This window comes from Streptopelia decaocto (genome assembly GCF_964273445.1).
Source record: "Streptopelia decaocto genome assembly, chromosome: 1".
Lineage (NCBI taxonomy): Eukaryota > Metazoa > Chordata > Aves > Columbiformes > Columbidae > Streptopelia > Streptopelia decaocto.
The window spans coordinates 194846645-194962936 of NC_138663.1; the positions used below are offsets into that span (position 1 = coordinate 194846645).

General features: G+C 43.9%; 2 protein-coding genes across 3 annotated transcripts; one reads left to right on the forward strand and one right to left on the reverse strand.

Annotated features, from left to right (window-relative positions):
• Positions 1–34895: 34895 nt before the first annotated feature.
• Positions 34896–36769, forward strand: SLN (sarcolipin). The gene is made up of 2 exons (XM_082072362.1): positions 34896–35047; positions 36122–36769. The coding sequence occupies exon 2, from the start codon at positions 36229–36231 to the stop codon at positions 36322–36324; it is 96 nt and encodes a 31-aa protein (XP_081928488.1). The 5' UTR covers positions 34896–35047; positions 36122–36228; the 3' UTR covers positions 36325–36769.
• A 20522-nt stretch (positions 36770–57291) lies between these two features.
• Positions 57292–86384, reverse strand: ELMOD1 (ELMO domain containing 1; the record flags this gene model as incomplete). Of its 2 annotated transcripts, XM_082061516.1 has the most annotated exons (11): positions 86344–86384; positions 75130–75275; positions 74949–74977; positions 73583–73680; positions 69801–69930; positions 66538–66671; positions 65277–65345; positions 64980–65003; positions 62498–62548; positions 60880–61013; positions 57292–57464 (listed from the first exon to the last, which is right to left on the reverse strand). In XM_082061516.1, exons 1-11 carry the CDS (start codon positions 86358–86360, stop codon positions 57292–57294), a joined length of 1005 nt encoding a protein of 334 aa, XP_081917642.1. In that variant the 5' UTR covers positions 86361–86384. The 2 variants fall into 2 exon arrangements, with proteins under 2 accessions (XP_081917642.1, XP_081917641.1); XM_082061515.1 differs by lacking the exon at positions 64980–65003.
• Positions 86385–116292: the final 29908 nt, after the last annotated feature.

The following is a 116292-nucleotide window of genomic DNA, read 5'->3' on the forward strand; positions in this document are numbered from 1 at the left end:
AGATGCCTCAGAACCACACTCCATGGTGAAAAGATGGCCAACAGTGATCAGAACAAGATTTGACTAGCTGGGAGCCCAGGCTGGCCCCAGTGGATGTCCTGCTCAGTCCCGTGCTTGAAAGGGGGAAATTAATATCTCGTAGCAAATTGGAAGGCAAACTGGGAGGGAGCAGGGCCAGCGAAGTAAGAGGTTCTGCCTGGTCTGTGGAACCAGACATGGAGGTGAGATTTCTTCTCCTCTCCCTCTCCCTCTCCCTCTCCCTCTCCCTCTCCCTCTCCCTCTCCCTCTCCCTCTCCCTCTCCTTCTCCCTCTCCTTTTCCCTCTCCTGCACAAGGCTGCCCAGGAGAGGACAGTCACTGTCCTCTTCACTCAGCTTGGACATCACTGCTTCACCGTGGCACTGGGATCTGTGGGCTCTGGTCTAACACACCACAAGACATTCTTCTTGGGCCAGGAGCACGGGTACCCACTCAGTGAAGACCCCATGAGGACTCCTCTACAATTTCCCTTGCATTACTCCCCAGTGCTCTCTAGGGAAAGAGACCATTTGGGTCTTCAGTAGCAGCACTGAAGCATGCGTTTTCTCCCCAGGACCTGTCAGCTGCTCTCGCTGGGAAGGAATGTGCAATATAATTAGCACTCAGCATCCAAGAAGCACCCAAGCACCTTGACCTTAGCTCTGGCGCTGGGTGGGATGCTGGGACTCTCTGGGGAAATCCTGCCTGCAGCTGGGGAGCTGCTGCCTTCTCATTGCTGCAGCCCTCATGCCCAACCTTGCCCTCGCTGGGGCTGGTAGCCCTGCCGCAAACTGCTGCAGCTTAGCACTCACGGGCTGTCTGCACCTGGCAAACCTCTGTGATAAGTCCTCTGGGGGATTAGTCTCCAGCTGCCCTGGCTGCTGCCATTCCTGCTCAGTTCGCAGTGCAGAGCCGGCCCTGTGGTGCCTGGGGAGAGCTGAGGTGCCCATGGGCTGGGTGGTGCTGTGGGGAGAGTACACCAGGACCAGCGGCCCAGCCGGGTCCAGCCAGCCACACAGCCCCACGGCTGCAGCACGGCAGGAGCTGGAGCTGGGCACTGAGCCAGGGACGTGCCGGAGGCTGGTGTGGCCTCCTTCACACCCCTGGGAAATGCACCGAGGGAGCTGTATGGACTTCACCACCCTTCGACCGAGAAGGAATTGAGATTCCTCCTTTGGTTTCTTTAAAAGAGGAATTCAAGCCTATTCTCTGCCTTCTCTGCCCTGCCTCCAGCTCCCAATATAAGCAATCAGTTATTTTTCAGTCTCAGTTTTTGTAAAACACAAGTGTTTTACAGGGAGAGAAATCTGACAGCTCTTACCTAGAAGGTGCTGTATAATCCCATAGGTGAGTAAAAATTACAGTCAGAAATAAAAGGAAAAAATAATCAAAGATATATGGTTGTCACCAGAAACCCCTGAGTATACTTGATCTCTGGAAAAATACTTTAGAATGAAGCTAAAAATCCAGAAAAGGTGTAAAATTAGGGCCTGATGCAGCCTGTGGTGAACCAGCGGGAGATGAATCCTGAGCACCACAGAACGGCGCCTGAAAGCTGCTGAGTGGTGCTGCTGGGAGAGGGCGGGAGGATTTTTGCAAGGCTGTTTTTGGGTCACAATTACTTTTAAATCAGTACTTTTTTCCCCATCAATAAGTGAAACCTAAAAAGGGCAAAAGGCATCTTGCAGATCTCCTTAAGTGGAAAACACCCTTTAAAGTATGTCTGATAGTGATCTCAGAAACAGCTGCGGTCCTGGCAGGCAGCAGCAGCCCCAACATGCTATTCTTAGACCAAGAAAGCGTAAGTAGGTCGAGTTACAATTGGTTCTTGTAAACACCATCCTCACTAAAATCAGAAATCGATCTGAGGTCAGTAATTTGTAGTATGCTGAATCAGAGAGATAAAACGGATGGGGTTGATTTAGTCCCCAAATACCTGTTGTTTTGGTTCATCTCCATTTTTACCAAGTGCGTTTTGCTCCGTATGGTGTCAGTGGTTGACTTCTCTCTGGTGAGGGAGATACCATGAACCCTCCTGAAGGCCTGGCAGAAACAAGACAGCAGTACAGTTCAGGGATGCCTTTTTATTTACTCATCCTGAGGTAAAGCTAAATAGTTAATGAGACTAAAAAGGAAGTTGCAACTTGATAAGTGCTTAGCATTTGCTAATAAAACACACCGTACATGTGAGCGGAGTGACTCCAGTCACACTGACACCGTCTTGTTTCCCAGAGCTGAGGTGGGTGCACAGGTTGTGCCTGTCCACTCGGCTACCTGGCTTCTGGAAATGTCTATCTTCAGCTCATGCCTGTCCCTGGCCAGTGCCGGCTGCCTGTGGGCCCTGAAAGCAGGTCAGAGTGACCACCTCCAGGCCATGTTGACTGAACACGAATTTCAGGTCGTATTCTTCACTGGCTGCACCAAGGGCTTCCCAGGGACTGGGGCACCAACGGTGACCAGAGGCACAACGGGAGGTGGAGGTGCCTGGAGCGGGGCTTCCCTCAGGTGCCTGAGAAGAATGATCATTTCTGCCCTCCTCTGAACTCCTGTGTGAGTTTTGGAGCTGCTCACGTCTGGTTGACACCACACCGTGCAGCAGTGGGCTGCTTTTATGGTGCTGCTGGCTGGAAAGGAGGGCAGAGGAGCAGCAGAGGTGGATGGGTTGGGCAGCCGAGGTGGCCTGGCAGGGTGCTGCCCCTCTGAGAGGGCTGTGCAAGGCTCCTGCCTCCTACCCAGGCTGGCTGGGCCTCCATCACTGTCTGTGATGCTGCAGAACACCTCAGCGGGATCCCGGCTTCTCCAAAGTCACCGCTCTCTCCTCTGTCCGTGCTCTTGTCTCTCTCCCTTTCCAGAATGGAAATATTTATACATGGAGGGAGTTTATTTTTAGGTTAAAAAGAAGTTTTGAGGTAAAATGTGGGTAGTAAACCAAGTGCAGACTATAATCCTATATTTGTTTCTTTTTAACTGCCTAATTTTGTTCCATATTTTATCTGCTTTTTGGAGCTGGCATTATAAATTTGTTTCTACTCTAGAACAAATCTTGGAGCTAAGGGACCTTTTTTTCTTTTTTTTTTTTTCTTCTTTTTTTTGTTGTTCTATTTCTTTCTTTAATGTTTCTTTTTCTTGTTATAACCATCTCCATTTGGCAAGGTTCAAGACATGCAAGATAAAGTACTTAGTTAAATAAGTTTTGACATTTGAAAAAAAAGATGTGTCTCATGTTTGTTCATTGCAAAACCACACTTTTTGTTTAGGGAATTATATGAATATATGACATTTCTAAATAATACAAATGAAGATATATTTAAAAATGAGTTACTGAACAGGAAACAGAGTGATAGTGTCCAGTATATTAAGATGCTGAAAGCAACAGGTTGTGCTCACAGCAAAATGCCTGGTTGCAGCTAATTCATTGTGCAGAACTGGGCTCCCACTGGACAAATTTAAAAAGCACCAAAAACCCCACCAAATAAATGACAGGACTTTGTGTGCTATCGTTTGAAACAACACAGCTTAATATGAAGACTAACCTTTTTATTACATCCTTTCATTTTATAATAAAGCATATATCGCTAGATTACATATTTATACACCAAAATGTCCATTGTAATACAAGGCTTTTCTTTGTAACCCCCATACTTATGTGAACTGCATCACAGACCATTCACTGCTTTCATTTGGCTTGTTCTTCCATTAAAACTTGTACAAGCTGACCTCAGAGGCTCTTTGGGACTTCCGCTACTATGAGTTTTACTGGTTTTGTTGGGTATGTTTTTTACAGGGCTCAAAGCAAGTTTCTCTTGGGCACTGCCAGGCTGAGGAGCGATGTCGCAATAGAGTTAACACGCATGGATGTATCGTAATTCCAGAATACCTGTCCAGTCAGCCCTGGAAGGAAGAGCTCTCAGCTTGCCTGTGTGATGTAGCTCCACATACACATTCTTTCTAAGTCAGTAAGACGGACACAAAGGACCAGCATTTCCATAGAGACCTATGTCCCATCCATATGCTTTTATGTTAATGCCGTGTCACGAAATATTACACGGAGGCACCCCGAGGTTAATTTAAGGGACAAAAGAGTCCACAACAACTTTTATTAAACCAGTGAGAAACAGGGTTCTTGCACTCCACAAGTGACTTAAATACAGGTTCGGATATCAGTTGAGGAAATAATTTGAAGGGGGCAGCAACTAATACAACAGGCGGTCCACAGTGTGCATGCACGTGGCTGCACCAAAACAATGCCGGAGCCGGCCCTGGGTCCCGGGGAAGCACACACTTGCCAAACACGGTGCAGGATTATTTTTTTTAAAAGAGATGCACATACTCGTAGTGAGTACGGGAAGTGTGCACTCGCGATTCCGCGAGGGTAAATTTATAATACACTCACAATTGTGCGAGGAAATAATTTACTTACACGTGCCAGTGTGCACGGAATCCTACACGTGCTTATGTGGAAGCACGGGAGGAAAATACACTCGCGGTTGTGCAGGGGCTCTCAGCGGCCACTCGCGACTGTGCGAGGATTAATTTAAAGTACACGTGCAAATGTGCACGGAAAGTACATGTGCAAATGTGCACGGAAAGTATAAATATGCTCGCAATCCTGCGAGAAGTTTTACTTACACACGTGGCGGCAGGGCAAGTGGAGTCTCCATCCCGGGGAGCGGGGGGGGGGCCCGTGGCTCCCGGCGGCAGGGGCCAAGCTCGTGCTCCGAGGGACCCGCACAATGGGCGGAGTCGCCGATGAGAGTCCCGTTTTTATAGGCTGATCAGATCTGACCTGTAGGCATTCTAGAAGCTTCTCTGCACCCCCACACTGTTTGTGGGATGCCCCTGAAGCCTCCAAAACATCCCCCACACTGGCCGCAGGCACCCAGCGGCTCAGTGGCACCTCGGCACTCCCTTCTCCTAATGGCCCTGGGTGGTGTGCTCTGGGCCACACAAAAGAAGCTGTTAGCCTCAAGTACCAGAGAAAGAGGGAGATGGGCCCACTCCTTCCAAAGAGAAAGGGGGGAAGGGGAAAGAGGGGAGTTGCATTCCTCCACATGCCGTATGGAGATCATTTCAGTGTTTGCTACCAGTTTTCTCCAACGTGGAGAAAATTACTTCCAGTGTCCATTTTAGTACCTCCATACTTATAGGAAACTCTTGCAGCTCAGTACGTGCCTTTTGCAGCATGTACAACTGGGTACTAGTAAAAGTGCAGTGACAGGAGCCTTTTGAATGTAGTTTCTGCTCTTGGTAGGGACAGCACAGGGGGGGGTTTGGACTCAACCAGTTGCAGCTGGCTGATGTTACCTTCTTTCCCCAAACGAGTTCTTCAGGTGTCCTGCATACATGTACTTGCCCTGACCAAAGAGAAGCAATGGGTGCTCCCTTCTTGAATTGCGCAAGTTGGTTCAGCATGGGTCTGCCAAAAATGAGTAGCTGGAAATAAAACCTGGAGGGTTTACAGAATGGAAGACACCATCCAGCATGTCCTCATGTGCCTCCCAGATGCCAGGCACCACCATGTGTAACACGCTCCTCATATCCTGAAGTTCCTGTCAGCTCGGCCCTTGGAGAGATGTGCCAGCTGGTGGGCATCTGCTCATGGAGCTGATGGGTGAGCCAGCAAGGCCTCCTGTGAGGGCTGGGATGGGTCTGGGGGCCATGCGGGACTGCTCTGGTTAGTGGTGCATGAGTGGAATGTGCCGGTCAGAGCAGGAGGGCACGGTGTCTCTCTCCTCGCCTCTGCCGAGGTTGTGCTGGGCCTGCATTGTGCTCCTCAAAGCCCAGGTGTCAGAGCTCATCCAGGAAATCCAAGCAGCAAAACTAAATCAGCACCTACAAGGACAGAGTCAGAAAGAACTGATGAAACAATGAAGGCAAAAAGAGTCATGACCTAGTTGCCTCTTTTTTGGGAAGACCAATGAAAAAGGAGTCACAGACTCCAGTTTTGCTTTGGCCCCCTCTCAACACAGGCCCTTCTCCAGGCACAGCAAGTTCTCGGGGATGTGCAGTGCCCCTTGGCCAGGCAGTGGGGCTCGACAGGGAGCCCCTGGGGTGCTGTGATGTCCTTTCCAAAACCCAAGCAGCAGCATCCCTCAGTGTCCCTTGCTAGAAACCCTGCTGTGAAGGAAAATCACACTGCTTTTTGATTGTTTGGTTGTTTTTCACTTTCTTCAAATACCTCAGGTGAAATGTGAGCTTTTTAAGAAGTGCCACTATCTCCACGTCTGCAGCTACTTTGAACAACTCCTTGCCATGTATTTGGGATTCAGACACCAGCCGGCACTGGGATTGCCAGCTGACATGAGCAGAAAAGTGGGGCTGTGCATCTTTCTGTAGGCAGCGGATCAAAGAGCTCAAACTTGTGAGTCTTGTGACCCTGCTGGAGTGTCTGCTCAGCCTTGCACAAACAGAGCTTCAACAACATGACAACTACTGAGGCTGGAGAGATATATTTCTCCCCACATACACGTGCCCCCAAGGGCAGGAGTGTGCTGCCTGTCTGAGGCCATCTCTGGGCACCTTGCAAATATTTCCTGTGTTCAGAGCTTTGAAATGCACTCAGCAGAGTCTGCTACACACCTGGGCTCCTTGTTCTTTTCACCTGCTTGGATTTCCTCAGTTGTCCATCTCTCAGTGCTCTGTTGCCAGCTTCCTCCTCTTCCTCTGAGGTTGCCCATCACTCTGCTCTTCACAGAATGGTTTTCTCTTCCTCTCAAATTGTGAAGAGCCTGGCAACCTTTGCATTCAATAGTATGGTTAGAAAGGTAACGCCACGATAAACCTGAATCAGTCCTGCTCTTAATCAAAGCTAGCTCATGTTACCTTCTCTCCTCAAAGGCACTATTCAGGTGTTCACTTTCCAGAGTGACTGGAGGCACCTGCAAGGGAAATGTAGAAATGAAGATGTGGCAGGGACCTACTTGTCCAATATCTACCTCAGCTCTGAACTTTTGCAGAGCTGCAGGCTGGTGGGTGGAGGACCTTGCTTGTTCCTGTGGCAGCAGTCCCACCCTGGGAAGCGGGGAGGCTTTTTTGTCAAACTGTTTGTGGCCCTGCCATACCTCTGAGGCTGCTGCTTCTGACCCTGGTGCTGGCAACTCCTCGGCGGATGCACCTGTAAGCCCAGTCTCCTCCTCCTCAAAGAGTTCCTCGTGGTGGTCAATGAGGAACTGCACCAGCTGTGTCACCTGCACACAGCAGAAAACCATTGGTTTCCAGCCTGGTGGCTGAAAATGGGTGAGACAGCCCTTCCCACTCCTGACCCTCATATCAGTGCAGAAGCTGCAGCTGTGGGGCTGCTCTTCCCAGCAAGCTCCCCCAGCAGCATTTGCTGAAGAGAGGAGGCAGCCAGGAACCTCTGAGCAGCAAAGCTGGGCTGGGCCTGGCAGGCTGTAGCCGGCCGTCCAACACAGTGTACCTTCCCTGTCACCTGCACCAGGACATCCAGGGGCAGCAAGTCCTCCTCAGGTGGGCTGAGAAGGTTTGGCCCCACGCAGATGGCCAGGTTGGCAGTGGTCATCCTGCTGGTGCAGGTGTTATTGCTGATGGTGTGCAGCAGGGTGAGCAGCTGCTTGAGGAGGAGGAGGTTGGGCTCAGGCAACTCGCTGGCTGTGCTGAGAGAACAGAAACACAAGGTTAAGAAAGGAGACGATGTCAACACAGATCTAAGGAGGTTGCCTCCAGCCAAGCCCACCCAAGGGAAGGCTCCCTGGCCACGCCTGGTCTACAGCAGAGGGACTGGCTTGGCTGAGATACGGCCACCTCCCTTCCTCCCTGCCCTTTTGGCAAGAGTCCCTTCGTGGAGCAACGCCCAATGTCTGTGAGAATTGCCCCAAGCAGAAAATTGCTTTTCTGGCTCTGGCAGTGCCTGTGCAGCAGCCAAGCTGCAGGCCACACTTACTCCTTCAGCCCAGCCAGCCTCTCCTGCCTGCTGGTCTTCTGCAGGGCGCTCATCCTGTCCTGGTAGAGCTCGTTCTGGAGGAGCTTGGAGGGGATCTTGCGCAGGAACTCCTGCAATGGCAAGGGCTGCGGGTCAGGCTGTGCCCACTGCTGCCGGCAGCACAGGCAGCATCCCCAGCGCTCGGGCTGAGCAGCAGCTCCTAGGTTTGGGCTCCTGCTGTGGCAGGTGCCCGTCAGCACTGCCAGAGCTGGGAGCTGCCGGGCTCCATGTCAGCAGGGTTCACCTTCAGGATGGTGGCCAGGAGGTGCACCGGCTGGCTTTGAAGCTGCACCTGGGCTCCGCTGTCCAGGGCCTTCCGGAGCTCTCGGGAGGCGTGCTTGCCAGCCACCAGCTGGAAGATTCCCTCCGTGGATGGGCCGTGCTCCTGCAGGAGAGCCAGCAGGTCCTGTGGGGACAGAGGAGGACATTGCTGGGCTGGAGACAGGCCCTGGGACAGGTGAACCTTCCTGAGGGGCAGGAGTGGCTGTGGAAGGGTCTGCAGGGCCCACTGGGGCAGAACAAGGATTGGCTGGAGGTGAGTAATGTGGGGAAGGGGCAGCTTTGTCCCCAAGACCCATCTGTGGTACCTTGGACTGGAAGATCACCTTTCCAGAGGAGCCAGTGTCATGTGGATCGCCTATCTAGGGGTGCTTACCTGGATGGGCTGAGGCAGTGTGCCGTCCTGGCTGCAGAGAGCTGCCAGGGGCTGGCCGAACAGAAGCCCCCTGTCACCAGAGCCTGGTGGCTCAGCAGCCTCTGCAGCATCCGAGGTACCTCGCCATATGAAGGGCCAGGGCAGCCACCTCCTCCTGCTGTTGGTCCCACCTGGTGCCAAGGAGAAGAGAGCAAAGAGCTGTGGAAAAGAAATGCCAGGCAAGATCTCCTTGGCAATCTCAGTGCTCTGCCTCCACCACCGTGTGCAGGGGAAAAGCATAATTTGGGAGTAAGTGACCCCGGGGCTCAGGTCTTTCCTGCTGCAGGTACGGACGTGCCCTGCAGGAAGGGCAGCAGCAGCCCCAGTTCATCACGTGTGTCCATCTGGGAGAGGAGGACAGAAGGGCCGTCCTGCCCCTGTCTTCCCCAAACTCACCAGCCAAGTGGCCAACTCCATCTTCACTGCTGGAGGAGACAAGAGGTGGTGGCTGCTGCTCTGCACCAGCCTGCAAGAAATGTGCTGTGCTCACTGAACAGCCCTGCAGCAGAAAGGGCCCCTGGCATTCTGCATCATGGCCTGGTCATGTGTGGAAGAAGGGGACGGCTGAGGTTGCTTCCCGAGTGATCCTGACCTTTGCCTGGCTTTCCACCAGCCTCTCCAGGCTGCTGGTGTGCAGTGTCATGGCCTGGGCAAGGGGAAAAGAGCAGAAGGTGAGAAGCGATGCATCTGAGTTTGGGCTGGAGCAGCCCCTGGGGACAGAGCAGAGACAGTAGGGACACTCACAGCATTGCAGGACCTCAGCTCCTTCAGCAGCAGCTTGAAGGAGGGCAGCTGGGTGACCTGAGCTCCCTCCTCTCCTTCTAGTTGTCTGTGCATGGGGAAGGGGAAAAGAAAAGCTGTGTGAGACCCAAGCCACCTTTTCCCTCCCCAGCCAGCCGAGGAGTACTTCCAAGCTGCCCCATAGCAGTTGGGTACTGTCTGGCAGTGAAGCAGAGAGCAGTGGTGGTGAAGAGAACGGGGCTGGGCAGGTGTTGGCTGGACACAGCTGGGTGAAGCTGCTCCACCAGCTTTGCCCACTCAAGAGCTGCCCACAGCCATGGGTGCAGTTCTCCCCATCTGGGGAGAGGAGTTGCTGCATCATACAGCTACACCTGGAGCATCCCCCCATGGTGTGAGCACGGGCTCCCAAGGCTGCACTGCCAGGGACGGCTTACCCAAGGAGAGCGCTGACCCACAGCTCCTTCACTGCCCGGCAGCTGCAGAAAGAGAGGAGAAACAGCCTGAGTGCCGCTGCTCCCCAGCCTGTGGGCAGAGGTGGGTGCCAGCACAGCCCTGCCCCGTGGGGATGGTCACAGAGGCAGGATGAAGCCCTGTGGGGCAGGACAGAGGTGCTGCCCAGCCCTGCTGTGGGACGTGGCACCAAGACTCACCGAAAAGTGATGACATAGGAGCCGCAGGGCCAGACGAGGACGAGCGAGGTGGTGTGCTTGCCGTCCTCCTCCTCAGCGCCATCGCCGGCTGCCCCCGTCCTGCTGCTCAGCACCTGCAGCTGGCCCAGGGCCAGGCAGAGCTGCGGGCGCGGGGCACTGCCACGTCTGCAGAGAGGAGCGGCAGGGAGTGACCTGGAGGTGGCCGAGCCCAGGGGCCAGCATCCCCCTGCCACAGGCACGGCCATGGGTGCATCCAGCACCAGGGTGCTGGTGACCTGCTGGGGCTGGTCCCTGGGTGTCCCTGCCCTGTTGCCAGGGCCAGGGCTTGGGAGGAAAGGCAGCTGGGCTCTGCCAGTCTTACTGGGGCTTGGCGATGACCAAGGTGTCACTGAAGAGGAGGAGGTCCCTCTTCCTCGTTGCACGGCCCTGGGTCACCCACACGCGCTGCCGGAGCAGTGGCTCACAAGATGCCGGGATGGGCATGCACTGCTGCACGGGCTCAGGGTCGACCCTGCAGAGCAGATGGTGTTTGGCATGAGAAAAGTGGCTGCTGCGGGATCTGGATGTGCTGGCGTGTCCCCGATCTGTGGGGGTGACCTACCTGGAGCCACGGCAGCAGTTCACCTGGCCCATCCTGATGAGGACAGTAGAACTGTCACGCTGGACACAGTGCTGGTCCTCTAGATCCTGCCCAGTAGGCAGCAGAGAGGCTCGCAAAGGGCACCCATGTGCCGAGGAGTGCTGCTGGGGAAGAGCTCAGCTCTGCACTGTGCCGCTCCGTGTTGGCACAGAACCATTGCCGGGCCAGCGCTGGGTCAACACAGCATCGTATTCTAACCACCGTGGTGGGGGAGAGGCACTGAAAGTCCCCCCAGGATGCCTACATCTCTCTCCTCCTGGGGAGCCTGGATCTGGGCACAGCACCATAGGCTGTGGGTTTCCACTGAGCCCAATGTCTATCAACTGAATGCTGGAGACATAAAGTCCATCAGTATGTTACAAATGTCCAGGTAGAAGTGGTGTTGGCACCCTCATGGAAAACTGGAGAGGAGTTTGGCTTTGCTGGCTGCAATAGCCAGAGCAGCTGCATTGCTGCCTTCTTGAGTGAGCAGCTGTCTGCACAATTCCAGGTTTTCAAGGATGCGGAGCAGGGAATGTCTAAAAAGCATAAATCCGTGATATGCACGTTTCCCGTGGTCAAAACACACCAGATCCCCAGTACCCTTCAGCTTCCTTTTCAGACAATAGAATGTGTTCACCTTCAGTGGGAGAGACTCTCCAGACATACTCAGTCTTTCACTACTTGGGAGTCTGACCATACTCTTTCTTTAATTTGGGCCAATTGGTGGCCTCAAACGGGGCTCCTTTTGTTTTTTTGGGGGGTACCTCATCCCTTGAGTCCTCACAGGAGTATTCGGTCTTAATCCATGGCTGTAGTGGGACAGGTAACTTGTCCAAATGATCTGGCAAATCTTCTAGCTTGGGCAGGGGATAGGTCCGTGTCTTCTTCCCTGTCCTTTCTAATGGGTTCTTACACCCCCTTTCTGTCTGGTCATCCCCTGCTTGCATTAGTCTTTCACACAATTCCTACCTAAGTAAGTGGGCATTCGCACTTCCTTCTTCTAATTGTGGCTGCAACATTTTAACTAGATCTTGTAGAGATGCAATGGACTGGCTTTCGGTTTTACGTTGTCGTTCCTTCTCTTCTGCTGCAGCTATCAAGGCTGCACCTAACACTGCACACACCATAGATTTTCCTTTGCCTTTTTTCCTCCCTGAGCCTTGGCCCACAAGACAGGAATTTGGTCAACAGGTGACTGTCAATTATACCAGTTTTTCTGAGCCCAGTCAAAGCCTGGTGGTGAGAACTGCTCCTCCAATAAATAAAGCAGTATCTTAGGATTATTTTCTATCTTTTCAAACTGTGAGAGTGCTCTTCTCAAGGGGTACCTTTAGTCTGCTTCAATGCCCCACTCCCCTCCTTGAGAGGTACCTTGCTTAGTTACGCTTCTTATCTGTGGATATTTAGGGAAAGCATTTCACTTTTGTCTCTCAGAGAAGAAACTGTCCCCAAGGGACAGGATTTCTATGAACGCTGTTGTGTTAAAAGGATTAATTTGGCACCAACTAAACCCCCTTGCACTCCAGCTTGTCCTCAGTATATTACTGAGGGTTGAGGGTGGCTGAGCTTAACTTCAGAGTGATGCCCAATCTGATTGCGCTCAACAGTAATATTTAAAAGTTTAAGGCTTTGTGGACACTTCCAACTCCAAGTGATCCTGTCTGTGACAGCCATTAAAATGTCACAATCTGCAGGACCGCGATTAAAGGTGATTGCTAAGGTTGAAATTAAGGCACGACCGAGGCCAAATGTCAGGAAAGTACCAAAACTTTAATATTACATTTTTTAAGAGAAGGAAAGAGAGAGAGCGAGCGCCACCATTGTGGATCATGCAATGTCTCGCATGACCGTTATCCCCTCTCCTGGAGACTGGTGGTAGGAGGAGAGTCCCAGGTGGGAAGCACCTGTCATGGGTTTTTAGAGTCTCCACCTGCATGAGAATCTCTGGCTGTTGCAACGCCTGCACCGTCCATGAACGCTGTTACACTGCGCACGTGTAACTGCCACTGCCGCACTTACTGCTTCAGCCCCACCAGCCTCTCCTGCCTGCTGGTGTTGTGCAGGGCGCTCATCCAGTCCTGATACAGCTCTGCCTGGAGGAGCTTGGAGGGGATCTTGTTCCACACATGTATTACATTACAGCTCAGGGACATCCTCCACATCCAGTTGAGCACTGCCTAATTATAGCTTGAGCTGGCCTTTTAAATAGGCATAGCATCTTTTCCAAATAACTTTCATCTCTGTGTTCTTCATTACGAAGGCAAATATGCTACAGTCATTTACAGCCACCTTAATGGAGGAAACGAGACAAATATGTCCTTAGCAGCACTGAGTTCATTCCAATCATAAGAAAAGCTTGTGTGCTTGATTGCAGAGGATGAGAAGGAAGGAGTACACCAAAAGGAGGCTTCCAAATAAGCCTGGCAGGCTGGGCAATGTGAGGAGACTGATCTGTGAGCTCTCAGCATAAAAGACTGAGGCTTAGCCGAGCCAGAAATGAACGAGAGTTGTCCTAAGTGTGAGTCTGAGCCTTTTCCTTGAAACTGCAATTGAGTCAGTGGACTGATTTAATTACTTGCCCTTGTTAAAACTGATGAAAAAATTCTGACATGGTTAGAGTCCCATTATCAGTCAAAAGCCAGGTTAAATCTTTAAGAACCTGGGTTTTTAATTGGGATAGACTTGCCAAGTCTTGTGATTTATAATGATTTTCACAGTATCTTTGAATTCCTCCTTGCAGCTCCAGCACCTAGAAGCATCTTAGCAAACAAGAATACTCCACTTTAACTGAAAAGTTAATGTGCATCTGGTGTAGTTAGAAAGGCTTGAAAATAGGACTCCTGAGGGGCAAAACAGTCAGGCAAATGACCTCCTGCCCCAGCAATTTGTGTTTCACCTTGTAAGTGAATGTTCTGGTTTTCAGGTCCTAAATCAAAGGGCAGCAATAATATCACTGTTAAGTTCATAAGTAGCCATTGGCTAAACTGCAGCTCTTGATGTTGGAATGAAATTGTACTTAAATATAGTTGGCACAAGATACAGTTGCAGCTTGGATAGGTCCTGCCTGTGTAACTGAGCATGTATTTCCTTTAATCAGCAAGGCTATTAGAGATGGGAGTGTTTAGAAGACTAGCAACTCACAGCCACTCTAAATTCTAAAATGAAATGGTTTGCTAAATTCATTCATTAGCAACACACTTGTTAATGGGTCATTCTTAGACTATATAAAGCATCCTCACTACATAGAGAAAACTCTTAGTCCCTAACAGCCATACTCAAAGTCAGTTGTGGGTACACAATACCGTGGAGTTAACAGTGTGCACTGCTGGCTGCAGTCCTGGTCATTCATAATCACCAAGGTCAAAGTCATCAGTAAGAGAACTCAGAGTCCAAGAGCTCTTCTTTCTTCTCTGATTTTTCTTGTTTATGCCTAATGTTTTTATGCTACTACCCACCTTCAAAAAGGAACAGAAGGTCTCCTCTGCTCCTGATACTACTTATTTTCTTTTGTCTTGCTATCAGTCCTTCTTGTCCCAGCTACGCCTGGGCCCTTGCACTTCTCTTGTCGTCTCTCTGGCAGTTTTTGTTACTTGGGTGCATCTGACGTGCAACTACAGCCATCTTTGCCCCTTTGGCGATCACTTTGTTTACATACTTTTGAAAAATGGCACCTGGCTATGCCATTGCAGCGTTACAAAATACTTGCATGCTGTTGTTAATTACACTATTTTAGCATCCAGGTTGAAGGCAAGTTGATATTGATGATATCCTGATTAGTGCACTTCTATATATGTCAGGCCCCTGTTTTGGCTACACCATACTGATATGGAAAAACACAACCAATGCACCATCTGGAAGAACATGCAATTCTGTTACTGAGGTGTTAAAGAAGATGGCACAGAAGTAGACACCACAGCAATTGAAAAAAAAAAAACCAGAATCCAAAGAACCAGACTAGCAAAAAACTTAGCAGGGGTTAAATCAATTAGAGATTGTGATCAGACTTTTTTGGTAGCAAGTTCAACCTCCTGCTTCTGATAAGGCCAGCCTGGCTGTAGGACTGCTGAGGCTCATTGAGGACTCGTGGGAGCCTTTTCTCTACATGCCTTTCTGGAGCACTTTGCCCTCAGAGGCTGCTCTTTAATTGACTTCTGAAGCATTTCCAGCAGGTACCAATGACACAACAGGCAAAGCAGTGGTCCAAATGCAACAGCTTCCTTTACCGACCCACCACCAGAATGAAAGTCTCTGAACAAAGAATTACATTGAAGGCGTGTTGGAAAATGGCCCGTGATCCCCAAAATTAAACCCAGCATGCTAGCTGTGGGATCACTGGGATCTGAAGAGGGACTGAGACAGAACTGAGTCACCACAGACACAAGGTATCCCTCCAAAAGGTCCAAGCCATGCCATAGTAAGTGCCTACGGATTGGCCACAGTTGCCACACACCATCCTTTTTGGCTACGAGTTATTGACAGGGAGCACCAGTTGGTACCGCATCTCGCTTGGAGGTCTCCTGAGGTCCCATCTGGTTCCCTTGGGGCCCATACATTGGTCTCTGCACCTGTGTCCCATACATCCAGGAGCAGGGTCCTCACTAAATTCAGTGGTAGCAGCAGTGCAGCTATCTGCCTGGAATGTAATGTGAAAAAACTACAGTATTTCCCTGGGAAATGGAAGACCTGCATTCGGGTCCCTCAGCCTACAGAAGACCAGGCTTGCATCTCCCAACATTGCTTGTGGGGGACGTTTTTCAGCAATCATTGTAACATGAGGCATACAAGGCTTATGGGATGATAGGGACCAGGAAGAGGTCAGGACAGTAAACAGGTGTCCTTAACCTGACTTAGCTAAATATCTGACAGACAGTGGGACCAGACTGCTGGGACACAGGGTCATGTTCCTTCTCTTTGGCTCTGAGGACCATGCTGCACAGTACCACTCTGCTCTCCACAGAGCAAGGGTTATGTAGTCATTTCACGTAGCGCCTACACACACAATTTCTGGCTGATGAAATCAAAAGAGCTTTTAAAATGTTGACACTGGTTACACTTCAGCTGTATTTTCATTTCCCTGATATTTCTTGGACTTCATAGAGCGTCTCTGTTGGTCAGTGGCAAATCTCCAATGGCTAGAGTAAGACTAGATCCATCTTTTAATTAAGAAGGTCACGATTTGAGTATAACATGTTTGCATGACTATTTATTGGCAGCCTGATTCAGCAAAGTTTCTCAAGTGCATTCAGCTCTAAGTGAGAGGAGCTATTTGGGAACCAGCAGCTGACTCATGTACAACTAAACATGCACTTTAATGCTTGATGGGACGCTGCAGCGTGGCTCCTTGCTTCTGCGTAGCTCGGCACCCAGCCAGGCTCTGGGTGCATGGAATGGCCACCTCTCAGAGTTGTACATTGATTTTATTAATAATTATTTGCCACTAGTCAGAAAAGAGGTTGGGATGTAAAAGCCACTGCCACTGTTGAGCTTTTCTTCTCTTGTCTGAAGTCCTCCAACTTCAAATGGTTGTGCAGCTCTCAGAAGGCATTCAAGGGAAAGTGCCCACCTGTGGAGCATTTAAATGCAATCCTAAGTGTCTGCTTGGCTGCAAGCACCCAGCAAGTTGCACATCCATATTCCTTCCACTGAATAATTAAAGTACTTTCAAAATGTCTTAAGACACTCTTGCTTCTATGTGAAGAGATATTTTTTCAGGCCCAGATCACTTGCAGAGTTTTTGTTGTTGTTTAGTCTGATTTCATCAGCTGTGTCCATTTTGGGGTTGCCTCTCGGTAGCCAGACAAGGGCTTTCTCCACCTGAACCTGACAGTGAATTAATTTAACTAGACCCCTCAGTGAAGAGTCATCTAATCCTCCTAATCCTTCTCGACATGTTCTCTTTCTTTCTGTGCCTGGAAGAGTAAGGGCACCAAACTTTAGCTGAAACATTATACTTCAGGATTCTCACTGTAGAAATAATTCATCCAAACAAGTACTTCTGGGACCAGATAATGCCCAGCCGTTCCTTAATGAGATTTTGAAGCAAGAGCTGACAGATATCCTGAGGCAGGGACAGATGCACGTGCCAGGGATGGCTACAGGGGGAACTTCAGAGCCCCAGACCCCACGGCAGTGGTGACACTATGCTGCCCTGGCCATGTTGTCGACAGCGGGATCCGGCTGTATGTTGTATCGCAGTTGTTTGAGACCACACAACAACAGTCTGGGAAACCTGCCAAGCCTCAAGCCTATGTTGGAACAGGGATGGTGTGAATATATATAACTGCAAGCTGTAAAGAATACTTTAAATGCTGCTCTAGCAAGCACTAATAATTGAAAAGCCAAAAAACTATCCCTGGAATTCTGCGTCTATGAAGATTAGCTTTCATCCCTCTATAAATTATCGGAATATATCCTTTACCTCGCCGAAAACACCAAGGGCTTCAGATTATCTACCCATAGTCTGTGACAAGCTCCAAAGCTCTGGTAGGAGACTCAAATCTGCAGACATAAAAGATCCACAGTACTAACATAATAGGGAAATCAAAGTTGCCACCTAGAGCATGGGCAGGGAATTTGCAGGTGGTATGTTTCTTTTCAAAAACATAATTTTGAAATAGACTTTTAAAAGAGGCTTCATTAGATCGTTACAGAGATACCTACAGTACATAAAGTATATGCGCAATACAAGTGTTTTGTTACATATATGTTAAGTGATAGACTGCCTTAGCTTCAAGTTCTTCTCTGTCTCCAAGAGTGGTAAGAAAAGCTCCTTGTCTATATCTTTAGACTAACGCAGCCAGAAATTTGAATATCTTGGCCTTATACATACCCACACAGATACCCTTTTTCTATTCATCTCCACCTGAGACTGAAGCAGATGGCCTGTGAAAGTTGGAGGACTCAAGCTGTATTAAGAAACATGTGCCCTAGCCCTTCAGAACTCTCAGGAATTTCTTCTTGGCTTTTCTGGCCTCTGCAGACTTTACCAGAGCTTTCCCAGACCTGCACAGAGCCAAACTGCAGCAAGCCCCTTCTTTCTTTGAACATGCCAGGCACACGGGGAGCCTTGTGCCCCTGCAAAGGGCTTGGGCAGGTACCAGAACTGACAAGGTACACTCAAGAAACCCCCTCCCCATTCCCCAGGGGATGCGGGCTAGACCTTCTCAACCAGGGGTGGTTGGGGCCAAGGCAACCACCTGCCCTATCACCACCCTTCTGCCCACCACCTCCCTGCCCATGGTGGCCTGCACTGGCTGAGACCCTGTGGAGGGGTCTTCAAAGTGGCTGAGTTAAACCTCTGTCTCCATTGACTGCTGGGGGTCTCAGAGAGATTGGCCTCATCAGGCTGAAGATGTACTTTGGCTGTTGCGTGAACCGACGCAGGCACGTCTCAAGAAGAGCCAGAGGCCACGAATGCATTTGCAAAGAGCAAGTTTTATTTTAGTTACCTCTCCACTGGTGGATCTCCAAAGTAGCACCTAAGCTGCCATGCAGAGGTGACATAAGTGACTCAGGAACTGCAGCAGTTCAGCCCAGGTAGAAGATCACTGGGCCTGCTGAGCTCGCCTGTGTTTCAAAGCTTTGAGCAGGCGCAGCCTCGTGCTTTTTCTCACAACAAAGCAGGAAACTCAGGTGTAATGATAAGGTGCCTTAGAGTTTCTCACAGGCCTATGTTATCTAACAGAGAGGTTCTACTTGTCAAACACACAAGGTCAGTAAAACAATTAGTGTGATGTATGTGCTTTTTCTATACCCCAGATGCAGCCACTTGAGTGTATTTACAATTAGCCTCCTCGTCATTCTTGCACAATTCCCATACAGCTGTGTACCCTTAAGTCTTAATTATACAGACAGGTGAGCAAAGAAAATATCACACTGATTTTTTGTATATGTCTTTCTCATATTTTTTTCTTCCCTCTCCTCTGGAATTCTATAACAATAAAGAAGAATCAATGCAACAGTTTCCTTGTCTATGAACAATTTATTGCAAACTGCTTTCCAGTGTGCCATTTATCAAATGTAAAAAGTATAGCTTGGGCTTTACTGATATTTAGAAGCTTTGAAATTCAAAGTAAAGAACTTGCTGTATATAAAGTAAATGAATAACAGGCTTTTGAATGAAAAAAAAAGAAAAAAAACCCCACCAAACCTTCTTTGTTTGTAGAAATAACTGTTCCAAGCTTTTCTCATTCTCTTTGCAATAAAATACCCAATACCATATTTCAAAGATTTTTTTGTCTAAATGAATAAGTAGACCTGAAAATTGTTTACATTTTTGTGATGTCTTGGCCTGCAGGTCCATCCAATTTTTACAAGAATATAGGAGCTCAAAGAGGTGGACAGCGTAAATATTGCTTGAACTAAAAGGCATGAAAAAGTCTCTCTGGCTTTCCTAGGTTTTAAATAAGGCCCTAGAGGGAGGTTATTTCGCCAGCTGTGTGGTTTCTCCCTGAGTATGTTGAAGTTACAATGTGCAGTAAACATTAACTGCTTCTCTACTGAAATTTTCACATTTGCCCATGAATATATTATAGGAAATCTAAGAAGTACAGTACTTACAGATTAGATGAATTCATCAATTCATCACCTCAGCAAACAGTTCTCATGAAGGTAGTGAGAAACAAACTGTGACCAATTCTTCCCCAGCTCTACCAAGAGGGAGATGGGAGAAGAGACATTTTAAAATTTCATTCAAGTTGTCAGCCATTTTCTCCAGGGCTTTCTTAGCTCAAATGGTTTTCAGCAATGTAGAACAGTGTTAAAAAAAATAGTCTTTACCAAAAGTTTAGAGAAACTATTTCTGATATAAAATGGTGCATCCAAACCCCAGTGTCGCCAATTTAATGCTCCTGACATTTTCTGATAGCAGAGATTATGCAGAATGAGGAAATCTGGGACGTACTATGGCCAGGTGAAAGCCATACAAGCACATGGTCCTGCCACCACTTATTGCCTTCCTGCCACCAGGCTGGTTTTAGGTTGTAATATACTAGCAAGGCTGAATGGCTGCTGGGAACTGGCTTTTTGGTTTTCAAAGTTGGGGTTGTCACTTGCATTAGCTTTCTGTGGCAGAAGCCAGGATATTCCTGTGGTGCTGTATCTGTGTGCCTCCTAGCACAAGCTTCCACCTTTATAACACGCTACCCTTTATGAACACTTGAAATTAGGAGAGGAGCTGTTAATTATTTGCCTCCTCAGATATACATTGATTAGCGTGCCTACCTTGCAAGCAGGAAAATGCTGTAAGATTCCCATAGTTTGGCTCCCTGAACTTGCCTAACTAGTTTTTGACATTTACATCACAGTGAAATCACAGCATAGGCTCCTTGGGTACTGGGCAATTCCCCAGGGTCCCGTTTGCACGCTGCTTCCAGAGGGCACTGCAACCACATTTGGATTACTGAACACCTTCCTCTGGTGAGCTGGCGTGTCGGTAGCATGAGCACTGGCACCGGGATGGTGCTCTGTCTGTGCTCAGCCCAGTGGTCCTGTTTGCTGTGCACCGCAGTGACACAGACCATGAGGATGTGCAGCACAAGTCTATAGGTGGCTGAGGGAGCTGGGGCTGTTCAGCCTGGAGAAAAGGAGGCTGAGGGGAGACCTTATGGCTCTCTACAACTACCTGAGAGGAAGGTGTAGCAAGGAGGAGATTGATCTCTTCTTCCTAGTATCAAGTAGTAGAACAAGAGGAAATGGCCTCAGGTTACACCAGGGGAGGTTTAGTTTGGACATCAGGAAACATTTCTTCAAGGAAAGGGTTGTCAGGCATTGGAACAGGCTGCCCAGGGAAGTGGTTGAGTCACCATTCCTGGAGGTGTTTAAAAGATGTGTAGGTGAGGTTCTTAGAGATGTGGTTTAGTGACAGTGTTACGTTAACAGTTGGACTTGGTGATCTTGAGAGTCTCTTCCAACCAAAAGAATTCTATGATTATATGATTCTATGATGTTGGAGCTGTGATGTGCTCCATCTTGTGCTCCTCCAGGTGCCCCAGCTGTGATTCTCTTCTCTGCCTGTGCTGCACAGTGGATATTAAACCTGAACATGGCATGGGTGGCTGGACAAATCCACGGTCCAGCTTAGGAAGAAGGAATGCTCTTATAGCTTGCATGGATATACTAACGTCAGTAATATTCATCCCTAATGATTTCCCCAGCAAGGACAAACCTCTGTCTGTCCTTCTGAGAGAGTGATGAGACCTGGCTGGGTTCAGCACCTATTTCCCCAGGTCTGCACATGTGTCCATGGCTGATCCTGTGTCTGAACAGTGCTTGGCACAACAGGCTTCTTGGCTACATGTCTATGTACTACAAATAGGAGCAGTCAAAGAGAGTGGTGGCTTTCCTTCAGAGCCACTCTTTGTGACAGGACTGTGAGACCTTATAGCTCTTCTAGTGCTTCATTAATCCCGGGAGGAGACCTTCTATGAAATGTCCTTAGCACATTCCAGAAGTTTATTTTGTAAATATTTCATGGACTGCAAGAGGAACAGCTGTTCCCCTGCGGCACTGTGACTAGAACAGTTCCCCTCTGCCGGGAGCCCCGTCCTCTGCTGTGCTGCTGTGGCTGCCTCAGCCCGGCCAACTCCTGCATCACAGATGGGCAGAGCTGCTGCTGCTCTCCCAGGCACAGTTCAGTGCTTTGCTATATATCTCAGCCTGAAAGCACCCAAGCAGAGGACCAATGAGGTCTACCAGGGGAGAAGACCTGGGGAGCTGGGCAGGGAAAATTAGCAAGGGCACGTCAGGCTATGCTGAGGCTGGACAGCCTGGCTTGGTGTTAGTCCTGTGTGGCTGTTCCTGTCCTACTAAATAAAACAGGCCTGGACAGTCCTTTGCTCTGAGAGCAGGAGGCATGGCCCAGCTGCCATGCACATCGCTGGGCTCCCTTCCCTCTTAAAATGGGGCAATCGCATCCAAACTGCCTCTGGTGGAGGGTCCTGGCATCACACTGCCCCAAGTCATGCACGGGCACGGCGTGATACAGCATCCATGGGGCTCAGCCAAGTGTGTCCTGGGTCTGGGGTTTTTTTGTTTTTTAACCAGTACCAATGGGACCTCTGGGACTAGTGGAGAGCACAGAAGCAAGGGGCATCCTGGAGGGGAGAAATCCCTGGGGTGTCAGGGTGAGCAGAGCCCTCCACCCCTCCCTATGTGCCTGAGGGCTTTGTTGAAAAGAGAAGGACAGAGCAGCAGGGACACAGGCCTGACAAATTTGTGGGTAGGTGAATCCTTTCCCACTTTTTTTTTTACCAAAAAAAAAAATTGAGCTTAGCTAAAGTTTCATCAAGACAGTAAATGAGGATCTGCACCTAGCCATGTGGGAAGATGAAGGTCAGGTGTGGCAAGCTGTGCTTTGTCCTAAAAATGATGCTAAAACTGAGCTGATGTTACCAACCCATGCTATGGAACTACATCCTGCCAAAGAAATTGGTGTAACAGCTAGGCCATCACATCAGTCCAAAATGCTTAGATCACGACACAATCAAAGAGCTTCCCTCCTATAGGAGGCACTTTTGGTTTTATGCTAAGCCTGGTGGGACTGAGACACATTGCATAATACAACACGTCTTTTCCATCGCTCACTGTGTCATGTGCAACCTGCCAACCTGGGATGGAAATCTGAAATTTCTAAAACATGAAGAGAATAAAAGATATAGAGTAGTGAATCTAGCAGAAGTGCAGAGCTGGTGGGCACTGAGTCTTGAAAAAGGAGTTGTTTATTTCAGAAGGACAAATCTCCTTCCTCCATGGGGACAGGACTCGGTGGGTACGGGGTACTCCATAGGGACACTCAGGGTGTGTGCTGGGGATGCTGCAGACAGATGGTTGCAATTTTCATCTCTGTTGTGCACTCAGAAGGCTGGTCAGAAAACTCCTCGCCTTCTGCGTGGCTTCTGTGGCGTGTTTTGGACAGGACATGCAGTACTGAGACCGCAACACAAATCCAAGGTTAGATTTGTAGGTGGAATCAGCAATATTTCTTACTCAGGTTACTGTTATTTTACAGGCATGTGCCTGCTGAAGTGTCAAAGGCATTTATGAAATTCATAGCCTGAACAATTAAGATAACCTGGATCTGGGCTGAGTGTTTGTGGACTGAGAACAGAGGACTCTTGTCAGGGAAGAAAAGTAGCAGAATAACCCTGGTTTTAGAAACAGTTTCTGCAGACTGAAACTGGGATGGGTTTTTTGTGCTCTTGCCCACTATACTTCTAGATCTGTAACAGTCTGAATTTCTACTGAAGAAGGGATTTTATGATTTATCGGTAACAAACAGTTATTTACAGTTATTTACACAGTTGTGTTTTTATTCGCAGTTTTCTGCCCCAAACTGCATGCATTTCCCTGATGTTTCCAAACTTGGCTCTGTTTTACCTGACTAGCCCTGGACAGGCATAATGGCAAATCTTGTTTTAGGTACCACTGCTGACCAAGTGGTGGGGTGAATCCTGTTCAAAAATATTTGCGGCTGGATACAGAGAGCTCTGTTCCCTGCACGTGTCTCCAGACATGGTCACGCCTGTTCCTACTGGACATGGTTCCCGAGACCTACTGAGCTCTTTTTAAGTACTTTGGACCCAACAGCATTTTCTAAGACACTGTAACTTGTCTATCACCGGTTTCCCTGAATTTGAATGGGCGTCTGCTTGGCCACTTTTCCTTGCAACCAGGTTTAATGCACTCTCTTTCTTAGGGCACTGCCAGAACAAGACCTCTTTTTTCCAAGTCAAATGCCTTGGGAGAGAGTGGGCAGGAAAGGGCATGCACAGTTACGCCTCTGGGGGGGCGGAATAAGCAAGGTTCTTGGCTCACAGTGTCCCTGGCATCCTACCCTACCTTCTACACACACACACACACACACTTCTCCATTGCTCCTTGGCTGACATTTCCCCAGCACCTTCCCATCTCTCAGGCTGGTCATACCCAAACCACGTGCTGACAAACCTCAGAAAATAATTGGCATAGAACCAGTAATTTCTTATTACAAGGACTGCACATAGAAAACAACATGAGCTAGCAGGATTTGTGTGCTGTGCTTGCCCAGGTTATCATCAACAACATCAAGCCCTGCCAGTGTGTCAGAGCAGAAAAACTGAACTTTAGCTCAAGCTAATGAAGCAACATCCCTCTAATGTTTCCTGGGCTAACAAGATTTTTGTCTGACCTGGCACAAACTGACACTTCTCTCCAAAGTGTAGCAAGCCCCACAGGAGCTCTGCAGAGGATCAGAGCACGGTTAGCTGGCTGTTCCTACTGGATTAAGAGATACTTATGTTAGTCAAGGTTGACACAGGTCAGTGTGACCCAGCCTGAGTGGTCTGTTACCTTATAGACAGTTGCTAGGTCCTATGGGCAAAGTACTGCAAAGTACTGATTTTGTTAATGTTACCAAGCCAAGTCAAAGAGTGTACTAACCTGGGAACCTGACCCTCTCTCACTAGGAAGAGTTATGGTGGAGTAAGAATTCATGCTTGCTGCTGGTTTAGCCAGACCTCCTATCTGGAAAGTGTCTCCTGTGATCCACAAAGATCTGGAAGATGGCAGATAACACCAATTCCAGTTAAGAAGAACTGGAAGAGACTTCAGAGGGACAAATACCAGAAGTTCATTCAGCCAATGCTTTCAAGACAGCACTTCAGAGCACAGCAACTTGCACAGTGCCAAATGGCTGGCACATAGCATTGCACACAAGGGTGGAGGCAGGATGGCGGTGCCTGGCTCCAGCTGCTGCAAACACCAACTGCCCGCTGGCAGGTCAGCTGTTCACTGCTGAAGAACTATGTCCATGGCCTGACCCAGGGAAGTTGTGCTGACAGCTGGCTTGGTACAGCCCAAGTTTGACATTAGTGGTTGCCTAATCAAGCCCTGGGAGGGTAAACCAAGTAGTTTCCTGTTTCAGAGCAGGGAATGAATGAAAACGTGTTGGTAGAGGGTATGATCCTCCCAAGGAAAGGTATGACAGCTGAGCAGGGAGTGGATGTCCTTGTTTTTTTTTTCCCTTAGCCATGTCACACTGAAGTCTGTGGGCACAAACGTAGGTGTCTGTGCACTGCTCACTTGCTGCTGTCTGCAGTTGTATACCCTCAGGTAACAAAGTCTCCATCTGCTCATGCCGAGATGTGTTAATTGATTTTTGTAGAAAGCAAAAAATGGATTTAACTGTTCATCAGTGACACACAAAGTGTGGTTACTATAATAAGACAAGAAGAGGGCAAGGAATATTTATCACAAACAAAAGAGGAAGCTTAACCTTAGTGTTGTAGATATCTAGTGTCAAAAGGCTTCGCTTCCAATATGTTACTGGCAAGTAGTCCTGTTAAAAGTTGTTGTTCACTCTTAACATTTGGCTTGCGAAGAGCCCAGACAAACATACATCTAGCAAAACCATTTGGGAGAGCAATCTTCAAATGACTAATTATATCGGATGTGGATTTTGACCAAGCAAGAGGAAAGAAGTGCTAGGGGAGCCCAGACTGAAGGTACTGGTTTATGCTGTCCCACAATTTGGCTGTGCAAAACTTTTTTTCCTGGGTTAGATCCTGACAGTCACTAAAGCTCAGCTGCATTTGCAAGCCTGGAGCAAACATCTGGGTCCTGGAAACGGAGGGGGTTGCTGGATTGTTGAGAGTATCTGTGCTTGAGTTCTCATTTATTCCATAACAGTACAGGACACTGAGAAAGAATTACATTTTCATTAGTTAAGTACAAAACTCTGGTCTGCATCATCTTGAGCCAAGGTTCATTTCAGATTTCATTCCGCTCACCCAGGGTCAAAGACCTATGTGATTATAAAGTCATTAGAGACCTCTAGACTCACTCTCCTTGGCTGTGTATAAACACCTCAAAGATGAAGGGTGAAGCAGTGCCAAATGGGGATCTGCTCCTGCCTTCCCTCTCAGTCATGTCACTCCAGCTCTTATTACCTCTGTTTGTCCTAACAAACACAAAACCATGTCACCATGTGCTTAGGGCTCAGTGTGGCTCTGGTTAAAACCAGATTCCTCTTGAATTCAATCAGAGACGAATGAGATCCTTCATGGACTGACTAGCACCACACAAACTTGGGTAGGAAGGAAAGTTGATTAGAACATGGCTACTTAAATTAAGACCATGTTTGCTATTGTAGTTCATACTTTTCTCAGGAATCAGCGACTTATTTGGATTGCTATGATTATTTGGTACTGTTACACAAGCCCAGCTCAGCCGATCGTTGGAATGCTCTATGTGGGCAATTTGAAAAATAAACACAACAAATGCTGTGTTAATCATGCCAGAGCTCCTCCACCTGCCTCAGACCCATAAAACCAATACTGCTTGTGCTGAAGGGTGTCTCTCACTTGGTTTTGGTTCATGAAATAAAATGTTTCATTATGAAGATGATGGCTTTTCTCACCCGACTGAGGCTGATTAATACTGGCCTTGTATTTGGTTCAATAAATAAAGCAGAAATGTGAGTGTCAGCATCTCTCTGCAGAGGGTCTTTGTGGGTGTGGTGAGCCAGCAGAGAAATGTTTTAGATACTCTTTATTGGCAGTTTATCTATTCATTATTCATTGACCCCATTTATGCTTGTAGAGAACATCTAAATCTTGCAAAAGCATTAGGTGTTCCAGTCTTGTTGGCTCCCTCCTGTCCCAGGTATCACCTGAATATCCGAGAGTTCCTGTCTACAGCCTCCAGAAACTCAAACTACAAGTAAGAAAACTTGTATCTGATTGGTGGCTGCTAAACTACATACCAGGGCTCATGCTAAGAAGCTTTTATGGATATAAGCTTCCTCTATGTGTAAATTCAACAACATTCCTGGTTCTGATACCCAGCTTAGTGTTGTTTCCTCTCTCCCAGCCATGGGCTTGTCCCAGGGCTCACCCCCGCACCTCCTGTTTGCAGATCCCGTGCTTCCTTTCGGTGGTTCCTACTGGAAGTATGCTGCTTCTTATCCACCTCTGAGCCTCACAATTTCAGAAGCAGGGCAGGCAGGTGCTTTCTATCTTCTTTTTTTTTTTTTTACCCTCCAGACAGGTTCCAGGCTATGGTTTCAGCTTGCTGTTTGTGTTCACATGCTGCTCTGAGTGCCTCTAGGGAAGGACCCCAATTCCTTTCCATGTTCCCAGGGATGGGCTCTCTGTCTTCTCACGGTGGATGCTGAACTATGTGTACTGCCCAGTGCTAGTAGTTACTTCCTGCTGATCTTCTACCTGAGGAGGTGATGTTCCACCGTGGTGTTTTTTTCTTTTTTCAATTGAACCAAGCTTCACTGTTTGTCAAAGAGTTTGCTATTGGTGTTTGGTTTGTAAAGTGATGAGAATGGGAGGGAATGAATGCTCGTAGAGCATCACCCAGGCAGAATTTTCTGCCTATTTGGCTTCCCAGAGGTATTTGAGAGCCCTGTTTGGCCAAAGTTTAGACACAATTTCAGAGTTGTTCCTTTGTTGGACTCAGGATTCGTTTCCCAGGCGCGCACAGAGAGAGTGCTGTCCCTCCACTCCTTTCAGATGATGTATGCACAGGCTGCTCTGCTGCAGCACTCTCTTCAATAGTGCCTGTCCTTCAGGACAGCCCCATCACCCCACTAAGGCATACCCCTCTCTGGGCTGTTAAACCAGCCAGGAGTGGTTAACACTCCCCTGTGGCTGCCATAGCTTTGTCATGAAGATTTGGGCAGGATATTACCTGTCTGAGGAGAAACAGTGCTGCTTTCTTGAAATGCAGCGCCTGCTCCACAGCATCTGTTTGTTGTTCTGTGGTAAATATGAAGCATCTTGTTCCACAGAGAAGGAGGGACCACACACCACAGCTGGGGTAAGGGTGTCCATGCCAGCGAGTAGCTGTGCAGCTTGCACGCTGGGGCAGAGATGCACTGTTAGCTTTCAGAAAGAAGTTCATCATCCCACAGCCCTGTAAAACCACACAAATGCTGTAGGTTGAAAGTACCGTGTTGTGTTGGCACAACAGCTGGTGGCTACCTAGTAACTAAAGGCAAACCTTCCTCGCAGGGAGTATTCACTGTCTGCCTTATAAATGACTCCAGAGATTTAAGAACTAACACGACAGCTGTATGAGCTAGAGCTGAAAGCTTCTCACATAGCAGTAGTGCTGATATGGTTGTTCACAGAGATAAAAATTGTATTTCTACATGGTGCCAGGACATAGTTTATTAAAGACTCACTTCTTTTCATGTTACAGAACTAATCTGGGCTGTGGGCCCACAGACATCTCACTCTGGGGCAGAGTAAGGGGAGAACCTGCCTGACATCAGTGGCAGCTCATGGCCAAACTCCTACGCAAATAACTACAGTAACTCACCCCTTTTTTTGCAGAGATAAGCACCCTGTCTTTGCTTATACAATCAGTTACCAGACTGCAACCAACATGGGGTAAGTTCACAGCCATCCCTGATGCTTTGTGTCCATTCCTGTTGCAGGATGGCCAGAGCTTTTGCTGGAGCCTTTCGACACATCAACAGCTACAAGGATGTCAATCAGTCTTGATGCAAGAGCAACATTAAGGCCTGAGTACAGGAAGCTGCACTTTTCTTACTGTGCCTCTGATCCTGATGCACCAAAGTCTTTCCTCAACCGCACGCAGAAATTTCCTCCAACACTCAGAAATAAACTAAAAAACAAAAAAAGATTGATTGTGTTTCTGATTTACATGTGTTCTTCTTCCAGCTTCTACCATCAATCCCTCTCATGTATTTCTCTGATGGTTTGTGGACTGTTTTTCATTTGAACAAATACTGACTTGATTTTTCCCTGTTACCTTAGCACTTTGTACGTGCGGGCAGAAGTCTTCTGGTTCAAACATACAACCCAGCAATGGCATCCATTGCATTAAACAAGTTTTACTGATGTTGCAAAGGTCATGACTGCTCTGGCCATGAAGATGTTGCCAGTGCAGGGGCCGATAGTCACAAAGATGTATATGCACTTGCCTGCTCAAACTGCAGCTTGGGCCAGCAGTGCATTTTAAGCTCTAACAGCGTGGAGAAGCGTGGCCACAGTAGTCAGCACCTCTATGACCTTGACTCTGACTGCTGAAATTAGCTTTAAGACGGTAAAGCTCAAAAACCTCTCCATAGCTTCTGCCCACACTGGCTGGACAAGAGAGCATGGTGAGAGCATATCCCAGCACACAGTCCTGAATACACTGCTAGCTTTTTGCTATCTTCCAGGAGAACTCATTAACTCAAAGGTCTCATGTTTAGTATCACCAGGAGAAGTATCACCAGGCCTTTCAACGCCTTTCCTTGAAGCCCAGTGAAAGATGAAGGCTGTGTCCCAGATTTCAATTCCTTTCCGAACAACTGGAAGCACATACCAGCTGAGATGTAAAACACATCATTTTTTCCTAAATTTATACAGCATTTCTGCATTTTCGTCTCTGATATTTAATCTTCTAAATGCTGTTCACTATCTTGATTGTACCTGGGGTGACTGGGTCACTGCTGTTGCAGGTGAATTGATGCTATCTTCATTCTTGACTTGACATTTAAAGTAGTTTGGAGGCAGCCAGCTATAAAAGACTAAAATTGAGGTTTTTATTCTCTTTATCCTTCTTGTCTTACCTCTCATTTGTGGTGTCTTGGAAGTAATTTTAAGTTGTCTTCTTTCCCCATTGTGTTCAGGGCTACACTTGATCTTTTTCGTGTCGGAAATACTTAACTGGTCTAACTGCATTACCATGTGGGTTGGTAGTTTGTCTCACAGTACTGCAGCTTTTGTCCAGTTGAAAATGTTGCATAGAAATGAGAGGAGTAATTTCTGACTCTAAGCTTGTTGTGTAAAGAAATCTAAAATTAATAAAACTAAAAATGCAAACAATAAAATAAGCCTTATAAAAATATGATAACAACAAGTCTAACAATAAATGAACTCTGACAGAGAACAAGAGTCCATGATCTGGCCACAGTTATAAGGGTTCATGTGACTTGTGGTCCATACTTTGGTTATTGTGATCTTCTTCGAAACATTTTTTCCTTGTTATTCTGGACTTCTCTGGTCATATTCATCCTATGTAACTGTGGAGATAAAAAACCTAAATACGTTCCAGAGACCTGTAAATGTCTATTTTATGTCAAATAAATTTCCAGTTGAAAAACTCTTTCTCTGTAGTGTGATGCTTGAAATTGGAAGAGATTAATCACACCCATCAGACACTAAAAACCAATGATGATTCCCTCCTGCCACCCATTCCTTATTGTGTTCCCTTTGAGAACTGGTCTTGCTAACAGGTCAGCATGAAGCAGAGCTAGAGATGAATGAAAGATTGTAAGAGAGAGTGCTGTGATTATTAAAATTTGAAAGTCTCATTCACCAATATTTTTGGTGATTTCTAGAAGGATGAGATTGGTGAGCAGCAAACATCAACATTATGGAGTAAAATGTTCTGCCTCTGCTGTCCATACCCACAATGTAAGTCCTCAAGATCCTTGCTGTGCTGACATCCATCCTGGATACACTATCCACAGGTGCTTACATTTTCCATCATTGAAGCTTCCTGAGAGCTGGAAGACCTGCAGGGGCAGGCAGATGGCTCTCTACCTTGTGCCTCTGTTATTGTGCAGTTCTCTGCCCATCTGACCTGAAGGAGAACAGACCTGGATCCAGATCTGCAGCTCCCACATGTGTCTATCCCAGTGGTCCTGCTGGGGAAATGGAGGTACAGTTTGCTATGGTTTGAAGAAGGTATGCCTGTGGCATCTGAGGATTTGTTAAAAACATCTAGTTTCCTGGCAAGGGTTAGATGCGTGCAAAAGCAGTTGGTAACTATTTTTGTGACTGGGTGCTCTGAATACCTAATGATTTTTCCTTTGCTTCTGCTGATCTGCTTCTTCTCATGTCTCTGCCCATTTTGGGATGTTTCACACTTCAGTGAGCGCAAAAGGACATACTGATGCTAATGCAAATATCATATGGACATTCTGCCATATTCTCCTGGTCTGATGGATAGGCAACTGTACATAGAAATAATAGATGGCCTCTTGGGCAGGGACAGCATGCACTGTTGTCCTTGGAGGATGAAAAGTCCTATTCCTTGCATTGAGGATGGAACTCAATAGTGCCATCCCCCTTAGCTTTCAAAAGAGAAGGCTTGGTTTATAGAGAAGGCTGAACCCACCTGCCTAAGTAGACTGTGGTGTCTCTCTCTGCAGCCCCAGGAAAGGTACCTGCCTCCCAGATGATGGCAGCATTTAAGACTTGCTTTGACCTGCAGTATTCTCTATCAGCTAACTCAAGCAACTGCCTACTCACTCCGTGGCTAGTGTGGATCTCATTCTTGGGAATTCAGGTTGGTTCATCTGCTAAAAATATAAACCTCTACCATCTGACCAAGTCCAGCACCCCCACCCCTCCAAAAAGTCCCTTTTCCAGTAGTCAGTAGTTTCTGTGGAGTTTAGGGAGGCTGACCCTACAGCAGACATCTACAATAGGCTCACACTGTCCTGGCAGGTAGGATCCTGCTGTGGCTGTTGTGAATTCTGCCAGGAGCCTAAACAAGATGCTGAAATTTTTAGGCTCCTTCATATATCTTCTGCCCAGGAGTTTTTCATGGAGTGGTGGTATCTATTTGGAAGTCCTGTGAATTACCATAATTAAGACCTGCTCAGCAATTTTAAGTGGTGGATGTCTTCATTTCCCATAATGACACATGATAGTTATGTGTGAAGTACATACTGTGATTACAAGTACAGTACATCGCTGCAAACTTGGGTTCAGACAGATAAAACATCAGTGCTTCAAGTGGGTCTTCTAAGAAGATACTCGTGATTGCACTAGAGGATAGGTGCCCATTTAGAAATGAACCAATTATTAGATTTAAAAATATATATACTGCACTTCGAGAAAAAGCTAGTAATGAGAGCAAAAATGAACACAATCTGCTCTCATTATCTAAGAATACCTTTGAAAGCTTATGCGCTACTTGATTAGTAGGCTGGGAAGAACTTGAGATAGTCATAGCAATTTTAAATATAGACTAGAGCCTTAAGTTTGAGTATGCAAGGCATGAAGAGGGAGCTTTGGCATGGGCCACGTGAAAGCTGAGAACAGCCAGATCTGTCAGAAAAAAAGAAGAAAAAATAAAAGGGCCAACAAGAAAAATATTTGACATGGCATCTAAATATCTGGGTTACTAACATCTGGGTTAGCATTTAAAGTAAAATAACCTAGTTCATTCTCCTTTCTACTTTTGTAATCGATATTAAATCATTTGGTTAAATAAACCATCCTTTTAAAGATACGGCCTTTAAGGTCTTTGTTCATAAACAGCAGCAGTATGGTTTGTTGGGGCGCATCAGAATTTTCAGCCTCTGGCAACCTCAGACTCTTATCTATGGATATTGAAGTCTGGTTGGATTTCCAGTTGAACATCCAGGCACATTCTACAGTCCGGGCATGTTTATTGGTACTTCCTGTTCAGTGCTAAGTCCTTTTTTTTTTCACAAGTCTTTCTATGTGTGTACATATATACTCTATCTCATGACATCAAACGTAAATGTAACATAGTTTGCCTCTTCTAAAGCTACTAGGGACTAGCTCTGTCAATCAAAGAGTGCTTCTTAGCTAGTTGGTTTCAGTTCTAGCAAATGAGCTGCCTTTAAACTGCTGATAAGTGGAGAAAAGTTACTTTCTCTAATGTATGGAATATTTGAATTTGCTATTTCATTTTGGTAATGCTGAAAGTATGCAGGATGTTGTGTAGAGAAGCTGAATTATGAACAAGTTGCCTGGTCTAGAGCTATTCACAGAATGAGCTATCACAGCTGCAGGAACAGAGCCTCTTATTGAAGGAACAACCTGGCAATGAGAGCAAAAGGGACCCATAAACCCAACCCTGTTTGTAGTCCAGATCTAGCAATCCCAACATGCTGAATCCCAGAAATTGTAGGATAGTCAGGCAAAGATCATGTTACAATTACCCTGTTTCTGTAATCTTTCCCTGGATTCCCCTACCAGCTGGTATGCTGGGTTAGGTGAACCTTTGTCCTGGTCCACTAATGAATTTTTGTGATCCTATAAGGTCCTCAGCATAAAAATGAGGGAAACATCTGTACCAGTAGAGAGAAAGGAAACGTATGCAGGAGTTAGGGCGTTTATAGAGTGTGGTGGTTAATGACACTTACAGCGCTGTTTCTCTACTTTGAAGAAGGAAAGTTTTCCAGCTGTCACGGATGACGTCCAAGATGAAGAAGATGAGATGGGACACAGCAGAAAGGGGCTCCTGTCAGTGTGGAAATGCAGATACAGGCCTGGGGAACAGAACTGAGGGGTTCCAGTTAAACACATACATGTTCTGAGTTTTGTGTTGGCAGAGACTAAAACAAACCCCAAGGAGTCCAAAAGGAACAGCCCAAGGGGAACATTTGGGCGCTGATACGCAACATTTAATAATTAGGATCAACAGCACTCAAATGTTTCACCATTTTCCTAGTGGATATTTATGTGATATGAGGTGGAATGGATCAGCCACTGCATGAGAAATCCAGACATTTCTGCTTTGGAACTTGCCAGGAAAGGGAGAAGCCAAGGGCAGGTCCATGGCAGACATACATACGCCCTGCTTCCTGCAGGTGGTAGGGAAGCATTTTGGATCTGGATTTCCCAAATACCCTGTAAGTGTGGAACAGGTTTACCCGAGTTTTCCTTGAGAGGATGGGCTTTGGTGGCACAGCCAGCAGAGTATGCATTACAGTAGGACCCTGCCAACCTACTGAGACATCTGAGTCCTGAATGAAGTTTGGGTTAAGCCTTTGATCTTTCATTGGTATATTTTAGCAGAGGGCTCCCACGCTGTGTGTTGGCTTTTTTGAACCTGCTGCCTGGGTGCCTGGGAGGGCAGTGGCAAGGGAGTCAGCCCAATGAAAGGGAAGATTTCTGTGGTTCTGATCCCCCTCCTACCTCCAGTGATTGCATAAGGAGGCTATTTAGGGAGACCATCCAGCAAAATCCAGGCAACACGCCCCTCCACCCCCCTGGTTACTCACAGCTATTTGTTTTGTTGTGTTTTTCATCTGGTTGGTTTCCAGCCAGGCGGGCTCCTTCAGTGGGGACATTGCACCGTGATGTGAGTGCCAGTGCTGGTGCAAAGGCTGAAACCTGGGAGCTGGTGGAGGGGGCACTGTCACAGCAAGCTGGCATAGTCCAAGATACACTGGCTCCCTGCATGCCCAAATATAAATACAAAAGCCACGGGAACCAGTAAATAATCTGCATCCTATATGTCATGTGTTGTTTGGCAGTGAGAATAAGGCCAGTGTTGTGGATAGCCTTACGCACTTAAACCTGATCAGGATCCTTGTGCCCATCTGGCAGTACTGTGTTGCAGAAGTGACGCCTCTGACTTCAGCGGAGATATTTGCATCGTTCACTGAAGGAAAGGCTCTGAGCAGGGGAACCCACAGCAGCAGAAGGCTGGCAGAGTCTGCTCCCAGTTCAGTCCAGATGGCTCTGCTGAGACTCTCTTCCAGCTCTATGGATTCAAAGGAAACAAACGGCCATTTCTTTTTGTTCACCCATATAGCAAGTTGTAGCAGATCTTTGGGCAAAGATAAGATGATGTGGGCAGTACAGCTATCTAGGCTGCAGAGCAGTCTGCTTTCTGGGAAGAAACGCTGCAGGGTGGCAGAAAGACGCCTCTGTATGCTCAGGCAGATAGATCATTAACATCAGCATTGAAAATCAATGAGGGAATAGCATGCAGGTGAGTCAGTGGCTCTTTAAAGCAAAGGATCACCCTTTTCAGACCTCCTAGTCACAAACTTTCCTATCCAGCAAATGATCTTGGATTTCAGTAGTCTGTATTTAAATGTAAAGAATATTTTTGTTCCTATTCACTTTATTTTAAATGCATATGAACTTGAGAAGCTATGGGGACTGTATTATGTAGGTAACTGTGTAGACAGGGCTCCATACACTGGAAATGATCTTGAGACATCCTGAAATCTGCACATAGACTTCTGCAAGTGGCTCTTTCTTTCCTTTTCTTTTCCCCACATGGGGTGTGAAGACACCAACAAGCCAAAATAAATTATCTGTAAAATCACATGGAGTCCCAAGAGCTGCACACAGCTCTGGTCTTAGCACAGCACAGCACAGTGTCAGAAGAACTAAAACAAGCAAATCGTCCCACAAAGCCCCCTGCATAAACAGCCTTAACCAAACCCTGCAGCCCAGCTAAGCCCTTTTAAAATATTTTGGGGGTGATGTCAGCACATGGGTTGCCAATGCACTTGTTACTCTCCTCCCTCAGCCTTCTTTAGTTCCCACACAGGGACGGGGCATCCAGACCAAGTGGCAGATAGGCAGAGCTTGGAGAGAAATAATATCTACAGTGACCCAAAGTCCAGAGGCAGAACCACTGGGCTCCATTTGCCTTCTCAAGGTAAAAAACTTGGCTTACTTATTAGGTCAGATTTTCTCTTGTCCAAGGACGTAGCAGGCTGGCAAGACAGCTTGGGAATGTAGGAATTTGTTAACCGCATGTACTGGGCTTTTAATATTTAAACTGCAAACTAAAGCAGTTTCTATTTAAACACTCTGTCTTCGTGCTGGTGTGGTCCCATGGCTTCTCTTGTTTGCACCATAGATGTTACAACCTAATCTGACTTCTCTGCTGAGATTTTAGTTGTGTGGCTGAAATTCTTTGTCTAGAGTTTATGACTCATTTGTTTAAAGGTTTTCATTTTATTTAAATGGCATACAGATGGATTAGTGCATGATGCTCATGATAAAGTATTCTCATTTCTCTGCATGAACTCCAAAAGCATATAAAATTCAAAACTTGCTGTGACAAAGTAAATAAAAACAATAACCAACAGAAAAGTTTCCAAATACAACTTGAATGGTTTTCTGAAGTAGGAGATTTGTAGCAGCTTGAAAGTGCAGAAAAGTCAGGAGGAGACGATAGAGAAAATGTTATTTCATCCATTCGATTAACTCACAAAATTTATGAAGTTCTTCAGAAATGAAAATGTCTAACCTTAGGTTCTCTTTTCACTTTAAGTGGTAACATAAATAATTCAGATTTATTAGTTGGTTTTTATAAAATAATGGTTTGGAACTTGTTTCTTTCAAAGCAATGAGAATATGCAATCAAATATGGGAATTTAAAGAACTTTAAACAGTAGTATATTTACAATGTGTATCTGTTGAAAGTAGTAAAGGGGGCTTGGGCATTATTTCTTTGAAAATGCTTGTACCAAGCAGCTCTAATTTCCAAGGACTGCTCACCCCTGCGTGATGTATTTTGGGGTGATACTGAGAATGCTCCTTGTCAAATGCTGGAAATTAAAGAAGGTGATAAGCTGCCAGAGATAGCTTCTACTCTTTAGTGTCCCCAGTGCTTACTAACTCCTAGCCACTGAAACAATGTTTATTTACACCAACATAAATAGCTCTGCTGAACCTACCACCTTCATGCATCTGTTCTTCACATATTTTTCTTTTTCCTTAAAAGAGCCTGTGACCTGAGGGTTGAGCTCACGGAAACTCCCAGGGAAGTCACTGACGTTGTCCCTTTGCTCTACCTGCTGACCGCTGCTCTCCCCCAATTCCTCCCGAAAAATGGAGCGATCCACACAAGAACTTTTCCTCAACTTCATGATTGTCCTGATTACTGTGTTGCTCATGTGGCTCCTTGTGAAGTCTTATCAGGAGTAAAAGACAATTAGAAACTCTGGGAGATGAATTAAGCGTGTAACACCACAGCACGCTGCTGTGACTAGCTTTCGGTCAGTTGAGAATGTCATCAATTATTTTTTTACTCTCTCAAATGTGTTGCCTGTGCTAATGTTTGTGATGGGTCTATGATGGTGTAATTATTTTATTCTGCCGTGATCCAGCTGTAAAATGTAAAATGCGAGATCCTTAGGAAGTGTTTGACATGGCTGCCTTCTCTGGCAGTTACTGTGAATGCTGTAACCCCCGCCCACCACGCCGGCCTGTTTGGCATCGGTGTGAGGTTCTTGAAGGTATAAAACTGCAGTATGCGATGTAACTGTCTGTATTAACTAGTGTTACAAGGCACAAAGTCGCTTAGCAGAAAGGAATGTGAGACTTCACTTTCACTTGGTCGTTTCACTTAAATAAAGAACATGTAAAACCATTTTTTGTAGCGTTCCTCATCCCTCTCCTGGCCTGACTGCTCTTCACTGAGGGACCTGCCGATAGCCATGGTAAAGTGTGCTGAGCGAGTCTGGTAGTTTGCTTGTTCCTCAGACCTGCATATTTATTTGTATTAGAAAGGAAATCCTGTAGAGTGGAAATCCTGCAGTTTAACAGATGTGTAGCCACATGAATGAGCTGCTCAGGTCACTTTTCTGTCCAGAGTGACTTACACCATTGGTGCCCGTGGACATGGACTTCAAAGAGAACCTCTGTGCCACGGCGACATTGTCAATAATTGCATTTTCTGAAGCTCGATTTCAGGAAGGGATTCCCAGGGTCCTATTTTTGGCCAAGCTGTTCTTGGAGTGGTGCCCGGAGGGACGAGCCTGGGTCAGTCGCAGGCGCCTGCTGGGCCGCAGCCCTGTCCGAGCTGTGCCCGGGCGGCAGAACGGCGGGGTCCCCTGCAGGGGGACAGGCACAGTGGCACGGCAGCTGTAGCCTCAGCAGGACAAAGTGTGAGCAGGTTGGGGTCGCTGTGATGGTGACATTGCCTGCTAAAAATTCTTGAGCCATCTTGAAGAGCCCACAGTCCCTGGGTTTATGAAATCGGTAGTCAGACTCCTCCTCGGAATTCACCATCTGTTATTTTAATGGCTTCAGAGAATCAGTGTCTTCTACCAAATGCAGCTTTCCATAGGAAGGCAGTGAGGTGTGTGCCACGCTGCTGACACAGGTCTTCTTCCCCTCTGGAGCCCGCAGGGAGCCTGCAATATGGTGAGACTGTGCGGTGGGTTACCCATGGCAGGCCTCTAGTATGGTATAGATGGAGCAGTGCTGGCTGCAACAGCTGGGACTCAGGCCTGAGCTTTAAGGAAAGATAAGCAGAGGTTGTGCTAGAACTGCTCGTTAAGTGTGCGTGCGCTTAAAGGTTGCTAGTAAATGACCCGCTGCCCTGTGTCACTTGTGCTGTCTGTCTGGCTCCACAGCCACCCCCGCTGCAGCTGGTGCCACTCATCCTCCCAGTCAAGAAATCCCCACTCCAGCCCAATGATAAAAATCTCCTCTTGTTTACTCTTGGCTGCCACTGAGCAAACGCCTTTCCAGCATTTCCAGGGGTGGAACATTTTCTTCAAGAAAACCAAGACTTCTGCCAGCAGAGGACACAGCCTTTCTCTGCAGCCCCCTTGGACCAGATGCTGCTATATTTTCACTAATTTACACGGTCACTTTGTGTACATAAGCTTGGCTGAGACATGTGGCAGTGGCTGGAGAAGGACACGGAAAAATCTATTTTTAAATATGGCGAATACTTGATAATTCAGTATGAAAGACTCATCTTTCATGAGCTGTGACTCCCTACGCCAGCTGAACATGGTGTCTTCATCCAGCATTATCAGACCTTCCCTGTGTCTTAAAAATAGATTTTTCAGGGTCTCTGGTGCATCATAGCCTTCACAGGGGACTTCACCGCTGTGGGCCAGTACTACCAGGCAGGGCTGAGGCTTTTCTGCCAGTCCTGGAGCACATGGACGTTACCTGTGGAGAGCACTGTAGTGAGAAAATTGACACGTCTGGACTCATCTCAGGCTAGCAATGGAAAAGATAGAGGTGTGGGCTTCACTGTCTGACCAGATGTGGTTCAGTGACAGCTCAAGATGATCCTAGCAGTTTTTTAGATAGGAAGAGAAACTGTCCTGGAGAATTTGGGCCACCCATGACCTTTAGCCATCAATCTTTTTGAGAGTAGATATGCATCTAACTTCAGTGAAATGTGACTAAGGTAAAGTACCCCAAGTAAGCTGCCAGAAGTAAGAATATCAATCTAAGCAGTTCTCTTTCTGGGCTTTTAAAATTTTAAAGTAGATTTTGAATGGAGACAAGTTATTTTCCTAAATTATGTCATTTGCCTAAAACTGAAGAAAAAGACAGTTCAACTGTCGGTATTAGTGCAGGTGCCCTGAAGAGATGGCACTGTGCACACAGGCAAACTAGCACAAAGGAGCGTCAGCCGAATACACAGACAGGCAAAATTCCCCGGTTTGAGGGACCTTAATGCAGATGTTTGGTGTGACTCCTGAGTCTCAAACTCTCTCCATTATCTTCCTGCTTGTCAAAGAGACCCTGGAGAAGCGGTGGCTCTCCAGTGATGTGTGTTACCAGCATTTTCCAGCCCTTTCCAGTGTAAGGGAGATTGAGAATACCAGCAGACTTCTGGGCTACCAGTGATTGTTCTTTATCAGTAAAATTATGGCCTTTCTGTTCACTTTACTTCACTGCGATTTGGATCAGACTGTAGCTACTTAATTTTAGATGTCCAGATTTCAGAAGTTTGGCTCTAGACCTGGTAATTCCAAATTGCTAAGCACTCAGCACTCCACTCAACCAAAACTAGAGACACAGGGTGTTTAATATGATGTTCTGTGATTCTACTCTCTGATTCTAACATGCCTTTGGGAAAAATCAGACCACTAGTTTGTCTGCCTGGATACCAACCTAGAACCCAAATTTTAGTCACCAAGATTTGAAACTTTGGCTAAATATTAGAAAATTGTTCTGTAGGGTTTATCAAAACACTTTTATGAGTCAAAAGTGTTTTCAGTCAAAACCAGTTTCTATAGTCTACCTAGACTTGTGCAAACCATTTGATACTGTCCCAAATAACATACTTGTCTCTGAATTGGAGAGACATGGATCCAACCTATGGACCACTCAGTGTATAAGGAACTGGTTGGATGGTCACATTCAAAGAGCTCAATATCCAAGTGGAGAACAGTGACAAGTGGTGTTCTTCAGGGGTTGGTATTGGGACCAACACTGTTAAACATCCTTGTTCGTGACTTGGACAGTGGGGTCGAGTTTAACTTCAGCAAGTTTTCTAATGACTACAAGCTGTGTGGTGTGGTTGACACATCTCTGGATGTCATCCAGAGAGGCCTTGACAGGCTTGAGATTTGGGCATGTGCAAACCTCATGAAATTCAACAAGGCCCAGTGTAAGGTCCTGCACGTGAGTCAAGGCAATCCCAAGCACAAATACAGACTGAGTGGAGAATGGATTGAGAGCAATCCTGAGAAGAAGGACTTGGGGCTACTGGTTGATGAGAAGCTTCAACATGACCCAGCAATGTACACTCACAGCCCAGAAAGCCAAACATATCCTGGGCTGCATCAAAAGAAAGGTGACCAGTAGGTCAAGGGAGGTGATTCTTCCCCTCTACTCTGCTCTTGTGAGACTCCACCTGGAGCTCTGCATCCAGCTCTGGGGCCCCCAACATAAGAAAGACACAGACCTGTTGGAGTGAGTCCAGAGGAGGCCACGAAGAAGATCAGAGGGCTGGAGGCCCTCTCCTGCGAAGACAGGCTGAGAGAGTTGGGGTTGTTCGGCCTGAAGGAGAGAAGGTTCTGATGAAGCATTACAGCAGCCTACAAGAAAGGTGGAGGGCTATGTTGTGATAAGACAAGGGGTAATGGCTTTAAACTGAGAGAGGGTAGAACAGGTTAGCTACAAGGAAAAAATTCTTCCCCATGAGGGTGGTGAGGCACTGGAACAGGCTGCCCCAGGGAAGTTGTGGATGCCCCATCCCTGGGAGTGTTCAAGGCCAGGCTGGACGGGGCTTTGGGCAACCTGGTCTAGTGGAAGGTGCCCATGCCCATGGCAGGGGTTTGGAACTAGATGATCTTTAAGGTCCCTTCCAGCCCAACCCATTTTATGATTTTTTTCAGGAAGAATGTTTTTGTCAAGCAAAACTAAAATTTGTCAAAGGCAAACATCATGCTTGAAAAACAACTGTGTCCATTTTACTTCTGAATGGTGTCATTGCCACTGCGGATTCTGTGGCTTGTGCCCCCTTCTTTATTGCCCAGGTTTCAGGTCAGGCAGGTTCTCTATCCTATGTGACATAACCAGCTACTCTCATGTCACCTCCAAGTCACAGTGCAGGAAACTGCCATGCCAGAGAGAGACGAGAATGGAAAAAAAAGTGACTGACACCAAGGAACTGCATGTGCTGCATTTCTAAGTGGATTGATTACATACCAATTCTTGCTGACATTGTTTTAATTCCAAAAATTCACTCAAAATGCAGTTTTCTGTGGAATAATTTGCACACTGTGTACACTCTGTGTGTGTGTCTTTTGTGTGTATGTGCTCAGCAGATGACATAGAGACAGGGAAAGAAGATGGAAAGACAAAAAACAAGAGTGTCAGCCTTATCAAGACAGCATTCCTGTGTGCATATGAGTTTTCTCTGGACCAAACCAAGAAAATGTTAAGCACAAGTAACTTCCTTGCTAAGTAGCAAGTCCAGCACAGTTCTATTTATACAACTGCGTTTGGAAGTGTCCCAAAGGCAATAGATGCCTTTGCAATTCAAGATGAGCTTCACACAATAATTATCTATATTTTAGTGTTGCAGTGAGCTGAGAGGGATCAAGAAGACTGACAGCTGTTGACATCTTGGGATGCCATTGCGGGGGCTCCTAAATCATTCTTCACCTACACAGCTGAGTTGGTTTGCCCCTCGTGTGTAAGGTTTACCCACAGATTAGTGTCTCACAGGTCTGAGCTGGAAAAGCCTTTGGCACTTTTCCCAGGGCCGTATACAGCTGGTACCCAAGCCAATCAACTCTGACCTCTTAGCTTAACAGTTCAGCTGTCAGCTTCTAAAGAGACATGACAGCATTTTCAAGCAGGTTCCATTATGCTTATCAGCTAATGCTAATCTGTACTCGCACTGGACCGATCTGTGTAAGAGTGTAAAGAAGCATAAATTCATGCAAAATGAATGGAGATGGTCAGTTTGTGTGATTATGGTTTCTGTTTTGCACTTGTACTTGCCAGTTCCTTGCTGTAGTGTGTGGATGAGGGAGATGAGTAATTATTTGGATTTGGCAGCAGCTGTTAGCTAAATATATGCTTACGCTTCCTTTTATGACAGTTTGTATGGCAGGGTCCAGGAGGACATTTATATGGTGCCTCGATTGATATGCCTCGATCATGAAATCATGGAATCATAGAATCGTAGAAGGGTTTGGGTTGGAAGGGACCTTTAAAGCTCATCTAGTCCAACTCCCCTGCAATGAGCAGGGACATCTTCAACCAGATCAGGTTGCTCAGAGCCCTGTCCAGTCTGGCCTTGAATGTCTTCAGGGATGGGGCATCTACCACCTCTCTTGGCAACGGGCCAGTGTTTCACCACTCTCACTGTAAAAAAATTTCCTCATGTCCTGCCTGAATCTCCCCTTCTTTAGTTTAAAACCATTACCCCTTGTCCTGTCGCAACTGGCTGTGCTAAAAAGTCTGTCCCCACCCTTCTCATAGGCCACTTTTAAGAACGGAAAGACTGCAAAAAAGTCTCCCCAGAGCCTTCTCTTCTCCAGGCTGAACAGCCCAACTCTATCAGCCTGTCCTCACCACAGGGCTGGCCCTCTGATAATTTTTGTGACTTCCTTGGTCTTGGTCTATTGGCTTTTAATATGTGCCTCTTTGTGTGAATCCAGAGCTGTTACTTTCTTCCAAAGGACTGCTTTCCTTGAGCTACTGCTCTCCCCTCTTGGAAGGCAGACAGTGGCTTTTATCTCTCAGTCTCATGGCCAGAGCGGTACATGTTCTACCGCAGCAATGTCATACCCTCGTTCACATCTGCTCTGTGCTGCTGCGCCTCCCCATGTCTATGAAGGCCTGGAATGGCTGTGCCTCAGGTGACATGAGGATCAAATTGATGGGGTCAGGATGTTCACAGCAACACAGGTATCTAATGGTTTCTTAGGAGGGGCTTAATCCCTTGTAGAGGTGTGCCTTGGGAGAAGGGCTCCTGGAGAAGATGCTGCCTTGTGCTCATGGAAATCTGCACATTTCTGCATGCACTTGGCATAACTTTGGTCTTGCACATTACTGTGACAGGCTGGCTTAGATGCATCCTACAAAACATCTAGTGGGAGTGACCCAATTCCTTAATCAAAACTACGGAACACACTGAGAAATGAACGATCCAGAATGGATTTTGCATGTACCTCTTTTCCCTGTAGTATTTTGCAGTTCAGCTTCTTGCCCACTGATGTCTGTTGGCATCTCTGAAAGCAGGGACATAATTTTTAAATACCTGTAGTGCAGTTTCACTGGTGACTGCCAGTTTCAGTGGGGTTATCTTGAGCTTTTCAACTAGGTTAGGAAAGAAGTGTTTCTGCCTGCTGTAAGCCATTTCCCCAAGGGGCTTCAGTGGACTCAGGCCTGGTTATATCAGACAACGATCAGCCCCTTTGCACTTCTCCAGTCCTGACCTGCTCTCTGCAAAAGTCTGTTTCAGCAACACAGGGAAGAGTTATGCCTGAAGCAGCTTTAGATCTTTTTCCTCAAACACGGCTTTTAATAGAATAATTTCACCATAAGAAATTGTATATCATGTATTTATTAAAGTATATTAATTGACACTTTAATGAATGTAATATTTGGAAACAGTAAGTTTCACACTTTAAATCCATGGCTGTATTTTAAACTATACCTTTGAGCTGTTAGATTCTAAAATTTATTAGGCTATGAACCAAATAAGTAATAACAATTAACTGATGTTAATACATTATTTTCAACAAACTTAATTTTATGGTCCCAGTAGAACTTTAGATCTATTGTAGTTTATTTATTTATTCATTTATTTATTTATTTTAATTTTCTTACTGGCTTAAAAGTGAACTCAGAATCATAGAATCATAGAATGTCCTGAATTGGAACGGAACCACAAGGATCACTGAGTTCAACTCCTGTCCCTGCATAGGTCAACCCCTAAATTCATACCTTATGTCTAGAAGATAATAAGCGTCAAAAACTCTAAGCCTCAGATAGGGTGGTTTTAGCCTAGGGTACTTCCCTACTTAACTATAACTCTGGGTACTTCAGCTGCATTTTCACTTGTGCATCAGCAAAAAGATTAAACAGAAACCATTCAACAAGAGACACTCAACTTCATGTCATGAGGCTAAATAAAGTGTCCTGTGAGAATAAGAAGTGGGAACTCCCATGTGTCACACTGCAGTCACGCTCCTGTTGCAGTCTAAGGCTGAACTCACCTGAGCACAGAAAGTGTGGAAAATTCCCTTACAGGCCTGTGGAAAGCTTGTCTGCATAAACAGCCAGTCCCAAAGCTCTAGTGCTCATCTTCTAGGTGTAAAATCATATCACACTTTGTCGTCTGATAAAGAACAGGATGGAAGTCAGCAAAATTCTGATGGGTAACACAACAAACAGCAATTTCAACAAATAACGGCCTGTTTAGCCAGAATCAGACCAAACCCAAAGGTAAACATACTTCCCCCCTCCCTGCCCTGGAAATATTAGCAATTACAAAATGAAGTTGAGTAAACTGGAACATCTGGGTTTTAATCAGAACTGGTCTGTAAGAGAGGTGGTGACTGGGAGAAGACCAGGAGGACACAGTGATCAGGCAAATATCAGGAAGACAAAGAAGATTATATAAATAGGGAAGATGCAGCATATATTAAAGAAAGTTTTAGAAAAATAAACTGTTAAAAGAAAAATATAGTACCCCTCTAGCCTGACATTTCAAAAATAGGGAAAGTGCAATTAGGACTAAACTGTCAGCCAGAATATGACATGCTATAGAGAGCAGCAAGGCTGTAAGGCAGAAAGCACAGTGGTTTTGGAAAACTCCAGTTACACATCATCTCCATGAAGTGGGGAAATGTCAGATGGGGCTCTAATTCATGTTTTGGTGTTTAAGAACATAAGTTATTGTTTCTTGAGTAGTCAGACATCAAAAAGGAGAAGCCATACAGCACATAGGACCAGGATCAAAATGCTATCTTTGAAAAATGATGGTGTGACAGTGACCACGATGTGCATGAGCAAAGCATCCTTATGGAATGGGAAGGCCAGAAGAAGAATCAGCAAATCACAGTAAGAAATTATAAATAAAATACTACCATCCAAAACACAGAAAATGCATTTAAATTGGAAAAAATGGGGGAAAAAAAAAGGAAAAAACAAAACCTCAAAAAAGTTAAATAAAAAAACATAAGAAGGGGAAGAAAAAGTGTTGAGTAACAACAGGCCAGATGCACTAAAAGCTAATAATAAAACACATCAGAAACAGGAAACCTGCCATGGAGACTGCAGGGTCTGCTGATGATAAATACAGAACAGGAGTGCTCTGAGTATAAGTTTGGTACAGGAAAGGTATATTAATTACCTGCCGCAGTGCTCACTGTGCAAGGGCTTAGCAGAGTTTCCACACTAGAATTTATATCTGCTGGTGATGAGTTGGAAAAATGGTCTCAGCTGAAGGGCCAGAAGTCAATAGAATGAACAGTGATATATCAGCAGAACCACACGATGTTCATGTTAAATGAGCTCAGAGATGAAATTGCCTGCCCGGTTACTGGGGAGTGTAACTTACTCCTCACGTCAGGCTGGTACCAGAGGAATAGAAGGTGGCAGATGCAGCAAAAGTTGGGGAGTTACAGACCAGGGAGTTTCATTTCCACAAGTGGGAAAGAATAAAAAACAACCCTAAACCACAGAAAAGAAACCAGACAGAATTCAAAGGCACATAAGTGGAAAAAATCAGCAATGTTTCTGCAACAACAAATCCTGCCTTTTTTATCTATTAAAACTCTGAAAGAGTCAGTGAACATGTCAGTAAAAGTGAGATGAGCCATACATTAAAAAAAACCCTAAACCGTCATGGGCTGAAAAGGAAAGTTTTCCCTTTAACTGGTTGAAAGACAGAAAGAATGTGTTGATGAGCAGTGAAATTGAATAACAAAATGAAGCCCATTAGAGTCTTCATTGTTTAACATATTTACAGGAAAAGCAGGAGGACTACAACATTTTCTGGTGGTACAAATATCATAGGTGAAGGGTTGTAGAGCATCATCTCAATGCTGAATTACAAGTGATAAAATGGTTTATGACATTACAGTTTGACAAATGTAAAGTAGGATGCACAGGGAGAAAAATCACTTCAGCATACCCAATAATGAGCACAGTAGACACGGGCACACAGGAAAGATCTAGGAATCACTGCAGAGAGCACACTGAACACATCAGCTCCATGGTCAGTGTTGGAAAAATTACAGAGCGGGGCTATAAAATGATAAAAAAACATTGTGGCATCTTCAGCTTGAGAAGAAATTAAACAGACTACTTCTCTTTAACTTGAAGAAAAAGATGACTGAAGAAAGCATATAAGTGGTAACAAATAAGGGCACGTGCACTGACTCTTTATATTTTCTCAGTCCTTCAAATAAATAGAAAATATAATAGGGACATATAAAATGAAGAAAGACACTTCACAGAGTCAAATTGAACTGTCAAACTCAGAAGTACAATATGTCCTGAAAGAAAACAGGGCAGATGTTTAAAAATGTTTAGACAAATCTGCGTCAGGAAAAATACCATCAAGAACTGTTAAATATGGGGATAGGCTTACTGGCTCCATAGGAAGCTTAAGTCACAGATTGCTAAAACTGAGAAGGTATTCTGAAGAGTTATTTTCCTTGTTTTATGTATGGTCAGGGTATGGTGGGGGCTGGGGGCTCCCCAGGAGCAGCCAGGGCCTGTCCCACCACCACAGCTGGGGATCAGGGCAGGGCAACCTGCGGCAGCCCCAGTAGCAGACACCGAGCATCTCGCTGGGAATGGGGGTGGGCCAAACAAGAGAAAATAAGATTGTTAACAGCCTTCAAGTAGATACCATACAGCAGCAAAGAAGAAAGCTATAAACTGTTTTTCTTACACAATGAATTGGGCTTGAATGTTAGCAAAGAAGATTTCAGAGCAGTTTTCTTGGTCTAATAGAGGGTGCAGTTGAGTACTATGGTACACTGTTGAGAGATGTGGGGATACCAACATGAAGAGTGGCAGTGGTTTTTAAGAATGGGTTCAAACCTCCATCAGGAATAGTTTATAACAGCTGTCCTAGCTTGGAGAGAAATACTATCTCTTGGTGAGCTTCCATGAAAGCAAATACTAAAGGCTATTCCCCTTTCAATGCTTAAGAGGTCACAGACTCCCCAGCCTGGCTCAGTGAAGAGGAGATATTTTACAACGGAGATGAATGCTAATAAAAAGTTGCGGCAGTTTGCTCATGGGAAATAAAAATGAGTATGTGAATAAGCCAAATCTGCACTTTTCTTGATGAAATTTAGAAAGTGTTTAGGTGGCTTAGAGCAGTGTTTCCTTGCATGTAACACAGTTAATTCAGGGAAGACAAGTGCCACAGTAGTATTATTTCCTTCAGGCTGCTACAGTCTCTTCAGGGTCTCTCAGGCCTTGGGGTGCAGGATCCTTGGCAGCCTTTCTGGAAGGGGAGGGCATTCACAACAGCTGACTCCTATCCAGGAAACATGACATAGAATACGATCACAGAATATCTCAAGTTGGAAGGGAACCCATGATGATTATTGAGTCCAAGCCCCTGCTCCTCACAGGACTACTTAAAACTAAACCATATGACTAAGGTCACCGTCCAGATGCTCCCTGAACTCTGACAGGCAGACCGAGTGAAAAGCTCCCAAAACAGTTCCAAACCCCTCACACAACCTCAACGTGGCTGCCCAACTCTGATTTCCACCAGAAACTCAAGTATGTTTAACGTGATTTGATTAACAGAGTTAAGAAGCATCCCCACTACTATTCTTTGAGCAGTCAGCTAGCAGCAAGGGGCTGGAACACGGGGGCAGATGCAATAATAACAAGGACCGGCAGATGGTGTCAGTTTTTGCCTTGGAGCCCCGGCGGGCCCAGCAGCACCGGCCCCTGTGCTGGCCCGGCCCGCCCGGCGCTGCCGCCGCTCTCCGTGGTGCTGAACCGGCCGCGGGTCTCCGTCCGCCGCTGCCGCGGCGGCTTTTACCCCAGAACCTTTCTCGGTTGTAACTCAGGGGAATCAACTGGAAGGCAAATAGTGTGAGGCTGTTCTTAAAAATATTAGTGCTCATGGTTTTGAGTTTGTTTTCCTTTTTTCTTTTTTCTTTTTTTTTTTCCTTATGACCTCAAATTCATTGTACAGTCAGACAGTGATGGTGAAGACTTGGGACCTGGGGATACTAATCGACAGGAAGCTCAACATGAGCCATCAGTGTGCCCAGGTGGCCAAGAAGGCCAACGGTATCCTGTCCTATATCAAAAATAGCGTGGTCAGCAGGACAAGGGAAGTGATCCTTCCTCTGTACTCTGCATTGGTGAGGCCACACCTGGAGTATTGTGTTCAGTTCTGGGCCCATCAGTTCAGGAAAGACATTGAAGTGCTGGAGCGGGTCCAGAGAAGAGCAACATGACTGGTGAAGGGACTTGAACATAAGACCTATGAGGAGAGGCTGAGGGAGCTGGGCTTGTTTAGTCTAGAGAAGAGGAGGCTTAGAGGTGACCTCATCACTCTCTATAACTACCTGAAGGGAAGTTATAGCCAGGTGGGGATTGGTCTCTTCTCCCAGGCAGTTAGCAATAGGACAAGGGAGCATGGGCTTAAACTCTGCCAGGAGAAATTTAGGCCGGATATTAGAAAGAAATTCTTTACAGAGAGAGTGGTCAGGCATTGGAATGGCCTGCCCAGGGAGGTGGTGGACTTGCCGTCCCTGGAGGTTTTTAAAATGAGACTGGACATGGCACTTAGTGCCATGATCTAGTAAATGGACTAGAGTTGGACCAAGGGTTGGACTCAATGATCTCTGAGGTCTTTTCCAACCCAGTCGATTCTGTAATTCTGTGATTCTGTGATTCTGTTATGGGGCCCTTGCAAGAAGAGAAGCTTTGAAGGGGGAGCGAGACTTTGGTTTGAGCAGGTAAGAATGCAAGGGAAAGAAACAGATAAGAAGACAAAATCCAAAGAAAGCATTGGCACAATGGTTAACCCATTATTGTCAGAAACTGGGAAATATGCCAGGCATTAAACAGAGGAAGCTGCTCCCTCTGCCTGGGGGATCTTACTTTCTATATTTAGATGCCACTTAATGGTCAGGTTTCAAGTGTTGCAGAATGACCACATAGCAGCTTTCAACAAGACAAGACAATGTCTTCCATGCTTGGTATGTGTATTGAGTAACACAAACTTCAGCCATGTCAGGCAAGTGGTTGTTACAGTATCTGAGTCAAGATAGTGAAATCCTACCCAAAAATTTTACTCACCAGCTATAAAACAATGTATTTCATTCTCAAAGGGAAATCTTGGCAATTCAGGCCTTTCTGTGCACTAGCATAATTAAACCTAGATTATAGTAGGTGTTATTTGCCTGTCTATTGGGATTTTGTGAACCTGGATTCCTTCTAATGTGCAAAGCATTACTTGTTCTGACTGGAACATGGCTGTTGGGTACCACTCATACAACAGCAGCTTGCTGAGCTAAATTGATATAATGTGGGCTTGTTAACAAAAATTTTCTCTTTCTGAAACACTGTGTTCATCCATTGCAGTGTTTGTTACAAGCAATTTAATATGAAGAAAATAATTTTATTACAACTGCTGTGATCCTAAGAGCAGTGAGCTGAGGTATCCTGGAATTAACCCCTGGCAGAATGCAAGACAGATGTGAAAGTCCCACTGCCTCTGCAGTTCCGAACTGCCTGTGGGTGTTTCAGACTCATCTTTTTTATAATAGATAGGTACATGGTCTTATAAACATTTTTGCTACATGCTTATCTCCCTCTCTGAAGTTTAGGCATTTGATATTAAGGTTATATTATTGATTACTTTTTCAGTAGCATCACAGATGACCTAACCTGGACAGCCTGGGCTGCTCTGCCTCCCGCAATGCTCTACCCCAAAGGCAATTCTCTCTCTGGGAGGAGTGACGTCTCTAAATCCTGTCATTCGAAAGTCTAGGACCTGTCATTGCTGTACCTGAAAAATGATGGAATAGAACTGTGGCATATAAGTTAATTACCATTATGTATGACACTCATAGGCAGTGATTATAGACATCTATATAAATTTAAGAGGATCACAAAAGATGCTGTTGCTAGACAGCAAAGTTTAATTTGCATTTATGGGTGCAAATTCAGAATATAGAATAAAACAGTGAAGTGCCAGCATCTCTCTCTATGACTTGCAGTTCAGACAGCTCCAAAACGACCTGAACTGCTGCAGGTTCCCAAATGCACTGCACAACCTCTCTGTCGCTTTTGGATCTCTATTGGAACTAGAAATTAGTTCAGTCCTCCAACAGCACTGGTATTTCTACATGATAAGAAACTCACTGACTGGCTGTTCAAATAGTCTCCCAGGGTATGAATGCTTAGTCTAGCTTTTAATACAAGGGCACTCATACCACTGATCACATGAGAATTTCTGACCCACTCAGTAGACGGCTGGTGTTCACATCTCCCTCAGACCTGCCTTGTTATCCAGCAAATGAAAGGAGAGCACTGTGCTGGGTTTATAACTCCTTGCTGGGTCTCAGGGTCCCCTCTTTGCTGTTGCTGGATTCATCTCTTCCAGGCATATTTGGAGCCAGTATGAATTTTCACAGCTTCACAGCAGACAGGCGTGACTGAAACTAATAGAGGCCTGTCAAAGGCACGGACAAGAAAATAGAATAAATGTTGTTCTGTGAGACAGAAGCAGCTGATTCTTCCTGGAGTGAGCCTGGTAGGTGTTTGAGGGTGCTTTAGGGGCAGAAAAACCCCATGCACTAAACTATCAGCTGAGCTGGAGAAGGTCTGCATTCCCCATGCAGCCACATGCTCTTGCCTCTCCCGCACAGCACTCAGGAAAGGAGCAGCAGCCTTGAGATGAGCAGCCCTCCTAGCTCTGGTGCCACAGCAGCCCCCTGCAAACGGGGCCGGCAGAGGATGGGAGGATGGAGGTCACCAGTCAGCTGGCCACAAAGCTATGGAGAGTGGCACCCACATCCTGGCAAAACGGTTCTTTGCCAAAAATGTGCGACAAAGGGCGAAAGGGAGTGAAGCTGACAGGGCAGTGACAATGACACAGAAACTTGAGGTAAAGTGCATGTCAGTTGGTTTAAATTCAAACCAACCAACCAATGTGAATGGAAAGCTGGGAGAAAGTGAAGAGGCAGATGATGACTTAGTCACAACAGCATAAAGGAACAGGTGAGACCATCCAGAGCCAAATCAGCATCACAAATACCCCTATCAAAGAGAGACAGCAAACTGCAGCTCACGTCTTCTGCATCCTGCCCATCCAGCATGTCAAGCAGGGGCAATTTACCGGGGTGAGCAGGCAGGTTTCATAGCCTGAGATGTCACGAGGTGCAGAACTCGTGCCGTTCCCATGGGCTAGGACTGAGCTGACTCAAGAAGATCGAGTTGTTCCCAGGAGGCAGTCTGCAACCCAGCAAAGCTCACACCTGCATTTGGGCACGCGAGGAGGGCTTGTGTGCTCGGGCAGTGCTCGCTTAGTGAGTCTTGCCAGAAAGATGCCTTGGTTTGACAAGGGCAGGTGACAACAGCTGCAGGGCTGAGCTGAATTACTGCTTTTGAGAGTTTTGGTACTGTTCTTGTGATTTGCCTGTGGTGAGATGGGCACCACACGAGTGCTTCGATGGATGAATTAAAAGAAATCTGCTCAGAACAGAGCACATGACCAGGGAAAAGACAGAGCACTCAGCTGTCAAATGCCTGCGACACAGGTGACCATGGAAGTTTTCTCAGATTTAGTCTCCCCTTAGCTTCTGAGACTATCGTCTCCTCCCAACCACTTTTCTGATCATTACAGCCTCAAATCTTGTGGAGGTTTCTTTCTATTAATGGGGCTTTCCACAGTGTTCTGCCATTGGTTTATTTTTTATTCCTGCTTCAACAGTTTCTCCTTGGTTAGCCTTGTTTGCAAGCACAATCTTGGCAGTTCTTGCCCCGTCAATGAGATACAGAGCTCTCTCTGCTCCAGACTTTTATCCTGATTGTCTACATTAAACTCTCAAATTGTTCACCTTTTCCTAACAACTTTTCCCAACTTAAGCCTCATGTGCCTACAAAACTCCAGGTGTGGAGAACACCCCTGTCTTGTCTCTGAACCGTGACCAAAGGCTCCAGCTTAGCCCCCAGCCTCTCTTCAGGGCTTTACATCTAGACTATGTCTACATCTTGTTGATCCTTCCTGACTGGCCTCTCTTGAGAAGCACAGCCTTTCTTATCCATTCTCAGAAGTACCATTTGCCCCGAGGCTGTCCCTATCTTCTCAGGCCCTGGACCATGCAGTGTTGCCATCCTCAGACCCATTCAGGACACCATCACACAGCCTGCGCCAAACTCTCTGTGCCAACTGCACCATCCCTATGCTAATCGCACCAATACCTCTGTGAATTTCCCCTTCAACATGCACTCTCTCACTTCAGACTATATTTTTCCTTCCAGGACCTTCTCAGCCATGCTGCACCCACCAGGGATAGGCCTGTCCTCATTTCCAGTATGTCATAGTGCCATGCCCTGCTGTCCATTCGTTAGGTTTTTCACAGTCATCTCCATGTGCCTTCCTTGTTTGCCCTTACAATTGGGAAAAACTGCCCATGAACATACAACAAGCTTCCTCTTGTCCCTTTCTGCAGCTCCTCTTGTGCTGTTCTGCTTTCCTGAGCTGCCAGCTGTGCTGATCGGTGTTGACTCCATGCTCTCCACTTTCACCCATCTCCTTCATTTCAGGCCATAAGCTCCTTGGGGAATACACCACCCTCAGTTACAAGTTTTTACAACCCTTCAATGCAGAGGAGCCCAGGTCTAGGAACACAGCAACACAAGTTACAAACCCCTCTGCCCTTCCTCATAGTTCATTTTGATCTAAGCTGCTGTACCCAGTTCTTGCTTGGAGGTTTTATAGCTAAATCTATTTTTCTAATTATAGTTCTATATAGAGAACACTTTCCTTTACTAGAATAAGTAATGACCTGATTTCTATGCATGCTGCTCACAGGGGAAAGCACAGAGCCAGTTCTACTATGTTCCTACATGATCTTGTAGGAAGACTCCTGTCTAATCTTTGGCAAGCCTTATAGAAATCCTGCACTGCTGCAAACCAAGCAAAACAATGAATAATTCATTTTCTTATCTGTTTCAGGATTGTTTTCTGCAAAACATCTACTTTAATAATTCACAGGATTTTTAGCTGCACCGTGCTGCAGATGCAAATGTACAGAGGAGACCCATGCTGGTTTTTTCAGTGTAGCCTGGAGGATTCATTAGTGCAAAATTCCAGCTCACATTGGACCAAATTGGAAGCGAGGAATGAGAGGTGAAAATCAAGGTGGTTAGCCAGATAAAAAGAAAGTAGAACATTTGCTGAAAATGAGAGATGATGAGAGTCATTCACAGAGGGGTCTTGCTATGATGCCAAAATGGTCATAAGTTGATGATGTCAAGCTTGTCAAGAGCCAGCTGGGGGACAGAGGGAAGTATATACAGAGTTCTCCTATTTCTCAACAGTATATACAGAGTTCCCCTATTTCCCAACAGGAGCTGTCAAACACATGAAGTTGGCATTTACAGAACTGCACAGGTACTGGTTCAGGCTGTGACTCTTCCTCACCTGAGTCAGATCCCAGCGGCAGAGCTGCAGGCTCCTCTAGAGCCCATTCAGGAGTCACTCCAATCTGCGAGACTGCACTACTGGATAAATCTCCAGTGTCGTCCGCCCCTGTGGAAGGGTCAAAACCCACAGGTCATATTATGACGAAAAGGGAGAGATAAGCAAATGAAATGTTAAGAGCTAACCTAGCCCACAAAGGGCAGGATTAGGAAGCGAATGATAATACCAGCTGCATAAAGGAAACCCATGTGTACATTGTGCTCCCACTGATTCTTTGGGTCAGTAGTTGCAGATACGGGTTAATTAACCCAAGCATTAGCACTCTGTTCACACGCCTCCTGCACTACCCAGCAGCACTTATTTCAACTGGGAATGTGCTGAAATTTCTCCACCTGCAGCAAAGTGCTTCAGCTAGAGCCGCTAAGCCATCACTACCCAGCCGTGCCACACAGGGCACGCAGCACAGCGGGTACAGGTGCTTTTAGAGACTGCTCTTCCATTAATGAGGACAGTGGATTAATTCCCCTTTACCCTCTACACGACAGGAAATTTTCCAGTCCAGCTTCAGGAAACAGCCAGAAGATACAATTCTCCAAGACAAACTGTACAGATAGGATGGACCTTCTTTGTTTCTAAAAACAGTACATAAAAATACCACTAGCACCAGTATTTGAAAAAGTACCTTCCAAAAGAGCCAGTAAAAACCATAGCAAAAATAATTCTTCCTTCCTCAATGGAAGAAAAATTTAAAAGCCAAAAAGTGTTGTGGAGCCCGAGCAGCACTCACTCTTCTCTCGGCAGTGATGAAAACCCTGGGCACTAACCCTGCCTGTGCCCACAGCCCCAGCCCCATGGCTGCTGGAGCCCCAAGGGGACTGAAGACAAACCAGTGCCCACCAACAGTGTCAAAGGAGCCCTGGCAACAACTTAAATTCCCATTAGCCCGGATAAACAAGCACTGTGCTATGGGAAGCGACTGAATCTGTAGCACAGAGAAACACAAGCCACTCTTGCATAATTTTGCATACAGAATTAAAGAAACACAACACCAAGTGGCCCTTTCTTCTGGCTTTAAGGTAAATACTTCTGCATTTTAAATCACACACAACCTTCCCATACCGTGTTTTCACAATGATTATATTTAGTCATCTGCCTGCCTCAAATGAAGCATATTCTTAACAGCATCAATACCCCGCCCTGGATTTTATAAATTAAATTAGCAGCTCTGGCTTTTTAAAACACCTTGGTTGCATGGTCCTGCAAGTATAAATTATTTGCCTGAGAAAAATACCTGTTCAGAAAGAAAGATGCCAAAGAGCTTTAGAGGCTGGGCAGGCAGCACTTGCTGCCCATGCCGGGCAGGGCCAGGGGTGACGTTTCCCCAGCAGCGAGTGTCCAGGTGGCTTCACAGGAGCCTCGGGGGGAGGAGGCAGCAGGTGGAGTGCAGCAACCATGAGGCTGGGGAAAGTTTTTCAGAAGATCCAACTGAAATCTTCTCTACTCTTAATTAAACCAAACCCTGCACTCTGCAGTGAGTATAAATATTGATTCTACTTTGTTGAAGTGGCTTTTTACACACTCATTTTTTGCTGTTGCTTTCATTTTCTCCTCCCTAGGGAAAGCAGCATGCAATTCCTCATGGGTCAATTTGGAGGTATGTCAGTGACAGTGTAAATTTTAATATTTTAAATAAAAGTTTAGGTTTGTGTTGTGGTAAGAACCCATTCCTTTGGAGAAGGGAAGGCAGCGCCAGACCCACATCCTCCCCCACAGCACACAGCTGCTTTAGCAGCCACCAGGGACATTTGCTGCCCCAGGTTCCACATGGACTTTGAGAGCAAAGATGTCCCAGAACAAAGCTGAAGCGTGAGCAGGCAGCACTATAAGATCTGTAGGCACGAGCATGTGGGGCCTCCATGGGAGGGGGAATTTCACACTTAGCTTCATTAAATCCGTCTCCCTGCAAGGCAGGAAAACAACCACCCGAAGCAGCTACATTGTGGTGACACAATCTGACACGTAGCCAGATGACATTTTCTGATTTTATTGGAAGCTGACACCTTGATACAAGGCACAACAACTGAGCGGAGCACATCATGAGAGGGTAGCAGGGACCTTTGTGCCCCCACTCCTTCCCTGAACTCCATGAACTCCAATGCAGAGTATTAAAAATAAACCAGCATAGCCTAAAAAATTGCAGAAGGAATTTAAGTCAAAGAGTGGGGCAGGGAAACAAAGCGAGAGACTAAGATTTGAAACAGTGAAAATTGTTGCTACAAACTTTAGAAGCTTCAAGAGTGATGCAAAGAAGCCTTCGATATCTAACGATTATAAATAACCACTTTCCAAAACCAATGGTAGTAAGTAAACATACAGAGTTTTTATTCCTTGTATTTTCATGCAAAATATGCAGTAGTTAATAATTTCAGTTCCATGTTTCCAAAGTCACTGGAGAAGCCCATTTATCACAACACCCATAGAGTTTTGCTGATTAACTCAGCAATGAGTGAAGTTTCCAGCCCTGCAGAGAAGCCCTGACCCCCACCTCACGTTTGAGCACAGAATGAGAGGGATTAAACCCAAAAAGGAGTTTCCCAAGAAATGGAACCACTCCAGTTGCTTTATTTTTTACTTAGTAAGTGATGGCCCAAGCTGTAACCAGAAATGGTATAAAGAACCTGATCTGCTGAAGTTCAGAGCACCCTTCAGAGTAAGGAAATACCACAAAGCTGATACACCCCCTTTCACCTGATCCATTCAAGTAAAATAGCTTTCATCTGTATCACTGCATATCTCAAAAATAAAACCCACAGTGCTTCAGTTCAGAATGACATATAATTTATTCATATAATTCACAAGTAGTTGGACACTACTCAGTTTAATCTCCATATGCAAGTGATTTACACAAACATATAATACTAAAATTGCTTGCTTAGAAGGTAAAAAATACCATGGGTATGAAATGCCATGGTAGATGCTGTTTAATATACTACACAATCTTAGCGTCAGACACTTCTACTCATTTATGTTTTTAGAAAAAACGTAACTTGCCATTTTAATTTTCTTTTAATAAGTAGTCTGGGAAACAAGTGGCTTTGCTCTAAACCTTCTAATCAATTATTTCTCCCAGTTCTTAGGAACTGGATTGACAACCAAAGCAACATTTTCAGTAGTTCAAAAAAATATATAGATTTTTGCTCCCCTGAATTCACCAAGCACAATGTGACCGAGTCACGTTGCTTTCCAACATGTGACACAAAATACTAACCTCTGTATATTCAAAGGAATGTGCAGGAATTTAGATCATGCTTCAGCGTGGTGGTGTTGGTGACAACTGCCTGATGACAGAATTCTTGGCCCTGCTGGTTTCCAGTAGTTGTGAGCGCGTTTGCAGTTCACTGTGACTGTATTAGCATCACCAGACCATTGGGTATTCATGCAGCTGTGGAATCTGATTGTAATTCTGTATCAACTTTTCACACTGAATCTTGTACCTCATAAACCTGATTAATTCTGCATTAAGCATATATGGCTGCATGGAGAAAATTGGATTTTATAATGTGTTTGCCTGCATCAGATTAAATTACATATGTTATCTTCTAGACAAGGTCCAAACATACATTTCACTTGAAATGCCAGTAGTTATCTTAAAACATACCAAGAAGTTAAAAAGCTTTCACGATACAAGATCCAGCTACTTATTCCACATATACAAAAACACAGCTAGAGAAATACAATTCAATTGCCAATGCTGAATTTATGGGGAAAGTCTAAAAAAATAGAAAAACTCTGATACCTGGACATCAATTCAGAATGTAACACTGGATAATGCCACAATATGAGCACCCATTTAAAATGAGAAATCCCCAACAAGAGGAGCATAAGGGGATCTCATATGCATGACAAAAATAGATGAATACTGCACCAAAAACATGCATACAATCGCCATGGTCATTCAGTATGCTATTGATGGTCTAAACAGTGATCTAACACAAGAGTGAGGCTGTTTGCAAATGAAATCGAGTGAGTAACTACATATTCATTAAACTTTCTGATGCAGCAAAGTGAGGACACAGAGCCATCTCTGGATTCTGGAGCTGTTTTAAGATTCGCTTGTGAAATTTCTCTCTGACACGATTGAACTCCATGATGTCCAGTGGATCCTCTTCAATCCAGAACTTGTGGAATTCATGCATTAAGTAGCCTACAACATAATAAAAAGGAGTAAAAGAGATAAATACAGTATGCAAAGATTACATACAAAATTAGAAAGAAACCTGCAATTAACAATTACAATTTACACAGAGAATCTCGGTCACTGGAGTCTGACATCTCACAACACCTTATAGGGAAAAGACTCATGCCTATGATCCTGAAAAGATGAACGATAAGGTGATATACAGAACCACTCACACTGATAAGATATCCCTGTTTTCGGAAGAACTTTGATCCCAAGGTGGGTTTAATACACAGGATCTGATTAAGGCCTTTACCCTCACAGTTCTGTGCTGTCCTTGAATCTGAAGAGAAACAACTAACAGGAAAACCATTACATCCAACACTGGGACTCCAATAAACTGGACCCAACCTCTTGATCCCACCTTTTGCAGCAGACGAACCATTGAGGAAGTATAAAATCTTTCATGCCAACACAGCAAAATGTGCAAGTAAGCTTTATGTATACCAGAAAGTGAGGACATTTGTTGTAAAAAAGGTTTGTTTTTATTTGTTTATTTCTATTTTATGACAATTACAACACTCATACTTCTAACATGAAATTTTGAGGTATATTAGGTATATATGCATGGTCATATTTTCCCCCCCATCCATTTGAGAAACTTCATTCAAAAGATATTTTAAATACACCTTCAAATATCCTCCATATATTCCAACAGCCATAGGCTGTCTCATTCCAAGAGATATTACCTTCAAAACAAAGCTCAGTAAAACCTCTTCAAAAAACCCCAAACAACAAAAAAACCTCCTGCTACATAAAATGTAACACATTGTTAGTTCTTTACGCCCCAAGACCCAGGAGACTTCCAAGAGGTGCCTTCTGCACTTGAGCAGCAGCTGAGTCGAGCTACTGAACAAGGCAGTTCCGCGCATTGTGTGGACGGGCAGAGGGGGCAGCAGAACCTGGGGGCAGGGGCCAAATGCAGTTTTCAGCTCTGTGTGTGTCCCCACGGCCCGAGGGAGCAGAAGGGCTCACAAGAGGCGATGTTGTGCATTAGCATTTAGGGGGTCCGTGCAGTACAACCACTGTGCTCCTCTACCAGCGAGGCTGCTGGCTGTGCACTGTAATTTTGAATTTCCAGTTCAGTCATGCAGCCTGTAGGCATTTAATGCAGCCTAACGGTGTCTGGGTTTGTAGGTAATTTGAAGGAAACCTAGGATGACTTTGGTAGGGAGAGGAGAGAAGCTGCAAGAGCGTAAGAGCAGGGATTTGTCAGACTCAAACAGATAATCTTTGGATGAATCATCCTTGCTCCAGGAAATTTTGTCTGTTGATGCTTCCTCTACAATAAAGTCCATTTGATAACCTCAGGTTTTTGCTAGGCTGGTAGGCAGAGCATTGTAGGAACATCCACCACCTTTACCGGCCCATTACTACACTAGAGACCCATGTGAGTTTTATCTTGCTCCATAACTCCTACATGCATGGGCTATAGAGGGAAGAGGTGTCTGTGGCAGTTGCACTTCTCCCCCTGAGAACCGGTGTGGCAGTTGCACATCCCCCTCTGAGAGCTGGAGCCTTCAATGGGGCAGGTAATGGCTCTTTTGTGGGACCCGGAGTAGGCTGACAGGGTCATTAGGAGAGGAGGGACCCAGAGAAGCTGAGAAGCTTCTGGAATGCCCACAGCCAGATCTGACTAGACTATAAAACAGGGTGCCCGCCAAAGATTCCCTTTGTGTGGTCTTCTTGAAGCAGTGGGTCTGCTAAGCTGGAGCCCTCCCCTTAGATTGGAACGCCATCTAAGGAAACTTCCCAGGATTGAGAGCACCTCTCCTCCTCATTTGGGTGAGCAATAATTTACTGGATATATCCTTGAATAAGTCCTTGCCTAACCCAGCCGAGTGATAGTTTACCCTGGAGTCAGAGGGCTATGGTTTGTTTCTTGTGTGTGCATGCATACTGTGGATCCTCATTATTCTCGTTTTGCTGCACCCCAATAATCTCCTCAACTCATATCTGAACCTGTATTTTATGTTGTCGGAGTGCTAACTAATTGTATAAACCCTGTTTTGGTTGGTTTATTGGCTGCACTTTTCCAGCCAGAATAAAGTCTGATTTGGAACTTGTTGTTCACCTAAAACTGACTTTGGGGTGCCTCCGTAACAGTGTCCAAGTCAGCTCTCCCTCCAGCATTGTCATGATGGACTGGCCATACTGGCCAGCAGACACACTGGTCCTAGGGCACAGTCCTAGACCCAGCCGGCAGAACAGTCCCTCCTGCAGCCAAGACTTTGGCAGTGGCAAAAAGACACTGTAAGTGTACCAAACCATGTCTCTTCCTCCTCCAGATTCACTGGTGGCAGATTTTAGCCATGGCAAGAAACCATAACCAATAACAGAATATGAAGATATGGAAATGAAACCAATCATACTAGACATAACTCTTCACAAGGTCAGAGGCACATCAAGAATTTGGCAAAAAGACTAACCCTTTCAATGAAAAGATGACCCAAAGATGCATAAGTAGATATTTAGGTAGGTACTTACCTGCATTTTTTTATTTATCAAGCAAACCACCACCAAGACAAAAGCCTGGCAGCTAAGCTGCCCAGTGTTCCTACCAGCCAGTCCAGCTCAGGCAGCAACACAGACACCATCACAAAAGGGAGAGCCCTGCTGCACTCTGTGATCCGCCCACACAGGATTTTGGGGGAGTGAGTCTTACTAAACAGCATCCTTGTCTGAAAGCAGATGCTATTTAATGAAAGAGATGCACACAACACCAATATTTGACATTTACCCAGTTAAGCAATAATAAAATATTACAGCTGCAAAACAAACAAAAAAAAATATGATATCTAAATAACCAAACTTTAAAAACCAACAACAACCACCCCAAACCATCACAAAACCAAAGCCTTTTCAATTGTCATAAATGTGGAAAATAGTGCATCCTGACTTCTTTTCAGTTTCTTGTCTATATATTGAAAAAAATATTAGAAGTGTTGCAACCACTGTGCAAGGATGCACAGCAGGCCTGTGCTGTAGAAAGGATGCTCTAATACAGGGAAAGAGCTGGGAAAGCATTATTTTGATGGGGGACAACTTTACTGAAGCATGGAGGGTAATGCTTGAGTGTAGATGCAGATATATCTTGAGACAGTTTGATTTATGGGGAAGCACTCTCTGCAAGTTCTTTAAAGTACCTTTAATTTCTTATTATTATTTAAAACCAGTCTAAGAAGACAGGAAGGTCACTTTTTCAGGTCATTGGAGGTTTTTGTTTGGGATTTTTTGCTTTATGTTCGTTTGCTTTATTCCTTGGTTTGGTAGTGGCATCCATCACAACTATGAGCTGAGTCCAAGTATTTAAAGAACGGGTAGTATAAAAATGTTAGCCGGATTTCAGATCATGAATTCCTTCCCCCTTCCCAGCACTTACAGAACGTTTGCTGAAAGTGAGTTAGGGTTGGTGCTTCGGGAGCAACGTTGTAGAAATGGGTCTTCAGAGCTCCGCTCACGAGCAGGTTGTATGCGAGGTCTGTTATGTTAATGCCCACGATAGCAAAAGAATAGCTGTAAGAAAAAGAAGCGGCAACACTTGTGTACTGTTTGTCTTCTTTTAGCACACTACAAGAAACACTAGTGACACTGACACTGCAGATTGTGTTCTACTGAGGTGTATTAATTCTCTCTCTCGTGAGCTTCCAAGGCAGAAAACAAGAAAAACACTGATCCTACTTTGTGCAGCCTAATGGCAACGTTTCCCTTGTGAAACATATGGTCACAGCAAAACCAGGAATTTAGTCACAGTGCCAGCATTTTCAGCGGAGCAGCACAGATTCCTTGCTACAGAACAAGAGCAATCTCTGGCGCTCCTGCGCTCGCCTCTGACACAGGGCGAGCACTCCACATTGTGGCTGCGTCTGCAGGGGGACCCGGCATTCGGTGTTTCAGCCCATCTGCCCAACTGCAATTCACTACCCATATTCAGGAAAATTAGGTTTCAAGGATCAGTCCTATAAAGACATTAATATGGCTAAAAAGATCCAGCTGTGAAAAAGATCCAGCTGAGGCACCTCCATTTCTTGCTGAGAACTGGATACACGGGCCAGAAAACAAGCAAAAACATAAATCAGAGCATGCTGGCAACAGAAATAAGAAAATCAGACTCATGAAGCAAACCCCTGCCCTGTTAAGAGATATCAACATGGAAAGTATATTTAAGCACAACAGAACTCAGAAATGTGAAGTTATTTCTTAATTTGTGAACCTGTTGCATAAAGAACTTGATATTTCTGGCAGTGACTGTTTCCCAAGAAAAAACATGTGATGTCCCACACTCATTTAGTGATAAAAGCGAACTTGTTTAGTTATACAGTGTTTTTTTTTTTTTTTTTAAACTCTTCTAAACACAGCTGTCTTCTGTAGATTATCCTAGGTATTATTTCAGTTCGCTATCAAGCAAACTGAAATACTTGCTTTTTTTTTAATCTTTGGCATATTTCAGGAGGAAAAAAAATATCCAGAAGTTAACTGCAACATGAAACCTAACGGCAAGTTTCACAGGAAAATGAAATACGGGCATTAAAATATTGTATTACAGATTTTCAGATACACTCAAAAGGAACATCCAGTTCCATACTCATGAATAATGCAGCTATATCAAAGCCACTACTTAAAAGAAAAATCTCAGTACTATTTCTTTCCTATTATACTTTCCTGAAAGCGGATCAGAACTGTGTCTGACAGTAAGAAGTGAAACTTGATCACATTATGTGCTAAGAAGAATTAAATAGATATTAATCACTGCTCTATCCATATCCATATCCAAAAAGCTTCTCCTTGCCATAGCATTTTTGGGTTATTTTTCCTAATTCTTACTTCAAACTATTTTTCCTGTAATCTTCAATCAAAGGTGTGGTTAGGACAATACTTATTAGCATGCACAATGAAATTTCCTTTAAGAAGTGACCAGGAAATACCTTTTTAGCCCCAAATACATAGCATAATTGTTTACTGTTGTGTTTGTGGCAGCTTTAAAAAGATTTTTAACTTACCCAATTGCCTTATCAAACTTTTTCTTCTCCCATTCGGCTTTGCTCAATTGGCTGGGGAGTGAAAAAAAAACCAACAAAATCCAGATATTGCCATGCATTGTTCATTGACAAATAGTTTCTTTCTTTGATATTATAATTTTTACTGAACAGGGTATTTTATTAATATCTCTGTTGATATGTCTAATCACACTTAACTCTGCTTCTGACTGCACAGGTTGGTATAAAGAGAATTGAAATGGATAACCAGCTTTATAGCATCACTGATAAACCTCTCTCATCATTACAAAGTGTGTGCCTGCACCAATGCTCTCAGTAAAAGCAACCTCAGTTAAGTCTGAGCTACACTAAAAGCTGAAAATATTACTTTTCTTTTAACTAATCAAAGATTATTTTAACCTTTTGTGTTCTTGAAGACATATGCGATGCCCATCACTGGAGGCACGAGTCACCTGAGGTGGCAAACATGAAAAACACACCTCTGCTAGAAAGTTTGTTATGTCCAGCCCAACTGGAAACCACCTAAAAGCCAAAAATAAGGAACACTATTTCCTATTATTTGGCAAAATAATGTAGAGGTTCTCAAGGATACAGAGGGTCCCTCCCTTCAAACAGAATTACTTAGGGAACTGTTTAATTTTAGGTTAAATTTCTGTTCAACATTTTCCTTTAAAAGAACTGCCTGATGCAACCAGTCAGCTGACATTCCACTACCCAGACCTTAACTGCACCCACTAGAATGGACCAAGTTCAGCAGAAATCACTGCCCCCATCTATCAGCAGCTGAAAGCAGGCAGGGAAACAACCCAAACCAGTGGGCTGCAACCTGGACATGCCTGTGGGAATTTCCCCTCGGTAAAGCAAATCAGAGCTTGCAAATCTTAGACAGCTATGTGTGAAAGTGTCTTTCTTGGGCTAAACCTGAACTACAGTAAGTATGTATTATGCTGAAGACAATCCCCTGAAATTCACATAAATATGGCATTTAAAAACTGTAGTCATTAAGTATTAATGATGCTCAAAGGTTTGTCCCCATCCTGACCTGAGTGTTACCAGGCAGCATGTGTGAGAATAAACCTTCTTTAAATTGGCTTGGTGTGCAGGAATATACTCCTTCCCTAAAATCTCAGCCATCTTTGTAGGTTGTGGCATAACATCAGTTAAAAAAACCCCAAGCAAACGTTGAATTAAGGTGGTGCATGTAGGATGTGGACAAGCAATACAGTTCAACAGAAATGGAAATTACATTGATCAAGATCACATCAGAAACCAGCACAGCTGCTAAGCAATCACACCAGGATGAATGCCACGGGCACCACCAGCAGCAGTCACCTTCTACTAAACACTCTTTCAAGGGATAGAAATTGCACATGCTCACACAGCACTCCAGGACAGTCCTTGGCAATCAAACATGTAAATGAAGAACACTAATGGGATTCTTTGCTTCACCGCCCTGGTACTGAATACTCAGCATCTGGGTAGTATAGTTCAGTTTCCCATGTAAGAGTTCAGCTAAACAAAAATCGTGGCTATTTTCTATAACGCTCCTTAAGCATCATGACAATCCCTGCGCACCAGCACACATTAATAAAAATCATCCATGGGCAACACCATATGTAAAGGTAAGATGGGAATTGTGGGGAGTGCTTGTAGGAAGAGATTGGATGCCAGTATATATAGGGAACCCCAGACAAACAAAAACTGAGGGCTGACTTTCAGGCTTAAAGTCTCTTGTTTTACAGCTCCCTCAACCCTACAAGAGCTTTTTGCCACAGAATTACTATTGGAAACTCAGCCACAAAATACTGAGGAAACTAAAATCTTCACGGGATTCAGCTGTGGACCTGCTATATGGATATCTAACACTACTGGCAAAAGAAAAAATGTCTTTTGAAGGTAACTGATTATTATGTAACTGGCTATGAGCCATTTCTGCCCCCCTTAAATAATTATGGAATAAACCTCCTACTCACAAATAGCTCATAACGCAGAATTTTTGCTACTTGAAGACACCTGATCTCTCAGCAGTCACGATATTGGACTAGCCAGATTAGACCCATTATTAGTCAAGGCATCTGGGGTATGTGACTATAAATCAAAGTGCTCTTCAATGGTGCTAACAAACCCTTGGCCTAGACTACTTTTGATTATTACATGATATTGTGACCACAGTAGCGCTACTTAGACTGTTTTCCTATGGGGAAAAATCACCCAAAATTTCTTGGTCAAGCCTGATACTAAATGGGTCTAAAATACAGTACTTTAGCTACATAAAGCAAGGTTGATTTCATTCTTTGCACATAAGCATGCTCAGATGTACCCAGTGCTGCAGCATCAGCTATGTTTGAGTTAACTTCAGAGAAAGGAATATGGATCTCTTGGTGTTGCAACAAAGACTTTCTGTTTATAACATGGCAAATTGCAGTACAGTTTGATCTTTATTTACATGTAGGGTCTCATAAAACTAAGAAAAAGAAAAAAATACCTTAGTTCCTTCTTAGTGACTTCCCTTCATTATGAAAAGACAAAAAGAAAGGTAAACAAAAATACAAAATCACTTGAAATTAGAAGTGAAAACATTTAACACTGTTTGACTATTTCTAAGATTCAATGCACAAGCATTTCTCTTGGATTTGATCAGTTTTCAGGATCAGCACTTGAAAACAGCCTGTGGCAATACCCGAGCTTGTGCCCAACAAAAAGAAAAGGAAATAAGCCCCCTCCCAAAATACCGGCCAGCACAGTGCTCTCTCAAATTACTTTTCCTGGTTTCAAGCATTACCTGTATTTAGGGTGAAGAGAGTCAGAGAGAACTTGCTGAGCTATCTCAGTGTCCCATTCAGCAAAATACCTGCAAATATACAAGTTTAGGGTGAATCATGAAAGAAAAACAAGAAAAACCCCATCTTAAATCATATAAGATGTCCATACACACCCTTTTAAAGGTCACTACATGTGTTACGTGCTATGAGTAGCATTTAACATGTTAAATTTATTAAGCTACCAGATCCCTAAAATGAAAGATAAAAGCAGCCTCAAATTACAAGTGCAACCCTATAAGCAGTTAGTGAACATGCATTACCAGAGTCCCCTTTCTACCCACCCTACAAAATCAGTTGTTTATTCCTAGAGCATCTTGGCTGCTGAGCTCAAGAAAAACCCGTTCAGGCTTCTTGATCTGGCAGATTAATTAAGCAAGATAAGAGTCATCACAGGAGACTAAGACACGAATTACATCTTAGGGATTCATCTCCAATGGAAGTTCAAAGCCAGAGTCAAGAGTCCAGATCCTCGACTGAGCTTTGCTAGAGAAAGACATATGGACAGTGGATGATTTATGTTCTTTAATCTGTAAAAGCAGAAAATATTTCTTTTCCCCCCTCATAGAGAGGTTATTTTAGAAAATGTTTCTAAGTTATGTAACCACCTGCAGAAGATACAAGGGCTGAAGGAAAGAACAGGAATTGATGGATTCCCAAATCACTGACCACAGATGCGGTACTAACACCTGCTCTGTGTGAGACAGAAGGGAATACTGATGTAAACTCACTGCTTAATTTTGGATATTGACAGAAAGAATAAGCAGTCCAACTACAGTCTGCCATCAGTGGCTGCATTTCAAGTGTTTTGCCTAAGAATTCGGCATGAAATTCCGAACAAGAAAGCTGAGCAGTAACGTAACCCTCCCACCAACCCACTTCCAGGGCATTTTGTTTAAGGAGATCTATATATTGGTGAAAATATACTTTAAAGTTTCTTTCTTTTGGGAAAAGAGTGCTAACCTACTGTGTCACAGCAAAACTAAAAAAAAAAAAAGGCTTAGCAAGTGGTATTACTGAGTTGAATTAGGAATACTGAAAGGAGAACCCCCAAGAAGAAATACTCCACAAAAATTGGGCTAGCAAATAAATTCTTTCAGCTTCTGCTATGAAGTCCCGAACACTTTTATAAGTTATTCCCACAGACTTGCTAACAACCTTAAAGTAAAGCTGCTATCCATGACTTCAGACACACTTAAAGCATCTACAGAGGAACATACTTACACCAAGTTATATAAGCCCAGGAGACCCATCCCTCTGAAGTCTGTTTTAGGATCATCACCTTGGAAACCAATTTCACACCACTGCTTCGAAATCCGAGCTTTCAGTGGCGAATTGGGCTTCAGGCATTTCCACAACTAGGAAGATTACAGGTAAAGCATAATTAAACTTCCACACATTAGTACAGCTTCTTCTGATGTAAGATCACTGCATTACTATCCCAGCAACCCAAACACAAAATCAAATTAAATTCCTAGGGGTGAGGAGAGTGTGAGGAAAAGCCCAAACCACTCTTAAATATTGCAGATGTTTCAGATCTACGAGGCCGTTCCGACGTTATTGGCACCTGCTGTAATGTCTCCCACAAGGACTTGTTTTGATCACACTTTGTGCATCAAACTAGTGTCTGCCTCCATAAGCACAGAGGCAGGAACGGGCTGGAATTTGGTTGTAAATCACTGACAGAGCAGCAGGCAATCAGACCTCATGTCCCTGAGGCTCTACAGCAATTATTTATCTAGCATCTTTTACAAGTCTCTGGAAGGGTTATAAATCAAGATTGCTGACTTGGCTACCACAGTGCTGAAAAGCACATCGGAGAGCAGTAAAAAAATAAAAAAAATCCATACAAGACTAGCATGTGCCACCTTCATATTTATCTAAGTGGTGAATTGTTCATTGATCTCCCATAAAAAAAAAAAAAAAAATAAAAGGACAAAGTGATTTAACAATCCAGATCCTCAGCTGGAGTAAATCCACTTAGCTGCACTGATCCAACGACTTTAATAACTAAATATTATATCACGTTGCTAGGCACCTAAAAGGAGCCTAAATTGACATATCTAACAAATACATACCTTTCTGCACTCCTCGTGTTCCATATCACAAACTCACCCTTTCCAAAATGTACTAAGAAGTGTTCTGCACAAACCATGAGTTGGTGAGTAGGGCCTCAAGAAATGCACTTAGACGAAGCCTACCCAAGGGAAAGAGCTGTATGCACATTCTACCTCCTCCCGCCCCCAAATAAAAGCCCAGAAATTGTATTAATTTTAGCAATTCTAACTCCATTTGAAATAAAGTGCCTTAAGAAGGTTAAAACTTTAGTGATTTCACTTTGTAATGATTGCATGAAGCATCATTGTTTAAATCATATCTGCTGTCTTTCTTGTTCATCCATTGACAGTAAATATAGTATTACTAATTAGTCCAATCACATCAGGTTAATCTTTCTCTCATTCATAAACTGCACTCCTGGTAAACATGAATAAATGACAGACCTGAATTACCCATTGCAGAGATCACTTAGCAGAATACCTAGAAGGAATGAAAATCAATGGGCCTATTCTTCCCCAGCATGGGTTGGAAACTGAATTAAAGCCTTGAATGTATTTCCATTTGACATGAGAATTCGCAAAGGCAAAGAGCCTGCGGTAAACAAGTGCCAATACACAGGTTACACTGGAGGCAGATGCTGAAACGAATACTTTCTTCAACATTACAGATTGTACAGCATAAGCTGCACTGTTTAATCTCCCCTCAGACAAATGCTTAATTTCTCTTTTGCTTTTATTCTCATGCAGTTATGTTTTTGAAGCACTACTACATAAGTACACATTGTTGCTGACATAATCCTCCGAGCATCTAAGAACAAGCACCTTGCCCTCACAGGCTGGGTGGCTGGCAAGGAGACCACAGCCAGCTCCTCACCTGTGATCCCATCCTCAACTTCTCACCCTCTGGGCAGCATAGATGCCAAATGTATTTAGGAATGCTTTCCTGGAGCCAAAGGCCTCGTTGAACCTGCAGCCAGGTAGCCAGTATTTTTGGGGACCAACACTGTAGGCTGGCACCTGAATCTCCCACCTCCAAGACACCGGCTTCCTTACTGAGTAAATCTGTGTGTCCTGTTAGCTAAAGGCCACTCTGCTCCCAGAAATGTGTGTGTTTGGCTGCAAAGGGGCAGGATTAGAACAGGAGGAGTCCATCGGCCCCATCGCACCTGGAGGCTAAAGCCTTCCTTCAGGGGCAGCTCTGGGTTTTGACTCCTCCTCAGCAGGTCTGCCACCTCCCAAAAAGGATTCAACTTTAAAGACAGCTTTCCAAACACCTACAGGAACTCTTTGTCCATTTGTGGCATTTTTCAGAAACAGTTATTTGCATCCATAAGTGCTTATATAAGATGCCCACTGGAATTTTTGGAAGTATGTGGAAGCCCAAGTAATTAAGAAACTTTCCAGAAGCTCCCACTGTAACTTGTGTAAAGCACTACACCACAAACTAGTGGGGAGGACAACATCATCATGTGCTACAAAAACCCCAGCCAAAGTCAGATGGGGGCAGAAGCAGAGGTAGCGCTTACATTTTCAATATTTTTTTGTTTAAAATAATTAAAAACTCCTTCAAACAGATGGTATGTTTTTACACACCTCTGAAAGTTCTGTAAGAAGGCATTTTTCTTGTAGATAAGCTCATTATCACTATTCTATGTTTCTTGCCATTTCTCTGAAGCATCTTGCACTAGCTACAGCCAGAAACAGGATCAGAAGAAATACTGGGACTTGCTATTAGACGATTTCCTCCCCCTGCTTTGTCTTCTCAGTTCCTTTCTAATATAAGAGATCTCCAGCTTTCCCTCTACTTAAGGCTTTAAGATTATCTTCCTGAAAAATACTTTCATTATCTGCTATAGCACAAGGCTTTCCTGGAAGTAAAACCCAATTGGTATGGTTTTCATTGTTCTGCATATATTACCTAAAGAATGGTTGAAAATATATTTGGTAAATATAAATGTGCAAGTCCTCATGTCCTACCCTTCCATTCCACATAATGAAAGCTAGAGGTTTACCACTGGGATACACAGACAATGTCTGCAAAAATACAAGAAACTGAAGAAAAAAATGTTTATTCTGGTTAAGAGAGAAAAATATTCTTCTCACGTTGAAGAAAGGTGTACTGAAGTATGACATGGGGCTATTTTTCCAGCGCTCACAGTGGAGAGCTGTTATCTGCAGTAGGAGCTGGGTATCCAGTGCCTGGATATATTCCAGCCAAGGGACACACACTCGTCAGCCAGGGAGCGAGCTGCTTGCTTGGCAGGTGTTACACCCAGAGCAGAACAACATGCTGTACAGACTTACCTTAAAACAGGTCCGTGACGGAGGAAGGTGCCAATACCACTTGACTTTTTAAAGAAGGTTATAAACCAGGCCGTTTGGAGCTGACATGAATAAAGGATGCCCTCTGAGCGTCTCTCAAGCACCTACCTTCAAAAGCATTTCCTCATGTTGCGGATTCTCCGAATCGTACGGCTCTCTGCGCAGCTTTTCAACCTCTGCAATCAGATTTCTGTACCCCACAATCTGCAGCAGGCATGCCTGGAGAGATACTCCCAACCTTGGGGGAAAGACGTAATCCAGTTCAACCATACATGGCCATGAAATAGCACTGCTGTGTACGTGGCCATTTAATTCACATGAGTAACGTTACATCAAGTAATCAATAGTCTAACATTTAATTACAATGGGAGAATTTCCAAGAGATCAGTGTTACATTAAACAAGGCCTTGTGAAACACATCGTGCCTTCCTTAGATGATAAAATTTGGCATTTTTAAAAACTGTGAACAGTGAATTTTCACATCGAAACCTCATTATAACTATACACATCACTGTTGAACGCCTGCAACAAGCACATCACTGAATCTCTCCCCTCATTCAAGTGGCAGCTTCTCCAAAAATGCCCTGAGACCAGAGATGGGAACTTAGAAAGGGTGAGGGGAGAAAACTCAGCAAAAACCCTAAAAATACGCATTTTGCTTCCATGCCACAAAAAGTAGCACAAAGAAGATAAAAACCAGAAGTAATACAGTTCAAAGATCTGCCTCTAGGCAGCTTTTCTTTGGTCTCATGTTAAGAATCACCATAGTGACTCTCTTTTAATTATAATGCAGATTTTACATTTCCTGATGCATACTTCAAAAAACAAAAAAACAAAAAAAAAGAGTGAAACCCAAATAAACAAACAAAACAAATAAAAGCCCTCACCAAACACGTGGCTTCCAAGGCTTTAAATTACAATGGCTTATTCAGTTTTAGGCTAAGAGTTTATGCAATACAGAAATGCTGTGCTCATAAGAATATTTAATTATAGATGGGAAATATGGGAATAAACCCTTTAATTTTTAATAATGTCTGAAATTATCTGAATGCCTAGTATTAATTGGAGGGCACAGCTAAATCATTCCTCATTCCTCTGAGGAACGCAGGCTGCACTGGTTCCTCATCTGTCTTGTTTGATGTACTGATACATTTTGTTTATTCCATAATACTGTTACATTTTCGGAGCAGAAGGATTTTCACTCTGATTATCTTTTGAGATTCATCTACAGAATCAGAGATATCATCATTAGACCAGTTCATGCCATTTGTGGCTATAACCCTTTCAGAATTACCTATGCAGTGTTTTCCCTTTTTATTTATTTTTTTTTTTAAAAAGGTTCATTTGCTATACCCTACATTTTTACAGAAAGGCTGCGTTTCAAAGAAAGCTGAAAAGCCTGACAAGACTACATGTGAATTGCTCCAGTGCACCACTAAATCACAGCCATGATGTTTTTAGCTACTCTGTAACCTCAGAGTAGCTTAGAGCAGAACATCACAGGCAGTGGCAAAGCAAAGCAATTTTATAATGATCAAAAAAATATATTCTGAAGTTCCAAGCTGCACAACATATATAAAATGAGCCATGGTTGCACTTTATCTGGTTGCACTTATCGAGCCAAATGCTCGATATGATGTTATTTGTGGGGGAGTGGAATTAGTTTCCCCGTTCTCCTTTTCATTAAGCTTTTGCTCTCCTCCTTGCCAAGCAGAGGATGTGGATGATGTGCTGATGCCCCAGCTCTCCTCCCTGCCACCCTGTGCTGGCGGTGGCAGCTCTTGGAGCACATGAGCAACGCGCCTGGGCTCGCATCCCCACTACACGCAGCTCCAGGTGCTCCATGAGATGGAGATGCGTCCAAAACTGGGAGTATTTAATGGATTGTTTCCATTGTTAGTGCAGAGTGCACATGTCACCACCTGGTTACTCAATCTACTTGCTCTCACCGCTAGATATACACACTTATCTCAGAGGCATTGATAAAGGGAAATTACTGTGGGCCTCCTCTTCAGGTCAGGGCAGTCCATGGCCTTCAAGAACAGCTCAGAGCAAACAGCCTGGGATGCTAGTTCAGCTCTGCAAAGATGCTACATTAACAAAAATGACTGCATACAGCTTTGCAGAAACAGAGTATGACACATGTCCCCTCGTCCTTACCCCAGGAGATTTCAAGTTTCTACTACGCAAGGGAAGGCCAGAGCTTCTGAACAAGACAGTGTGGATGCAAGTTTTTTCATGCTCAAGAGTAGGCAAGCCAATGGGTTTCTCTTAATCCTGTATAAATATCTCCAGAAAACTTAAAAAATAAGTGGCTCACATGTAAAACTTCAGTGTGAATGCTTAAAGTTTAGCAGAACTATGACTAATTTAATATAAGGAACAATTCAGCGGCAGGATGTTTCTGTGTATGTGGCACCACCTTGCATATGTCAGGCTCCCTTTCCTCACTGTTTTAAAAAGATATTTTACCAGACTGTAAAATGCTGAGTGCAAGGGTTCTAGTCCAAAAACAATTAAGGATTTGTTCTGCACTAAGCATATGAACATCACCTAGACTAAGTTAAAAATAGGGTTGTTTTTTCTCTTGAATATTAGGACCAGATCACTCAAAACGTAACTTAAAGTTCAGGGGCCTGATTCAAGCAAGCAGAAATCATTTACACCTCTATTCTCTCTTTCTTCTAGAAGACAGCATTTCTTCAAGGCCAAAGGAAATACCATGAGGAGAAACAGATCGTGATCTCCAGCATAATACAAAATACTATTTTAATGAATTCCTTGTGTGTTTTTTTTTTAATTATCCCACCCAGCTACTCAAGGGTCCAACTCCAAGAAGTGAGTACTTGAACAACCCTGACTGCTACCACTGCAGTTGCTGACGTCCACAGGCCAGGCTCTGAGCTGTGCACGTTTACATCCTGCAGTTTCTCCTCATATATAATATCACCTTCACTAATTTTGCTTTTTTTTCCTTCCCTGAATTCCAGCAATCAGCATTCTGTGCAGTACAAGAGTACCAGAGCTGCAACACCTTCCTCAGACCAGCAGTGTCTCAGCGAGGCCTCACATCCACCTGAAGCAGCTGCACTTTCATCCCCCTCCCTTGGAGGCCATGTGGGCAAGGTCCCGTGCAGAGACACCCCTGGAAAAGCTCTGGGAGTGGGACCAGACAACATTTACAGGCTTCTCATCTATGAGACTGAGGCGTTCTCTCTGTTTTGTCTCTCTTATTTTCTTTCTTCTTTAATGACTGGGTCACGATTTTTTCAGTCCAGGTGGGCAGTGGTCATGTCCACAACAGTTGTCTCTGAGAGAGACACCCAGTGTGCTCTTGAAATACATGCTTCTAAGTGTAAATGTTCATTGTCAATCTCTTCTTACGACTAAGAACTTGTAGCATTAAAAGAACATCAGCTATGCTGTATTGTTAAAACTTGTGTTTGGATAATTAAAGGCAGTTTTAAAATGTAAACCAGTATACTGTTTATATGTGTTACAACAGGATTTTTTCCCCACTCAAATGTCCACATACGGCCTTGTTAAGAATCTGTCACTGTCACTGCCAGGACCACTTGCCTTGGTGGCATTTTATCCCTGCGGAAGTGGCCCCCATAAATCAATGCATCAATGATATAGTAAGACATCGTGATTCAGGAAGCAGCTAGATAAAGAGACTCAGGACTTGCCTATCGTAGTCACCATAAAAGATCATTCATTTTTCCATCAGCTTTTTGACAGCACAGCTTAAGTTAGAGTTTTATGTTGAGAGACAGCATTCATCTTCAAATTGTCTGCCACAATAGCTATGGAGAATCAGTTCTCCATGGACCTGGGCACTGAGCAAATCAATAATTCCTATTTGTTTCGTAAGGAAACCATGAACTTACTGTGGATTCACATCTGGATTAATCCTTTTCAGCTCCATGATGTCATCTATAGTTTTTTCAATAGCATCAGGGTGAACGCTTACTGAAGTTTGCAGCCTCTAAAAAGAGGTTTTTAAATACGTATTAGTGCTTATGGAAATTATTATTCAATAGAAGTTAGCAATGGTAAGTTTGATACCCAAAAGCTTCCAGATTAAGAGACCAGAAGACCCAACTATCTATCTATCTATCTATCTATCTATCTATCTATCTATATGCACACACACACACACACACCTTGCCAGTATATTCAGCCTGACTGACTAGTTTCCATAAACAAATCCTATAAGAACTGGAGTTGCTTTGCCCTGCCTTTGTAGTCAGTCTATGGCATCTCTGTGGTGGTTGCCAGTGAAGATGAGCTGCACTGAGGTTTTCCATCAAGATGCAGCTCCAGACCATCCACCTAATTACACTGGAATTGCTAGCCTTCATTTGACATCCCCTCTCCCAACACATTGCCATAACACAGCAAAATGATTTTCCTTTCTCTTGCACAACATTGCACTTCGTAGAGATGCCCCTGGAAGCTCAGTATTCAAAAACCAACATGCCTTCAAAAAAATTAAGAGGTTGAACTTTCTGGGGCATTGTCTCCAAACTACGCAACTGCTTAAATTACAGCTTTTAAATAAGATTCTGCCTTTCTGTCTGTGCTAGAAGTACATTTGGAAGCACTATGCTGAACTAAGAGCTATGTGACATTTTTTTTTGCTAATGCTGGAGTAAGCTTTTTAACATCACTGATTCTCATGCCAAAGAGAAATGAACAGCTGAATGATGCTGTTTAACATATACACAAATGCTTTGTGAGAAGAATTTGGGTTAGCACAACCAGTGCTACAATGAAAGGATGAAGTGACAGAGGCTCTTCTCCATTAATGTGTTTAAAAGGAAAGCAGCAAACAAAGTTTTCTTGGCTGTCTAGGTACTGCTGCCTTCAGCCTCTTTTATCCCTGCTTTCCAAATAAAAAACCTGAGGTGTGAACTGTGTGACCGACTGCAGATTACAGAAATGCTAAGACACAATGAGGAATCAAGCCAAGAAACCCCAAATTACAACACATCACCCTTTTCATCTCCACCATGGCCTGTTGATCCCTTGATTCCATCAGTGCCACAGTGTGCCTATCCCTGCAGTTTCTCTCCCTGACTTCGCAAGACCACCTGCTATTGTGAACACAAGATGCTTTTCAGTAGAAGATGGTTTTGATGTAAAATCATATCAAACCTTACAGTGATTCTTTGGGGTGAGCAAACTGCACAATGAACAAACCAACTGCATAAGACACAATACAAAAAGTGAATGATGACCTCTTCCACTCACCTTACTTTTTGAACCTTTCAGTGATGCCTCTGTAAAAGAACAGTATTTGAAAGCATGAAGTCAGACAAGCTAAGTTTATATTGGATCAGTTTAAACATTTATTTATAAGAATCAAGTCATACTAATTTTAGCACATGCAGAAAGGCATAAAGGCATGCAGAACTAAGTATTTCACAGTTACCTATTTTCATAGTTCTGGCAGCTCCAGGTTTGGTATTGTAACAGATCCTTTGCAATTCACATCGACCTGTTAGTTTTCTGACCACAAATTTCAGGCAGCGCCACAAGCACTTGCAGTAGAAGTACAGGCACACCTGGACAAACATCCTGGTAAAAGAAGAAGCCTGAAAATAAGAGTCTTGAGCAGAGTTTGTTTTAACAAGGTCACCACCCAAACAGAAGGTACTTCCTCACCCCAAATTCCCATTGCCTAAGGGCATCTTTAAAGTAAAAGCAGCATTCAAACCTCTAACGTTTGTCCTGGTGTCAAATCATGCTTTTTGGTCTTAGCCAACAAAAGAACCACACATGAAGCACCAGAACTGGAAGCACAGAATAAGTCAACTGTGGAGTCCTCTGAAGAGCAGAGAAGAGAAAACTCTTTGTCCCCTTAAAATAAAAGGTCATATAGTTCCTACTAATGCCTTGGGGAAGCAGGACTACAGGATAAAGGAGCACAGCTCACCCTGCTATGGTTGCTGAGGATTCAGGGAGTCACCACAGTCTGGCTGAACTTTGCTGCTGCATCCAGCTGCTCCAAGCAGCGTGGCTGGTTATCCTGACAAACATGAATCAGCACTCATGTCAGGTCCCCAAGAGTGAAGAGTGGCAATTAAGGAAATCAACGTTTCACTCTCTTAAGGAGAAAAGATGTTTAAGAACCTGTCCTGAGGTTTGAAAGTTTTTCCCAAGATCAGCCGTTATACAGTGCTGATGCTGCACAATTTCTCAAAGTACAGAACTGACAGTAAGCCAAGAAAGTCCTTCTTTAAATACTGCATCCAGTTTCGAGCCCCAGCAACACAAGACAGACTTTGACAAACTGGATGGATTTCAGTGGAAGCCCCTGGGATGGCAGGGCTGGAGCACAGACCCTGCGAGGAGAGGCTGGGGAGCTGGGCTTGTTCAGCCTGAAGAAGAGACAACTTCAGGGGTACCTAAAAGCATCCCCAGTGCCTGTGTGAAGATCGTGGAGGACACAGAGCTGGGTTCTTCACAGTGGTGCATGTCAGGAAGACAAGGCCATAAGATGAAACAAGGCCATAAGCTGAAACACAGGCTCAGCCTAGGTATAAGGAGAAGCTTATTCTCTGTGAGGGCAGTCAGGTAGCGGCACAGGTTGCCCAGAGAGGCTGTGCAGTCTCCTGCCTCAGTTTTTTAAGCCCTGAGCAGCCCAGTCTGGCCTCAGAGCTGACCTGCTGTGAGCAGGAGGTTGCACCAGAGACCTGCTGAGACCCCTCCAGCCTGAACTATCCTGTGATCATGTGAAAGCCTGAAAAAGGCTTTGTACATGAGAAATACTCTATTTTAAAGTTTGTTAGCATTGCAGCTGCTACCACAGCCCACACAGCGCTACCACAATTGCATAACACACCTCAAAAACGGATTTAATGGACTACAACTTATTTGGACACAATCTAGCTTTCCAGTTTCCACGGCTGTGAAGACTTAGACCCTGCCATATTACCCACCTGTCAACCCCCACAGGGTGCATCAGGACTTGAGGTGGAGGGAAGAATCCACCTGTGGTCCTTGGGTTCAGAAGCACATCTCAGAAATGGCAAATTGCAGAGACCTGAGAATGGGAAGGTTGTCATCTGGACACGGCCCTGGGCAACTGGCTCTAGGTGGCCCTGCAAGAGCAGGGAGGGTGGACTAGATGACCTCCAGAGGTCCCTTCCAACCGCAACCTCTCTGTGATTATATTCTATGACTACATTATGGGAAAACAACAACACAGCTTCGATATGCTAGCTTGCCACTAAATGGTCAAAAGTAATTGAGTTCACTATGTTCTAAGCCTGTGTGTATGCGTATTCATCATTAGCCCATTATCTCCTCCACATGCTGCCAATGTTTTCAAAGGAAAGTTATTTTTTTAGGAAGCTCTATTATCGTTTTCAATGGAGTTCGGTGGTTATTCTGAAATACTGAATTGCAGATACTCAAATCAGTTACAGCTTTAAAAAAGCTTGAAGAGCTCCATCCTTCCTAAAAACATCCTGAAGGGTATGGTTTAGAAAAACATTCAGGAAAGGGAAGATAAATTAACTCATGTCAACGTCCACACAGGAGTTTAATCTGCTTTATGTTCACTTTAACTTAATGCCCTTTGAAGGAAGATTAAGCTAAGGAAACTAAAGCTATTTTATGTCTAAATGGAGAGCATCCACACAAATATTTAACACGCTTTAAAAGCATCCACTTTATCTTCACACTTTTAGTTAATTCACTTAACACTCCCAAACGCCTGCATGCAGGCAAGCTCCTTGTCTTTATGCAACAGGAACCTCTGTTTCAGATATAAAGTGAAACCTAAAGAATGAGGAATCACTCCCGTGCTGGAAACAAGTTTTAGACAATAAAAGTTTCAGCTGCTGACACAGAAATATTTGGGTCCAGCCCCCCACCCCCACCCTGCAAGATGTGCCAGGACACACTACCCTGAGAAGCAGGTTCTAGCCTTCAGTATTTAGAACAAGAGCAGTTACCAGGAGGCAAGTCCATCATCAGCCAAGCAGCCACTCTAAGATTCCAATAGTCAGACTCATATAAAGTCAACCTTTAATAGTGGCCTGAAAAAAAACCACAGGCTAACATTAGGCAATTTGGTTTTCCAGTAGACCTTTGATATCAGCCTTCACAGACCCAAACAAAACCCATGGCCATCCCTCAGCCTCCTCAGCACACCTAAGCTCTGCAGTCAGGCTGAATGAAGGTCCAGAGAAGTGAACACAAGACATTAATGCTGAACTGGAAGGTAGAGTGTGGTAAAACAAAGTTCTGAGTTTTCACCATACACTTGTAGTAGAAATCAGAGTCACTTTATTTTAGCCTGCTTTGTTTTCAAATGTTAGGTCCCTATTAGAGGAACTCACTCTCCAGAAAGCTCATTTGTATGAAAGCCAGGAGGAAAGACTCACTTTAACTTTGTGTTAATGGCCCACTTAAGATTTCCTTCCAGTGAACAAGATACCTCCTATAAAAACCACACATCCTTTAAGAAAGTTCATGCCTACACTCAATCATCTCTAGGACTGAAATATTACAACCCATTTCATTACTCAAAACCTTACTGTATAGTGTGATGTGGATAAGTTTCGGAGTGGGGGGAAGGTGTTGAGTGAATTTCAATTATGTGTTGCTGCCTTAAGGCTCAACGACAGATTTGCAAATCAAAGGAAAAACTCTAAATGGGATAGAGCTGCGACTTTGCATGGCTGCAATCACCTTCCCTACTCAAATTTTGCTTTGGCTGTGGTTTGCACAAAGCTTAAATAATAAAAATGCATCTACTAAAAACATGTCACTACAGCACACAAACACTACATCTGTGATTCACTAAAATATACTTAGCAGCTACTACTAATAAAGCAAACAAACGCTAGTTTTGACTACGTAGCTTATAGAAGAAAGTTAGCCTTTGTGGATACCTTCAATTTTCTACTACTCATCCATCTCAAGCTTACAACAGTTGAAATCTTCCATTTGTAACATGAATGCCATAACATGTAACACAAGATTGTTTTCAAAGGGTTGTTCTTTATAAAAGGGAATTCTTGCTTGCAGAAGTCCTGTAATAAAAGTGCACTAGTGATTAAATAGGACAAGTTTAATGTTAGCCACTATGCACTTCAGTTCGTGTAAGCAAAGCAGAGGCACTGGCAGCTATAAAACAAAACATAGCATATAATGAACAAGACCCCTTGTGGAAGTGTAGCATGAGCCATGTGTCTGACTAGAGCGCAGTGCCATTAACTGCTGGTTTCTTTTACAGTCCGGTTCCAAAACTCCTTTCCGCTCAGTGTCTTCTATGCATTCCCCCCCGCCCCGTCCCCATTTGCCTCTGCAGGTTTTCAGCACAAACAATAATGCGCTTCACCAACAGTTTGTGTAGACATGTACAGTGATACTTCAGATCCTGAGGTGAGCTTTAAGAACAGAAGTATTACAGAAATAAGGGTATGTCTCAGGGACTTGCACTCTACTCTTCCCCATCCCAGTAAAAGCTCCTTCTCCTCCTGTATTATATGCAACTGTACAGACCTATAGATTTGTGTTTATACATGCAAAGCGAAGAAAGAACAAGAGTTCATAGCAACATTTACTCAGGTAAAACAAAGAGCAACCTGCATAATACGGTGCTGATGCACACAGGCCCAATCAACAGGCAGTTCCCTCGCCAAGCTCTCTCTATGACTGGAAACACATGTAATTTGGGGTTCTCCCATGAGAACTCAGGGTTACACATTCCCAGTCATTGGGACACCAGAAGCCACCTGCTAGGTCCTGAGCAATACCAATGCAGCTCAGCATAGTTCTCCTGACCTGGCTCACAGAAAGTGCCTCTGCAATCTGAGATCAATACTACAGAAAAATGTACTTGTTACCAGGGTTCCAAGGGAAAAAAAAAAAAAAAATCAGAACAATAAAATATCCTGAAATGAGTAAATGCTCCCTTGCACATCTAGAAGAGACTTATGGAATACTACCCAGTTGTCCTAGTTTCAGCTGGGATAGTTAATTTTCTTTCTAGTAGTTGTGTTTTGGATTTAGGATGAGAAGAATGTTGATAATACACTGATGTTTTGGTTGTGGGTAGTCAAGGGCTTTTTTCAGTTTCCCACGCTCTGCCGAGTGCACAAGAAGCTGGGAGGGAGCAAAGCCAGGACAGCTGACCCAGGCTGGCCAAAGGCTGCTCCTCACCACATGACGTCAGGCTCAAAATATAAACTGGAGTCTCAAGGTTTGCCCTCAACTAGCCCAAGTGATGTTGAGTCAGTGTGACGGTTATTGGAATTTACCTCCCTCTCCAATGACAGTATGACATCACATTTTCATGAAATCTGTTTTGTTATTTAAGGTGACTGGCTCTAGACAGCCTTCTCCATCATATACAGGCAGAAGTAAGATTCAAAAAAGGTTTTCAACGTTGTGTAATATTTCTATGAAGCTCTTACTTGGGTGAGGTATCTTTGCCTAAATAGCAAAACGTATGTATAACGCAAGATGTGGTATTTCACTGACATGAAGGAAGTTGAGATGAATTACTGTGCAATATTTTTGCAACTAATAAAATGGAAGGTGCTTATGCCCTCCCCCTGGTAATTTCAGAACCTTAGTGTTTTCAGAGCTAGTAATAAACAGAGCAAATATATTGGGTAAAATGAAAATGTCAACTAGACACCCATGCTAGTGACTGAATTTAAAATTTAAATTTTTTAAAATTTAAATTTTTAAAATTGGGGGAAGGGGAATGTGGAGTTGGAGGGAAAGAAGCAAACCCCAAAAACAAACAGAAAAAGAAAAATCCCAAATCCACTCATTTAAAAGACAGAAATAAAAGTCACTGAAGCTACTTGCACATCATTTTCTTTCCTGTGTGTCGTGTTTAAGTCCTATGGATAGGAAATATTCTTACACAACTGGTTTTCCTGAAGGACGTACTCAGCTCAGAGGAGAAAGCATCAACATGTCCTTCCTCAGAATTCCAATTATGGCTTGAGAAGTCAAGGACACACTAGTTACAGATGAGAAGCTGTCCAAATAGGTGAGTAAACAAGTGATATTACCCTGTTAGGAGCCAATTAACTGGACTATCTTTGTTTTATTTGTGTAAGTTACAGTGTGTATACAAGGTCAGCCAAGAAGTAATCTACCAATCACCATTTCTGCCATAGGCAACCCTGTTGTTAGCTCCTTTAAAATGTAAGAGTTTGTTGGTTTTTGTTTTTTTTATTCTGTGCCTTTGCAGACTTCATATCTGAAATGCACCTTATCTCTTTGTTTAGACACTAAAGCAAATCACCGTGGCAACTAAGGAAGACATAAGAGTAGTTTTTAATGGTAGCTTTCCACACTTTGCCTGCTCTTGCTTCTTGCTGACTTGATTTTCATGTTATCTGATGTGACCCCAGTAAGACAGTGCTTACAGACTGTTTTGCAGTAGATTGAGAGAAGGTGTCAAGTTTCTAGAATTCATTGAAAAAACCTAGATGTCTGCTACAGTTTGTTCTCCAAGCTGCTATTATTTCAGGTGTATAAGTTACAGTCAAAGTGAAAGTATCACTGACAGACTCCTCAAAATCCCTTTACAAGAAAAGAAAGTACAGAAAGATTAAATATTTCTCTGAGAAACAGTTTTATTATTTCATAAGTAATATTTCAGACTTTAGGAATAATTCATATCAGAGCAAGCTGAGAAAGAAAAGAAATCTAGAACAGTTATTTTCAGTTAGACATCACCTTGGATTAGAGATATGAGTGTAAGAGTCCTTAGTTTACTGGCTGACAGCACTCTCCTAAATTTAGGCATTTAGAGTTATTCCAAGTACTACACCATCTGTTTAAAAAGCTTCTCCTTCCACTAGAAAGCAGCAGCTGTTGACAGCAGGTAGATGAAAAGCAAGACATGAACGTCTGTTAATTAAGGATCCCCCAGTCTAAAAATTATATTCTTATAAAGATATAGATGTCAAAATAGCTGCCACTTGTGCAAGCACAGCCCCATTCTTTGCTATTCTGTTGTGTAATACAGTCCTGGGAAAGGCAGGAACAGAGGAAGTAATTCAGACTGAGAAATGAGCCTACACAAGCAACCGATTCAATTTAGGATCTATTTTGAAGTTTTGCAGTTGTTCAAATGCTGTAGTTTACTATAATAAAAGCAGTCTTACTACCTGGCACCACAACATGTATCTTCCTGCATCTTTAAACCTAATCTAATTCAATAGCTGAACTTTGTGTTAGAAATGTACTATGAGACACTTCTTTGTTACTATTATGCCAATTTAACTTTCCAGTTAAAGCAGAGATGGTGACTGTCAGCAAAGACAGGTAACTTCAGAGTTGAGCCATTTTACAACAGGTAGACTACCTTTCAGAGTATGTCTTAAAGAGAAAAATCACATACAAAGCCATCCCCCCAAAAAAAACTAAACCACCCACCCCACAAGTAAACACACATCAAAAGCAATAAAACATTATAACAGAAGTTTTTAAAGTGATATTACATACTTGTTTATTGTTCTAAATATCAGTAGGAACAAATGTATCACCTTCACGTAAAATGTAATTTAGTCAGTGTTGTCAATGGCATGAAGCAAACAACTTTTTACTTGCTTTGATTAAGAGGATGTGTTACTTATATAAAAAGAAGCAATTGCTTCAATTGTGAAAGAGCAGGTAGTGTTCAAAGTTTTACCTTTCCCATTGCCTTTCATGTGAGGCCCCTAAAGCTCCATATATTTGTGGATCATACTGATCATACTCTGTACCCAGCCCTGGTGGGACACAACTGAAGTGCTGTGTTCAGAGCCACAAAGATGATTAAGGGAGTGGAGCATCTCCCTTACGAGGAAAGGCTGAGGGAGCTGGGTCTCTTTAGCTTGGAGAAGAGGAGACTGAGGGGTGACCTCATTAATGTTTATAAATACGTAAAAGCTGAGTGTCAGGAGGATGGGGCCAGGCTCTTCTCAGTGACAACCAATGATAGGACAAGGGGCAACGGGTACAAACTGGAACACAAGAGGTTCCACTTAAATATGAGAAGAAACTTCTTCTCAGTGAGGGTGACAGACACTGGAACAGGCTGCCCAGGGGGGTTGTGGAGTCTCCTTCTCTGGAGACATTCGAAACCTGTCTGGACATCTTCCTGTGTAACCTCATCTGGGTGTTCCTGCTCCGGCAGGGGGATTGGACTGGATGATCTTTCGAGGTCCCTTCCAATCCCTGACATTCTGTGATTCAGGGCTGGGTTCCCCATCACTAGAGAGATGGACATACTGGATTGAGTCCAAAGGACCATGGAGGTGAGAGAGGGACTGAGAGCATCTCCCATAGAAGGGCAGACCAAGAGCTAGGAGCTCAGGAGGATCTTATCTATGTGCATAAATACCTGAGGGGGTTAGTAAAGAAGACAGAGCCAGGCTCTTCTCAGTGGTGCCTGCTGACAGGACAAGAGACAGCGAGCACAGACAGAAATATAGCAATTATATTTTACGCAAAAAGGTGCAGTTTTAAATTTTTGTTACTATTTTTAAATTGTAAGGGTTATCAAACAATTGGAACAGGTTGTTCAGAGAGAGACTATGGAGAGACTCCATCCTTGGAGATGCACAAAATGTGGCTGGACAAAGCCTGAGCAACCTGCTATAGCTGACCCTGGTTTGAGGAATGGGATTGGACTTGATGATTTCCAGCACTGTCTTTCAACCTCGCTAACTACAGAATGGTTGAAGACTAAATAGGATCTCTTAAATGGAAAGGTCTGGGGAACAATAAGACGGTTCACTGATATTAAATACAAAATAGGCTATGTCAAAAGAGAGACAGGAGATGTCAAGCTGATATAAAAAGCCATGTGAATTGTCCAACAGAGGAGTAGTAGGCACAGCAAAGGCAGCATGCAAATTGCACTAAATCCTCATTATCCATACTCACACCTGCAGTGTTTTGTTTAGAAGACAAACTCCAGTAGTAACTGGAGAGCCCTGGTGCAGCATGCCCTTTGATAGCAGCAGCAGAGTCTACAGCATGCCTCCAGAGCTGAGTGGTAAATCAGGCTGTAGGTGAGAGTCTTGTCTTAAACTGAATTTGAAAGCCACTGTTGAACGTCCTCCTTGGATCTCCAGATGAATACCTGCTGCGTGAAGTTGCTGCAGGTGAACTACTGTCAGTATCCAGATAACAGCCGAGGGGATCTTCACTTTACAGATGAAAGCCCTGCTCCTCTCTCCATCTGTTTTACAGCATTTTCTACGTTGCAGTCAACAAGATGACTTGCAGTTTGTGTAGACTTAACTAATTGGTTTTAAACAGAGATAATCTAGGCCATCAGCATCGGCTAGTCCAGTGTCTGCTCCATGTTGTGCAAGAAAGCAGACACTGTCACTCAGCAGCCCTCGCCATCAGTACACCACAGTCAGCCTGCATTTGGTCTTCACAAACAGTTAAGGATGCTTTTAGCAAGCTCCCGGGCAGCTGCTGCTTTTGGTAAAGGACAAACACTAGGGGACACAATATACATTAACTTGTTTATTTTCCAGCTGATTTCCAACCTGGAAGGCTTAATATCCTTGTCTTGTACGTAGATCTTCCTGCAGCTACAACACATACAACAGAATTCACTACCCCCAGAGAGTGGTTTTCTTGGAGCATGACTCCAGTTCATTTCTTAATCTCCCCGTATTTCTTCTGTATTTACAAAATATGAAGAGTACAGTATTCAATTCAGTTCATGTCAAAGGATTAATATAAAATAAGAAAATCCAGATGCTCGTAAATAAACAGAATAGCTTTCCTATTTCAACAGTGTTTTCCTATTTGAGGTGCTCTGCATTCTCCACACCTTAATTCAACTTTCTGTGAAGCATTTAGAATATGGGAAAAAAGTCCTAGACTGTGCTGTTTAGATAAGTGATTGCTTTTCAAAAGATCTACCTTGGCTACTTAAAAGAAACTAACATCATCAAGAAATCTCAAATCTTTTAGAATTCACTGACTTTAGGAATACCACGAAAAGCAGGAGGAGGTAGTTTCTTCAAGACAGCCTCAGGAACCCAAATACTGAAAACAGCACATTTTTGCCAACATGAGAAAAACACAAAGGGCCAGGGGAGCCAAGGGAGGGCAGAACAGGCAGTTTAAAGGAAGAAGCAAAGTGGTTACTGTAGTCAGGGAAGAGCTAGTGGTTTAGAAGTTGGCAGCAGCTCAGCTTCCCCATCAGGAGGGAGAAAAACGTTATTATTTTCAAAATGCACCAGGCCATTATGGGGGTGAGCAGTAACGCCCTCTGTGACCCCAGCTGGAGGCTCCCACCCACAGGATGGTAAAGTCCCATTTATGCAGGATTCATGGCCCAGATCCACCAATTTGTGACCTTGGGCCAGGCTGCTGAGCAAGTCTGTACCAAGAAAGAAAGAAAAGGTGAGAATTATAGAGGCAGGACTGCTGAGATGGAAATCATTAGCAAGATCCAAGAAGGAAAGCTCCAACATGGGACATTATAAAACTGTAAAGGGCAAAAGCACCACTGGGACATGAGCCAGGCTAGTTGTGAACCAGCAGGTCACTGGACCAGTATCAAGGGAGCTGGTGGATGACCTGGGATAATCCAGGATCCGTGCCACAGAGCTGCAGGGACCAGTCCTTCCCCTTCTCACTGGTAAGCACGCTAATGCTTAACCTAAAGGATCATTAAATCTTAACTGTCTTTTGTGGGTGCTAGCAAATAAATAATTGCTTTATACTTTTAACCTATGTATGTCCTATGTAAGCACAGAGTCCTTTTGCAGCTGGTTCGTGATACCTGAGGAAACTGACCCAAACACTCCACAGAAATACTTAAGCCAAGGCTGGCTTGGCAGCAAAGTCATTACAGATGATCAGCCTAGAGGTAACGATGCTGATATCCATAGTGTATAAGATTCTTTGCTATAAACAGTCTAAAAAGAGAAAAATATAGTGACAGATGCTCTATACAGAAGCATATGTTTCAGTCCTCTTGAAAAGGTTTTTCCCATCCAGACAGAATATGATTTCTTCAGTTTATACACAAATTAAGCTCTTGATCTGTATTGGTTTCTAGGAGTGCTCAACTCTCTTACTGACTACAGAACAAAGACAACATGCACTCTGAGCACCTACAGCTGGTGTCTGCAAGTCTCCCATACCACCCCTGGTTTACAGAGAAAAAACTGCAAGTCATAGGTAGGAGCAAGTATTAGACATTTCTCCCCAGACTGAGCACACTTGGCTTCAAAAACATTTGCACATCTTCACCAACCATCTCCCCTTTTTCATTTTCACAAGTAGCACTCCAAAAATCCAGACAGCAGACAAGAATGGGAAAGAAAAAAAAACCCAAACCAAAGATTTTTCAAGCACTGTTCCATGCTATTTCTCCTATTTTCCCCTGACATAGCAGGCACTACTGATTTGGTGCACCACTGCTCTAGTCCCATAAGACAGCTCCCACATTCTTTGCTTCTATAAAAAACTAGAAGAGAAATTTTAAATTATAACAGCTTTAATTAAATGGTGATATCCAGGTCAACAGAAAGCAATTTGGTATAAAATAGTTTACACCTTCCATACTACTGGTAACAGCTAAAACTCTTAACTCAATGCAGCATAGAAGTAATTAGAAACTTTTGAAAAAACACAGAACAGTTACCTCAGAAAGTGTTTCATGGTGACGGTTTGGCTTGTGCTGCTGGAGCCGCAATCTAGTGATTACTGATGACTGCTTCTTTGCAGGTGATATCAGCACTGTAGAAATAGAATTGAGATGTATTTACTAACAGAGAAAAAGAAGTGGTAATTCAGTTTTCTAAATAGCTCTTTAAACAAACATCTATGGACATATATGGGAAAGACGTTAAGAAATCTCCTGTCAATCAAACCAAAGTGAAAAATCATGATTTGTTCATTCTCTTCAGCCTGAGTACACACTTTGACCAGACTATACTATCCATGTCTCTCTTCAGAAAAGTCAAAACTTTGAATAAGAGAATTAAGAATTAAGTGAGAAAGCTTGAAGAAAAATCTAGACAGTTTTGAACACTTGTGTTCTTCAAACACCGGCCTGGTTCACCGCAGCTTCCGAGTGGCAGTTTCAAGAGACACTCAGCTCGCTCTGCTGCTAAAAGCCGTCTGTTCCCCCAAGTTCCCGACAGCCCTTGGAGACCCTGGGTAAAAGTAGCATGTAAGCAAACAGCTGCTGATTTAATTCACTATAGAAGATGTCAGCTAGTGAATTTTCCTGATGACCAACTTTATTAAATGATACATAGGAGGTCTTAAAATAGATACAGTTGACTACGTTGCCCATCCATTCTGAGATCTGTGCCCTACAGTTAATTTTCATTATGATTATCATTTAGTTCCAGTAGAGGAGAGGAATGGGAAGAAACATCATAAACATAACCCTGCCCATGTACTGCAGACTTTGCCCAGTCACCACCTCTTTACTGCAGGTTTCTACAACGGAGTATTCACGCACAAGCAATATTGGACTAAGAGATGCGCATCTCGCAGATTACTGTACTTCATATCCTGTAAAAAGGCAACAAAACACCTTTACTTGCTGCCAGAAAACAGAGTACTGTTAGACAGGCCTACTATTGGGACAGCTTAATCCAAGATTTAAACAGAACAAGACCACACTTTCAAGCTCTGTACTACCTTGTTTCCCCAAAACTAAGACCTACCCTGAAAATAAGCCCTAGCATGATTCTTCAGGATTTCTGAGGATGCTCGAAATATAAGGCCTACTCCAAAAATAAGCCCTAGTTACAGTTCATTTAAAAAGTCAATTTAAATGCTACACACATAAAAAAGTAATAAGTTTAGGAGCAAAAACATGAGACCCTGTCTTATTTTCAGGGAAACAGGGTAGTACAAACTACACATAAAGGAAGGCCTGAATGAAAGCTGTGCTGTTGAGAAATCATTTAAAAGCTGATTTTTCATTAGCACGGCATGCAGCATGCTGGAAAGTACCTGAAGGCCTTCAGTGCCTGGCATTTTTTATCAGAGTTATAAATCTAGAGAACCTCAAATCCACTTTTTTTTTTTCCAGGACCTAACAGCACTGATTGGATAAAAATCTTACTCTACAGCATTCTCATATTCCTTCAATTTTGTAATTTGCAAGTTTTACATTATTCTATTATGCTGTTGCCCGCTGACAGGAACAGATCAAGTATTTGAGTTCAGAAAAATGCAGCTATCCTGTTGGATTACATCACATACAGCTTGCTAAAAATATATAATCCCTGAACTGTAAATGCTTCATTCATTTATATTGATTTTGACTGGCTGAATCATGTTGCTGTCCCCTGAATACAGCTGTAATTGGTGCTGGCTGCAGTGACACCTGCTTGCAAGGGCAGAGAGACGCTAACATCAGACTTGGGTTCATTACTGAACACAGCAGGCAGCTCCTAACGCTTCCCGCTACAGCTTTTGATAGGTCTTCCACGACAGCAAGCACAGGGAACACACAGCATACAGGGAAAAACTGGAGGGGACGTAACCTGCTCCCCTTCTCCAGTCTAATAATTTGCTGTTTAAAAGATACAGTTTGTGAAAGATTCTCACAGCTGCGTCTCAGCTTTTTACTGTCAAGTTGAACAAAGGGATCTTCACCACAATATTTGACCCATAAGGGCAGCAGTGTAAGGAACACACCAGAAGTGCCAGGAGCTGTCAAATCAACCCCCTCTAAAAGTGTGGGTTGGCCTCAGTCTCTGAGGTCAGCTCCTTCTCGATTCTGATCGAGGTCCTTGCTGAAAGCGATGCCGCTTTTTTACCACTGCTTTAAAGGGAAGAGAACTTATACTTGCCTGAACTCCAGAATTGGCTCATCTGAGTGTGGCATGGTAGGGGCTTCAAGATACTCCCCCTTCCAGAACAGTTACCAGCTACAGCCAATAATAAATTTGTTTTGAATGCTCATTAAAAATCAGATTGTTTCAAAAACTGCATTTTAAGAAGTCAGTATTACTGTTTATAAACCCCTGCCTTCTACCCAGAAAGCTAAATTCCAAGGAAGGCCATTGGTTGCAAATAAAAAGCACAACTAAGTGACACAACAAGCATGACAAGTGGTTAAAAGTGCTGATTTTGGATCTTTTTAAAAGCCCACCTTTGGATTTATAAAAATAAATCTTGCTCTCTCCCTTTTAATTAAAATGGGACAGAGGGAAAGTCACCAGAAAGAAGCTTTAGAGCTGAAGTCCTGATGCCACAAAGCTGACATCAAAGCTCTCCAGCTTGGAGAGGAATAGGTCACCCCGCATCTCCAGCAGCTTGTCCCCTGCAGTGCATGCCCAGCCAGCAACCAGGTCCCGCGAAAAGCTGTGGCCTCGGAAGCAGCTTCCTCCATGGAGCACACAGCAATCAAATCCCACCCGACTCTGCCAAGAAGGTTTTCAAGACCTAGAGGCGAGACGTACAGCACAAACAAAAGTACAGAGAGTCTATGTTGCTGTCATTGTTCATAAGGTAAAAAGTGTAACGTCTGGCAGACAGGCTTTGTGAATGCTGTCACCTGCTAAGTACAGGGACAGACATTAATGCCACGCTATGTGGTTCTTGTCTCAATTAACTTACATGGGCACATACATACACACAACATTAAACTATGGACATCCAGGCTAGACTGCAAAGTCAAATCAGATGGCAAGAATTTGTAGCCATCTTCAAACAAGTAGCACTGAAGGGCAGCATTCCCCATTTCCATATACCTACATAATCCCCCTTCTTCGGGGAGTTCAGTAAAGACTTTCTGTGAAGAAAACAGTGCTTAAACTCTTCAAAAATATTGTAACCACAATTCACAGCTAAGTAAGTTCAACTATTCATAAACCTGTAGAGCCACAAGACCCAATTTCTGCAAACCTCTTTTACTCTCAAAATGTAATAGATTTCTTTTAAGTGAAAAAGGAAACAAGATACCATACAAAACAAACTAGTACTCTGTTTTACTTCCAATGAAGTTGTTATAGCATCTCAGTGAACAAGAAACCAGCTATAGCTTTGGACAACATTTACAGCACTTCAGAGTTTGCCCCAAAACTTTCAGTCAATTGTCATTAGATGTGCTTAGGAAAAAACCAAAACAAAACTACATTTTTGGTCAGGGAGAAGGACTTCACTTACAGCCTCCTATTTTCTTAAGGAAAGTTCCCTCAGTAAGTTGAACGTCTGCAGATGAGGAAGGCTTTCAAGGTCCACTCGTGGGACAGGAAGACACATATGAGAAAAAGACAAGTGACAGATAACCAGGGTAATGAAAGTTTGTGACCTCGTTGAAAAAAGAGCATGACAATTATACAATTTAGTTGAGAAGTTGACAGCAGTTACAGATTTGGGGAAACCAAAATACAAGTTTCTGAAGACTCAACCTCCTGCACTTTTGAAGTATCTCCTTTGTCAGAAAGTGTCAGACTTGCAGCAGGATGCCCAGAGCCCACAGCAGCCTAGTGGGGGCAGCCCACTGGCCACAGAACCCACCCACCACTACGAGAGCCTGAGTTTGCGCTTTACATGGTTCCACACACACATTGAACTTGCAGCTGTGTTTTTCTGCAACTAAGAAAATGTTCCAGCTCTAAGCTATACACACATTTTCTCACTGAGGAACCTGTAAGATACTTCCCTTCTCCTTTTGTAGGCAGTTTTCAGCCTTTTCCAATGGTAGGTCATGAAGCTGGAGAAAGCCTAAAGACAAGTAGGTTTGACTTGGTTATTAATTCCCTGGAAGTAGCTGACACCAACAGCAGAGATCCATAACTAAAAACCCCTTAGCCTAATGTTTAAAGTTTGCTCTTTGGCATGAAGCGACTCATGTTCCAAGGCTCTAGATTAAGCATGATGGACACAATCTGGATGTCCCATGTGCTCGAGTTTCTCAGTCTGCAGGATCTGAGGGAACGAGGGGTGACCCCACTGCTGTCTGCAGCTTCCTGAGTGGGGGGGAGCAGCAGAGAGGGAGGTGCTGATCTCCTCTCCCTGCTGGCCAGTGATACAACATGTGGGAATAGTTCAAAGCTGCATCGGGGGACGTTCAGCCTTGGCAGAAGGAAGCATTTCTTTACCAAGAGAGTGTTCAAACATGGGAACAGGCTTCCTAGAGAGGTGGACAACGCCTCAAGCCTGTCTGTTTAAGAGGCATTTTTACAATGACATTTAGCTTGTGGTCAGCTCTGAAGTGGTCAGGCAGTTGGACTAGATGATCACTGTAGGTCTCTTCCAACTGAAGTATCATATTCTGTCCCATACCACACTATTTCCACAAACCAACCTCCTCTTTTCTACCACAACACATCCACGTACCCATTCACTGCCAATTCTTTCATCCAGTTTATCTTAAATGAGACTGGAGATTCAAATCCTAAAACTAGCTGCAACTTTTCTTAGAAGAAAAGCAGTATTACTACAGTCACAAAGAACAGCAAAATTATTACAAGATCTGTCTCAAAATATAAATGAAGCTTTCCTTAAATAAACATTAACTATTTGAATTCTTGTGACTATATGATCTTTGAAGTAGTATAGCAAAGCATACATCAATCTGAAAGGTTACTGTTGCTAGAGGCTGCAAGAAGTCATGAACAAGCCTCAAAAGTCACCTCTTTATTTGAAACTGAGGGTTTGCTCCGTTTGTCTTCAAGAATGCTGCCGACGCAGCTGAGGGAAAAAGTCGTGTTATTTAATATAAGTTACCATGTTTGGAGAGTAAAATATAGAACCAAGGTAGTTTTCTTCACAATGTTTATCTTGCAAGCTAATGACTCACCTGGCATATTGCAAACATTTTAGAAGGTTTGTATTCTAATTATAAAGAAAGAATAGCTGTGCTGAAGACACAAATCAGAGTCATTAAGATGAGCAGGCTGAATATAGGACTTTGTTTATGTGGATCATTAGATTACAGTTCATCCAAACTTTCCTCCTCACAAAGTAAAAAGACTGTGTTTGAAATGGAAGGCAGTAATTGCATCAGTCATCTTGAGTGCAGAGAAGAAAAAAATAGTTTATTTTTAGGTCTTCTTGTTACAGTTTTAAAAGTAGGTTCTCCCAAGCTGAATAGCACCAACTAGCATGACAATGTTGATTTCAGTTGCAACTTCTCTTTCCAGCAGTATCCTGGGTTGCCACTTATCCCTCATTCACCTCAAAAGCCTGCACGTATTTATTTGTGAGGGACAACAGTCTTGAGCCTTATGTCACCAGAAGCGTTTTGCTACTGTATATTTCATTTATTTTACTGACAGGAATATGTTAATTCTTCTCTATCCGGAACATCAATCTACGATAACTAGAATTGGAAAAGAGAAGAACAGCTGATAGACGTTATGAAATACCCCTTGAGGTCCTGGTGGATAGCGAGCTGGCCACAAGCCAGCAGTATGCAAAGACAGACAACAGCACCCTGGGCCGCATGAACACGTGCAGAGACAGATTGAGGAAAGGGATTACCTTCCTCTACTCATCACTCTTTGGACCACATTTAGACACTGTCTAGTTTTGGGCCCCAGCAATACACAAAAGACACCAATAAACTGGGAAGAGTTAAGTAAAGGCCACTGAGATGCTGGGGGAGAGGCTGAGGGAGATGTGTTTGTCCAGCCCAGGGCACAGACAGCTTTGAGGGGACCTAACAGCACCTCTAGTGCCTGTGGGGAGGTCACTGAGAAGACTTAAATTGGGCTCTTCATGGCAGGTGCAGGGCAGGAAGATGAAAAACAACAGGCATGAACTGAAACTGAAGAAGTTCATCCTGGATACAAGATGAAAATTTTTCCCCTTGAGGAAGGACAGTTGAGCAGTGGCACAAGTTGTTCAGACAGGTTGTGCGCTCTCCATCCTCTGAGGTTTCAAGCTCCAACTGAAGGAAGTTCTGAGCAGCCTGACTTCAGAGCTGACCACGCTGGTGGAGACCCTCTGAGGTCCCATCCAGCCTTGGATTGTCTGCTTCCCCCACAGTCAGTCTTATGGGGATTGCTCAGATATCCTGAGTTATATCCAAGTACCCTATGAAACAGACAGGGTGCCCAAGTCCTAGCTATTTTAATAATTAAAGCACTACCAACTTTTCACTAAAATCCTCTATAATTTGCAGTGTTTCCAGTGAAACAAGCTTAGCTCGAGGATGGAACAAGATTGCTCCCTCTACCTCATCTCTCCCAACCGCTCCCATCCAAAAGTCTATACTCCTCAACTTGACCACATTTTAAGGGACCTAAATTAAAAAAATAAAATTCTACAAGAGTCCTGCCTGTATCAATATAAAACACAAACCCCCCAAATAAAAATAAAATTCCAGTGACTCTAGGACTCCAGTTTGATCAAGCCATACTAATTCTCAGCAAGTATTGTTTATCAGGCTGTCACACAGAGTAGACATGTACCTACTTGCACCTTCCAACTTGAATTCACGCCCCAAAGTCACTTTAAAATGTATTTTAAAACGTAGTAATAACAGAGGATCTTTGACCACCTCAAAGATCACCAGCAGATGCCTGTTTTGTGTGGGCTCACTTTTCTGTCTCAGTACAGAAAGGTATTTTCATTTCCATGTGCCCAAGATGAGGCTGTATTCAACTTCAAGCACTCTTTAGAAGAAAGTCTTGGAACAAAATGTCACGCTTGATTGATGAAGCTAATAAGCAAGACTTTACTTCAGTCACACTGTCACAGGTAATAAGATTTTTTCTTCTCCTAATCTCCATCACACATTGGCATTTTATGTTTCGGTATTTCACTAGGAAAGTGAAGGAAAGGCTAGACATGAAGTCAAAATTCACTGAATTTTAGATCCCTCTAAAAAGCCTGTGAGCAGGAACACATATAACACAGTTAAGCAACACAAATAAAAAGCCCTGAAGTCCTGAAGCTTAAAATCACAGTAGGGTTTAGGGGTAGAAGAGCACAAAAACCCCCTTCTATCAAATCACAGAAAAGTGCTTTGCCAGTCTCTAATTCCACAGACTTAACTTAGTGCTTCACATCAGTCCATTACTCCTTCTTTAAAGTGGGAAACAGTGTCATAGATGTAAGCCAGACACAAGGAAGCAGCAAGAGGGTCTTACAATACCTTAGGAGCCAGTCACATAGGACTGCTTTGGGTTAATGAAAAATTATTCGTCAAATCTCACATAGCAAGTTACTTCTAACACCATCCAGTCCAGCCTACGTACTACAATTCCTCAGTAGATTTTTCCCACAGTCCATTGTTGATCGCTGACCTTTAAAAGAAAAAGGCTGTGGTTCTGTACCTGACTTTTCAAAGCAAACTAAAACCCAAAAATTCCACAGAGGAGATGTACATGCATGCAGGCATATTTTATGTGCAGAACGGTGGCTATGATCTACTTTTACCAATTTCTATTAGCTCTGCTCTATTAAAATGTTGAAAGATGTCGAGGATAAAATTATATGAAGTCACTTCAGGTCACTAGTGAAGACTTCACTGGGTACATTTTATTTCTAATTCTAAATATAAGTTAAAAAGCAGAGGAAGCTCTCCACACTCCAGAGTACTGTAAACTTCCACAAATGTAATCTGATGGTTAACTTCAACAGCAATTATAGACAGAGAAAACACTTGGATACTTTAATGATTCCATCCATAGCAAGCTTACTTCACTTAGTGAGGAAAGTGTATTTTATCCAGAAGAGGCCTGAATAGATTTTATATCAGCTAAAAATGAAGTCTCATGCTTGAAAACAGCCTTCATCCCACAGCAACTTCCCCCTCACCACTTCATGCTTTATAAAAAAGCATCATTTTTAGCCACTTCTCATGAAATTTCACTTGACCACTGATGAATTCATCCAGGAGAACAGCAGCATCATCTGGGTGGTTCACATACGTCTACATGGGTTGCAGTGCAATGTTTCTGGCCTGCTTGCTCTGTTTCCAGACACACCGCACAACAGCTTGTACTGTGAGGATGTGTGTTCTGAATAAAACATCACACTTTGCAGCAATATTCCTTCAAGTTTAGAATAAATCCTACAATACCGGATGCAAAAAATCCAAAGAGGGTGCTTGATTAGTTCCGAGTGTAATTACTGCCAGAGCTCCATGGAAAAACCCCCAAATGACTTTTCAAAAAGTGAATAATTGATGTTCTTTTGTCTTCCCTTCTTGCTTTCCACCTTATCTCCTAGATGAGAAGAGGGTACAAGGTAAAAGGCAAAAATGAAGTATTCACTTGCCACCAAAATTAACTGAAGTCTAGATTTGTTTTAAAGCCCTACCCAACACACAGTACTTTATGAGGAAGAAACATCAAATCCTATCAGTGAGTCACATACAGATCTGCACGGTCAACAGCATAACACCTGAGATGCTTGCTCTATCCTTTCCCCTACCTTTGCTACATCTGTTATATTTGCTTGCACCAGAGAGAGTTAATTCAGCCATCAGATCAATACAACATCACACCAAGCATCAGCCTGAAAGCATGTAGAACTAAGGACTTTCATATTTATTTTGTTAACGGACAAAAAAAAATAAAGCAAGGACACCAGATGTGTCAGCACAAAGGCCAGACAAAGCTTTCAGGCTAGAGAAGCAGAAAGCAATTAATTTATGCAGGAACTTGCTGAAGGTCAAACACAATTCACACTGATCTAACAGAAAACTGTTCCATGTGCTGCCCAGTTTTCCCATCACTGCATCCAGATTACATCGGCATGCAAGTGACAACTTTGCCATGGAACTCTCTGAGACAAACGTCACACAGTATGTTTGGGATTGGAAGGGACCTCAGAAGATCATCTAGTCCAATCCCCCCGCCAGAGCAGGAACGCCTAGGTGAGGTCACACAGGAACATGTCCAGGTGGGTTTTGAATGTCTCCAGAGGAGACTCCGCAACCGCCCTGGGCAGCCTGTTCCAGTGCTCTGTCAGCCTCACTGAGAAGTTTCTTCTCAAATTTAAGTGGAACCTTTTGTGTTCCAGTTTGAACCCATTACCCCTTGTCCTATCATTGGTTGCCACCGAGAAGAGCCTGGCTCCATCCTCATGGCACTCACCTTTTATATACTTATAGACATTAATAAGGTCCCCCCTTAGCCTCCTCTTCTCCAGACTAAAGAGACCCAGATCCCTCAGCCTTTCCTCATAAGGGAGATGCTCCACTCCCTTAATCATCTTTGTTGCCCTACGCTGCACCCTCTCCAGCAGTTCCCTGTCCTTCTTGAACTGAGGGGCCCAGAACTGGACACAATATTCCAGATGTGGTCTCACTAGGGCAGAGTAGAGGGGAAGGAGAACCTCTCTCGACCTACTAACCACCCCCCTTCTAATACACCCCAGGATGCCATTGGCCTTCCTGGCCACAAGGGCACAGTGCTGGCTCATGGTCATCCTGTTGTCCACCAGGACCCCCAGGTAGGCCCACTGATGAATGGGGTGGGTGCCCTGGTGACAGAAGATACAGAGAAGGCAGAATTACTGAATGCCTTCTTTGTCTCTGTCTACTCTGCCGGAGGCTGTCCTGGGGAGCCCTGTACCCCTGAGACCCCAGATGAAGCCAGGTCAATGGAGGAGTTTGCTTTAGTTGATGAGGACTGGGTTAGGGAGCAATTAAGTAGTCTGGACATCCATAAATCCATGGGTCCAGATGAGATGCAAGAGCAGGGTACATAAGAGTTTCTGCATGTCCTTCTGTAATTTTATAGACACACTGTTCCCTAAGACAGGGTTCAGGAATAATGACCTCCATGCAGTAAGCCAGTTAGATGATGTTGTGAAGCACCACATTTGTGAAACTGAGCATCCTATAGCAAGTGTTGCACACCAGCTGTAAACTGCCTGAGGCCCTGCAATCTGCAGAGAATCACAGACCACAATACATGAGCAACACACTTAATCTGCAGCCAAGAGAATTAAGAAACCCACTGAAGTTTTTTGCAAACTTCATGGCCTACTATTCCATCTCCCACTTACTGCTGAGATGTTCTCCATCTCAGGGGGAAGGAAACCAGGACAGCTCCAAGAACATGACCTTGCTGGAAGTTCTAGTTATGTGCTTGCTGCCCAGAAGAACATGTGCAGGGTTGATTGCTCTGAGTTTACCAATATCTGGGGTGAGAAGTGGAAGAACAAATTTATTTGCCCATAGAATCCAGAAAGATTTCTTAAGTTGCTGCAATAAATATTGCACACCCCATGTTCTGTTTGAAACAGGTTTAAAGCCTTCTTTGGGGAAAGGTTTTAAATGGTAATATGCTAAAACAAACACCCACAAACAAACAAAACCACACCACACAACACTTCAGGGGCATCTTCCCGAGTCTGTTGGTCAGATGGGACTTTGTACCAGCAGCTACCAGCTGACTCTTCAGCTCGAAGATTCACAAGTATCTTAACAAATTTTAGTTTCCACTAATAAGGATTGTGAGCAACTGTAAAAGTGACTGTATTTAGACTCACTTCACTCTTCTGTAGCTTAAGCTAACTCCAAGCAGCACCAAAATCAAGCACTGCTTCTAAAGGTAGTGGAGAAAAAAAGTGCAGGTGGAGTTTGGTGTCAGGGATATTTGCAGCAAGGAGGGATACAGTAACATGAACACCCTTCTACCATGATGAAGCCGAAGGAAAAGGTGATGAAGATCTGCAAAAGGTAAAGATGGAAGGAATGGTTTGAAGGCCAATAGTTATATGAGTTGGTAAGCAAGACTGATGAAACACACTTTCAGACACAGCCCAGGAACCATCTTTATCCGGTAATTGCACAAGACACCCTTTCTCAACCAAGTAGGAAAAAAAATGTCAGTGGCAAGGGAAACATGAGATGCTATGGCACCCTCCTTCCCTCTGCCACTTCCTGCTTGGTCCTACCAGGCATTTGCTTTATTTTAGGTGCTCAGTCTCAGATAGAAAAGGATGCTGGCAGAGATTTGCTAGTAGAAGATTGGAAATGGAGGAGAAAACAACATGGGAAGACGAGAAAAAAAGAGACATGAAAACCATTGGAAACTGTTCCTGCAATACCATTATGAAGGGGGAATAAGAACAAAATGGAGCCAGGAAGAATAAAAACCAGGACAAGATGACTGACAGCATTGCCATAATGCACCTATCCTTAACACAGGCCAACACTAAAACGCCTCTTCCTTCAGCAACTCTTTCTACTTGGGACAGCAGAGTATACCTTTTTATAGTCCCACCCTCTACCTCTTAAGTGTAAAGTGATAGTCAGAAAAACTTATAAAAGAAAATAAATATAACAAGTTTCCACTTGCAGCAAACACAGCCATAATAATTTGGTAATATGAACTGATTTCATCCTTGAGACAGTAAACTATTGTTCGCTTGGGTTTTTTTGACTGAATGGTGATGACAATCTCATCTTTGATGCTTCAGATCTAGTCCCAAATTGCTTGGATTGCATAGGATGTTAACTGGATGTTCAAGATGCACAATTGCTCGTGCTGTGCCACTCCTATCCTCCTCTGGAAAAAAAATATCTTTCCAAGTTTCAGATAATCCCTACAACATAATAAACAAGGGGGCTGGAAAGAAAAGCTGCTCCAGCTAAAACAGCCCATAATATAAAAAAAAATAGGCTGAAACACTTTTCCTTCCCAAAGGCAAACCTCAATCCAACAGTCCTTGGGCATCTCATTTGCATGTAGGTGCCTAAGGACTTCAAAGATGTTGTTTAAGAACAACAAGCCCCAATCCAAAACATTTGTACTGTAGGTTGTCAGGACAAACAAGGTTCAAAGAAAAACATTACTATCTCAGATTCTTGGAGGTATCATTGTGGTCCCCACCAACTAGCTGGGGCAGAGTACATACTGTTTTCTGTATTTTCCTCCAGAAGCACCATCTCTCCTCTCTCTACCTCAAGTGGTTCAGCAATAACTCCTCTTTTCCTCCTTCAATCCATCTGTTCTCCTCAGGCTGCCTTAACACCAACAGCATGAAGGCCTAGCAGGCCCAAATTTAACAAACCCCACATTGATCAGAGGCACAACCTGCTTGATGGCACATGTCCCAGCCAATATTGGTGTGGATGTGGCTTTGTGAAAGCAGAGTGGGAGAGAGAATAAGAAACTCGTTCTTGTAACTGCCTACCAGAGCTATGGAACAGGACTACAGCTTCCATGACCAGAGGACTGCTTTGTACTTAAGGTGCTCAATTCCTACCACGTGCACACCCACTCCATTGTGGAAGTATTATCAGTGCAGTAACAAACTGTTGCTACTCAATGGACAAGCCTCAATACCCGAAGTATCCTGGAGAACAATGAAAGGTAGTGATTTATTTTTGGTTTTAAACATACAAATAAGTCTTAAAAAAAAAAAAAAAAAGAAAAAAATCAGAGGCAAAACTTCTGTTCATTATCAGTGCAATCTGGAACTGGCCACAGGAACCCTAGCTCAATACGCTAATCTCAGCAGCATCACAGTTTTGGGGTTCTCTGAAACTTATCAGTTCACTTCTGGCAGATTCAGACACAGGCACACAATATGGACTTGTGTGGCAGATGGTACATACACTAAGGAATAACTCTTCTGTTTGTGGAATTGATAGCCAGTTGTACACAGGCCTAAATAAGCATTCTTCACAGAAACAGCTTTTCTTCCTTATGCATCTTCAGAAGACATCAGTTAACTTTGAGTGGATTAGCAGCATGATACAGGGAGCTGTGGAGACAAGACCTCATAAACTAGTTTTCTTGGCTTTGGCCCTATCCTTTAGTCTCTCAGCCTGAGCATCCTTCCTTGCAGAAGCAAAATACCTACCTACCATAGAAGCTACAGCTACATCAGTGCATAGCACAGACCAATAGAAGTGCCTCTGCCAAGGAATAAAACAGTGCCAAGCATTTCATTTGAAATTACACATATGGGAGAAGGCAGTTTGTTTTTAAACAAAACATCTGGTACAGATGTCAGAGTAGCTCTGGCCTGGTCCCTGGGACTGAATGTCGGGCTGCAGTTGGTGTGCTCCCAGAACAGCTCCTCCTGTTTATTCTCAGTTCACAGAATCACAGAAGGTTAGGGATTGGAAGGGACCTCAAAAGATCATCTAGTCCAATCCCCCTGCCGGAGCAGGAACACCCAGATGAGGCTATACAGAAAGATGTCCAGGCGGGTTTTGAATGTCTCCAGAGAAGGAGACTCCACAACCTCCATGGGCAGCCTGTTCCAGTGCTCTGTTACCCTTACTGAGAAGAGGTTTTTTTCTCAAATTTAAGTGGAACCTCTTGTGTTCCAGTTTGAACCCATTACCCCTTGTCCTATCATTGGTTGTCACCGAGAAGAGCCTGGCTCCATCCTCCTGACACTCAGCTTTTACATATTTATAAACATTAATGAGGTCACCCCGCAGTCTCCTCTTCTCTCAGCTCCCTCAGCCTTTCCTCATAAGGGAGATGCTCCACTCCCTTAATCATCTTTGTTGCCCTGCACTGGACCCTCTCCAGCAGTTCCCTGTCCTTCCTGAACTGAGGGGCCTAGAACTGGACACAGTATTCCAGATGTGGTCTCACCAGGGCAGAGTAGAGGGGAAGGACAACCTCTCTCAACCTATTAACCACCCCCCTTCTAATACACCCCAGGATGCCATTGGCCTTCCTGCCCACAAGGACATAGTGCTGGCTCATGGTCATCCTGTTGTCCACCAGGACCCCCAGGTCCCTTTCCCCTACACCGCTCTCTAACAGGTCATTCCCCAATTTATACTGAAACCTGGGATTGTTCCTGCCCAGATGTAAGACTCTGCACTTGCCCTCGTTATATTTCATTAATTTTTTCCCCGCTCAACTCTCCAGCCTGTCCAGGTCTCTGGATGGCAGCACAGCCTTCTGGCATGTCAGCCACTCCTCCCAGCTTAGTGTCATCAGCAAACTTGCTGATAGTTCACTCTATTCTCTCATCCAAGTCATTGATGAATATATTGAATAGTACTGGTCCCAGTACTGACCCTTGAGGCACTCCACTAGATACAGGCCTCCCACTAGACTGTGCCCCATTGACCACGACTCTCTGGCTTATTCCCTTCAGCCACTTTGCAGTCCATCTCACTACTCGGTCATCCAGACCACTCTCCCTCAGTTTAGCAGCGATGATGCTGTGGGAGACTGTGTCAAATGCTTTACTGAAGTCAAGGTAGGCCACATCTACCACTCTGCCATCATCTATCCACCTCGTCATGTCCTTATAAAAGGCTATGAGGTTGGTCAAACACAACTTCCCCTTGGTGAAGCCATGTTGACTGCCCCTAATGACCCTCTTATCCTTGATATGCCTTGAGATGGCACCAAGGGTAAGTTGTTCTATCACTTTCCCAGGGATGGAGGTGAGGCTGACTGGTCTGTAGTTACCCAGGTCCTCCTTCTTGCCCTTTTCGAAGACTGGAGTGACATTTGCTTTCCTCCAGTCCTCAGGCACTTCTCCTGTTTCCCAAGACTTGGCAGAAATGATGGAGAGTGGTCTAGCGATGACCTCAGCCAGCTTCCTCAGCACCCGCTCCTAGACTAGTCCACAAAGTGAGCTTGAAGAACAAAAAAGTAGGGACAACTGGGACATTTGCTTCCAAAACAGAGTCTGCCTCAGATAAAACAGTGTAGACATGTATATTATGACTCAAAATGCCTGTGAAGTAACTCTAGGTACGATAGCAGCAGAAAGGTGAGAGCTCACAGGTATGTGCAGTTTCCTATAGACACAATCATGAGGACCACAGTATCCTGTAGATCCTAAATCTGCTCTAACAAGTTACAATTTCACCTGCTGAATCTACCAATTGTTTTCAATTCCAGTCTTTGCACCTTCTGTGTTTCTTCTGTTCTCCAGGCTCCTCTGAACATCTGTGACTGTTGCTGGCTGAACCAAAATGGAGTGCTCAGCCTGAGGATCTGCAGACAGATTAGGACATTTTAAAAACACTACACCCAACCACTTGGTTCCACTCAGGTACTATACCTACTGTAAGTGCTGGAAACTATCTTCTTGAAGGACCTCTCAGCTGTAACAGAAAGCTGTGAAGCATTTGCCCACATTTTGCAGGGGAATGGGACACAGCACTCCATAACAAACTGCCGGAAGGGTTTGAAGGTAACAAACCTGGTGCTGGGCTCTTCATCAGTTTTATGCTACAGTGGATGAGAACTGCTCACTCGATTACAGCTGAGAGGTACTTTCAAGAAACTAGTATCTTTTACACAAGACTCAGTAATTGACTGGGAGTGCTCCAGACCAGGATTCCCGGTTTAGTTTCATTGAGAGTATTGTATTGAGGCTGCTCTGAGATCTGACCCAGCACAAGGCAACTGGAGAAGATCTCCAGGGGATGTGTCAGATACTCAAGCTGGATGTGAGCCAAACCGCTAGTGTAAACATATCCATAATTTGTTTCAAGGCAAAGTCAAACAGGTCAGTTTACTGCTAAAATGCTCGCTTTGCCTCGAAACGGAAGAGTGCTCCCGCAGTCCCACGAACCAGTGAGCAGTGACTCAGGGAGCTGCTCCCAGAGTCTCTGCTGTCAGAACTCTGCTCCACCTGGCAGGAACAAGCAGCATTTCCACTGTAGGCTCAGGCTTGGCAAATCCCGCGGTGCAGCACAGCTCAGCACTGGTGCTCACATTACGTGGATGCTGAGGATGCCAAGCCCGAACCATAGCCTCAATCTTTCACTACCACAACCGTTTCCCACATCTCTTTACATCAGCCTCATTTTTCATTCTATTTTTTCTTACTTTGTCCTTCTTTCCTGATCAGAATCTCACTACCTGGCTTCCTTCCTGGTATTCCAGCAAACTCTACAATCTGTAAAAGACTGGAGTTTACTCTTCTTGCCTCCTTCCCGAAGCTTGCGATCAAGGAGGGTAACGTATTTCATGCAGTCTTTTGGCCTGCATCACTGAGCAAAATATTTCAAAGAAATGTCAAATAAAACAAGCTTTCCAATCAAGAAAGTTGAGCAGATGTTCATAAAAAATAATAAAAAAGTCTTATGTGCCAGAGGGCATTAAATCCAACAAGATTTGATCTCCAGGCAGCCCAAGCTTTGTCATCTTGCAATTTCGTGCTAACACTTCGAATGACCTCTTGGGAAAAATAAAGCTTGCCTGGCTCTGCATACTGCTTATGCCCTGTACAACTAAACAGAATTTTTGTTAATATTGGTTACAGCTGGCCACAGCTTAACTGTAAGTGCAAGTCTTCCAGACAGCTTTAAAAATAAAAGATGCTTTAAATACTCGTAGCAGTCTGGAGTGTTCCCCTCCCCAGCATTTGTGCAACAGCATTTTTGTTGCTTCCATCACTGCAAGCAGCAGCAAGACTCTCTTTGCACAGGGGAGATAGCAGCTAACAAAATAACCACCTTAATGCAACATAGCCCTCAAGTTTCCCTGCTTAAGTACAGCTTAGCTCAAGGGGCTGTAATTCCCTGGCAAGAGTGACAGAGAGATGTTTGATCGGTGGAAATTCTTGGGTTCACAAGTGTCAGCGCAGCTAACGTGATGCTGTCCCATGGCTAATGAAGCCCCGTCTCAGGAGCTGAGCAGGCAAAGGATTCACAGACACTCTGGTTACATGCTCAGCCCTAGGAGGTTTTGACACTAGCACATGTTTTACCATACATTGGTGAACCAGCAGAAGAGTCAACAGATGTATTCTGTTACATTGTTTAGTGCTTTCCTGGAAGTATTTTCTGCTGCTTTTCTGTCTAGAGTGATACATACAGCATCTGATGCTGTCACATGATTTCAGTCCTATAAATCATAGGCTTCCTGTCTCTGAGCATCTATTAGGCTTGGTGATAAGTCAATTGCTACAGCAATGTGGTTTTGCACTAGTTTTAGCTGAAATGTTGCTTAAAACGATTGGCAAATTATGATAAATGAACAAATCAAAATATATTTCTAGATGTAATTCCACCTGTTCAGTTTGGAAATGCACTTGTCCATATTTAAAAAAAAAATTCAGAGAAAACAAGGCTCTCTGAAGAGTCAGTCTCTTCTGTACTTGCACTTTATTAAAAATGCTAAATAGACATAAGTGCGCAACACCTCCCGAATTGCTGCACATAACTAGTCTTTTGCTGTTCTCATTTTAGAGAGATGAGATGTTCTTGTCATGAGCGCACTCAACTGCTTCAACTATTCAAGGATCTACCAGTACAAAATAATGTATTTAAAAATGTATAAGGAAATGTTTATTTTTTAAAAAAGGCAAACACTAAGCTTGCTGCAGTGCATGGGATGATGCAGGATTTAAGAGATGACATTTCTTCTATTCTGCTTCATTTTGGAATAAAATAGGATAGCAAGGGGAGAGGAGGGAGGAGAGAAGAATGAAAACCTGGATTTACTAAAGCATGCAAGCCACAAAATAAATTTATTTCAGTTTCTAAAATGGCTCCTTTGTTTCAAACGCCTTTGTCACAAAAACCAGCTTGTGATCTGAGTGTTGAGTTGATTGAATTGGGACAAAGGTGTTGTTCTCCACAGCCCCCCCCCGCTCCCCCATTGTGACAACACTTTAGCTACTCTCTTTTACTCATTATCGTGGAAACAGTAAGAAAAGCAGAACCGGTGAGGACAAAGAGAAACATAAAAGACTATAGGCATCAATCCTGGAGTTAACTCAGGAGCAAGTGTAACTTCAATACACAATGATCATGCAGGGGGGTGAAGGGGAAGCAGGGAAGAAGAGAGTGCCATTAAAAAAAAAAAATTATATATATATATATATGTGTATATATATATATATAAAATCATTATCATGTCCGCATGTCGGTGTGCCTGAGGTGCACAGACCGCCGGCCTGCTGCGCACAGCTGCGGCGGGGCAAGGCAAGGGGGGGCAAGGCGTTGGGGCGGCCCCCGCGCAGGGCGCGCTGCGGGGCAGGGTGCGCAGCTCACTGCGGGGCCGCGAAGCAGAGCGCCCGGCTGCCGCCCAACACCGGCCTCCTCCAACCGCGCCCACCCCCGCCCCCGCGAATTACAAAGGACACGGGCGTTAAAAAATAAAAATTAAAAAAAAAAAAAAAAAAGGATTACAAAAAAAAAAAAAAACCACAACCAAAAACCCCACACAAATGCGCAAACCAACCAGCATCCCCTCAGTTTCCTTACGCCGCAAGGTCTTCCCGGGGAGAGTCCCGCATTCAAAGGGGCAAAACTTCGCTCCCGCCGCCGGGCGGAGGCGGCGGGGGGGCAGCGCAGGGGCAGCGATGCGATGCCCGGAGCCGCCGCCCGTCGCTAAGCGACCCGCGGGGCCGCCCGCAGAGCCCAGCGCCGCCGCCGCGCACTCACCGCCCCGCTCCGCTACATCCCCGCGGCGCAGCCGCCGTCCCGGGCCGCCCGTCCTTCCTCGCCGGGCGGGTGCGGCGCCGCCGCCGTGATCTGGGTCACCCGGCGAAGGTGAGGAGGAGGAGGAGGAAGGCGGGTGGCGGTGCCGCCTACCGGCGAGCGCGGGGGGAGGCTGCGGCGGGGCCCGGGCCCGCCCCGCGGGGAGGGGAAGGGGTCAGCCGTCCCCGGCCCAGGACACCTGCCTGGGCTTGAGCAGGGAACAGCCACAGGGTGCGACAAGGTCCCGGCTAGGTGGGGTAGCATCCAGCATCCTGCCTCCATGTCCCATCCCACCCACCTGCCAAGGAGATCAGTGTCCCTTCCCCCGCAGTATATCCTGAAGGCTTTTGATCTTCAGAGTTTAAAATCTGCTTATCAGGATCACAAGCACGCCAAGCGATTTTTACGGCTCTCCTCTCCAAGAGAATAATGAGTGTTGTCTGAAGCATCCACAGAATCGTTTAAAGTTGCCCAGTGCTATAACTACTGCCAGTAGGCAAATCGTCTGTATTTCTGTTCATCCTTACTGCTGCATGCATCTGCCCAGATGTTCCTTTGAAGCTGTAAGCAGGCTGTCAGGCCACACTGGCATCCCTACATTGTCCAATGATCTTGGGTTTCAGATGAAAATGCTAATTAACCTCCTTTTCAAAGTGTTTTCTATGCCTAACCTGAAAATAGCTTTCTTTCTTCATGCCTGTTAAAGGGACATGGCTTAATTTCTTCTGCTGCTACTTTTCCAGTCATTTTGATCCCATAATCAACTGTCACATACAGTACTGTGGTGAAAACACTAGGTCACTAAGTTAAACATTTAATGACTAGGAAATGCTGTTCATGTTTTACACTCAAGGCAAAGCAGACTGCTACTGCAGCCTCCCCCCAGCTAGAGCTACCTTGCCCCTTTGCCACTTGGTGCCACTGAGGCCTGATGTGCCTGCCTGGCAGATGCTGTGACCTGCAGAGCTGACTGAATGACAGGGACAGCTCCGAGCAGCCTCCGCTACAGCCGTGCTGCCCATCAGCAAGCAAGGTCCAATGCTCAAAGGAACCCACTAAATGACGGGCATCAGACTGCAGCTTTACTACCCCATATCTGCCTTGTGTTTTGCCCACTGAAGTTCCCAGTTTAATTCCACACATCAATGCAAGTAGAAAAGTAGTTCTTTCTCCTGTTTCCTGCATTACAGTGTGTTTTTTTAATTACTATATCCCCATGATTCCCCATCCTTGCTGTCAGTTCCCAAGCCTGTCAGGGGCTGCCGTAGCATGAGACTGGAGGAGCCACCGCAGGCCAGAACACCTCTGAACAAAGTAAACCCAGTATTGGGGGACTTTTCAGGGGCTTCAGTAGTGGAGTTCAGTTATGCTTCCCAAAATAAGTTTTGGAACATACCTTTGTAAGAGAATTCATCCATAATTATGCAAGACACACCATGAGCATGAAAAGCCAGATCCATGCTGCAGAAGTAGGCTTACCATCCCAGATGCCATACTCTTGTCCACAAATGTGAAGGAATTTAAAACATAAGCTGGAAAGGCTCATTGACTTTAGCCCCTTATCATTATAGCAAATTTAGGGGATCAGACCGACAGACGGCATCCTGCCTGTTCTCTGGAACACAGCAGTGGTACATGGCTATGCTGTAGTCATGCAGTGCCATTTCAGACCTGAATGGATTTTTACAAGACCCTTCTTATCAAGTTTCACATACCCATTTCTTCAACATCTTGGGATGGAAGTTACCCAGATTACTATGCCTCCAATGTTCAGCAACATTGCTCTCATGAAAAGTTGAGGCAAAACTAACAGGGCCCTGGGTTAAAATGCCTCCAGCTCTTGTGGTTATAAGCAGTTAGAGAACATTTTACTATGTTGTATTTTCCTACTAACAGCATAATTATTTTTAATTTATGGCAAATGAAAGAAACTGTGCATGACAGCAGAAACACAACCTGTATTTAGAAGTGGCAGTGAAAAACATATTAGAAAAAAATAGATACAGGACCCCACTAGTTGAGCAATGTCACACTTTTCCAGCAATAGCTCATACAGCCTGCTGCACGTAATAAAAACCAGCAAGGTCACCAGCATGGTTAATTTAGCGCTGGAAAGAAGGTGACAGAAGCAGCCAAAAAAAAACCAACCAAAACCAAACCCCAAACCAAAAAAACAAGTTAGCAACATACCTAACTCAGATATTGGTGAAAAATCAAAAGCTCAAGTCTCTCATTATTTTGGATAGAAGCTCTTGTTGTTGCACAATTTACTGATAAAGACAAGATTGATAAAGAGTACACATGCTGTGCCCTTGTGAAGAAACTAATGTGTTTTGACACCATCCAGCACTTTTCTCAGAAGACACGCCACCCAAGCATTATTAAATGCACCATAAGCAGTTACATTTTAGTTAATGCTTTCACAGTACTATTTTGTTTTCTTTTTAACAAATAACATTTTTTGTTTTGTGACAATACAGATGGTGGCAGAAATAATTTAGCTATACTTGTGATTTTTTACTTAAAACAGACAAGAGAAATAATACATTTTACCTAACAATCCTAGTACTCCCCAAATAATCTTACAAGTTGTAGTAAGGAAAAATCAGAAATTAATAAAACCAACCTCCCCCACCATTTACATAAGGAACTTTCTTACCTCGGTTTTCAAAACCTATAGTGCAGGTTATTGATCTGTTTAGGTTTTCCTCAGGATGAGAGAGGCTACCCTCAGTGTAAATTGAAACCTCATCAGGCTGCTTTCAATCCTCCTCACCTGCCTCGGGCATCAGGGGACCCTTTCGCCAGCTGGGCATTACCAGGGTGTGATAAACCACACCCTGGTCTTTAGTCTGCTAGCACTTGTCCTGAGACGTGGATCACCTAAAAGTTTTTGGTTTTTGCTCCTTAGTGTTTGATCTTCTGGCTTTATCAGCCCAGGTGTGATTTAAGGGACCATAATACACAAGACAACTGGTGACAGTGGTGTGCATTTAACAGAAAATTGCTGTAATGGAAGCATACTGCTAAGTATAATGATACTTGTGGAATGATAGTGGATTAAGTATTGCAAAAACAGCTGCTGTGTTTCTTTATTACTTTGACTGAGCTGATCAAACTTTTTTGCTTGTGGGGAAAAGCTTTGCATTAAAAAGGCTATACTTTTCTCCTAGTACTGGAGACATGCGTCTGGAACACGTCTCCTAGTGCCAGAACACATGAAGTGTGACTTCAGTTTAAACAGCTATTTGCCCTCACTCCATAGGAAATGGCATCACACCTCTTGCCATTTGAAAACCTATAGGTTTATATGAAACTGTATGGGATCTTGATGTTAGACCGCTGTAAGAAATGACCATACTGGTATGTGGTGAAATGGAGCCTTTCCAAAGTCGGTAGCAAACAGGTGACAAAAGAATGGTGTAATTAGTGAGTCTGATGCTAACTGCAGTTTTTGTCAAGATGTTCAGAGAAGAATCAAGCTCAGATTACCTTAGGTGTAGGATGTCATCCAGCAAACATCCGGCTGTGTCTTCTGAGAAGTGTTATGTGGTCCAGGTGAACAGGACTCGGGTAAAAGTGCAGATGGTAGGAAACATCTGTCTGAGCACAGCTTGTCACTGTTCTGCACACATGCATTTGGGGGGTAAGTTACTTGCTGAAAAAAATGTTCAGTTAGGATCATTGCAGAGGAGGAATTTTGAGTTTTGGGGGCTGCCAGTGGGAGCAGGAATCATGCGAGAGGTAGACTAACTATTGTGAGCTCTGTAGTGAAAAGTGTCTATAGTAAATCCATTTTCAGCTGCTGGACTGTACTATGTGTGCAGGGGGACAGGTGCTCCCAATACAGTCCTTGCTCCTGAGTCAACATAGCCAGAAACTTTTATCTATCTGCCTGGAGCTTTACAGCTTACATCTAACAAATAAATTAAAAAAAAAGAAAAAAAGAAAAAAAAATGGAAACAGGCCCTGTTGAGGATCCACAAGAATCTAGAAACAGAGAACTAAACATCTGTAGATTTGCTTATATGTAAGAATTGTCACACTTTTGGAGCCTTTGATCTGAGGATGCTCACGTGCTAGCATGAGTTAATATCTCTGTTTTATGTTTGATACTGCACAACCTATGTGGAGGTAATTTGTTTTTACTCTATACAATCATATATATCCACGCTGGGATTTACTGGATGGGATGCTGGGTTTGCAGTTCATTCCTTCTCATCCCAAGCAGTGCTCAGGTAGTGAGCATGATCCTGAATTATGTGATGTAGCCAGGGCTTCCCTCTTTGGTCTCCATATACATTCAAGCAGGTGCTGACTCTGCTTCTGGGACAGTGTCCTGTGTAATTGATGGGTGTAGGGGACTTCCCTGCAGAAATCCTCTCCCCCAAAATGCATTCCTACAACTGAGCTGCACAACACTATAGATGTGTATGATAAAGAACCATCCTGCTGCAGGGAAGAGAAGGATGGGGTGACAAAATCGATTTCCAATCTCTAACTTCTTTAATTTTGTTTGCTTAAGAAATCTGGTCCCACAAATTAAAAATTCTTGCTATGTCTGAGTATCCATTTCAAGTATCACAATGATCTCATAATCATTGTGATGCTTCAAATCTGTGTCAACATTCTACTTTGAAATATTGAACAGCTGGCAACTCTTTGTGCCTAGCTCAGGACAAGTGTCAAATACGGAATTGTCCTGAGATTGTGTATTACATGGCTCTCGTTCACTGATACTACAGCAACTAACACAGTTTGCACACAACCTTTATGATATTTTTTTAAACCTCTCTCTTAGTTATTTTGTTCATTTACAGTGCCACACTTCGTTTCACTCATATTCCTTTGATTGAAGGTGCTGTAAAGCTTAACACAGGAGACAATAACAAAGGCATGCAGATGATGATAACATGAGAGATGAAGTGTGTCAGGCTTGCTCATATAGCCTTTGGAGAGATGACAGCACAGTGAAGCAGCCAGTATGCTCATTTAGCTTACCCGTCTCTTGAAGCAAATAATTTTGCCAGAAAGGACTTTGGCAGTACGAATTAAGAGCATTTAATATTATAATGTTTGAATTAAATAATTCTGTTTGATATTTCTATACAGAAAGAGTAAAAGAAAGTGATGTAGACGGGAATTTCAAATACTATGTGTTAACAACACCTGCTTTTTTATCTTAATAAAAGTGAACAAACTTGAATATGCTGGTTAACAGAGTGTTTCCTAATCTTCTTCACTAAGATGTGTAACAAACATATTATGTCTGTGTGGAAAAGAAAGATCTGCACTTGTAACAGAGAATTTATTTGAAACTAATTTGAAACAAGGGAAAAACAAAGCGATGTGATCATTTTTATCTATTCTTTTCATTTATCCTCTGCCATTAATCAGATCCATACTCTGAATGCATATGCTACATTTCATTCAAGGATTACAAAGTGTTAGATAAACAATGATTCATGAAGATTCACAGCCCTTGGTAAGTTGGGTAAATATTTGTGTAAATGTCATACAGATTGGCAAACTGAGTCACAGAGAAGTGGTGTTTGTGAAAAAAATGCCGCCAAGGTGCATGCATCTTTTTTTTTTAGCCCATTCAGTTGAAAAACTTAAAACTTCTATTTTTCAGATGTGTTGAGTATGCACACAGATCCAGAGAAGTCCAGGAAAACTGTATTACAAGAGCAGCAAGTGGGTGACTCAAGAAACTGGCCACGTTTTTGTGTAGAAAATTTAATTTATGGTTGCACAGCTATTCTTCTTCCAAATAAAGTGAATCTATTGCATGAGCAACAGCTAATGAGACCTCCTGAGATGATACCTGAAAGGACAGAGTCCAGGTCTAGGGAATATGTGGCAGTATTCTCTCCAGTCTCACTGGAGGCACTGAGTATCTCACTTACATGGAAATGTAATATTTAGTTCTCTGCATGTAAACAATACCATGCCTTTAAAAATTAACTTTGCAGATTGTGTCTGGACTGCAAGCACTATATCCTTAAAAATGTATTGATTGATGAAGTAGACAAATTCACTGCCTGATATTCTGTGATTGTTGTAACGATACATTTATGCCCTGAAGAATAACTGTGAGAAACGATGGTTTCCAAGGATATGCAGGAAAGCAGACTGCTTGCCTAGGATAGATATCAGAGAGGATCCCTGTGCAGGGTCGCATTGCTTTCTGAATGCCTACCGAATCCTAATTGCTTGTGACAGAACTGGGTTTTGCCAGGTTAGTGTAAGATTTTGACTGTAGGGCCAGAAGAGAATAACATAATTCGATCAGTAATTCCAAAAAACAATAGCTCCTGTCTCATCATGGAAAACAGGCATAAAGAGCAAGAAGAGAATATAAAGTACGTGCAGACTTTGAAGAAGAAACTATACTTTTCAGCCTTTATGCCAGAGAAAACAGAGATATTCTGTTTGAGTCTTTCTAACAGTGTTGCTTTCAAGGCTAAACTAAACCATGTGTTGATGGGTTCAGTGATTTAGAGGGAAATCAATATTTTGTATGGCTCTTTCAGTACTTCATATTACTTTTCTGGCAGGCTGGAAAGTGTACTAGACTGGCATAAGAAGATCTTCTCTTGACTTTGCCTGAATTGCAGAGAAAGAGTCACCTTAGAAGTGGAAGCAGCAGCTCCTGTTCAGCAGAGCCAACAGAGGATTTGAGAAATTGTTGAAGAAATCTCCACTAGTCATTTATGGATTTAATAATCTTCGAGCCTCTAGTAGATGGTCCACGAACTTGTTATGTAGCATAGTAGTTTTCTAGTATTTTAAAACAACACTGTAATGATGAAGGTGCATAATGTCTGATGAGAAGTTGATGGTGGCCCATTGCTCCAAACTGCACAAGGCTCCCTGTGCTAGTGAGTGGAAATGTCAGTAGTATTCTTAGACCAGAGAAGGCACAGCTTTGTAAAGCCTTAAAGCATAAGTGTCCAAGGTGGCTTACAGCCAGAGAATATTTAGAAAATTAAAACTGAGGGCAAAATAATTGCCTGCAATGTATGACTTGCTTAGTATTGGTAAATGAAGGACTTTGAGGGCTAAAGACCATTCACTGAGAGATTTTATGTGAGCAGAAAAAGCTGCCAGGAGACAGTATATCAGGAGCACTGGGAGCTTTTAGTTGCTCTTCATGGATATAATACTTTGCCACTAATTGTGCTTAGGGAATTTGCATCTCTTAGATTCTTCCTTAATCAAATGAGGAAACTCACTGTTAGTTGGTATCTGTGTGCAAGTATGCAGGAACCTTGCAAGAGCTGGAGCTTTGGACTGGCAGTACTGATAACGAAAGGTCTTCAGATGTGCGCAATGCACATCATAACTACAGTGATTTCTGCCTTGTGCCTGAAAGTTCACAGGAGTTTTCTGAGTACTCTCCAGGAAGGGATCAAAGATTTTCTCTTCAGTGAAGCCTGCAGAATTGTGCTCCAAGTTCTAGTGAGATATTACTGGTGACCCAGCAATGTAGGCAAACCTTGGCAGTGTGCCTGACAACACAAATTAGAACTGTTCCTCCGCCCTCTGATAGCACATGGTTACACTGCAGACATGGGGTAGCAGAAGCACTCAATTCAGCTGACCTCTGCCCAGTCCTAAATATCCACTGACCAGTTCTCTGGATGACAAGATCTGTAGCTGTCCCAAAAAAATTTTTTAGAAAAAAATTTGCTGTTGTGCCAAGGAAACCTGCTTTACAAGAGGGTGGTGCCTCATAACAATGGAAGTGAACAGTAATCATGCAATTGTGCCACAAAACCAGTGTTGCAACAATTTGCAATTTTATCATAAGATTTATGCTATTTAATTTATTTCTTAAAACTCCAGTACCTTGAGTCTAGAGATTTCATGAAAATTTCTGCTTTTATTAAAGGAAAAAAAATATATACTCCAAAGTCTTATGTTCATCGAAGAAAAGCGTGGGGGTATGAAGAGAGTATAGCCTAAAGCTTAGAAATAACAAAGCATATTGATATTACTTGATGTTTTAAGGCTCTTGAGAACAAAAGATCTTTGTTTGCTAGTATCTCAAAATAAGGTTAAAACCTGCCTTTATTGTAACAACTGGCACAACTCCAATTTATTTTAGCAGGGCCTAGATTTCTCCTGTCTCTTTTTGGTCTTATGCAATTGCTAAAAAATTCTTAAAGTTGTATTTTGGCTGTTTTTGTTTTTTTAGAAAGAAATATGAAATCTAGCGAACAGCACAAATGCTGAATTGAAATGACACAGCACAGAGCCAGCCTTGCCATCTTCCAGAAAAATATAAGCCTTTGGCATTGCAGAGATTTGTTGTGCAGAATGTTATTATCACAAGCAGCAGCAGTAGCACATTTTGAATTTAGGTCAACAGATATTTGTCAAAGTCCTTAATTAATACATGAATGCTATCCTAAAACAGTTCATCTTGTGGCTCACCCTTTACTATGGCACTCCTCTACAGTACTAGTTGTGGGTGATTTTGAGCTGGATTTTGAGCTAAGAGGTTTCTTCTTATTTCTGTAACAAACTGCTATCCTGACGCATAGCCTATTTGTCACGATTCTTAAACCGCAGCTTCTTAAATCAAGAGATTTGATACAGCAAATCCTACTATCTTCCTGTGATTTTCTTTCAATTGGGTTTGAAAGTGATGGAAATCCAGTTTCATCACATTGGGCTAAAGCATGGCTTGGCTTGCACTGGTATAAAAGCCAGTAAGATTGTCTTTCCATGCGTGGACCAATAACCTGTATTTTGTTGAAGGAAAAAGAAGTGGTGGTATCTGTTTGTTCGCTATCATATGAAGTGGATGAGGAATTAGAAGTGCTAGCCAAGTGCCTTGACTCTCCCTGGGAATGTGGCAAAGATAAAATGGCTAAGAGCATAGTGAGTATTGTAATTTGCTCCTGGAGAAAGTCAGCAGCTTTTTATTTCTCACTCACGAAGAACTGAGAACATGACATTCTGCTTTAGAAGACATGGTTCCTGGTTATCAATTTAAAAAAAAGTAGAGCCAGAACCAAGATTTTCTGTTATAAACATATTTTTTTGCTTAAGAAAACTATGAAAACTAAATTTCAAACGAGAATATTTGCTAAATATTAAAACCAAAATATTACCATTACAAAAATGATTTATTTTTTAAAAATATTGTGAGTTCTCCTAAAGAACTTTTTATTAGAGATTATATTAACATCAAATGTAAATGTATTTGAATCCCCACTTCTGTGAACTATTTTGTGGGTTAGTCAGTGACAATGTTGTTAACAATATATAGATGTATTTTCATTTGTGGTCAATAAGCACTGTGGTGTCTACAAGAGTCTATACCCATGTTATCTGGCACGACAAAGGACTACACAATGCCTCAGGGCTTAAATTATAAAGGCAATAACAGTTCTGGTTTGACCATAATATGCTTGTATTAAAAACCTCATAACCTGACTTTAACTGTTTTCCTTTTAATTGGTGGATTTTTCCTATGTGAGAATGTTGTTTGTAGACATAAAATCTTGATGTGTTTACAAAGGAAATGTTACTGCAATATGCATCACAAATTCTCGACCAATTTTAATTGTACAGAGACATTTTAAGAAAAAAATGCATCGAGTCTGTTCTCCCCAGGAAAACATTTTTCAAAATAATAAAGCAGAATAAGCCCAAACAAGGACTGGCAAACACAGAGTCAGGCAGCTGCCAGAACCTCTGAGTTTGTGCTCTGAGATGTAACATCTCGCTAAGCCTACATTCTGCTTCCTACCTACCAGCAATTCCCCCAGTGGGATAAACCACACGTGGAGAGCAAAACAGAAGAATGGAGAGCCCACATAATCAGGACTTCGAACTGGAAATGGGCCCTTGACAGCAACAAACTTTGGGCAGGTATTTTCCACTTGTCAGAACAAATTGGTAATGAATTACAAACTTATTTCATTAGGATCATCCTTTCAGTAGCTTTCAGGTTTAGTGGTTTCCAAGGCTGAGGGCCTCAGATAATACTTTAATAGACACAGTAGCTTTTGATGTTGCCTGGTTGTTCTTTTCCCCCCATTCATTCTGGCTTATAAAAAGACCAGATGATGCTGGTGTTTAGTGTTTGCAGAGGTTAACAAGCTCCTTGCTATACTCTTACTACATAGGCAGTTAATATTCACACTTTACATACAAGAAAACTATCACAATACCTTGCTACTCACTGCATGAGTCAAAGATGGAGAGTGATGTAATGCCACAGACTGTGTTGGAAGGACAGAAGTGGGACAACCTTTCTGACCAAATACTACCTCCACAGGCTGGTGGATGTGCCCCACCTGCCTCACATCCTTAGGGTGTTTGTACCCCCTGTACATGGGATAGCCGTGTCCCTGGTGCAGGCCATGCTATATACTCCAAGGGAAAGAAGATACAGTTTTTTTCCGGGCAAGCACAGTCCTACCTAACAGCATGGCTAGGCTCATCCAGAGCACAGATGTGGGACAAAGCTGAGGAGCTGGTTTCTGACTACAGGTTTACAGGCTCATCAGTCACCTTACATACCACCCACCTGGGAATCCCATACCTGATTGATCTTGAGAAAGGTTAAAGACTCAGGAGATTGAGGGAAGAAAAAAAAAATGGCTTGGTATTTAAATAGAGAGGGAAAAAAAAGTTTTTTAGATAATAACCTACAGTGAGAAGTAGAATATTTTTTCAGGTAAAGACAGAAAAAGTAGGTAATGCTGAACTTCAGTATTTTGGATAAAAGAGGAGGAAAGGGCTATGTCTGGGGGCACAGTATGAAACTTAATTAGTCTATGATAGCAGAGAAAAATGAAAGGAAGACTTACACACTAGCTGTGATTTAAGGGATTACTTTCTTACGCAGGGAGCCAGTGAGCTGTGTAGATGCTTCCTTTCAGCGAGGCAGGTCGCTCAATAGCGTGGGTTTACTAAGCAGCCTTACCGGGGTTGTCAGCAAGCTATGAGTGGTGCGGGAAAATACGTGCATACAACCAAGGGTCGTTCTTCACGTGGCCTTGGCTGCATTCGCATGGTTTTGTCTTCTTCTGTCCCTTGTGTGGGATGTGCCAAAGGTAATGTGGTCAGTGCTGGAGGCTTGTGTGGGTGATGCTCCCTTCAGGTGAGAGCCTTGGCCTGAGGGAACACATCTTTTACCTGCTGTGTACGTGTAGCTGTTTCCCAAATCGCCCCCACGAAGAAGCAGATCTAGCCATGGGGCTGATCTGGGGCCTCAAATGTTGCTTTTTTTGTGCTGCAGACTTGGAAGATGATATTACTGATGGG

Bases quoted from the DNA above. Each gene is read 5' to 3' on its own strand.
- SLN (XM_082072362.1), top strand. From the start codon at position 36,229: ATGGAGCGATCCACACAAGAACTTTTCCTCAACTTCATGATTGTCCTG.